Source organism: Apis florea, unplaced genomic scaffold (genome assembly GCF_048593485.1).
Source record: "Apis florea isolate Af1SG1 unplaced genomic scaffold, ASM4859348v1 contig_1789_pilon, whole genome shotgun sequence".
In the NCBI taxonomy this organism is placed as follows: domain Eukaryota; kingdom Metazoa; phylum Arthropoda; class Insecta; order Hymenoptera; family Apidae; genus Apis; species Apis florea.
In genome coordinates, this window is record NW_028256481.1 from 2,879,832 (window position 1) to 2,985,976 (window position 106,145).

The window sequence follows — 106,145 nt, forward strand, 5'->3', positions numbered from 1 at the left end:
CATTATTATGATTTTTACTGTTGTTTATATTCATTTTACATTTAAAAATGCATTTGAAAGCCGCCACGAAAAAATTTATCTCTCAAATCGCCCATTATTATCTTCGAAGTTTATTTGTTTCCATTTATATAATTATTTGCTTTTTTTTTTTTACTACTCATAAATACTTATATATGTTATTATGAAAGCTAGTTCATTCATATCATTTATAATAAAATACATTTATATTAATCCTATTGTGAAATTTCTTATTGATCCTCATGGGTTACATGAAAAATGTTATCACATCGAACAATCTTATATAATATTTCAATTTTTATATATTAATGCAAAAGAATTAAATAATCAATATAAACTAAAGAATAGCTTTTTTTTTATAAAAAAAAATAACACTGTTTTTATTCCCTTTGAAGTCTAATAATTTAATTTCTGATGTAATTTCAAATTCCATTTATTCCTAATTTTTTAGTTATTAAATTATAAAATTAGATTTGTTCTGAGTTTTTGATATGCAGTCGCTAAATTGATAAGACATACAAGGAGTTATATATAATATTTCTTATTTATATAATTTGCAATTTTAAAATTGAACTTTTCTCAAAGATTAAATAATACCGAAAGTTATTGATAGTTATTGATAATTTAAGAAATATTTAAAACTTAAAAACATATTACAAACAATATTGAATTAGATTTGTAATATTATATTATTCAATTTATAATTTGTATATAAAATATATGTAAACTATATTTCAATAAACAATTATTTAAATGTCAAATCACTATTCAAATTTTGAAAATATCAAAATAAAATGTGATTAAATCTTATATCTCTTATAAGACATAAATATAAATCATATTTTTTATGCAATATTTCGAACAAAATATTTTAGAAATCAAACAATTTTTTATAATTGCACACAATAATTTATATGGATAGCTATAAAAAATAATTAAAAATTCATTTCATCATAATATAGCTTATTACTTGTAAAAATATAAAATTCGATCATAACTTATGAACAAAATCATCCGGGAACTATTTTCTAATTACAAGCAAATGCATTCATTTAAATATTTGAATTAATATAAAAAATGCAATTACACATGCGTGAAACAGTAAGTGGTTATAAATATTCGATTTCTCTTAAAAATCATAGTAATTCAATATATTTGTAAAAGAAATTATATATTCTATTCGATATTTCTATATATCAAAATTGATTTCGTAATAATAAAACTGTAACTATATATATTATGTTTTTACTGTTATTTATATGAAAATGTTTATCCTTTATGTTTTTTCTAGGATACCCTGTATCCATCAAATTAAACATAACTTATTAATATTTCATTTCAATAAAATCTATATTATAAGAACATAAATAATTATTAACTTTTAATATATTTATTTGCAAATTTTTTTATAAAAAATTTCAAAAAGTTCAAAGAGAAATAATTTTTAAATGAAATGAAAGAAAGAAAATTAAATATATAAAAAACTTTTTCTATAACGCAAATAGTTTGAAGATAATATAAGCAGATAATAAGAAAGACTAAACAGATAATATAAAAGATTAAATTCACATAAAAAATAAAAATTTAATTCATATAAAATTTCTAATACTATAAATAAATTTTATTGCAAGTATAATTAGCATATAATTGTCTAAATTAATTATTATGTAGTTACATGTATATAGCGTATATATTAACTTAATAACTATAATAACTATGTATTATATATTAACAATATTAGCAATGATAAGATGTCAAATTTCGGTCTTTCAATTTACGTCAATAATTAAAAATTCAATGTTTTTGCGAAGAATCATAAATTAAAAAAAGGAAAAGATAAAAAAACAAAAGAAATGCTATCGAGAGGATTCTTATTTTCAAATATTACATGTAGTCAGTATTATTTTTATTTATAAGAATGATAATATTTCTCAAACTTTTATAATGAAACTACATAATAGTTCGAAAAATAATAACAAACAATAAAAATAAAATCGAGTTCAACATTTTTTTAAAACTATAATCCCTTCTATATAGCCGAATTAATTTCTTCTTATGTCATATTTTTTTTCTCAAAATTTGTTATACATTAATATATTACAATTAACAACGAAACATTTTTAAGAAATAACATTTCTTTCTTTCTTTGAAATATAAAAAACAAAACAAATTATAATTTGTTTCAAATGAATAGATGTAATTATTTTTTAAAAATGTATGTTTATTATTCTTACCTCTTTAATTCTTATCATAATTTTATCAATCTTTTAAAAGATCGAATTTTTTTTTTCTTTAGAGAGAATTATCTTTGTTATAAAATACCTGAATCATTTACTTTATAAAATATCTGAATCAGTTACTTATTTTTTGTAAATGAATAAAATATTTTATATTATATAATACCAGTGACTTCTAGTTTGAGGCAATGATTGCATTAGCAATGAATTGGATTAATTAAATAACATGCACAATTACACGTTAAAAAGATAGCACGGTGAGATTCTTTGGAGGAGTTTTCAGTTAACTATTAAGATCATTCATCGAGCATCCTTTGCAGTTAACTTCTCTATTAATTCTTGTAATGGTGCCAATTCTCTTCTTTCTATCAAATTAAATTCCTATAAGAATAAAAAATAAGAAAGTATTAATATTACAAAAATTATAATTATAAATAAAATTTGTTTTTTAATTTATTAAAAATTTGTTTAATTTTAAATCTTTTACTTGAACAAAAAATATAAAATGTTTGAATGATGTATTTAAATGTGCTTCTTCGCCAAGTTGAACCACTTCACTAAAGTGTTGATGATAAATATGAGCATATACTCTGAATAGTCTTTTCAATATTGTTTTAGCAATAGATAAGAAGTTTTTTGGGAAAGGAACGCCTAAAAAATTAAAAATTAATATATTAATATAAGAATATTATGTTTAAAATAATATAACTAACCAATTTTTGAAGGAAATAAAGTTTCATCATCTAATTGATCTTGTACCCAAGTCATTAAATAATCAATATATTTTGGTGCAGAACATTTAATTGGTTTTTTGACAGTATGCCCATCAGCCCAATGGTATTCATATTTTGGTCCTGCAGACATGATGGGGCAACTTTCTTCAGTACAGAATTCTGTGATAGTGCCATATAACATATTGATTTGGTTGAAAAAATCAACAGCTAAAACAACCATTTTTTTTCTTTTTTATAATTTATTGGATATTACAAGTAAAAATATACAATAATATGCTGACACATACTATTTACTGCAACCCATTCATTCAAATCTTCACCTTCTGGAAGCATAACTGCAAGTCTCAAATTGCCAGAACCTAAAGTGGCTGCTGCATGTTTCATCAAGTCATATTGATGAGTTCCTTCTGGAATATTTTTCTTTGGTTTGAAGGTTTTTGAAGATCTGCTTCCACTTAAAAAATATGTTTGAATAATAGCTAACTTTTAAAATTTTATATTATAACAAAAAAATAATATTATATTTATATTTACTATAATTATGAAATTTTTATTTATATCTATTTCTTATATATATATTTTTACATTATCTTACATTTTATATATATATTTGAAATTGAATTATTTTATTATAAATTTTGTACAAATAACTAATATATATATATATATATATATATTAGAAATAAACAAAGATCAATTATAGGAATCAAAAACGAAATATAAAAACGAAGCATATTAAATTTATGAGTAATTAAAATCAATTAGATTGATTAATAAATATGATAAATATATAAATTATAAATAACATTTCTTTAATATTAATCGGAATATTTTGAAAAATTCTATTTCCATGATATAATTTGTTGCGATACATTTGATGTATGATGAATTATAAAAATCAAAAACAAAATACAAAAACGAAGCATATTAAATTTATGAATAATTAAAATCAATTAGATTGATTAATAAATATGATAAATATATCAATTATAAATAACATTTCTTTAATATTAATCGGAATATTCTGAAAGATTCTATTTCCATGATATAATTCGTTGCGATATATTTGATATATGATGAATATATGCACAAACAGTGAAAGTAGAGACGAAAAAAAAGATTGAAAATTTAAAAAAAACAGAAGATTTTTTAAAACAAAAATTATATTATTACGCTATTTTTACCCATCGATTAGTCGATTAAAATGACAATTTCAAGAATACATTAAGAATCTAAATTAACTAAGAAGATTATTTTCAGAGTTGCAACAAAGCAGTTCTTATCAATATCTATTGTGATCGATTCATGGTAACAAATTACTAGTTTCTTCTTTACTGTCATTTGTCATTCACGAATGAAATTGGCATGATATCGAATGATTAATTAACAAAAGAATGTTGAATATCACGAAATCCATTTTTGTAGTGCATTGTATATAATGCAGAATTTTAATAAAATAAAAGCATATCGCAAAAGAAAATGTCGATTTTCACTAGAAATGAAAAAAAAAACTTACAATAGGAAGCTCATTGTGTACTTCTGGATGATTTATCAATTTATCTAATTCACAATTATACGGCTACACGTGTTGTTAACTATCTTCACAATATATAATATTTTGAGATTTAGCTATGATTCTTTTTAAAATCGACCATACATTTACTTCCACCAACACAATACAAGTTTTGTCAACTACTTTTTTCACGATCACCTCACTTTAATCCTTCCACTGTTGAACGGGATTTTACTCCTTTAGATTCAGTCACGACCTCTATTCAGACGTGATTATAGACATATTTTTAATTTATTGTAAATTTATGATTTATAATATTTCATTATTCAAAGTTCTATATCAAATATATGATAAATAATATTAATACATTAATTAAATAAATCTAAAATCTAAATATAATACTATAGTATGTATAATACAATTAATATAATAAATAAAAAATATGTTTTATGTAATAAAACTTAGATGAATTTAGGAACTTCAACATAGATATCTTATTAATAATAATTATAATTGTTTTTTATAAATAATATTAATACGTTTTTTTTATATTATTAAATGATATATTTTATTTCAATTTCAATGAAATATAATTTTCTATTTAAGTTAATAAAATATAATTGTTTTATATAATAGTATGTTCATAAAGTAATAATTATTAGTCATTTATAATATTTTCAAAATATTAAAAAACAAAATATTTTTGATTAAAACATATATTATTTATAAAATTTAAATTATTAAATTAAAAAAATCATTAATTTTAGTAAAGAAAAATTATAAATACTTTTATAAAAAAATATTATAAAAATAATATACTTCATTTATATTTATAAACGAGCCTTAAATATCGTTATGATAAACGCCATTTTGCTGGTAGTTTTATAGAGCGTGGTGTTGGATGAACGTTTGCTGTCAATTAAAATTAATTTGTGATTCTTTTCAATTTATAGACCAGCAAAGTCGTAAGTATAAATATAGTATCTCTAATTTATTAAATAAATAAGTTTTATTTACATAAAAATGAGCACTAAAATATTTCTATATTATAAAAATTTTTCAGTTACGAAGTACTTTTTTTTTAGTTTTTCTTACAAGTAAATTGCAAATATTGCATTTTTGTATATACATATATATTTTTCAATTTACGATAAAATATTACGAAATTTTTATTTTTATTTTAACATTTTATTGAATATCACTCATCTTTTTAAATAACTATTAAAAATTTAATATATGATATCATATATTATACAATATTTAATTTAAATAAAAATTTTAAATAAAAAAAATTTTAATACTTGAAGATATTTTAATACTACATTTAAAAAATAAATAAAAATAATAATAATCACTATTTAATTAAATACAATAAATAAAATTTTATAAAAAAAAATCAATATTTTTATAAATCATAATATAGTTTATTTTAGACTAAAACCATGTCTAATGGAAGTGGAGATCATGATGACGAAGGTTATGTTGTTAAATTACGTGGACTTCCATGGTCAACTACAGTTGATGAAATCATGAAATTCTTTAGCGATTGTTCTATCACAAATGGTAAAAATGGTGTCCATATGACAATGTCACGAGAAGGACGTCCAAGTGGAGAGGCTTATGTAGAAATGGATACACTTGAAGATATTGAAAAAGCTTGCAAACGAGATAGAGATCACATGGGACATCGTTATATAGAGGGTCTGTTAAAAAAAATTAAAAATTTTTGAAGAAAATAATTAATATATTATATTCTTTCTTTAGTTTTTAAAGCAAAAAGAGGTGAAATGGAGTGGGTAGTCAAAAGAAGTGGTATGAACCTAGAAAATGCTATGGATGATGGTTGTGTGAGATTACGTGGTCTACCATTTGGCTGTTCTAAAGAAGAGATTGCACAATTTTTCTCAGGTATTTTATATTATACGTATATTTATCTATTTTTTTAATAATATATATTTTTAGATGTTAACTTATATCTTGTTAATAATTAATATATATTATTTTTTTTTTAATTAAATTTTTTAATTAATTTTTTTATTTAATTTTAGTTGATCAAATGACATTTTGAATCACAGAGATTAAATGCTTTTGATGCTTATAGTACATATATAATATTAAAGTATAGTTTTTTATTTAATATAATAATAATATAATATAAAATATAATCAGTTTTTAAATTGAGATAGAAATAATTTAAAATTAAAAATAAATAATATATGTTTTCTAGAGTATGAATGCAAGATTAAAGATATTATCAAAACAAATCGTGTGCTAAAATAAAAACTTTCAATATTTTAAAAATCTCATATATAAATTTTCAATGTTTGTTTTATATTTATCTTAAGCAATATCTCTGTGTTTTTTTAATCAGCAGATAGCCCTAGTTAAGATTTAAGATTAATAAAAATAAAGTTTCTATATTTTATGCAATTTTTTATAAATTTCAAAAAAAAAATTTTAAAAATTTAATTTCTATAATGTTACATATATGCAATATATAAAAATATATTCTTTAAATTATAGAATTTAATTCTTAACTTCGGCATAATTAATTTTTTTTCTTTTATTGTTATTATTATTATCATTTTTATTATTATTGTTATTATTAATATTATTATCATTATTATTACTATTATTATTGTTATTATTCTTATTATTGTTATTATTATTGTTATTATTATTGTTATTGTTGTTGTTGTTGTTGTTGTTGTTATTGTTGTTATTGTAAAAAATGCATATTTTTAGAGCGAGACGTTTTGCACATAATGTGCAAAGGATATTTTAAATCTTGCTTCTGTATAAGGGTTTTAAATAAACTGACGATACTATAATCAATAATGGGTGTTACGCTACAATGTCGATGTTTGATTATGTGTGGGTCAGGGTTGGAGATATTGCCGAACGGGATTTCACTACCGACAGACTACACGGGCCGCAGTACTGGGGAGGCTTACGTTCAATTTGTTAACAAAGATGTTGCGGAGCGCGCTCTGCAGAAACACAAGGAAAAGATAGGACACAGGTGGGGCACTGACGCTAGCTGGGTTTGGGTATACTTACGACTTTTCAATATCATTTTATGATCGTAGTACATGTAGGTATATAAATTTTGTTAGTAAATAGCGGGAGCGAATTTTTATATAGATGCAGTTTTTTTATTTAATAAACTCTATTTAATAAATGAACAAATTTTAATAAAAATAAACTATATTTAAATAAACTTTTATTGTTACAGTATATAGTTATAAAATATATTTTAAAATACATATTATAAATTACATTGGTTATTTTATTTATATACTAATATAGAAATTAATCGAATAAGGAAACTGCTTCTCTTTGAACACAAATAAAAGAAAGTTAGTCGTACGTAAGCGAAAGTACTGTTGGCCCAACTAAAACCTATGGGTGGGTGCCGGGCGGGAGGTACCCCCTTACATCACCAAATCCCATGGGAAGTGGGTAGGGCTAACCCAGGATGGGTGGGCGCTACAGAGGTAGTAATCATCGATCTAATTTGGCACAACTGTTCGACAATTGCACAATTGTACGTTTTATGCAAAATAATATAATAATTTAAATTAAAAGGCTTTGCACAATTTTTCTCTAAAAATCACTATATATAGTTGATACAGCTCTTTAATTGCACGGAAATATTATATTACATTATATAAAATAAAATGCGCTATCTTTAATTATTTAGCTTTCTAGATTTTTTATTTTCTTTTCCTTTCTTTCTTTTTTTTAATAAAAATCTAATATGTATTTGAATATAAAATATTATATTTTATTTGTATCGCTTCTCGATACTTATTATTTAATCTCTTCTCTCTCTTTTTCTCTTATTGCATAAAGTGCAATTGTAATTGTCATATACCTAAGGATCATCAGCATCTCAATGGATAATGGTGACATCAGAATGCAATGTCACCGAGGGAGGGTATCTACACACAGGTTTAATAAATATGCGGAGGTGTAGTATGAACAGTTAATCCATTACAAAATTTTCAGTATGGATTTTTTCCATAAGCCATTTATCATTTTTCTTACTTTTATTTTTAATATTTTTTTAATGTTTAAAACATAAATAATCGATTAGTATCGGTATAAAAAGGTTTATTTTACATTCGTACCGTTATTTATATCTTCCTTCGTTTAAAAATCTTATGCTCGTTGATATTTTTGCATCGAATTTTCTCTTATTTGAGAAGGCAGCCGACTATACGAACGGCAATAATATTCATATGAAAATAATAATAACTATAATATCAATCTTAACAGATACATCGAAATCTTCCGAAGCAGTTTATCTGAAGTACGTGCTAGCATTGGTCCGAAAATGCGAGGACCAATGGGAGGTTTCAATCAGAGACCTGCTCCTTATGACCGTGGTTCCCGTTTCGGAGGGATGAATCGTTTCAGCAATAATAGTAGAGGTTCTAGAAATAGAGGTATTACTAATAATTATTTAAAATAAGAAGTAAGAATTATAGTAATGCATATTTAACTGATGTAATTTTAACATATTTAGTTAATACAGAGTTTATTAATTTTTTATATTTTTATTACAAAGGGTTTCTTTGTTATCTTTTTTTTTAATATTTATTATTCTCGACTGCAATAGATTTGAATAAGAAATAAATATAAAATTCCAGAATTCTTACCTCTATAATTAATTGAATCTAGTTCCATCAGATCAACTGATATCAATTAAGCAAGCATTACTATATATTAAATTTTTTTTTATGTGTATTATCAATATTTGATATTTTAGATTTTGATGGTGGTCCATGGGGAAGTGGTAATAATTTTGATTCACGCGGAGGAAGTATGGGAATGAGAGGAGGTTTGGATATGAAAGGTGGAAATTTCAGAGGCAGCGGTGATACATGGGGTGGTAATTCCGGTATTCATAGTATACACATGCGTGGTTTGCCATTTAAAGCTACCGAACAAGATATTGCTGATGTAGGTTTCAAATTGATTAAATTATTACATACTTCTCTCTCTCTCTCTCTCTCTCTCTCTCTCTCTCTCTCTCTCTCTCTCTCTCTCTATCTATCTATCTATCTATCTATCTATCTCTCTCCCTCCCCTCCCCCTTCTCCCTCCCTCCCTTCTTCTCCCTCTTTCAAAATTTCAACTTCAATCTCAATCTCAATGATATTCTACTGTGTAATTTTAGTTCTTTAGACCTATTGAACCAGTGAATGTACGAATTATTCTTGAAAATGGTGGACGTCCTTCTGGAGAAGCTGATGTGGAATTTGCAACTCACGAAGAGGCTGTTAAAGCTATGTCCAAGGTTAATTAAATTTAACTGTCATTACAACTTTCAACTACTATCTTAAAATTTTTATTATATTATTTTATAATATATCATTACAGGACAAAAGTCATATGTCACATAGATATATTGAATTATTTTTAAATTCAACTGGTGGTTCAAGTGGAATGTCATTAGGTGGCATTGGAAATTTCTGTGGAGGTATGCCTTTTACTTCTTTATTATTTTTTTTTTTTCTTTATTTCAACTTTTTTGTATTTTCATTAAAATAATAATAATAATTTTGTATTCTTTTTTAAATTATTTTTTTTCTTCTTATTTAAAATTTCTTATTTTCCAATTATTTTATGAATATTATTAATACTCATATATAATGTAATTTTATATTTATATATTAGGTTTAGGTAACAACTTCAGGCCAGGATATTCCCCAAATAGAGGCTTCAGCTCTCAATTAGGAGGAAGTAATTATAACAGTTTTTGAGGTCGGATGTCGCGTTTTCTACGCTATCGACGATAAAACATTTCGTAAATCAAATATTTAATATACTGAATTATAATTACAGTAAAATTTCGTTTTCGCGTCGTATTCAATCAAAAATTGATTACTTTTGTTTCATTATATTTTACAAATTACATACATAAAGTTTATGTTTTATTTTCTAATATTAATATAATATTATTGTAATAACATTAATCAAATATTTTTTTATGATCAATTTTCATTAACTAGAATTCATTATAACTGTTTTATCTTTTTTTTCATTTATGTTCAATAAAAATATTGAACTTTATATATTATAAATTATATTCTTAAATTACTAGTGTAATTTCTATTCTATCATAAATTTAAACAATCATAAAAAGTAAATTATATTTTTTAAAATCAGCATAATTTTCTTAAGTCAAAAAAATTCAAGTTAAAAAAACTACTTCATATTTTTTAATTTTTTTTATTAATATTGATATTATATACCACTTTAATACATTGTACATTTGCTATTTTATTAAGATCTCACAAAAGTGTTCCAAATTCTAATATTACAGAATAAGCATATTAATAAATTATATAATAGCTTCAACATCAGATTATCAAAGTTAGAAATAATGTTTACAATCATATAAAAATATAGATAGTTCATATTGAAATGGAAATGATATTCGACAATTACAATTTATCACATTGTAATATATTTACTTAAATAATAATTCATATTAGTGACATAAGTTACATATAGTTTATGTATAATTCTTTTAAACAAAACTATTATATTTAACTATTCTAAATGATATGGAAAATATTTCGACTATAAAATCTTTAATAATATTCACATAACAATTTTGTGAAAAAAAAGAAAAAGTATATTAAAAAAATCCAACAAATATCAAATATTATTGAATCTATTCTACTTTTGACATTTACGAAAAATATGTTTTTGAGTCAATTATACTCGTATTTAGCTTTTCAAGTTTTTCTAAAAAATATATTAAATTAAAAAGAAAAAAAATATATTATGTATATATATACATATATATTTTATTTTTTTCATTATAAAGAAAAATACTTCTTATTTTTCATTGCGAAAATGTAAACAAAACAAAAAATAATTGTATTTATTTAAGATCTTATCTTTTGTAAGTGAAAGAAGTTTATATTCAACATAATAATAATAAAGTGTACCCTTATGAATTTATCTTATGGATAAAATTAATAAGAATAACATATGATTAATATGACCTTTTTATAAAGCATAATAATAAATATTATCTTTATAATTGAAGGCTTTCAATATGATATATTATATATTATCAATATAATAATGCTTAATAATAAACTTTTTATTAAATTTAAAATATAATTTTTTTTATATTAAAAGATATTGTAAAATTCTTATTTTTTGAATGTATGAATTTTTATAGATAAAACATATCTTTAATTGTAACTAAATCATAAATAAATCATTTTATGTGCTTATAATCAATATGAATATATATACATATATATATAAATGATAAATAATACAAAGAACTAGTGTATGCATTTAAGATGCGGCACTATATCGAGCAATTGGAATTTATTAATGAATATGTATATGTGTGTATATATGCTAGTAAAGAATATTAAAGTAATTTAGTTTTATGAAACACATGCAGAAAAGAATAATTTATAACTTAATAAAGATAATTATTTTACTGATAGTTTGAATGCGTGATAATAGCAGATTTTATAAAGATAAGATATAATTCGAAAAATTTGGTATTAATTTTCCACTGTAAGTATAAAAAATCATGTTTTGATATATAAAATAAATTTTACAATTCATTTATTTAAATATAAATTCAACATTTTTAATGTTACTAATAAAAATATTGTAATATAAAAAAATAATAAAAATTCATAGTTATTGTTATTTTGATATCTATATTTGATTTGTATTTATATAAATATCGTTTGTATTTTTTGCATTTCTAATTATTTTATAAAATAAAATTTTTAATATTGCGAAATAAAAATACTATTATATTTTGTATTCATTCAATAAAACTTTTAAAGGTTAATAAGGATTATGTCAATTTATACAGAACTCGTTAAACCAGAGGGCAGAATTTCACGCTCAAATTTAAAATCAAATATTTGTTCGGCTTTACTTATTGTTGATAAGAAAAGATTAAATTTTTTATCAACTTTATAACATCAGTATTCATTTATAAGTGTTTTATCTATTAGAATTGTATACGTGTAAAATTAACATTTATTAAATTTATTCATTTTCATTTTTTTCTAAATAACAAAATTATTAATTTTACTTTAAACTAATAATAAAATTATTAATATAAAATAATTGTTTAAGATTTTGTTTTATATAGTTATTTAATTATTATTTAGATAATAATAACGTACTATTAAATTAATTTTTTCTTGATAATTTTATTATCAATTTTATTAGTTAATAATATATTAAAAATTATAAAACCTTTATTATTTAATCATTTTTTAAGTTGCTTAAAAATGTTTGAATATTTTGTCATTTTTATTATACGATTTAAATTTATTTTATTTATTTATATGTATTAAATTAATTAATTTAAAACTTTTAAAGCATTAAAATAACATGAAATAGAAAATAACATATAACAATGGAAAATAAAACAGATGTTCTTAATGATCAAAATGAAGACAATGAGACTCAATATATTAATAGTGAAAGGTATAAGTATGTAATCTTTTTTATTTTTATTGAAATAAGAAATTAATATTGTTTCATACATTTTTAGATATAATTATGTCAATGAAAGACAATATTTTTTGCTTCCTAATACATATTCACGTTCGCCAAAAATACCAACAGAATATATTAAAGGAACAAATATAAAACGATACAATCCAGCTTTAAGAAATCTTATACCAATACGTCGCAAAAATCAGTATGTAATATATATTCAATTTCAAAATAAAAAAAATTGTTTTTTTAATAATATTTTTTAATATATATTTTAGAAACAAGGAATGTATGCCAGCAGATAATGCTGGTTTGTTTTCATATATTTTTTATACATGGTTAACACCATATATATGGAAAGCATACAAAAATGGTATTGACTTTACGAATATTCCATATATTTCTACTTATGAAAGTTCTAAATATAATACTCATAGGTAACTGCATCAATTTGAATATAACTATTTTTTTATCATATTTAAAATATATTTCATATTTAGATTAGAAATACTTTGGCAAGAAGAATTAAATAAACATGGTCCATATTTAGCATCATTTCCAAATGTAGCTTGGAAATTTGTGAGAACAAGAATATGTATAGCTGGATTTTTATTAAGTTGTTCTACAATTTGTGGATTTATTAGTTCTGTATGTTTTTTAGTTTTATAAATACTAATTTTATATGTATTGCTATATAGAATTTTATGTTTCTTTGTTTCTTGTTTTTATATTATAGATGATATTAATGAAAAAAGTATTAGAATATGTTCAATCATCAGAAGAAAATATATGGGTAGGCATAAAATGGGCACTGTTATTAACATGTTGTGATTTTTTGCGATTAATATTTTTTAACTGGACTTGGAATACTAATATTAGAACAGCATTAAGATTAAAGAGTGCTTGTACAACTCTTTTATATAAAAAAATTATTAGATTGAATAATCTTGGAAATAAAAGTACAGGAGAAGTAAGATTTCAAATAAATAATATTATCATATGGAATTTAATTTCATATCTATCAGTGTTTTATAATTTTTTAGATGATTAATTTATTTACAAATGATAGTCAAAGACTTTTTGATGTTGTCATTTATGGACCTATGATATTTAGTGGTCCAATAATTATTATCTGTGGTATAATTTATATACTTTGGGTATTTAGTCCAATAGCTCTTTGTGGAATATTCACTTTTCTTGTATTTTATCCTTGTCAGGTGAGAAATTATTGAGAAATATTTTTTTATACAGTTTAAATTTATTTAAATTTTAAAATTTCACCATATAATATATATCACCATAACATTTCATATAATGTTACTTTTCTTAACAGTATCTTCTATCCCGTGCAGTTGGATATTTTCGTTCGAAAACAGTTATTATTACAGATACACGAGTAAAATTAATGAATGAAATCTTAGAATGTATAAAATTAATTAAAATGTATTCATGGGAGAAATATTTTAGTCATAAACTTCTTGGTATAATTGCTATTTTGTTAAATAAAATAAATTATTATGATATATAGCATTATAATTTTAATTTTTACTATCTTTTTGTATATTAATTAATTTTACAGATATACGAAAGAAGGAGGAATATTGGTTGCATAAAACTGTATATTTCCAAAGTCTTGCTATTTCTTTAACACCAGCTATACCTGCAATATCTGCAATTGTTACATTTTTAGCACATTTATCTTCAGGCAGTAATTTAACTGCTTCTCAGGTATACATTATTTTGCAAATTGAAAATGAAAATATGTAGATTTATATTTATTTAGATTTCTTTGGAGGAATATTAGAATAAGTAATTCCAAACCAAATATATAAGTAGCTACAATTTAAAAATATTATTAAAAAATAAAATAGTAAAAAATATTTTGCATATTTAGAGTTATGAAACAAGTGTTGCATTTAATGAGATGAATATTGCAGGCTTTTCCAATTACAACATTTTTCGGAAATATGTTGAGAATGGCACTCTCTTCTCTTAAGGATTCTTCACGACATTTTATCGACGCTCATATTGCTCTTAGAAGAATTAAGGTCTCCTAAAATTTACTTAAATTATAATTTAATTACAAAATCTCCCATATTTTAAATGTTTAATGGATGGGTATTCTTTATTTATTATTAACAAACAAATTCTCGTGTATTTTATATCCAAAAGAATATTTTATATCATTAAAGTAATTAAATAGAAAATTGATATAATTAATATAATATATTCGAGAATTTTTTTATTAATAATATTATGTTTATATGTCAATAGTAAATGGTCAAAAATTTGCTAACATAAAGGGGAAAGTGCTGCACATATATAAATAAATATAAATAATTGCTTTTTCTCTTACTCCTCCTTGTTGTATATATATTAGAAAGATAAACAAAGCTATGTATGAAAAATGCAAATGTTGGGAATAATTTAACATAACATAATAAGTTTGCGGTATTCATATAATAAATTATAATATTAAATTATAATATACTTTTTCCAGGTTTTTCCTTTTGTAACATTGCTCAATTCTCAATTTCGTTCTTCATTTTTATTTCTACAAGTGGCGTTAATTAATATCGCCGAGTCAAATATAACACTCAACAGATTGCAGGTGTTTACTTTTGCATTTATCTATTAATAATTACTAATTATAATAATATAAAGATTAAATTGGTTATTTTGGAAATAACATTTGCATTGTAGAAAAAATTTAATTCGCTTTCATTGTATAATATATTATGATAGTTATAAAAATATACAATGCTTTATAATATAATTTATTTATTTGCTTGATTGATCTTATAGATAATGCATTTCTATAATATAATGCAATATTTTGTAATAATTCATTGCACTTTTATGTTATGCATTGCATGTTTTAAATCATAATTTTTATTTTGTGCTTTTAATCCGCTTTTTATATGATAGTTTTATATAGTATTATAAATTTGATATTTATTAATTAAAATAATGAATATTGTTACTAAAATTGATTTGGCTTTGCTTTATAATCATTCGATTTTCAAATTAATCGTGAATAAATATTAAAATTTCAATGATTATTTTCAATAATTAGTAATATTTGTGCAGAATATATTACTTTTAGAAGAATACACATGCCATATATCAAAACCAATTGTAAAATCACAAGCTGTAGCCATTGCTAACGGTACATTCGTTTACGAAAATTCTACTTTATACGCTAAAAAATTAAAAAATATTAGAAAAAAAAAGTAAGTTCTTTGAAATTAATAAATTTTTTACTCATATTTTTTTTAAATTTTTATATTTTTTTTTCAGAAAAATTGTATCATATTTAAAAAGCAAGGTTGAATTGGAAAAACTTAATGAATCATCTCAAGAAACTGAATATATTGAAGTACTTTCAACTATTAAATTTGGAGTAGCAAAAGGTGGATTAACAGGAATTTGTGGACATGTAGGAAGTGGAAAATCTAGTCTTTTGCTTGCTGCTTTGGGACAATTAAAAATGATGAACGGCTGTATTTTGAGAGAAGGTTCTTGCGCTTATGTTAGTCAACAAGCGTGGATTGTTAATGCAACTTTCAAAGAAAATATATTGTTTGGAAATCAATTTGATGCTAAACGATACTATCAAGCATTAACAGTGTGCAGTTTAAAAGAAGATTTGAATATGTTACCGGGTGGAGATGAAACTGAGATAGGAGAAAGAGGTATAAATCTTTCAGGAGGACAAAAGCAAAGAATTGCTCTTGCTAGAGCACTTTATGCTAATCGGTATGTTTTTTTTTTACTATTAAAACTCTTAATTTCTAAAACATACAATTATATTTTTTAAAAAGATCATTTATTTTTTTTTAAGAGATATATATTTTTTGGATGATCCATTAAGTGCAGTAGACACACATGTGGGTTCTTATATTTTTAAAAATTTAATTCTCGGAGCGCTCAAGAATAAATGTGTGTTATTTGTAACGCATCAAATTCAAGTATATTTTCAATAAGTTATATTCTTAAATTCAAATAATTCGTATATATAATTAATTACGTTTAATATTATATTTCACTAATTATAGTTTTTAAAACACTGTGATCAAATACTTGTAATGCATAAAGGAAAAATTGTAGAACAAGGTACACATGATGAATTGATGCAATTAAATAAAGAATATGCTACAATGGCAGATAGTGCATTATTAAAAACGGAGATTGATTCAAAGTAATATTTATCTTACAAATAATTTTTAAAAATCTTTTAAATAATTATAGTATTAATACTTATATTCAATTTATTTAGTGAAATTGCGATACCGATTCAAACAAACAAAAATTCTAATAATGATTCAAAGAGACAAACAATAACTTGCAATGCAGAAGATAATAATAAATATATTGAAACAACAAAGATACATGAAAAAGGTGTGTATTAAAAAGATTTAAATTATCAATTTGTTACATTTGAATTTATTATTTAGAAGCAATCCTTACTACTCAAGAAAAGATGGGAATGGGTACTGTAAAATCATATATTTATCATATATATGTAAAATCTGCGGGTGGTTATCTTATAGCGGTTTTAGTATTTTTGACACTCTTCTTAAGCATTGGAAGTTCAGCATTTAGTTCTTGGTGGTTAGCTATATGGATTAAAGCTGGCAATGGGGTAAATATTTTCTCCTAGTTTAATTGTATATTTTATATTTTATTTTTTTTTTTTCATTAATTTTTCTCATTTAAGAATATTATTGATTCCAATAATAATAAAACTATATCATCAAATAATTTAAATGACAATCCTAATTATTCATATTATCAAAATATTTATATTGGTTGCATTGGAGTAATTTTATTAACAAGTTTACTGCGTGGTTTGGTTATTATGTATGCTACAATAAATGCTTCAACAACATTACATAACAAAGTTTTTAAGAAAATAATTAAAACAACAGTAACATTTTTTGAAACAACTCCTATTGGAAGAATACAAAATATTTTTAGTCGAGATATTGATGAAGGTAGGATATAGAACTGTTTTTTGAACTGTAATGCTATTGTTCACAAACTATTTGTTATGCATCATGAATTATTGTCATGCTGATTATATATTTATATATTTTTTATTTTATTATATTATATATTTATATATTTTTTGCGAGCAATGAACAATTTTTAAAAACTGTTTGTAAATTATTTGCAAATTGTTTGTGAACAGTAATGCAAATCTAACATTAAATATCAAGATTATTATATTTCTTAATTACTTTTTTATTAGTGGACAATTACATACCAATTTCTATAGAAAACATGGTACAGAATATAATTACTTGCAGTTTTGCAATTGTATTTATATGTGCAATATTACCTTGGTATTGTTTACCATTAATTATTCTTGCTGCTATTTTTTTTTATATTAGCAGGATCTTTAGGTGAGATATTTTGATTTATATTTTAAAATAAAATTTATAATGTTTTTCAATAATATTTTTCATTATTATTCTTCAAATGTAGCAAAAGAAAAATTTTTTCAGAGTAGCAATGAGAGATTTTAAACGAATGGAGAATATTTCACGATCTCCTGTTTTAAGTTTCATTACAACTACCATTCATGGTCTAAATACTATTCACGCATTCCAAAAGGAAAAAGCATTTGTAAACAAGTATGCTTCTTAAAATGATACATTACTACATTACTACATTATTATAAAATATTTAATATATATAATAAATATATAATATATAATAAATAATAACAATATTACAAAACAATATTTAATTATTGTTTATAATTTGTGAAAATATTCAAGGAATAAATTATTTGATTTGAGAAAACACATATTATGGTAAGAATCATTTTTTTTGAAGATTACATTTTTCGAGATTATAAAATCATTAATATTTTTTTATGGTGCAAGATATTTACTAAAATTCTTTCAATAATATAAAAAAAAAGTTCTTTTTTGAATCGGCTTAAAATTTAAAAAAAAAAAAATTTATTTCTATGAAATATGAAAATCATTTTGATTTTTTTAAATAATATGATGTATTTTTGATTTTAAAATATTGTTGATGATATCAAAACAATCTATAATACTAATTCTAAGTTTATAAATTTTAAATTCATTGATATATAGGATATTAAATATAAAATTTAATAGGATGTTAGATTAGGTATTTTTAGATAATATTTGTGCCATTAACAAATTGCCATTAAAAATTATCAAATTATTTGATTGATAAATTGATATATATGGATTATGTTGCTAGCCGTTCGTCAAACTTATCTCCATTAAATTTTTTTTACAAAGATATTTATTTATAATTATTATGATTATTAAACCTGCAAATTGTATACAAGATTTTCAAGTTAAATTATTATATGTAGAAAAGTACATTTACAAAGTTTATTTATTGCTACACATCAAAATTTATTCAAAAGAAAACTATCAAAAGATAGTATTTGAAGATTTATAAATTATTTAAATATAAATACATAAACAAAAGTGTATAATTTCATATAAAAAAGGTAAAACAATTATTATCTTCTGTTAAATTAATAATAATACAGTTTTTTTATAATAATTTTTATTATTATAAAAATTGACAATTGACAATTTATTGACAATACAAACATTATTGTAAACATATGATATATCCTATTAAATCAAATTTCATAGGAATCATAATATCCTAGAAATCAATGAATTTCAAATTTATGAAGCTTAAAGTCAATCAAGAAATTATAATATTATAGATTGTTAAATTTGATATCAGCAATGCTATAAAATAAAAATTGCATTATATATTTAAAAAAAATCAAGATGATTTTAATAATTTAGAGAAAAAAGCATTTTGTGGAAATTTTAAATAATTTGTAATTTGTAATTGATTCAAATTTTATTTATAAATTTTGTATATTTTTGGGATTCTTAAAAAACCATGTTGAATACCTTATATTTTTATTATTATAAAATAACTTTTGAGATCAAAACGAATGAAATATAATGATTTCATGTAATCTTGAAAAGTTTAAAAATTCTTGGAAATAGAATGCAAATAATGAAATACTATAAAAAGATAATCGAAAATTAAATTAATAAATATTTAAAAGTTAATAATTTTGAATACTTAACGATACATAACAACATTACATAAATTTTCCTTTATTAATTTCAAAATCATTATATTGTAGCTCAAGAAGAAAGATCAGATTTATCTTGATGAAAAAGATTTTTGATGACTTTGAAGTATCAAAAAATATAATGTTGAAAAATTATTTCCATAATATGTATTTTTTTGAACTAAATAATTTTTTAAGCATTTAACTATTCTCTTATCTTATAATGAAATTATTGAAGAGACCTTGTGTAATAATTGATTATTACATTTTAGATTTGAGGAATTATTTGACTTAAACAATTTGTGCCTTTACTTATGTCAATCTATCATGAGATGGTCTGCTGTAAGACTTGATATTTTGGCAATTGCTTCTTCTTCTATTACTGCTTTTTTTGTAATTGCACTTAAAAACCAAATATCTCCAGCCCTTGCTGGTTTGGCAATGGCATATGCTATGCAAATGACTGGCATTTTTCAATATACTGTAAGATTAATGGCGGAAATAGAAACTCGTTTTATAAGTGTTGAAAGAATAAACTATTACTTGAAGGTAAATAAAATGATTACATATACATTTGTATAATTAATAATTAAATCACATATATATATAATATATGTTATATAGACTTTACAAAAAGAAGAAATTTCTGAACAACATCTCATAGATCTTCCAGATCAATGGCCTATTGATGGAAAATTAGAATTTTGTAAAGTCGAATTAAAATACAGAAAAGGTTTGCCACCTGCATTAGATAATATTTCATTTATTATTAAACCTGGTGAACATATAGGTAATGATAAGTTAAAAAGATTTTATATATTATATAGATACACAAAATTATATGATAATTTTTTTTTAATAATATAATGAATTTTAGGTATTGTAGGACGAACAGGAGCAGGAAAAAGTTCTTTAATCATTGCTTTATTCCGATTAATTGAAATTTCTGCTGGAAAAATTAAAATTGATGGTATAGATATAGCAAAAGTAAAATTAAAGTTATTAAGAACTAAATTATCTATAATTCCTCAGGATCCTGTTTTATTTAATGGAACCATACGGTAAATATATAAATTAAAAAACAAATATATTAAAAATTTATTTATTGTTAATATTTATAATTATATTATAGATCAAATTTAGATCCTTTTAAACAATTTAGTGATTCTGAAATCTGGAGTATTTTAGAAAAAACTCAATTAAAAGAAAAAGTACAAGTTATGCCTGGTCAATTGGATGCACCTGTTGAAGTTGAAGGAAAAAATTTAAGTGTAGGCGAGCGACAATTATTTTGTTTATCAAGAGCACTTTTACGTAGTGCCAAAGTATGATATAAAAATTAATAATAAATATATAATAAAAATTCTTTGTATCAATTAATAATAAACTTATTTAATTTAATAATCTATTATTTGATTAGGTATTAGTATTAGATGAAGCAACAGCTGCTGTTGATCCAGAAACTGAAATTGCTGTACAAAATATAATTCAAAATGAATTTTCAAATACTACAATATTAACCATAGCTCATCGTTTGAAGACTGTTATTTCATGTGATCGTATTATTGTGATGAAAAATGGACAAATAATTGAATTTGATGCACCATCTATACTTTTATCCAATTCAAACTCTGAATTCTCAAAAATGATGACTTCAGCAGAAAAAAACATAAAAGAAATATAATCAATATATAATCATTAACAATAGTATTATAATTAATAAGTGAAAACATTAAGAATAAAATAAAAATATTTTATATATTTTATATATATATATATATATATTATATGTTATACTAATTCAATATATTAAATAGAATTCGTTTGAAATATAAATATTATATTTTTAATATGTAACAGTTATTTTTATTCAAATATTTTATTAATATTAAAATAACTAAACCTATTAAAGTAATGGATTTTATATTTTTTACTTTATGATTATTTACATTTTTGACAAAATTAATATTGTCTTTTATTGAAATAGAAATATAATTATATATATCTACTTATTTTTATGAATTTTTTTTTATTATTTTATTAATTCGAATCATTTATTAATCATTTATAATAGATACTTAATCAGTACTAATATTGAAATAATATGTCTCAAAATAAAAATTTTGTAAAATCAGTTATCATCGATTTACGCGCCTTCATTCATTTGAAATATTGATTTGTGTGTAAAGTAACAACACTGCTCATGCTCATTTCTTATTACTAGAAAACTTGAAACTTAGAACTAAACCAAAAAATGTTTACTAAAATGCCGCCAATTTGTTGTTATTAAGATGTCTATTATATAATTTTAATATGAAACTTCATTGTTTTATGTTGAAATGTAGTGTGTATTAATGCCGTAAAGGCAATTTTCATTATCGCTCAAATTGTTAAAAAAAGGTAATAATAATTATTTATATTATTTTTATTAAATATAATTAAAAATTATTAATTATATTATAAATTCTTATATGTATTTTTAATCAGATTACAATAATTTTATAATTTTCACTATTATATTATTCGTATTTAATATATATTGTATTTTAATTTTCAATAATATAAGCTATAATTTTATTATTATATTGTATTACAATTGAAAATTATAAAAAAACAATATTCAAATAATTATTATTTAAAGAATATTTAAAAAATTGTATTATTATATATTCAATATTCAAATTTCATTTCATTAATGTATATTGATTGTTTAATATGCTATAATCTGTTATTCATAACAATTTTATATTATAGGCTTCATCATTGCGAACATAATTCCTATTATGATGTTGGGGCGTAAGCAGAGCCTCAAAGGGGAACCTGTTTTGGCTGATTATGGTCCAGAGGAGTCCCTCAATGAGAGTGCTGATATAGAATGGGTAAATAAGGTAATTTACAAAAATATATTCACTTTTATTTATATTGAAAATTTATATCCTATCATGTAAGCAGCATATGCATTAATTGCTAAATAATTAATTGTTATAGTTATGGGTGAGAAGGTTGATGAGGTCTTGTGCTCTGGTATCTTTAGCTTCTGTTTGCTTGAATACTCCAAAAACTTTTGAAAAAGTTCCACCACTTCAGTATTTTACCTTTGTTTGTGACTTAATTATTACATTTTTGTTTACTGCTGAAATGATTGCCAAGATGCATATAAGGGGTATATTGAAGGTAATTCACATAATATTATTACATAACAATTTACATAAACTGACAATCAAACTGACAAACATTTAGTTACAGAGGGATAAATCTTATTTAAAAGATCATTGGTGCCAATTTGATGGAAGCATGGTCATCTTTCTTTGGTTATCTATAATATTACAAATGTTTGAGATGCTAGGTTTCGTTTTAGAAATTAGTTATGTTTCAATATTACGCGCGCCACGCCCATTAATTATGATACGCTTTCTACGAGTTTTTCTAAAGTTTTCTATGCCAAAAGCTAGAATTAATCAAATTTTCAAGTAAATATTTTAAAAATATAAAAAATTTATTATAAATTTGATATATTTATATTATTTATAATTTCAGGCGTTCAAGTCAACAGATATATAATGTAACTCTTTTCTTTCTTTTCTTCATGTCTCTTTATGGTCTTTTAGGCGTTCAGTTTTTTGGTGAATTAAAAAATCATTGTGTTCTTAATACTACTACAGATCCAACAGATATAACTATAAATAGTTTAGCCATTCCTGATACCTTTTGTTCTACCGATCCTGAATCAGGATACCAATGTCCAGAGGGAATGACTTGTATGAAACTTCAGTTATCAAAATATATTATGGGTTTCAATGGATTTGATGAATTTGGTAATAAGAAATTTTATAATATAAAATATTTACTATATTTTTTACAAACAATTTATTTTTCAAATAATTTTTAATAAAATACTTTAGATAAATAATTTTATTTTTCAGCTACGAGTATTTTTACAGTTTATCAAGCTGCATCACAAGAAGGATGGGTTTTTATTATGTATCGTGCAATAGATAGTTTACCTGCTTGGCGTGCAGTTCTTTATTTTAGTACAATGATATTTTTCTTAGCATGGCTTGTGAAGAATGTTTTCATAGCAGTTATCACAGAAACTTTTAATGAAATTCGAGTTCAGTTCCAACAAATGTGGGGTGTTAGAGGACATATCAGCAATAACACAGCATCACAAGTTAGTAATAATTTTATATATAATAATTAATTTGTAATTTGTAATAAAGTAATTGAATTTATATAAAAATATATATATAATTTTATATATAATCTTTATTATATATAGTTTGTTAATATATTCATGGAATATCTTCAAAAAGTCAAAACAACATTTTAAAGACAAAAATAAACATAAAAATTAATATACAAAAATGTCGGTTGACATCTATTTATTAAGTTAAAATAATATAAATATAATTTAAATTCATATTAGATAAAGCAAACCGAAAATATACTGCAAAGATGACATAGACAAAATGGTCTTATTTTATTTCTTTTTCATCTAACATAAATTTTCCATTTCATGTAACATAAATTTCAATTGCTTATAAGTTAATAAATAATTTTAACTGAATTTTTATAAATCAACTTTTATGTTTGTTTCGATCTTTAAAATTAACTTTTCAAAGATATTTCACGAGTATCTTATATATATATATATATAATCTTTTTTAGATATTAACTGGTGATGACAATGGTTGGAAATTGGTAACTTTAGATGAGAACAAACATGGAGGTTTAGCTTCTCCTATATGTCATGCCATTCTCAGATCTCCTCATTTTCGTATGGTGGTAATGTTTGTAATTTTGGCAAATGGTATTACCACTGCGACTATGAGCTTCAAACATGATGAGAAACCAAGGCATACGTATTATGATAATTATTATTATGCTGAGATTGCGTTTACAATATTTTTAGATCTGGAAACATTGTTTAAAATTTGGTGTCTCGGATTTCGCAGTTATTACAAGCATTCGATTCATAAATTTGAACTATTATTAGCAATTGGTACAACCATACATATTATTCCGTTCTTCTATCTTTCTGGATTCACATATTTTCAGGTTTTTATTTATTTTTATTCAGTTTTAAAATAAATTTAATTATAAATAAAATTAATTGAAAATATATTATAGAGAAAATCAATTGGAAGTACAATGATAAATTAATATAATATTGTTTTATAATTAGGTTCTTAGAGTAGTTAGACTTATCAAGGCATCACCAATGCTTGAAGATTTTGTATACAAAATATTTGGTCCTGGGAAAAAATTAGGAAGCCTCATTATTTTTACTATGTGTCTATTAGTCATATCATCCAGTATTTCCATGCAATTGTTTTGTTTTCATCGCAATTTCACAAAATTTGAAACATTTCCAGAGGTAAAAGAAATATAAACAGATTTACATATAATTAAATTATATTGATAAAGAACTTTTTTAGGCATTTATGTCCATGTTTCAAATCTTAACACAAGAAGCTTGGGTAGATGTTATGGATGAAACAATGTTAAGAACACATGAAACAATGGCTCCTCTTGTTGCTATGTATTTTATTTTATATCATCTTTTTGTTACATTGGTAAAAATATATTTAGATATTATATTTGTTTTAATTATAATTAAAAGATAATGTTAAGATAATTTTTTAAGATTGTGTTAAGTTTATTTGTCGCCGTAATTTTGGATAATCTTGAATTGGATGAAGATATTAAGAAACTGAAACAATTAAAATTCCGTGAACAAAGTGCGGAAATAAAAGAAACTTTACCATTTAGATTACGAATATTTGAGAAATTTCCTGACAGTCCTCAAATGACATGTTTACATAAAGTACCATCAGATTTTAATCTTCCAAAAGTAAGTATTATTCATTATCCATATATATATTGTGTATGTGTGTGTTATAAAGATTAAAATATAGATATTTTTTGTATATATAATTTAGGTTCGTGAAAGTTTCATGAGACAATTTGTATTTGAAATGGAAAACGAAGAAAATGAAGGAGTAAAGAAAATAAATGAAACTTTTGATTCAAAAATGATATATAGAAAACAACGTCCAGTAAAAATTTTAAATAATCCACCTAAAGTAAGAAATGTTGTCACCAGTCTTAAAAAAGCAGCTGTTATTTATATTATAAAGTGAATATTCATAAAACATAATATTTTTAAATAGTTCATAAGATTACAATATATATGTATATATAAATTTTTAGTGATTCCAACAATCAAAGATTGTTATTAGGTGATTCTGCTATGATACCAGTACCGGGAAAAGGTCTTCTAAAACCACAAGGCACTGTTAGTAGTGCTAAACAACTTCGTTTTGATCAAAAAAAGTAAAATCTTAAATTTATGTAATAATATAATACTTGAAGTAAGAAAAATTTTAAAAATTTATTTTTTTATATCAATCAATCTATTCATATAATAAGGTCAATTAGAAGAAGTGTTCGTAGTGGATCAATCAAGCTAAAACAAACATATGAACATTTGATGGAAAATGGTGATATTGGTGGAATAAACAGAGTTAGCTCTTCTCGCAGTAGACCGCATGATTTGGATATTAAATTATTGCAAGCTAAACGACAACAAGCCGAAATGCGAAGGTAAAATACAATCATTTCTTTTCATCTATACTTTTTCTGCTACTTATTACGCTTATGTAGAAATCAACGTGAAGAAGATTTACGTGAGAATCATCCGTTTTTTGATACACCACTATTCGCAGTACCGCGTGAGAGTAAATTCCGTAAAATTTGTCAATCACTTGTTTATGCAAGATACGATACAAATGTGAAAGATCCTTTAACTGGAAAAGAAAGAAAAGTTCAATATAAAAGTTTACAGTAAGTACTTTTAATATAAATAATAATTACTTTAATTTATATCTTAGATTATTATTTAAAATTTAAAAAAAAAAGAGAAAAAAAAAGAAATTAAATGGATGATAGCTATATATTTTTTATAGCAATTTTCTTGGTTTGGTCACATATCTTGATTGGGTGATGATTTTTGCTACGACTATGTCTTGTATTTCTATGATGTTTGAAACACCACGCTATCGTGTAATGGAAATTCCAGCATTACAAATTGCAGAATATGGTTTTGTGATCTTTATGAGTATTGAATTAACTCTAAAGATTTTAGCAGATGGACTATTTTTCACACCAAAGGCCTATATTAAAGATGTCGCTTCTGTTTTGGATGTTTTTATTTATGTTGTATGTTGAAAAAAATCATTTCTGCTATATAATATTTAGTAAATTTAACACTAATTCAGTCGACGTTTAGGTCAGCCTTGTGTTTCTTTGTTGGATGCCAAAAAGCGTTCCACCAAATTCAGGTGCACAACTTCTAATGATTTTACGTTGTGTTAGACCATTAAGAATTTTCACTCTTGTACCACATATGAGAAAAGTTGTTTATGAATTATGTAGAGGATTCAAAGAGATCTTATTGGTAAATAATTTTAATTAAAAATTCAAATGTTGAGATGCTTTTATAATCAAATTTAACTAATTTTTCAGTAACAAAAATCCACTCTTTTATTTTGTTTATATGGACAGATTTATTCCGAAATATTGCAGAAAAGTGATCTAATTCAGATAAAAAATGAATAAAAAATTTTTAGGTGTCTACTCTATTGATTTTACTGATGTTTATATTTGCGAGTTATGGTGTACAACTTTATGGAGGTAGATTAGCGCGTTGTAATGATCCTACTATTTTAAAACGAGAAGATTGTGTTGGAGTATTTATGAGAAGAGTATTCGTAACAAAAATGAAATTGCAACCAGGTGAAAACGAAAGTTATCCATCTATATTAGTACCACGTGTTTGGTAAGTTTATTGAAAAGAAAATATAAATAATACAATAAAAATGCTTCTAAGAAGACATTAAAACTTTTTTAGGGCCAATCCTAAAAGATTTAATTTTGACAATATTGGTGATGCATTAATGGCACTTTTTGAAGTACTTTCTTTTAAAGGATGGCTTGATGTTAGAGATGTTCTTATTAAAGCTCTTGGTCCAGTAAGTAATTAATATTATCTTAAAATATTTCTAAAATTATATTATTCAAAGATTTTTTTTTTTAGGTTCATGCTATTTATATTCACATTTATATTTTCCTGGGTTGTATGATTGGTTTAACTCTGTTCGTCGGTGTTGTCATTGCTAATTATTCTGAAAATAAAGGGACTGCCTTACTTACAGTTGATCAAAGACGATGGTAAATCTTTAATTAATTTATTTAATGAATTTTTAAATGATATATAAAAATTTTAAACAAATATATTATGATTTAAATAGGTGTGATTTAAAAAAGCGATTAAAAATTGCACAACCGTTACATTTACCACCTAGACCAGATGGAAAGAAATTCAGAGCATTTATCTATGATATCACTCAGAATATCTATTTTAAAAGATTCATTGCAGTTATGGTGCTTATAAACAGTTCTCTTCTATGTGTCTCTGTGAGTTGGATAATTTTTATGCTCTTTGTATAATAATGACAACACACAAAACACTACAACACTATAACATCATTTTGTAACTAATTAAAATACTTTTCGTGAAAGGATAAAATTCATTAACTGTTACTTTGAATCATTTGTTCCTTGCCGGCTACCATTAGACCGTGGTAAAAGTAAATCGACATATTTTTTTTTTTCGTTAACAAATATTTTTTTATCTTTTGTCCTTTAAGTGGAGAATCGAGGAAGAACACACGGAAGCACTCGCTACGGTGTCCACGATTCTGACACTCATCTTCCTCGTGGAAGTAATTATGAAAAATATTGCTTTTACACCACGTGGCTATTGGCAGTCCAGAAGAAACAGATATGATTTGCTCGTGACAGTTGTCGGTGTTATTTGGATCATCATTCATTGTACAATGAAGGTAAATCAATATTATTATTATATAATGATCCAGAGAGAGAGAGAGAGAGAGAGAGAGAGAGAGAGAGAGAGAGAAAACGAAAATGAAATTTTATCATTATTGTTATAATTTATAAATATATAATATAGATTTTTAATGAATATCTTTTTTGCAGAACGATTTGTCGTACGTAATCGGCTTTATGGTTGTGATTCTTAGATTCTTTACAATTACTGGAAAACATACAACTCTCAAAATGTTGATGTTAACAGTTGGAGTATCCGTTTGTAAAAGTTTTTTCATTATATTTGGCATGTTTCTCCTTGTTTTCTTTTATGCACTAGCTGGTACGATTATCTTTGGAACTGTAAAGTATGGTGAAGGTATAGGAAGGTAATATTATGTATTTTTATATAACAAAACCAAAAAATAATTCTATTAAAATAATTAAATAGTACGAATATTTTTATTTTAATATAATATTAAAAGAAGCAATTATTATTTAGGCGTGCTAATTTTGAGTCACCTGTAACTGGCGTTGCGATGCTCTTCCGTATTGTCACAGGTGAAGACTGGAATAAAATAATGCATGATTGCATGATACAACCACCGTATTGTACTCCTGCCGCTAATTATTGGGAAACTGATTGCGGCAACTTTCATGCTTCTTTAATATATTTTTGTACTTTCTATGTCATTATTACTTATATCGTTTTAAATCTTCTAGTTGGTAAGTATTAATTGATTGTTTCAAATATATATTGATTATTTTAGAATAATATCTAAAAACTAATTTTCTATAATAGCTATTATTATGGAAAATTTTTCTTTATTTTATTCAAATGAAGAAGATGCTTTATTATCTTATGCTGATATTAGAAACTTTCAAAACACTTGGAATGTTGTTGACAATCATCAAAAAGGTTTTATACCTGTGAAACGGGTACGTTTATAAGAGAAATTATTACATGTTTAATAAACTATTATAAATTGGCTAGAAATAATGATATATTAGTTTGTTTTAGGTAAAGTTTATTTTACGATTATTAAAAGGCAGATTAGAGACTGATCCACAGAAGGATCGTCTTCTTTTTAAACATATGTGTTATGAACTAGAAAAGTTGAATAATGGGGAAGATGTTACTTTTCATGATGTTATCAAGTAAATTTTTTGATAAACAAATATATATATTTTTTTAAATATTTCTATTAATAAAAAATATTTTTCTTCAGTATGTTATCCTATCGTTCAGTTGATATTCGAAAAGCTCTTCAGCTTGAAGAATTATTGGCGAGAGAAGAGTTTGAATATATTATTGAAGAAGAAGTTGCTAAGCAAACAATCAGAAATTGGCTAGAAGGTTGTCTAAAAAAAATTCGTGCAAGTGGGGTAAGTTTAAAGAAAAATAGTATAAAATATTCCAAGTATTTTTAAAAAAATAAAATATTAAATAAAATGAATTATTTAATTGATACATTGTAGAAGCAACAAAATAGTCTTGTAGCAGGTCTTCGCGCTAATACTGAACAAGTTCAACAGCAAGAACATGTAGAAGAGAAAGGAAAAGAGATCGTCAAAGAAGAAGAAATTGAAACAAAAGTAAATTTTTATATTATTTGTTATATATTTTTTAATATATTATACTGTATATTAAAATATATATATAGTATAATTTTTGTATTTTTTATCTGTTATTTTTATTAATTTTTATTATTTATTATTAATATTAAATTTAAGGATACTGATGGAACTAGACATAAAGTAAAAAAACCAGTCGTTCTTCCAAGATCTGATAGCATAGGTAGTGGATCAGGAAGAAAGTATTTAACTCCAACATTATCAGATCCTGCTTCAATTAGATGTGAAAAAGATAAAAATGCGGTACCAAAAAAAAAAAATAATAGACCTCCACGTAAATATATTTTTTTCATTATATATTTATATCTTTTTATTTTGCTTTTGTCCAACATGAACTTTCCATTTGAAGCGATGCCGAAAAATAATTTGCCACATCTCACAGAGAGCACTGAGCAAAGCAGACAACAGCGGGAAACAATCAATGCAAAGGCAATTGTATCAAAACCTTCCAGCATTATGCTAGAAGTTCGAGAATGGTGGAAGGAACAATTGGCATATAGCAGTGAGTCCAGTGAAGACGAAGTTTAAATATTCATTTGTATTTTTCATCAGTATAAATTAAAAAAATACCAAATAAAATAAATTATTAACGTAATAAATGAAGCATATGCTTCTTAGTATTTTTAATGATGATATAAAATTTGTACATTGTTTATGCTTCGTTTTTTTTTTTGTGTACAAATGCAAAAAAATTGGTAAATAGGAAACAAAATATATATCCAAAGTACTAAAAAGTGTTAAAAATAAACCATTGAAATTTACAATAGAGAAAAGAAAAGATATAATTTCTCTAATTTAATTAAAAGTTTTAAAATACAATTATTTTTTTAATCTTATTTTCTATATTATTGTTCATAAAGAAAAATATAAAAATATATTTAAAAAGATGATTTATATTTTTTAATCATTATTTTTAGATACGGAAATTTTGTAATACTTTATTGAAATGATAAAACAAATATTATTGCATGAAAATTAGATTTATATTATATCTGTATTTTTATTTTTAATTTTAATGTATTATTTAATATATATTTTTTTTTAATTTAAGTTTAATTTTTCCCTTACATCTTAATTTGTTATTACAAATATAAGGTTTCATAAAATGATTTTTAAATTATAATATTGTGATTATAATTTTGTTTTATAGATTATAATGCATTTTTTATATAATTAATTTTGTTATATATATATATTATATTATATTATATTATATATATATATTTATCAATTGATATTGAAATATGAAGATACAGAAGATATAGTAAATTTTATATAATAAAAAAATATTAAATTAAATCATAAAATCATTTTAATTATGATCAATAAAATTAATGTTATTAGAAACAAAAAAATTTTGAATATAAATAAAAAATATTTAAATGCGAAATATATTTATTTTTAATATAATTATATCTTATAATATAAAGATTTATTATATAGAGAATAGTTGATAATAAATGATTGATTAATATTAGTGATTTCTTATTACAATTCATAGAGAATATAATATATTCATAAAGAGTTCATAATCTATAGTATAAATGGAACTAAGAAGATGCTAATTTTATAATTCAAATATAAAAATTAAGAAAATTAAAAAATTGAAGATATTATTTTTGAACAAAAATTATATTTAAAAATTAATCAAATTCAATATATATTTATATGATAAATACATTTGACTGATTGATATTAAAGATTTTTATATTGAAGTATTATCAATATCTAATTTTTCAAGTTTTGGGAAATACTAAATATAACAAATGTTAATAATGAAATAAATAGTATAGTTACTCTATTAATATTAATTAAATTTAATTTCTTATTTTCTTAATCTATCTACAATTTTTAATTAAGATATTTAAAATGTTGACCTTACATATATGAAATTCTTCAAATTATAAAATCATCAATTAATAAATAACAAACTAAATTCAATTAAAGCAATTATTTTAACTATTTTTAATTATTATTTTATTATTACTATTATTCATTATATTTAATGTGATCCACATCTTAAATACATGTTAATAAATATTAAGATTAATAAATATGACCAGATATTTTATTTTATATAAAATTATTTAATAATGATATATATTGATCTAAATATCAATCAATATTCAAATACATACGTAAATAATATTTGATTGACTCTTAATTATGTTTTTTCGAAATCTATATCTTCGTAAATAAATTTCGTTTTTCGCAGTTATGATTTCATTTAAATATATTTTTTTGATCCCATTTGTACCATAAATTACAAATGTATATATGTAAATGTATAATTTTTATATAATAAAATACAACAATTTGGTACATTCAACGATATATTATAAATATATATTATAAATCATTTAATTATGCAAATTCTAAAATGAAACGAATATAATAATTCCAAATATTATGATCGTATGTATCATAAATTAAATACCAAATAATAAAATTATTTTCTAATTTGATTTTATATTATAATTATAAAAATGCTATATTCATAATTATAAAAAACTGTAAAAACAGCTATAACAATTATGTAAAAATAATGACATTACAAAGTTAAAAACTTTTTTTAATAATATGCAAATAATTTAATAAATGCAAATAATAAGTTATATTTAAAAAAAAAACTTAAATGTATATAAATGAAATAGCATAAATATTTGTATCTATAATAATTAAATTTTTATTTCTTATATATTTACACACTTATAACTAACATTAGTGTATATATATATATATATATATATATATATATATGTATATAAAATTAATATTTACTATAAAAGAAAAACCTAAAAATATAAAACATATTGTTTACAATATTATAATGAATGTTGATCATTAATGTTAATTGTAAATATATATATAGTATTATTTAGTGTGTGTGTGTATATATATGTATGTATGTATATATGTATATATGTATATATATATGTATGTATGTATATATGTATATATATATATATATATATATATATATATATATATACACATATATATACTAATGTTAGTTATAAATATAGTTGTAAATATATAAGAAATAAAAATTTAATTATTCTATTAAAATTTTTTAATTATTTTCCATGATATAGCTGTTTTATTTTGGAAAAAAATAAAAATCAAATATTATTTATATAAATTATGAATTAAAATATATTAAATATTTTTAAAATATACTTATAATATAAATAAAAACTTTAAAAATATAATTTAATTGAAATATAGATATTTATTAAAATGTTTTTATAAATCATTTTTACAATTTTGTAAAAAATGTAAAATAATGTATAGAATAAAATATCTTACATAAGAAAAATATTATCATCTGCAACCATAATTTGATTTGCATCAGACATTTTATTAATTGCAGCAGTAATTTCATTAGATGTAAATTCTTGACTTTGTTGATTATTTATATATTCGCGTACTCTAGATAATGGAAGTGATTGTGCTCTTTGTTGTTGAAATAATTTATAAAGAAGTGTTCTAAAAACTTTCAATCTAAAATTACAGAATATGTATATAATATTGAGATATTTTTTAAAAATAATAAAAGATTAAAAATAATTTAAATATACCTTTCTTCATTAATGATACTAAGAGTTTCTGGTAATAATGGTAATCTAATACAATCAGAATCAGGTGCTGATGATTGGTTTGAACTTGAATCAGTTGTTTTCATTTGTGCTCTAGTAATTCTTTTTGCAGCTTCATCAATATAACTATCATCGTCGCTTTCAAAGTTATATGGATCTTGATCTTGTAAAGTTTCTTTTACTTTTTTTGCACGTTTTTTCTTTTTTTCGTTTTGATTTTCTCCATCTGTACTTTCTTCACTATCATTTCGTCTTCGTTTTTTCTTTTCTTTTTCCAATACTCGTTTAAAATAAGCAAACTCTACCAATTCTATCGCTGCATGTGCATCTTCTGCGGTAACATTTTTTGATAAACGAGCTTTTGCATGTGCGGTAGATAACCGAATCAGTGTTTCTAAAGTACGAGCTGTTACAGGTTGAGTCTAATATGAAATAATAAAAAATTAATGAAATAATGAATAAATGAAAATTTCTATTAAATAATAATATAATAAAAAAAATAAGAAAAATTATTTACTCTTGCTGTGTCAGAATCTATTGATTCTTCTGATCGTAATTTTGAATATTCAGCAGCAATTACTTCACTAGCTTCTTCTGTGAGCTTTGGTTTCATACAACGAGCTATATGAATATATTTTCTCATAAAATTTATGGTTAAAATTTGATCACTAAAAATACATTATTATTATACAAAGAATTATGTTATTATAAATTTAAATTTAAAAATAGAAATTATTATTAAGTATACCTTTTAGATTGCAATAATCCATGTAATAAGGGATCATATTTCTGATAAATTTGAGTCTCTGTTTCTTCAAAAAGAATTTGATCTGGATTTTTTGTAGTTAATATATCTATTTTACTACCTAGAGGTAATGCTTCTCCATCCTGTTCTTTTGAATTTCTGTATCTATGCATTCTAACAACATGTTCACTAATCATTTGATCTTGTTCAGAATCTACAATATCTAACATGACAAATAATAAATCGAAACGAGAAAGCAATGAATCTTGGAGACCAATATTTTCCATTGGTGTTTTATACTGATCATACTAAAAAAAAAAAAAAATTATTAATATAAACAAAAATATGTTAATGTATATTTAATTTTTTAATTAATATAAAATTTACTCTTCCATAAACTGGATTTGCAGCTGCCAATACTGAACATCGTGCATTTAAACTAGCATGTATTCCTGCTTTAGCAATTGTTACTTTTCCTTGTTCCATTACTTCATGGATAGCTGTTCTATCAATATCTGACATTTTATCAAACTCATCTATACAAATAATTCCGCGATCTGCTAATACCATAGCTCCAGCTTCAAGTCGACGTTCTCCTGTCTCATTGTCTACAGTAACAGCAGCTGTTAAACCCACACCAGATGATCCTCTACCAGTAGTTGGTATTGCTCTCGGAGCAGTACATAAAACATAACGCAAAAGTTGTGATTTTGCAACAGATGGATCACCAATAAGCAGAATATTAATGTCTCTACAAATTAAATTAGCAATTTAGATTAATAATTAGATTTCAATTTCTTTAAATAAAATTTATTATAGAGAATGTTAATATATTCGTAAGACTTTGAAGAAAAAAGAAGAAAGTGGATTTTAAACATCAAAATAAATACAAAAGTTGATATAATATCAGTTGAGATTTATTTATTAAATATATTAAATATTTATATTAAATTTAATAAATAATAATCATTTAAAATTTACATTAAATGAATCATGAATCGAGATGGAGATAGAATAAAATAGTTTTATTTTCATCATATTATTTCATTATTTTTCTTTTTGCTTCATTTAATGTGAATTTAAATTGCTAATAATGCAATAAATAAAATTTTTTAAATAATTTTAAATAAAATTATCAATGTTTTATTATTATTATTATATTAATCTTTATAATAAATTTTTCAAAAATATCTCTCGAATATATTAATATTCTATATAATATATATAATTATATATGTAACTATATATAACATAGTTTAAAATATTTTACCCTCTTAATCTTGTACCATTAGGTAATAATTTCTCAACACCACCGAGTAATAAACATAAAATTGCTTTTTTTACATAATCATGTCCATGAATAGAAGGTGCTAGTGATCTACTGAGTAACTCAAAAATATTTTTACATGGATTATTTTTTGCAAGTTTTTTACACATAGCAACATCATCATGTGAAATAGATAGATTAGCTTCTTTGCTTAATTGCATAATATTGTTAGCAATTAAAATTGTTCTACAAAAATAGTTTTTATATTTATTTATCTCAATATTATTTTAAAAATTTATTATATCAAATATATTTATTATATAATAATTTATATTATATAATATCAATATAATCAATATACTTAAAAGTTCCTGTTGTATATCCTCCTTGTTTACCAGGTAAACATCTGAAACTTCCAACAATCTGAACTCTATCTCCAGGTTTACAAAGATCTACTAAATCATTATCACATATCACATCTATGCTTCTCGGTAACTGACCAGTTGGTGCTTTTTCTGGCATTTCTTGAATAGTCAATGTTTGATGATCTTTATATGTAGAAAGACCAAATTCTGTTTCTAATGGATTACCATCTTCATCCTATATTTCAAAAATGTTAGAAATATATGTGAAATATATTTTTTACTTTTAAATTATACATAAGAATATATATAAAAAATATATAAATTAGAAATTACTGTAGTTGGGTACACAGCAGATTGTGGAAATGCTTCAAAAGATGTAAAATCAGAATAAGTTCTTTCCATTACTGTTTTTGTGACACTACAATAATGAACACTTCTTACAACCTTTGGACGTACCAAGGAACCTTATAAAATTCAAAAAATCTAACTTCAGAATCAAAATAATAAAATTCATACATAAAATTCATATAAAGAATTTTAACTTACATTTTGTGACTATACCTTCTACACAAACTAAGTTACCTAAAAAATTTGAGGTAAGAGTTCTTGGTGTAACATGTTTGTTTCCAAAGCTTCCTTCAAATGCTATAAAAAGATCTTCTTTCACATAATTTGCATCAATATTTGTAACAAATTGTTTCAATGCATTTTGAAAAGCTTGATGTTCTTCGAAAGAATTATTTAATAGACTATAAAATAAATTGAAATTAATGTTTTATGAAAATATATTATTCTTATTATAAGGATAATATAATTAAGATATATCTAAAAAAATAAAAACTAAAAATGAATAAATTAAATATAATGTACTTTGCTGCACGAGCAGGATTTTTTTTTCGTAAATCGTTAACATTTATATATAATCTGTGATTGCCTTCTTCAATCATATTTTTGACAAGAGTAGTATAAATGCCTTGATCCTCCTAAACAATGGTACAATGGTAAAAAAAATAATTTTGTATTAATACATGTATATCTAATAATTATATCATTACTAATATAAATTTACATACCATGTCATCTAAAAAATCTACATATTCCCTTTGTATTTCTTCCAATCTTTGATCTCGATCAATGATATCCATTGTTATATTAATTTTATTATTTTAATATCTAAAAATATTTAATAAATATAGAATTTAAGATATATACTAGCTGACAAATAAATTTCCATAATAGTTTACGCGGGAATGCAAGAACTATATCATTTTTGAATCGATATATTTTAAAGAATCGATATTTTCATATTTCGATACAAATTTATATACTTTCTATAATGTCAGTATAATTCTAAAATTGTAATTATATTTATAATTATTCAATTATTTTGTTAAAAAGTTCATAGTAATAAAAAATTTAATTAAAAAAATAATAATCGAGTTTTGCACAAGAGAAATAATACACTTTTTATTTTTTGGAGAAGATGCTTTTTTAACCTAAACTGTTGTATAATATATTGCAGAAAAACTATATCATATAATCGGATATACTATAAAATATCTTCAAATAATCGATTTTAGACATTAAATATAAAATTTGATATATAATAATGTTAATTAAAACATATTTTTCAAATTATGAATTATTTAATTTTGTATTAGAAACATTTATATATAAATAATTATTAATCATCAAAATTTACAAGGAATATAATAGTATTTATAATTAAATATGCCTTACTGATTTCAATGAAATTTGATAAGATGATAATTTTATACGTAAAAAAAACAACATAAATAAATACTTTTAATTGTAGAATTTAACAAATTATAAAAAAAATATTAAAATTTGAGAAAAACTTATTTATTTTTTTAATATATATCAGATAAAAAAATGACTATAAAATGACTAAAAATGTCAATAAAATAATCTAAAAAATTTATTTTAATTCTTAATATATTGAAACTATTTAAATAGAAAGACAATACTACATTATATATTAATAATAAAATAAAGGATTATTAAAATATTGAAATTTTTATATATATATATTTTTTTTAATCTTTATGCAGAAATATAATTCACATAAGATTTTCAAATAAATTGTAGAAATATATTTCAAAATCACTTAATATATAAACATTATTTAGAAATTAAAGTAAATGATATGTTTGCTGGCAGAATTTATATGTGCTATTAAATTACAATTTTATATTTATATTGTAAATATGTACAGAAGCTAAAAATTAGTTTTTTATTTTCATTATATTTTTCATTTCTATTTACTTTTGTTATTAAAGTTAAAAGTCTTAAGTAATAAGATTTTTATTGTTCTTTAATTTCATATTACGTATTTTGATTGATTAAAAGCAGTTTATATTATTATAATTAATATTAATATTAATACAATATGAAAAATCAATGTGATTTTTTGTTTTTTTTTTGTTTTCAATATTTCAATCTTTCATATTATCTTTCACATTATACATAAATGATCACATTGTATACATAAAGTTGTATATGTTGTGTTTCTAGATGCTTAATGTATACAGTTTAGATTGAAATATAATTAGACGAAAATACTTTGAGCATAATTGGTATTTTTTTTATAATTTAATGTCATCCAATTTGCTTTTCATGAATTCCATTTTCTTGCAGTTTTAATGGTTTTATTACATCAATTTCATTTAGTTGTTCTATATCTAATTGTTGCTTTTTTATTTTCTTCGATTTCCTAAAATTATGTAAGTTATATAAATTATTAGTTTTATAAAATCAGAACAAAAAGTTATATATTCACATACATTCCGAATAATTCACCATCTTGTATAGATTCTGGAAGTTTTTTATTTAATGTTTCTGGAAGGAGTAATGACATCGCTCCACCAAAAAGTACGCACGATCCGAAAATAACAAATGGTAAAGGCATCCAGATTTCAGACTGTAACAATATAATTGTTAATTGATGAATATATTCAAAATAATTAGAAAATCAAAATTATAAATTACCAAGTGAATGACATATGGAGCAATTACACCACCAATTCGTGCAAAAGTTGAACTTGCTCCAAGACCAACATTTCGAATAACCGTAGGAAACTGTTCAGCAGTAAAAACATAAATAGCGCCATACGATGATGTAATCGTGAGCTTACCGATCATTGCTAAACATACTATGAGCCATTGAGAATCTGAAAATATTCATAAATTAATAATATAATCAATGATAATTTTATTATTAATACATGCAATAATGTATGAGACATAAATATAAAGATTGTAAAGAAATTTATAAAAAAATTATTTATTTGAATTTTTATTTAAATTTATATTATTTTTTTTTCAATATATTCTTCTTTAACACATATTTACATAATCTAATATTATTTAATTTCATTGTTTAAAACAATATTTAAGTTTTTCCTTCAAAATATTTTTGTTATTTCCCATTGTTTCCTATAAATAGATTTATTATTATTTTTATTATATATATTCATTATTATATTTTTATTATATCTTCTTCTTTATTCATAGGTTTATATTCAATTATGAAATTATATTCATAAACTCATGATTCATCATCAAATATTATCATATTGATAAAATCTAGATTTTCAATCATCCAATAAAAATAATATAGAATAATTTTTATATCAAGTTTCTACATGTTTCATAAAAATTCATAAAATTTTATAAAATTGATTCATAAAATTTATACACTTTTTTTGTTGATATTAAGTTATTCATTGAATATTCAAATAGTATTTCTTTTATCAATCAGTGCAAAATCATGTTGAATAGTTTTGTATGGAAAAAGTGAATCAAAAATTATATTCATTATCTTTTATGTATTTTTTTTATCTATGTTTGAATTATTCTTTTTTGATTGATTAATTCTTTGCCCTTTTAAAAGATTTTTAGACTTGTTAGGTTTGCATGAACAATAAGTTTTTATTAAAATTAATATATATTTTAATGTATATAAATGAAAAATATTATATCATATTATATAGTTCTGAAATTTGAATTAAAATTTGTGAAATTTAATCAACATTATCAGTTATTATGATTCAATAGAAGAAAATTGCCGGTTTTTTCCAGAAAAACAAAAAATATTCTACAAATTTTTTCTACATAACTATTTCAATAATATTTATCAAAAACAAAAATAATAAAAATATAATTTTTTTTTACTAACCAACAGGTACAAGCAAAATACCAAGTAGTGAAAGTCCAGATATTAGCATACAACCACATAAGATGATTTTTCTACCCCAACGGTTTAATGTGAAAATTAAAAACGTATACGCAGGTATTTCAACAAGTCCGGAAATAACAAAATTAACGTAATCATTGCCACCAAGATTAGACACATGCCAAGATAGTCCATAATATGTACCACTATTTACAAGCCTAAAAATAAAAAAAATAATTTTCTTTATGAATAAATATGATAAGAATAATTATGAAAACTGCAAAGAGAATTGAAATAAAAATTACCAATTAAAGAATAGCAGAATACTTTTTCGTCTTAAATTTGGATAACGAAAAAGATCAAATAATGATGGTTTCTTAAAATCTGGTGCACTTTCTTCACTATTATTATTAAGAAGTGTATCTAGAGCTTCACTTTGCATCTCTACGCCATTTTCCGAAGAGGCTCGTTGAAGAAGATCTTTTGCTTCTTGAATCCGACCTTTCGTTAATAACCAACGAGCGGATTCAGGAATGAACCTTGAATAAAATTGAAAAAAAAATATTTAAAAAAATAAATAAAAAAAATATAATTTTATTTAATAATTTAAATGAGAAATATTGTCTTACCACCAATAAAAAAGAAATGCAATACTAGGTACAGTGATAGCGACTTGTAGCATTCTCCAATCAGTTATAAAATATGCGAAACCAGCAGTTAAAATATATCCAGTTGTGAAGAATAATTGACAGCCAACTCCAGCTACCAAACGCTTCCTTGGACCTACCATTTCCAAGGCTGAAAGGCAACGTTGTCGTTCTCATTGTCAGTATTATAACACTATAATATTAAATGATACCAGTAAAGAATGCATGGGATTCATTTAGTGTAAAGATTTGTAAATTTTACCTATTACGTAGGCCACCAAAAAAACTCCACTAGTAGTTGAACCTACTATTAACCTGAAGATTACATAGGAAATAAACTCGGGTGAAATTGCGACTAGTATACCACCAACTAACTGTATAACTAAAGACAGGAAAAAAATTGGTCTACGTCCAAATTTGTCAGACAAAGCACCAAAAATCATCGAGCCAAGCATAACTCCTACCATGAATAACGAATCCCCCGTAGCTCTTAACCATGCCTTATCACAAATTAAATTCCACTGAAAAAATAAAAAAAAAAGCTTCTTATTATTTTTAAAAATAATATTCTATTTAGTTAAATTGATAATTAATAAATGAAAATTGTATAAAAAATTTTAGATTTAAAATTTTAATAATAATTTAGATTTATTATTTTTAATAAAAAAAATATGTATATATTTACCTCAGAAGTAGTGGTACTTTTATATTTGCTTCTATCATAGACATATGCCTCGCATGGCTGCAGTGCTTGAATATTATTTGAAATGAATGGTTTTTGGTTAAATGAATCATCTGTATTGATATGTCTATTAATCATTGTCTCGTTAAAAATATTAAAAATATCCAATCTGTAACACTGTAATAATTCTTGCTGATTGTAATCTAACGGATAACTCGTATTCATCATATATGGAGATAAAAAATATGTGGCATTCTCCAAATTTTCATGTGGTAACAAACATCTAGAATGAAAATTTAATATTTTTATAAAAATATAATTTATTATATAAAAATATAATCTATTATATAGACTACTTAATTAATTATTTATATACAATTAATTATATACAAATAAAATATTCTATTTGAATTGATAGATTTAATTCTCACCGGGCATTCATTTTCGCGCTCAAAAAGACACCAGCGATTTTATGAAAAGCGCAAGATATTGCTGGTAAACAAAGCAACAAATAAATTCTGCGCTGATAGTGGCCAAATTCTCCCATTTGAAGTATAACATCATCATACGCCATTTTTCTTTGATATTTCTAATTCTTCTCCGTTTGCGTCTCCAAATCCCCGTAGCTTTTCTATTCGAGGAATTGCTTTTAAAGCAATTTTTTTCTCTCGCTGAATCCGTTTCGCCGGAAATAATAATTTCTTGTCGCAAGGAAATCTTCAGACCTATTGTCTCGATAAATCAATTCAAATATTTAATTTCTAATTTGAAAAAGCTTCTTTTATTTTCTCTTCTATCTCTTCTTTTAAAAAATGAGTTTTTATTTTTTTTAAAAACTTCGCATATATTTTTTTATTTTTTTTTTTATTTAAAGTTTTAATTTTCTTAAATATCTTTAATTCATAACAAGTTAAAAGTTTGTGAATACTATATCATTTTTATTTAATAAAAATAAAAATTTATTATTACCGATAAAATAGTATACCGATAAATAGTATATATATTTTAAGGTTAATTTTATTTAATGCTATAAGCATTCAAATGTTGAGCTGAACGACTTTAATAGTTTCAGATGATCTGAAGAATCTAGGAGTTGATGATTGTATTGATTCAGATTGATGTACGTGGATCTTCCTCTTTCACACTGAAATTCAGAAATTCAGTAAGTTCATTCTCCAAATCAATCCTAATATAAACTTAAATATTTAATATGATATTATTAGTCGATTATTTATAATTATTTATTAAGTAATATAATAATATATTAATTAAAAGTAATTAAGTAATATAGTTCAAAATTAGTTTGATACTTAAGAACATAAGAATTTTATTTATTTTATATTTAGTTGATATTTGTATGTAAATAATAATAAAATAATAATAATTTTAAAAAAGAAATAAATAATATAAACTATTCATTAGTTTTATATAATTTGTTTAATTATAACTTTTTAATAATTTAAAAATGATTATTTTCTACTTGTAATATAAAAAAAAAATAATACAAAAGTTAAGATCAAAACATATATAACAGATGCTATAATTATCATGATAACAAGATGTAATTGTTTTAAAATGAAGGAATGCAAATCGATTTAATAACATCAAAAGTTTTCCATTCTCAAAGTTGATTTTAACGATAATAGCAAAGTATATTATGAATCATCAGGACTAACTTCACAGTGATATAAATGTCTTGTTCAGATAGAATGTTTTATAATTACTACATGATATGAAGTATTGCGATGTGAAATATGCGAATCATTAATAATTTAACAGATTTAATACTCATTTATTCAGTTTTAATATGTTTGTATCTAATCTACTTTAATTACAAAATGTTATCGAATACAAGTTTGACTAAAACATTTACGATAATATATACATAGATATCTCTATTTATTATAAAAATATATAATATATTATTAAGATTTTAATATATAAATATATAATACTGAGATTATAATGAATAATTTATCGGATAAAAATAATATAAGATAGGTATATGTCAAATCAGATAGACAAGAATATTTATAAAAGTTGATTTTTAAAATAGATTGATATGATACTATATAATAAATAAATTGAATTTATGAAGTGAAAGAAATTTGCTGTGCTAAATATATAGGGTGTTCCAAAAATGTAAGAACATTCATTAACTGAAGAATTAATTTCAAACAACATTTTCTTTTGCAAAAATTTTCGTTACGACTTTATTAATGAATTATTAATAAAAAATATTGACCAATCACTGAACGTGTAACCTAATCAAACCGCGACGATAATGTTGAGTATATACCGTTGATCACAAACAAGTTCAAGCAACATATGCTGAAAACATTAATGTTAAATAATATTAAATATTTTTTATCGATAAAAATTATATTGAATTATCGCGAACAACAAATAAACTATAATATTTAACATATTTTCTTCAACATATGTTGCTTAGACTTATTCGTGCTAATGGTACAATACAACTAACATTACCATCGTGAGTCAATTAGATTATGCATTTCATGATTATATTATTCATTGTTTTTCGTTAATAAAACCATAATGAAAGTTCTAAAAGAAAATATTAATTGAAATTATCTTAGGTTCAATCTTCAATCTTCTCTCAGTTAATTGATATTTTCATATTTTTGAGACAAGTTTCTATAAACTCATTTTAAATTCTCCTGTAAAATATATATTTTTATATAAGATGCGAGAAAAAAGTAATGAATCTAGTAAAAATATAAAATAAAAATATAAATAATGATATCTAAGGTTGCAAATTTTTTATTTTTTTTAAAATAATTTTAGAAATTTTATACAATGTTTATATCAGTCAATTATTTAAAAAAATTTTTTATATAATATTTATGCTATCTATGCCAATTTTAAAGGTTTTAAAAAACTTAAAAATCTGTTTGAATTATAATAATTTTGTTTTGTATTGTAATTGTATTGTAATATATGTAATTGTTTTTTTATATTTTATTGGATATTAAGATTGGAATCATTTATCTTCCAATTTTAATTTTATTACATACAGATTTTATTACATTTTATTACATATGATTACATACAGAACTTTCTTTTTTATCTAAAAGTTATTATTGATATGTGCGTACAGATTCATTGTATTGAATTAGATTCATTGTATGCAACAATTGCCATCTATATTAGTAACGAAATTAAATGATTCTAATCTGATCTTAATATTTAATAAAGTTACAATGAAGATAATTAAATATAATTCAAGCAAAATGATTTTTAAAATCTTTCAAACAATTAAATAATCGATGTATATATATTATGTTGAATTATTTTTAAAAAATATTTTGAAAAAATAAAAAATTTGTAATTTTATATATTGTTATTTTTATTAATTTATTATTTATTATTTTTTTATTATATTGTATGTAAGTAATGAATTTGCTAAAATACAAAATTTTATAATTTATTTAAAAAGATAATTTGTAAATTATCTTGAATTTTTAATAACTAATATATTATATGTTTTATAATAACAAGTTTAATTTTTATACATTATTTTTTACAACAATAAAATTACATTATTATATATCTTTTAAAATAAGTTTTATAAATATGTATCAATGCTTATGAATAATAAGTCTTTAAAAAAAATTAATTGGCTAACAATTGCAATAACAAGCGAATATTAAAAAAAATATATTTTATATTATATTCATAAAAAAAATAATTTCCATCGAGATTGATTAGAGAAGTTTTTTATGAATTTAAAATTCAACTTGATTTTTATTTCATAGATCCAATTAAAAAAATATTTCCAAAATATTTGTTATACCATTTATTATATATTTACCATATATTTTTGTTTTGCATTAAAACTGCAAGAAAATATAAAATTGAAAATCAATAAATTTTACATAAAAGAGATTAGATATATAGTAAAAAATTTAAATATTTATATTAATGAGTAAATATAATATGAATTTATGATAGATATGAACATGTGCAATATTATTTAAATTTCCCAATGAAAATATTTTATATATATGTTGTCACATTTTAAAAAATAGTTATCTGTTATTTACATTTATTCAATGAAATATAAATCAAACATATATTACATTAAACTAAAACTTTTCATATAATTATCAAATCATTTTTTATTTAAAAAATTCTATAATGCAGTTTTATAGGTTCTATAATTAAGCATCTACAATATAATTATTTTGATTTAAATTAAATTTTTAATTGAAAATTTTTTTAAATTAACTTAAATTTTATAACTTAAATTAATGAATAATTGAATAATTAATAGTTTTTTTCAAAAAAAATACAAAGTAATATGAAGCTATTCATGAAACTTTTCATTAATGATATGAATTTCATCTCTTATCATTTATTCCATCCTAAATGTATGTATTTAATAATAATAATAAAATGTATTTAATAAATGTATGTAATAAAATATATATAAATAAATACAAAATTATATGACTTCATTAATTACTTCTTAATATATCAAAATCTTTATAAAAATTTTTTTTAAAATATTTTCATTATATTATATAATTATTATTCAAATTTTATATTTTTTGTAAAATCATTACAAAATAAGTTCCTTTTTAAATTAAAAACTATATTCTATTTTTTACTATATTTTTTTTATTCTATATTATATTTTTCTAACTATTTTCGTTTATAAAATTTCAAGGAAGCATTAATGATCATATATAATGTATACATTTATACTATACATTCTATAACATGGTTTTATGGGTCACAAATATATATGGGTATTAAATATTCTAATTACATTTCGATAATTAAAAGAATCGTACGTGTTTCATACTCCATAATGTATTCACTTATATTGAAAGTTATTAGAAAAATTCACACATTTGTTAGAAAAATTCAGCAGATTAACGAACAAAAATTCAACAAAATATAAAACAATCTTGCACGCACTAAAGCCGAATGACGACTGACGGCGCTTTGGCCGATGATACACAGGAACTCAAGTAAATAGTATGACTCTCGGAGGTATAACAGTGGCGCCGCAACCACCATCATTTAATAATCGAACCTACCCTTCATATCTTCGATTTTCTTTTATGATCAATCGCGATTACCATCCTTTGGGATTTTTATCTGCCTTTCAAAACCGTTACGATTATTTAATTCAAATAATTATTTGAATATTGATCTATTTTAATCATGAAATAAATAAAAAAAATTTAATTGTTGATATTTTATTATTTTCTTTAAAAAAATATCTTTTCAATTTTTTTTTTTTTTTAATTATAACAGATTTTATATCTGATTCCTGATTTTCCTGATATTTTTAAATTCATTATGAATACTTTAAATTTTCGAATTAAAAATATACACTTTATACTTTTTTTGCTTCCTTTTAATTCATCCATAGTATCAAAAAAATTATATTTCATTAATATTTAAAAATGCTTGTTTTTCATTTTAAATTTCTTTATAATTTATTAAAAAAATTTATTTCTGATTATTAAATATCTAAATTTTTTTACCAAAGATTCTTATTTATAATTTTTTAAATCAATCGTCTTTTTGAATTTAATCTTAATGAGGAATCATTAAACCTGTTGCTTCTTGTCCAATCGCGTGACCGTGCTTAATTCGGACGTAAGAATGGAACGAACGGAAATCGTTTGTGTGAAGAACATGTTGAGATCATTGATGTAATAAAAACCCACTGTTTTTTTTTGCATTTTATTTTGCAGAAAATCTTTCATATTTCATATCTGTTATCTTAATACTTATATTATATGTAATGTATATATATAATAAATCCACAAAGAAAGAGAAATTTTTTATTTTTTAATATTAACAATTTTTTTATTAGATCATATAACTAATAGTTCTATATTATTAATTTAAATTTTATATCACTTGCGGTCCATATATATATATATGATGTTTTTTTTAAATTAAAAAAAATGTTTTAGAAATTATTGAGATATTAAATACAGTGAGGAACAAAACTTTTAGTATGATATTTTATAAAAAAATTCATATTAAATTAAAAAAAATGTTTTAGAAATTATTGAAATATTAAACAGAAACAAAAATTTTAATATATCATAATATTTTATAAGAAAATTCACTCAAAAATTCTAATTCTGCTTGAGAATTTTTTTTGTAATTGAGTGATAAGACTAAATTTTGAATATTTCGTTTAAAATTAAAATTTTAAGTGTTGCTTTCTCTTTCTTCAAGTGATACTTCGCTAAAAAAAGAATATTAAAAATCTTAAAAATTTACTATTAACAAAAAAATTGTTATGCATCTATAATCTCTATTATATTCTCTATTATATTCTCTACAACTCATACATTTTCATCAATTTCATCAATTTCAAATCAGAATTTAAATTAAGTGAATTTTCTTATAAGAAAGTGTATGAAAATTTTTATAGCTCATTGTATTTAGATGATATTTAAAATATTTTTTTAATTTGATATCAATTCATTTCTTCAAAAACTATATATAATAGGATTAGGAATAAGTTATGAATTAACAACAAATGCTCTAAACTAAAATTTGTTATATACAAATCACAATTAATGTAATTAATAATAATTATTAATTAACATTAGTTACATTGATCTAATAGAAAATATTATTACAATGTTAGTAATATTGATAAACAAAAAATATTACACGAACTTTTTATTTGCTTTACAGTATATATAATAGGTATATGAATTGTGATAATATATGCATTATAATTTTAGATAATTAGAAACAATTCGATTTTTTAATAGCATATTAATAAATATCTAGTTAAAAATTTTAATTTATTAATTTTTTTAATCTACTATATGCAAAAATTTGAAGTATTTTCTGAAAAAATTAAAATGATTAAACATATGAAATAAAATAATATAGAAACATAATTATGTGTATATATTCTTATTATAACTAATTTCTAACTCAAAAATATATATATAATTTAAATATAACTAAAAAATTACGATTTTAAAGAAAACAAATTCGAATTATTTGAATTATTATACGAATGTGAAAGAATGTCATATTAAAATGACGTTAAATTGGAAGTTTATGATTTGAGAATTTATTAATAAAATTTTTTTATTAAAAATTATAAGCAATAATAATAACTCAAAAATTGCAAATTTTGATTTATATCAATGTTATACAATAAACAATATACAATAAAATTATACAATAAAAATAAGTAATTTTGAAGAATTATAAATTGATCTTTATTTGCAAAAAAGAAACATATATATTAGATATAAATTAATTTACTATAATATATAGAATATTAATTATATTCGTTAAACGTTTAAAAGAATTTTAGAGACGAAAAAAATTAACATTTAAGAAATAATAAAAAAAAAAGTAAACTTAGAAAAATAAATACAAAAATTATTATACAAGAATATCGATTGATATTTATTAAATTATAAGCATTGAAATTGAAAGCAATTGAAGTTTGCATTAAATAGATATGAAATGGAGATAGATAAAAATATTTTTATCCTCATTATATCATGCTTCGTCTCTGTTTCGCTTTATGTATCGTAATTATATAGTTATAATTATATAGTTATATAGTTATATATAATTTAATAAAATAATATTTTTATATACCAACATTTGTATCTTTGAATCAATATTTCTCATGAATAGATAACCTTGTAGAATAATTTCTAATTTGAATTTTATATAAATATTATAAAGTTTATTGTCTTTATATTTTTCGAAATATTTGCTGAAAATTGATTTACATGAATTTATATATATAATTTATATGTATAAAGAATATTACGAAGAATAATACGAAACTGAAACAATTTTATTTTATTATTTCTAGATTTATATCAATTATTGGCATAAATTCATGATTTAAATTAATGCATGCATTGCAATATTTTATACATATAAAATATTTATTTAAATAGCAAAAAAAAATAAAAAAAATAAAAAAAATAAAAAAAAAAGAAAGAAAGAAAGAAATAAAGAAAAATAGAACATAGAATAGTAAATTTTGGGTATCACAATAAATATTTTTCTTGCAAATAATCAAAAAATGTAAACAAATTATAAACTATATATAAATAAATAAAATGAATTCAAAAATTAATAAAATTTTAATATTTTTATTTTATATTTTAATATTTTTTTTCGACAATTAAACTGCAATACAATTTTCTTTTTTATTTTTACTCGCAATAAATAAAATATATAATAAAAGAAAATTTAATCCTGAATTTTAAGATTAAGATCATTTTGCATATATTTCATTTTCATTGATCTAGAAGTATAGAATCATACTATAATGCTTTTTACACTTTTATAAATTCTCTATATTAAAATTTTGATTTTATTATCTTAAAAGATATTCCTAAATTTTTAATTTAAAAATTGAATAGAAGTAAATCATGTACTAATATTTACATTCATTTACAATCTTACAATATTTATTTCAAAAGTATAGAAAATATTTTTTTTAGGATTTATACTTTAAATTGAAATAATGTAAAGGAATATATAATAAAATAAAAATTGTCTTTTTGTGTTTTCTTATAAATTCTTATGTTACGTCTATCTACTACAATTACTTAATCTATTATATTGATTTTAGAGCTTAAAAATATTTCATGACCTTAAAACATCTTTATAAAATAAATTTCAAATGAATCAAAATTTTCCTATCAGCAAGAAAGCATTAATTTTATTCATATACGCAAATGTTGTAAGACATTACAAAATAAATAATTATTTTTAGATAAATATTTCATATGAGTTAATAACTCAAATGAATTATCTTTGTTGAAAGTTTAATAATAATACTAATAATAATATTATTTAAAATTTAATTATTTAAAACAGATTATTATAACAATGAATTGTATAAATTGTTATATAAATATCTCTTGTTGTATAAATATCATTTAAAAAGAGATTTTTCAAAAAATATCATATTTGTATTTTTTTCGAACTCATAGAAACATTTATTTATCATTACTATTAAAAAATATACTAAAACTCCATTTATCTGAATTTTATCGAAATGAAATTTTCAAATAAAATGAACTTTAACTAAATTCCTATGATTTGAACTAGTATCCTTTCTCGCTTATATTATACCAGAGGAAGGCTATGTTACTTAATATACCATTAGAAAGAGAGAACAATTATTTTACATTTTGCGATAGCATATCCTATATTTTTTTAATGTTTCTCAAGACTACAATATATTCAAATTTTATCAATGTATATCTATTATATTTCTTTCTTAATAATATAAAATAAAATCAATTACATTTTTTTTATTTGTAAATTTTTGTTTATGAATTTATTTTAAATAAGTGCAGTAAAATAATAGCATAAATATGATAAAACATTATCAAGATATTATTATTTGACAATAGAGAAATTTCTTACATATTTTCATTGAATTTGAAGCTGAAAAATTGTCTAACATCTATCATGTTAAATTTAAAAGATAAATGAATATAAAATATCGATTTTTGTTATATTTACAAAAGTATTTTATAAAAGAAATACAATAAAAAAAATAATTTTTTTCCAATTCTATTATATAATATTATCCTTCTTTTGCAAAATCAATTTTGATTTATCATCATAACATTCTTTTTTATTAAAATATATTGCTTTGAATTTTTATTTCATTTTTAATTTATAATAAAGTTTTTCGAAAATTCAAATTTTATTTTATAAAGAAAACAAGCTATACAATAAAATTCATAAAAATATTGGGAAAAAATTACTTTCTTTGGAATATTAATATGAAAAATAATTTTTATAGTCAAAAAATACATAAGAAATTTTTCATTGTTAAATAATAATTTTATTAATGTATTTTATCGAATCAGTACTATTGTTATTTTTGCATCCATTTTTTACATAAAATCAAATTTGTAGACAAAAATGTAAATTGCAGTTAATTAACTTTCTTTTATATTATTAAAAAATTATATTATTAAAAATATTATTAAAAAAGAAATACTTTGTATATGCATATGCAAATAAAATTTGACATTACATTAATCTCGAAAAACTGAAAAATAAAATGTATATACTATATGTGAATATCATTGCAAAATATATGATTAATTGCCAATTGATTGCTCTTAGAAAACTATAATAAAAATAATATTTCTTTAATAAATTTTTTTCAATTAATTGGGATTAAAAAGAAAATTTAATAAAAATTTAGTAAGGAGATTTAATAAACACAATATTCAATAAAAACTTTCTTGTAATTTTCAAAAATAAGAATTATTATAATTACATTATTATATATGAATATGAATATTTACTATGTACGAAAACATAACATAACATAGTAGACTAATAATTTGAAATAAATATAAATATGAATATGAATATCTGCTACGAACGAAAACAAACACAAACATAATAAGTTAATACATTATATAATTTGAAAAATTATATGATGAATTCACTTAACTGAATTTTTTAGTTATTTAAATGAGAAGTTAAAAGTAATAGAGATAATTGATAATCCTATTATATGAATTTCGATTATATGAACTGTTTATTCATATAAATGAAATTTTATATTATATGAAGTTACGTTAAAATGTTAATATATGTTAATTCAATACATATATATTCAATACAATTCAATACAAATATCAATAATAATGAAAATAATGAACTATTCTTTCATTAAATAAATAATTTTTTTTTTAAATTAACAAAGCTTACATAATAATTAATTAATATTATTAATTAATAATTAATAATTAAATAAAATAATAATTAAAAGAATAAAAAGTAAAAAGAAAAATTGTTTAATATTGCAGTTTAATAATCATAAGCATATTAATAATTAGATAAACATAATTATGTGAATTAAATCATTTCTGAAGATGCAAACGAATTACATTGCGATATGCTGATAATATAAACCGAGAAAATTGATCGTGTCGCATGTATGCAACGCGCTTAAAACGATAAGGTAAAAAGTGATCGTTTACATTCGCAACATTCCGCGGCAATTCAGTTGCGTAGTGGAACAGAAATGTTCATTCACGAAAAATTTTAACTTGCTACATACGTTTCGATTTGTCTACATTTTGTTCAAATCTATTTATTCAAATGAATGTATGTGGAATAGAATTATGCAAGTATTTTGGCCTGCATAGGCGAGAACAAATACAAAATATTTATTCAATAGATTTAAATTAGAATTTATTATATTATATATGTATAGAAAAAGCAAATTGAAAGTTTTATAATAATTCTTCGGATAAATTGTTCAGTCATAATGGAATTTTGATTTGTATTTGATAAAAACTGTAAATTATAAGAAAAGAAAAATAAATTTCTTTATTTAAATAATTATGCCAATCAATTACATAAACTACAATTTAACCAGTTCATGTGAATAAAATTTTTTTTTCTTCAATCATTATTTACACTATGTAACGGTATTATTTAAAGCATTTTTTTTTTAACTAATAATAAACCCAATTGTTAAAATATGATCTATCAATGTATGTATGTATCCATTAATAAAACTATTATCGAAACGTGTGTATGTATTTTAAATGTCCGGTATAAGTGAGATAAATCGGTATATAATATATGTAATCAGATCTGTTGAAAAATAGAACCTAATTATAAAATCTAATAGATCTTCAAATCTGATTTTGACTTTTTTTGAATATTTTCAATATTTGATAAATTAATATGATAAGGATAATTTATTTTGAAATTTTTGAAAAATTTTTCTTTTTGAACTGAAAGAAAAAAATTTACATATATATATAATAATAATTAAACTAATAAAACATTAATTTTTTATATATATGTTTTATAAAAATTTTAAATGTGATTTTCAATAATATAAATATCATCAAATATCAGTTTTTAAATCTTTTATATATTTTTAGATTTATATTTTTATATTTTTTTAGAATGTTTTTTAGTAATTCATTTTTTGAATTTTTTTAATATGGAAAATGAAATTGATAGTGCAAAATAAATTTGAAAATTATAAAAAGTCATAATTGAAAAAGTAAATAAATCGATTGCAAAAAATTATTTAAAACGCAAAAAGAAAAGACAAAATTAAGAAATTTAATTATTTTTTTTAAATTATTTAAAGGATGAGAACAAAAAAGAATTGAGAAGTAATTGTAACAGGTTTTCGTTTGTGAAAAAAAATTGACGAACATAATTGTAATATGCAATTATTTAGATACTTTACTATTTTGTAACATTAAAAATTATAATAATAATATTACAAAAATTATAAATAATATTTTGTTTAATCAACAATCTTAGATCTTTTCGTTTCTCTTTCATCCTTTCTATCATCCTTTTTTAATTCATTTCATATTTGATATTTAGAAGTTATATTAAGATATAATTATATAAGTTATATTAAGATATAATTATATTTTACATATTATAACCGGTATATTCATTAGTTATTCGAATGCTTTGTAAATTATAATAGTATGGAATGAAATTGAAATTATTATATTGAACATACGAATCATCGTGAAATGTTTCTTTTACTTACTTTATTTATTCTTTTTTTATTTGAAAAAATCAATAATATTCAACTATTGACATTTTATTAATATGAACTTAATATTAAACAATTTAAATTTATTCATTTCAATATATTATTTAAATATTTAAATTAGCTTGAAGAAAAGATATTAAAAATTATAATATGATATACCATAATTATTATAAATCATTTAAAATCTCTTTGTTTCTTTTACCATAATATATTATTTAGAACACAAATAAATAAACCAAAAGAAATAGTTGTTTCATTTTTTTGTGTTTTTTTATATTTATGCTTTATAAACTTTAAGAAAAAGTTATGATATTTATATATTATTTTCCACTGAATGCAAATTAATTTGAAAAACCAGTTCTCTATCAATTTTTATATTGATTGCATAATATTTTTTATAATCATGAACTCATTTATATTCTTTCTTTTTTCTTTTTATGTAAATCTATTGTTTGTAAATTTTTTATTTGTAAATAAAAGGTTTTAATTTTTCTTTAATTATAACATTTTCTACTTGATTAAAAAAAATTATAATATATTATATAATTATATATAATATTAAAAATTATAAATTAAAAATTACATATAACATATAATAAGAATTTAAATGGTAAAACTTTTTATTAAAAATAAAATAAAATTTTTAATAACAAAAATCAAAAATAACAAAATTCATTTTAAAAAATGTATATCAAAAAATACATTTTCACATCAATTAATTTTAGCAATTGAATATTACATAATATATATTTGTTATTAAAATATGATATTTAATTATTCATACTCAAAACATTAAAAAATCATTCTATAAAGATAGATAAAAATAGATAAAAAGCATATAAATCAGATTTTTTTAATCGTTTGTTTACAATTTAAATGAATACGGTAATAGCGATAATACAAGGTATATTTACAATTTAAAATTGATGAATTTTAATATAATCTTTGATATTTTTTTTCTATCATTCGATTATCTCATATATCAATTTATAACATAATTGTATATATTGTATTGTATATACAAAAAACTCTTCGAGACTTTTCGTTAATCATCAATATTATTTGCATACATAGCTATTTGTTTATATCGTTATATTGAGCGATTTTATGAATAAATTTATATAATGGAATATTATATGGAATTTTGTAAGTAAGAATTTTGATAGATATGTAAATATTATGGAAAATAATGGAAAATAATAATCTTGAAGAGTATAAAATTTAAAGAGAATTTTTCTTAATTGATTTTTTTATCATAAGCTTGGCAATTAAAATATTAGATTCATGGGAAAACTGTTTGTTTAACATTTAATTTAATCTATATTTATCTATATTTAACTACATTTTTATTTACATTTTATTTACATTATATATTTATTATATTCTTCTATATTCTATATTTGTGCCAAATATTCTATTCTTTTCACAGCTTAGATAATCAAGGTAAATTAAGTTATTACAGTATAAAAAAATAAGACAATTAATATTTTTAGTCATAGTTGATTAATTTAAAGAAAATATAATTGCAATAATTTTTCTAAGCAATATAAAAACAATTCTTATACTAATAATCGAAATAGTGTGAACGAATGCATGTATCAGCAAATAATTCATTTTTTTCGAATTTCAAACTATTTCAAGAAAATATCTAATAATAAAAATAAATAATAAAATTATGAATATAGATAAATTCTTGTTTCGAAAAATATAAAATATAAACTCAATAAATTAATATTTAGTGTTTGGTATTTAGATTAGATTAGTATTATTAATAGATTATATAATATTTTTACAATATTTATACAAAATTTAAAATTGAATATATCGGTGGATTATAATAAATTAATTTATTTCCACTTATAAATCAGATACTTTTACACCAATTCAATATCAAAATAATGATCGAAAAAAAATTAGATTATATTATAAGTAATTTTAATAATATAGTTAATAAATATAAGTTAATAAGTTAATAAATATATAAGTACTTCATTTTAACAATAATTTACTAAATCAATATTCTCTGAATAGAAAAAAGATATATAAAAGATTTTTTGTAATCACAAAAAAAAATGATTATATATTTTTAATTCATTTATATAGTACTTGAAACATATAATATATAATAAGTAAATGAGATTTTTTAAAATGAAAATTATTTATAATTATAAAAATTTTTTTTATTTTAAGAAGTATAAAACTATTATATTTATAATTATAAATAATATTTATAACTATAAAAATATTAATTTCTTAACTCATGTTTATTATTTCATTTCATATTCGACATTTCTTTTCATTTCATGTTTAACTAACAGATATATTACTTTCTATACTTATTCTATATTATTATATTATTATATTCTATATATATTATTATATTCTATACTTTCTATTTAATGTTTCGAATTTTTTATCACTTCATTTCACATTAAAAATTTATATAATTTTTCATATTGGTTTCATCAAATACTTGATAATTAATTTTAAAAAACAGTATTTTTTTTTTTGAAATTGATCAACATTCTTTTTAAATTATTCATTTTAACATGTCTATTCTTTGCATTCATCACTTGCTTCTTCGATTAATGCCAGACATAAAGTTTTTCTTTTTACTTTTTTTACTTCCATAAAAATTCCAATGCACATCCCCTCTATCTCTTTGTCCTTCACATAAAGTCATGACTTCCATGGGCGCCGATAGAATTTTATTGAGATTTAAGAAAATTAAAAATTACTAAAATTCATTAATCATCTTATTCTATTTTTAGAATTTATAATTTTTTTTTAATTTATATATATTTTATATTTTAATTTAATTAAATAAATTTCCAAAAAAATTTTTAATCTTTATATTAGATATAGATTATGAAAAAAGAAAAAGTATAAAAAAAATTAAAAAAATCATTATTAGATAGAAGTTTATTTATTATCAATTGATCATTTATTTTGTCAATTTTACTGCAATTTTATAAGAGATCATTGTAATCATACTTTTTTTTCACAAGTGATTCAAAGATCCATATGCATAAATATTCTCTTCGAATATTCATAATTTACAGTTATGCATATCCATCATGAAAATGAATAATTTCTAAAATAATTATTTGTTCCAAACGATATATTTTTTAAAAAATACAAATGCAGCTAAGTTATATTTAAGTATATATTTCTTATTTATCAAAATTACAATTTTACAAAAATTGATATTTTTGAAAAATTTTAATAATAATATTAAATTATGAATATTATTAATATAAATAATATAAATAGTTTATTTATTAATATAAGTAAATTAAATAAAAAAACATACCTGTTCCTTTTTTGATTAATTCAATTTTAATTTTTTTTTTCTATGAAATAATTAAAAAACAAGAATGAAAAATAACAATTTTTCATTATTTATTAAACTACTTTAATAATTATGTACAAGCAATAATTATATTCTTTGCTAATTGATACTAATAAAAACTAAGAGAAAATAATAAAAAAATAAAAAAGTAAAAAAAATATAATTTGTATCATTTTAAATTATTTTGGAAAAATTATAACACAAGATCGTGTTTATGAATCATTAAAAAAAGAAGAAATATAATATTCTTGCTATACAACAGAAGTTAAAATTAGAATATGATAAAAAAATAATACTGAAACGTCAGTGTGTCGGCGCCCATGGAAGGCTACCCCCTTTTAGCTACTCCCATCGCCGTTGGAGGCCGAGAGAGCAGAGCTCGAGAGCGAACTCGAAGGCTATTTATAGTAGGGAGCGGTTTCTAGTTCCCATCGCGTGAAAAATCGCGACTGGTTCCCTGCGAGCCAAAGAGAAGGAAAAAAGAGAAGGGAAGCTTTGAACTTTGGAAGGAGGTAAATGAAAGGAAAGAAAAATGAGTGATACGATAAGGAAAGAAGATAAGAATATAGAAAAAGACAAGAAGCAGAAGACTGGTTCTCTCGATATAATTCATTGTATTAACTTGCCTTCTCTTATCTATTTACTTCTTTTTAAATGTTTGCCCCAAAAGGTCTAAAGACTTGGGAAGGCCGTTGTCCTTGCAAGGGCGTTCTTATGAACTACACCTGCAAGGAAAACAAAAAACCCGTTTACATCCCCATCTGAGGAAATTAACAGAAATGCAAGCACAAACTTCGGGATTTAGCGGGAAACTAACTAACCGAATTATCTATTTGATTAAATAATAATGTAATTCATAATTAAATATTAAAATCGTTTTATTAACGATATAATTATTAACGACAAATTTTGTAGAATTAATTTGGATAGTTTTTAATTTTGATTTTTAACTTTTTTTTATATTGTTTGAAAAAAATTGTAAAAAAATAAAATTATGATGAAAAATAAAAAATTATGAAAACAGTTATTGAAAAATTAAATAAGAGATTTTTATTATAAAAAATAATTTTAAATAAAAGAAAAATAATTTAATTTTTTAATTTAATATGCAAAAAATATTTTTATAATGAATATAATTTTTCAATCTCCTTTATATCTTATGATCATCTTAAAAACAAAGAATGTGTAATAAAATATTAATTATGAATTTATTTGTTAATGATATTATTTTATTAATGAAATATATAAAATATATATTGTACTATATTATCCTTAACTTACTTACGATTTACAATGACTACGATTACATAACTTTCATAAGATAAATAAATAATACTAAACTAAAAAATGTATATTGATTTGCAATATCAATAATATGCAATATCAATAATATTTTAATAAAAAATAATAATATTTTTAATTAAAAAAAAGAAATATATTATTTTTTATATTTTTTATACTATTATTTGTATTATAATATTTTATTTTTTTGTATTACATTTACAATTCTAAGATAAGTAGTTCATGCGAATATCGAAGCATTAATCATGATTTAAATCACAAATATAAATGTATAAATTATTATTTATTATTATTCATGTAACATTTTATTAATGCAACAAACTGCAATAATAAAAAATAAAAACAGAAAATCATTCAACATTCTTTTCTAAAATTCCATTCTTTAATTTTTTTGCTAATATTTTAATTATATTTATATATATATTAATATTATAATATTTATTAATTATAATTATTTTATAATGTAATATATTATTTTTAAGATTGTAGATTACTATATTTTTTATTAATATGTAAGCTTTCATTTTTATGTCATTTATTCATAAAATAAAATAAATTAAATTTAATAAATTATTATAATAATCAGCATAGTTTGTTTAAAATTATATAATAATTGAAAAAACCTAAAAATATTTTACTGAATGTTGGCAATATCAGTCGTCATGCGATTAATATAATAATGTATCACGCCATCTGAATGAAGATATTATATGTATGTATGCATATATATATATATATATATATATATATATATATATATATATATATATAATACTTAAATATATTCCATTTTAAATAGAATTATTATTCAAATTAAGATTCAAAATAAACAGTATTTAAAATAAGCAATTTTAAATTTTCCAACAATATTTATTATATATATTCCTTATATATATATTTATTATATATATTTCATTTCAAATAGAATTTTTAAAGATTTAAAATAATTAGTTTTAAGTCTTTTAATCATTTTCAAAAATAATAACATAACATAACTTTTTCAAAACTCATAAACTTATAATCAATGTATTTACTGATCAATAATATTTAAAATCAATAATATTTACAATTTTTTAAATGCACTTTCTAATCAGAATATCACTGTATCAAAATATATTTTCACAATTGAATTCCATTTCATAACTTCTTGTCCATATTATTAAATACATTCAAAAAATATTTAAAAAATATAGGTAAAACCTATGGACATTAATTAAAAAATAAAAGATTTATTGTTGATATTTAAAATATTTAATAAGATATTTTTGCAAACATATCCTTTATGATTCGATATAAATATAATATGCTTATAATTAATTCAATAAAATATTTTTATATTTATTATTCTGAAATATTCTCATCAAATGTTTTTATTATCTGAAATATTTTCCCGCGTATATTTTGTATTATAAGCATGCGCATTCTCAAATTTTCTAAGCTACAATCTTGCATATAAGTAGTATGTCAATGACCCAAATTTTTTCAGATAAATAATCAATGATATTAATATTTTTTTTATATAGAATTGCTATGTTAATATTACTTCCTAGCATGTTTAACGTATGAACTTGGACCTCACATTATGATTGACAATTACGAAAATGATTATTCATATGATCATTTTATTGGTTATTGAATTGACCGATGCGGCATCGACTATTCGCCGGCCGGCTAAGTGTATACAGTTAATCAATAAAACTTGACAGGTTTCACGACAAATGAAACAATTTGTGATTTCTATTGCATGCAAAATATAGATTGAACTTTTATACCTGTCTGTCTCTGTCATAGAATCGTTAAATTTCCCAACAAATTGAAGATGAGGAAGATTTACAACACACAGTAAAACGTCAAAAGTACATACGAGCGAAAAAAAGATAGGTCGAAAACCCTATAATACTGACTGCTTTATAAAGCTATCGAAAGATGGCAGCTCATACAATTTATAAATTATTGAATATCTGATAATTTGATCTATAATACATATAATCTATAATACATATAATATGTAATTAGAATGCTCTTTAAACTTTATTTATTATTATGTTATTTATTATGTTATTTATTATATTTTATTTTTTAATTATTTAAAAAAAATTTTTTTCACAAATAATTTTAAATTTGTAAATTTTTATAGTACATATATCATATCTTTCATATAATTCAACAATAATATAAGATCATGAAATTAATTTAATAAAAAATTAAAATATTTATAAATATAAAATATTTATAATACCAAATCTTAATCGTTAAAATTCTCATTGCGATATTAATCGTAATATTAATGAATGTAATAATTTATACTATATCTCAACACAACAATTTATATATATATATATGCATTTTACATTTTCTGTGATAAAAATCATATTATTTACTATAATCAAACATAAATTTAATTTATTGTAATGCGATATTATATATTATATTTACTTGACTTTTGATTGAGTGTCATGTTTACATAAAATTGATTATTGATTTATATAGATGATATCGTTTAATAATATTGAAAGAAATGGATGATTACATTTAAATTAGAATTGTTTGATATTTTATGTAATAAACATAAATAAAAAATATATTAATCTTAAACAAAAAGACAATATTTTTAACGACACATTACAACATATATTTAATGTGAATAATAATAACAATAATAATAATATTGATTTTTGTATCATTTAACTAATATTCATTTTATCTTTAGACTTTATAATATATATATATAAATTCTATATAGAACAAAAAATTTTTAGTATTAAATCACACGTAATCCCATTTGTTTTATATTGTATAATATATTTGTACTTATAATATATTTGTGTTATAATTCGTAAATTATACATAATAAAATATGAATATGTTAATACACGTGTCTCTATATTGAAATTAATATACATTTGTATTATCCATATATTTATATAATCCATATATTTCGATCCCCATGAAAATATTTATTTGTATTTTAATACTTGTATTTTAAAAAATATTAACACAAACATATTAAGCATATGAGCACAATATATTTAATATATTTAATGCATACTAATACATACTACATAATATATTCAATACATTTTCAATATACATTGAGAATAATGATCTATTTTTATTATTTTCTTAAAAATTATTTTATTAATAAATAGTATATAGAATATATGTAAAAGCATTTATTGTTAGTATCGAAATGCAATCGAATATTTTAATAAGCATTGATTGAAAAATCTTTACTTTTACTATCGATATAAATACGGAATCTAACATCATTACATAAAATTGTATCGATATCATTATAAATATAATAAATATATATCTTTTTTTTTTTCGTAAATTAGCGCATTTAACTATTCTCATATCAATTTATAGATGTAATTTTCGCACTGATATAGATATAATGCTTTAACGTAGAACTAACTCTATTCGAAATGATTGGCATTGACTGGTAACAAACGCGTCATCGTCTCACATTAACAGTACATACTCTAAATGGGACCACACAGTCGAGTTATGCGACAACAGAATTGTAACGAGTTATAAAAAGAATCAATAACTGATATATGCTTTTGTTTATAAATGTATATACAATATAAATAGATAAATAATGTAATATAGTATTTACTGTATATAACGAACAGAAAGTGATTTTACGTATAAAAATAAAAGAATAAGATTTTTTTGTCCAAAACTTTATTTTTGAAAATTTAAAAACTTCTTAAATAATTATATTTTATAATAATTATAAAAAATTATATAAATAAAAAATAGGAAAATAATTTGTAACTGAAAATTAGAAAATCAATCTATATACAAAAAATAAATAAATAAATAAAAAATGTAGAATAAAATTTTTTTGTTTATATTCTTGTTTTTAAAAATAATAATAATGAATAATAAAATTAAAATTAAATAATTCTATTTAGAATAGTAGAGTACTTATACACAAATTTTCAAATTTAATTTCCTGAATCTTGAAATAAATATATTTATTATATATTTTTCATTTATTTTTGATTATTGAATTGTCTTTTATTTAAATTTAATTTATTTATACCCAAAATTAGTTATGTATTCTGTATTTAACTAATTTTTAAATTCAATTTTTTTAAAAGAAGTTTCAAATAAAAAAATATTATTCCTTTTTTCTGATTTATTTTTATATATAAAATTATTTTTTGTCTACTGATATTTATCACTTATTAATCGTAATTTATAAATAATAGTTATACATTAATAATATATAAATATAAAAAAAAAATAATTAAAAATATTAACCATGAAGATTAAAATTATACGATTATTTTCAAATGCAATAAAATTTTTTGAAATAACATATGATTCCTTATTTGAATTATAATATTTAAAATTAATATTTAAAATATAATATTTAAAATTTTTTTAGAAAAATAATATAATATATAGTATACATAATACATATACATGTATATAAAATGTAATAAAAAGTAATCTAAATATAATAAAAAATAATCTAAAAAAAAACTTACTTAAATTTTTGATCCGACGAAATTAAAATGTCCCACGATCAATAATCATGCACAAAAAAATAATCATACACATAAAACTATATTATTTCAAACATAAAAAAGTACAAATATAAAAAATTTCACAAATACAATTAATCATTTAATTAACACAAGAGCAAGTTTAAATTTCGGACTAACAATATTTACTAACGATATACTAACAATATATTAGTGTATATTATCGATCAAAAAATATATTCAAATGTATCGTTGTTCACGGACTATAAATATTCAATTTTCCATAAAATTTTAAAAAATATCGAAGGTAAAAAATCTCGTTTATTCCATGGGACAGAATCCTCCATGTCTCGCAAAAGAGAGTTTCGTCCGTTCAAATCACGGTCCGTACCGTTTGAATGTTCGCACGAGCTTAACTGATAATAAAATGAAGCTTCATAATTTCCAGGTCGTGTATACCTATCTATAGTAGGTATGAACCAGATGCCATCAAGGACATGTTGAGCATATTTGTAATTTCGTATTCACATTACTTTTCATTGAAACGAAAATATATTTTTAATACATATATTGTATTTTGTTACTATAAAAAAACATGAAATTGTTGATATAAATTTTGGAAAAAATATTTTTTTCATTATGAAAATTACTGATAAATTAATAAAACGATTCTATTTGTTTGGTTCGGAAAAATAACTTGTTTTTAATATGAGTAAGTACTCTATTATGCAATGAATATAAATTATGAATGAATTTTAAAAAAATTCAATATTTCAATAATAAATTTAAATGCAATAATTATTATATATAATTATTTTATATAATAATAGATTTTACAATAAAAAAAATTATTATAAAATGAATATGATATGCATGTTATATGAATATTTCATATAGTTCTAAATATACTGTTATATATCAAAAAACATCTAAAAATGTTTCAATATCAATAACATCAAAAATGTCTTTATGATATCAATCATGATATAATAATATATTATTATGTTATATCTTATATGTTACTATTGAAAAATTTTTTCACAGATCGATATAGAAAGTTCTCAGTCTCTATTATATGATATTACTAATAAGTATATGTACGATATATTTATCTAAACATAAAATTTTTTACAAATATATGCATATTTTTATAATTGTCAAATCTATCATTATTAATCAGATTTATATTTCTTTTAAAGAATTTTCATTAAGCAACATATATAATGTTTACATAATCTGTTTTATTATATCATAAATAAAATAGAAAATTTGAATTAAGGGTTGCGGAAATAGCGATCTCTACCGAAGATAAACGAAATGTTTCGGACAATCTATCGATTCCTTCCGAAGATTTCCGGAAATAACCGAGATTGTGAAAGTGACGTATATACGTCAGTGTGGGCCGACCCGCGTATCGTCGGTATTATCGTTTAAGAGGTGTTCTATAATTTCTCGTAAAAAGATTATTTAAAGGATAACAATATGCAATTATGAACTTCTTTTAATAACTTTTTAAAAAACTACTTGCAAGTTAAGAAAAGCGATTCACTGTCGTATGTTTGTAACTGGTGTAAAAAAAAATCTTGTTCTTATACGTGTGCGTTAGAGTGTCGATCAATTTTCTAGTCGACGAACTTGTTCTTATTCAGTTAATTAGGTTTACCTGTGAGTAAATTAATGTCAAATTAATAGCATTTTGACACTTCTTCTTTTGTGAAATATATATTGACTTATCATTATGCTTGATTATCGTAACATAACCTTGAAATTACAAATATTTCTCTTAGTTTTTTTTAGAAAATTTCCGTCCAAAATTACAATTTTTTTTATTGTAGATTCGACTCGGTGGTCACCTACGGGTGAATAAAAATGGCCACCCCTCAAACTCCGGGTAAGTTAATTTTTTTTCTGTATGCAATTTTGACAAATATACTCTTATTTGTCAGGTTGACAATAACTGTCTACAAGAAAAAAACATAAATTATTATTAATTTTCGATTTTATGAATTTTGTAATTTAAATAATTAATTGTTTCATAAATACTATTATTTTCATTCAGAAAAAATATTTTTTTGAATATTGTAGAATAAAAATTCTTTTAGGCATGGACCCTTGGACAATCCAACCTAGAGAACGTGCAAGATATAGAGAGCAATTTGATTCTTTAAAACCAATCAATGGTATTGTTACTGGAGAACAAGCAAAAGAATTTTTGCTTAAATCTCAGCTTCCACCTGTCATTCTTGGACAAATATGGTATTAATATTTTTTGTTGTTCTATTCAATATTTTTAATATCATAAAATATTATCATGTATATAATGTAAGAATATTATATAGGGCTTTATCAGATACAGATTCAGATGGAAAAATGGATATAAATGAATTTAGTATAGCATGTAAATTAATTAATTTGAAATTACGAGGATTTGAAATTCCTAAGACTTTGCCTTCAACTTTAATACAAAGTATAAAATCATTTTCGGCTAGTGAGTATAAAAATTAGTAAATAATTAATAAGTAAAAATTAATAAAGAATATTTCAATTGATGATTATGATTTTTATTTTTTAATGTTTAGATGATACTAATATTACAAATTTAACAAATGGAGCTGCTAATATTCCATCACAGAATAATGTAGCTTCATTAGTAAATTTATCTGGTCCACCACAAGTTCCCATACAGCCTTTGATTGGTGGAATGTCTATAGGATCTGTTCCACGTCCTCTTATAGCACCTCCACCTGCGAATGGACCATTACCAGGACATACTATTAGACCCGTTTCACCAATGACCTTACCAGGTAATTATATTCAGAATTTTATATTTAATATATAAATGATTAATATATATAATAAAAGAAATTTGATGAAAGAAATATAATAAAAAAATTTTCATAAGATTCATTAAAATTTTTATTAATATCAAATATTTTATTTCTCAACAAATATAATCATGTCTTATTTGATTTTACAATTATAACAATTATAAAACAACAAAGTTTTTATAAAGTTTATTTTAATTATAATCCTTATGATTATTATAATAAAAAAAAAATTTTAATAAATGCACAGCAATATTTAGCATTATTTTACTTATGCATCATACTACACAGCATCACGACAAAGTAAACAGAATGTGGCTGCCACTACACATGCCACAACTTACACAGCATCAAAGCCACCTGCTCGACCTGCACCACCCTCTGTGGGTATGTTAAAGAAGTGGATGTTTATATCTGAATTTTGTTCTATTTCATACTATTTTTAAAATTTATTACAATTCTTTAAGGCAATTTTTTTCTTTTATTGAATGACATGATCAGTTATATAATATGATATGCTGTGGTACATGCATTGAATGTAAAAATTAATTATTGCATGAAAGATATATTTTTATATATCCTTGAAAATAATTGTTTATATTGTATTATATTCAATTACCAATATTATAATATATTTTATGTATCCTATAAGACATGAATATTTATTAAAATAAGACATAATAGATTCTATAATATAAAAAATATATACTTTTTATTTTAACATATAAATATAACATACAATATCATTAAAATGATATTATATTATATTTTATGTTACTTACTATAAAAAACCAATATATGTATTGAAGAATATATTTCTATGCTTTTTTTCTATGTTTATGTTTTTATTTAATTATAAAAATAATATATATATATTGTACATTATGTATATATGTACAATATATACATTATTATTATTATTTGTGCGCGCGCGCGCGCGCGCGTGTGTGTGTGTGTGTGTGTGTGTGTAACATTATATAATCAATGTTGCAATAGCTTTGTTTATTGACTATATATACACTTCTATTTTTCATACTCTGCTATTTTTTATTTACATATATTTCCATGCACACTTATACAAATATAATAATATAAATATTTGTGCTGCAAAAAAAAGGAATCGTGCCTTCTACAAGTACTACCACTACCACTACTACTATTACTACTACTTCTAGTGGTGGTCCTCCTCAAAGACCTGCACCACCCACAAATATCGGTATGTTTTAAAATATAAATGGAATTTCAAAAATAGATCCGTTTTGGAAGAATGAATAAGATTGCATGTAAATTTAGGTAGTTTCCCTTATATTTAAATTTTAACATGAGAGAAATGATTCCTTTTTATATACATTATTGCCAACAGACATTTTTGAAATACATTAAATACAATAGAACTTCAAACTACATTAAATACATATATTTTTATTTAAAATATATTTAGTTATAAGTTAATTTTATCTTTATTGCTAAGCTTTCCATTGCAACTAGAATTTATATTGTTTTATTTGGCTTTTTGTTTAATTTTGGCTTTGATCTTGTGTATTATATTTTTATTTTATATATTCTTATTTTAAAAATTTTTAATAATTTTTTTGTATAAGTGGAATTATATATTTTTAGGAGCAAATTTCTCACCTGTTATCAGTGGTCCACCACCAAAACCAGCACCACCTTCGTTTCCTAATAGCCCTATTGCTGCTGGAATTTCACCAGTAAAAGTTCCATCTGTTTCTGCAACAACTGTTGTTCCTTCAGTTGTTCAATCTGTTCAACCAATGAATGCATCTGCTATAGGTACTATATATATATGTTCTCTTTATATATGTATTATTTATTCATTATTTTTTAAATATTTATTTAGACTTTTACTTTCCATTATAGATATATTTAAATCAGAATATCGATTAATTTGTCAATGAAGATTTATTCTTTTTTTTTTTTACAGATTTACTCGATCTTGAGTTTTCAGGTATACTTTATTGAATAAATTTCGTAGAAAATATAATTTTATTATATTTCTTTTTTATTTAATTTAACTAAATTAAATAAATTATGAATTAAATATTTTTTGATGATATTCTTAAATTTTAATTTTCTTATAATTCTTTTAAATTCTTTTAAAGTTTTAATTGTAAAAAATATTTTTACAATTATTTTATTTTTTTATAGTATTAATGAATATGTGTATTATATTAACTTATATTATGTGTATTATATTAACTATAAGTCATTAATAATTAAATTATTTTTCATTGAATTACAATTTTAATCATTCATGTATATATAAGAGAGCATATTTTATTTAAATGTTTACATATTTTGAACAGGTATGCCTACAGTAGCACCAATTGCACCCTTAAATACAAATCCAACACCAATTGCTGCTTTTGGTATGGGACAAACAATGCCTATACAATCATTATGTACTGCTATGGTTGTTCCAATAACAGGTGGTTCTATGGTACCATCAATTGCATCAATATCTAGTGGTACGTATAATTTTTTAATTATAAGATATTTTATTTTATCATAATTATTATATATTTTTTTAGGAACTGGTGTAGTATCCACTCCTCCAGTTGTAGGTTTACCTCTAGTATCTGCAACTACAACAAGTGGTACATTAGTAAATGGTGTTATTGCTCAAACACCAGTATCTACAAGTACACCATTAAGTACAATTGCACGTCCACCAAGTATAGATAGAGTTGGCTCGGTTGATTCACAACATAGTCAACATTCAGTAGGTTCCCCACAATCTGTAGAATGGGCAGTACCTCATCAAACAAAATTAAAGTATACTCAGTTGTTCAATACTTGGGATAGGACACGATCTGGATTTCTCTCAGGTCCTCAAGCTAGAAATATTATGGTGCAGTCACAGTTACCCCAACAAGTGTTGGCACAAATATGGTACAATAATCTAATAGCAAACATAAAATTATTAAAAGATTTTTAACATTTTTAATATATATGTTTAGGGCGTTAGCGGATATGGATTCAGATGGTCGTTTGAGTTGTGATGAATTTGTATTAGCAATGCATTTATGTGATATAGCTAAAATTGGTGAAAAAATACCTAATACACTACCAACTGAACTTATTCCACCTGTATTCAGGCGTCAACGACAAAGTAGCTTAACACTTTCACAAAGTGGTACAGAAAATATAGATCCATCAGCAGGTATGCCACAGGTAATTTCATTCTTTCTTTATATTTAAATAAATATATTAATATTTTATGTTATTTATAATTAATATTATGTTAAATATGTTAATATATTATATATATTACATGTTATAATTATTTTTTTTAAAGACCTCTTTTGAAGATAAGCGAAAAGAAAACTTTGAAAAAGGACAAGCAGAACTAGAGCGGAGACGTAAAGCTTTATTAGAAATTCAGCGTAAAGAACAAGAAGAACGTGAACGAAAAGAAAGAGAGGAAGCTGAAAAACAAGAAAAAATTAGGTAAATAAATGTTTGTTCAAGATCATATAAATAAAAAAGTTTATATAAATTTTATTAATGTATTATTTTAATTTGAAACAAATATTAGATTAGAACAAGAAAGACGAAGACAAGCAGAAATTGAGAAACAAATGCAAAGACAAAAAGAAATTGAGCAAGAAAAAGAAGAACAACGAAAACGAGCTCAAGAACAAAGAGAAGCAGCGCGAAAGTACAAGCGAAATTTTTCTATAAAAATTTGAATCATTAGAAATATCTTGTATTATTAATTTATTTTTTTAACAGAGAAATGGAGAGACAACGACAATTAGAATGGGAAAAACAGAAATCTCAAGAACTTCAAACTCAGAGACAAAAAGAACAAGATGTATTACTTAAATTGAAAGCAAAAAATCAAACATTAACTATTGAATTAGGAACACTTGTAAGTATTAAAGAAATAACTAATAAAAAAATAATTAATATTTATATAATTTCTTTTTATGATTAAGAATGATAAAGTGAAGGAACTATCGCAAAAAATTTGTGATACTCGAGTGGGTGTATCTGGTGTAAAATCAACTATTGATGGAATGCGATCAACACGTGATGCACAATTACAAGAAATGGCTGCCTTAAAAAATAAACTTCGAGAACAAAATCAAAGATTATTAGCCTTGAGCCAAGAAAAAGCTCGGATTGAAGCAAAGAATAAGTTAAATACAGCTATAGAGTCAGCAGGTCAAGAAGCTATCAAAATGGCTTTCGATAATAAACAAATTACCTTAAAACAAATGAAGGATAAAATTGCTGATTTACAGCAACAGGTATAATTATATAAATATATATATTATATATAATAAAAATATTATAATTTTTATATATAAAATTAATATTTATAGATTGATGCTAAAATGACTGATATAGAAAATAATAACGGTCAGCTCCAAGATATTAAAACACAACTGGAAACTTTAATAACTGATTGTAAGAATCTTTATGTAACCTTCGAAGATAAAAAATTAAAAGTTTTAGAACTCAGAGCAAGTAGTGATACTGGTGCTGGTACTGATTATACAACCTCTGCATGGGGTGATAGTGCTTGGAATGATACTTCAGCATCAATTAATGATTCTGCTTGGCCCGTTAATGATACATCTACAACTAATACAGTAGAAGAAACTACTCCAGGAATTATGAAATATAGAGCTTTATATGAATTTGTAGCTAGAAATCAAGACGAAATATCCTTCCAACCTGGTGATATTATTTTGGTATTATTATTACAAAAATATATTCACACATTAAAACAATAAAAAGAATGAAATTAAAATTAAATTATTTTTTTAATATATAAATATATAGGTACCACCTGTTCAAAACGCAGAACCAGGATGGATGGCAGGTGAAATTCGTGGTCATACTGGTTGGTTCCCTGAATCTTATGTAGAACCAATAGATACTGGAATCGCAAATGATAATGCTTTCATACAACAAGATAGTGTGGAAAAGAGAACATTAGAGTTAGTTAATTAAATAAAATCACTTTTTATTTAAAAAAAAGAAACTTATAATTCATTATTATTTTTATTTTATTATAATTATTATTAGAGGAATTGCTGAAGTTCCTGAAAACGTATCTGACGCGGGATCACTTGATGAACCACCTCCTGTCGAACCTCTTATACCTACCCTGGGATTAGGCACAATATGCGATATACAAGTAACAACTTTATATTATTATCGTCCTACAATGGATCAACATCTTCCTTTTGAGAAGGGAGATATCATTAAAGTTGATGAACAGCAAGTTAGTATAAATATATACATATAAATATAGTATATAATTATAATTAACAATATAATTATATTTATATATTAAATATATTTTATATATAAGATATATACATATAATATCTTAGGGTGATTGGTGGCATGGCATATCCAATAGCGGAATCAAAGGATGGTTCCCAAAATCTTATGTGAAAGAAATTGCTGCTAATCAAAACACAACAATAGTCGATGGTCTTAATGAATATTACGTAGCGTTATATCCATATGTTTCTACGGAAACTGGAGATTTAACTTTTAATCAAGGAGAAGTTATATTAGTCACTAAGAAGGAAGGTGATTGGTGGACAGGCAGTATAGGAGATAGAAATGGAATTTTTCCTGCCAATTATGTAGAAAAATGCGATGTTCCAGACCAAGTAAGATAATAGATTCCTTTTTTTTATTTTATTAAGTGAAATTTAAATAACTTGAATTCTAATATAGAAAGTAATATAACTTAATAACTTAATAAGATAATATTAACTTACATAAAACTTATAATAAAACAATGTTTTGAAATTTTATATATATAACATTAATCAGGGTGCCTCTGTAATTACTAATGTATCTGAAACAACTACAATTACTACAATTGAGGATACAACCACAAATAATCATGAAATAACTACTTCGGTCAGCCAAACAACATTGGTTCGTAATATTTTAATTTTAATGCTTTTGTTTCACAGCTATTTCGAAAATATATTTTTTGTGTACTGTAAAAAGTTATTATGTATTTTAAAAAGCTTAATAGATTTAAATATTAATGATTACTTTATAGATTTATAGATTCATTTATTATTTATTATATTATTTTATTAAAGCTAGATGTATATATATGTCCCATATTTAGCAAACAGAGAAAACCGCTGAGCAGCTCGAAGATGAAAGAGCAGCCGCGGAAGATAGAGCAGAATTGCCAGATTTTACTGCAATGGCTGCACAACAGGTAATTTAAAATTTGCTTATATATATATATATTTATATATATATATATATAATTTAGTAATATAATATTAATATTTAATGAGATTTAATTGTTCCTTTTTTATTGCTGATGTCCTGTTATCGCAGTATTATAAGGTAGTTTATTTATTAAAAAAATGTACCTGCTAAATATATTAATATATAGTTTAATATCCATGTTATAGCTTTGTAAATAAGATATTAATTTTTAATTATTTATAAAATATATTATACATATATAAAATAGTAAAAATATATTTTTATTCTTCTTTTAATAGAGAGGGAGAAAACCTGAAATTGTACAAGTCATTGCACCTTATGAAGCTACTAGTTCTGAACAATTAGATTTACAAAAAGGACAATTAATAATGATCCGTAAAAAGACAGATAGTGGTTGGTGGGAAGGAGAATTACAAGTATGTCAATTTATTATTTATATATCTATTATAATAAAATAATTAATTTTTCAACAATTATAATATTTTTATTTTGCTTAGGCACGTGGTAAAAAAAGACAAATTGGTTGGTTTCCTGCATCTTATGTTAAACCTTTAACTAGTAGTAGTAATCGAAGTACACCTGTTTCTCATGGATATCAAGATTCTCCTACAGATCCAAATGTTGGTAAGTATTTTTTAATTTTGATATTATTTACATTAAATATAATAAAAAATATAATAACTCATTTTATCAATATAGAACGTGTTATGGCATTATATCCATATCAAGCACAAAATGAAGATGAATTAAGTTTCGAAAAAGGTGATGTTATAACCGTACTTGCAAAAGACGAAGCAGCATGGTGGAAAGGCGAATTAAACGGAATGTCTGGTGTTTTTCCCAGTAATTATGTATCTTCTATGTGTAAGTAAACTTTTTTATTTTAAAGTTTTACATTTTAAAGAATTTAAGATATTTGTCTATCATAAGTTATAAAAGTTTTAAAAACAATTTTATAACATAAAAAACATAAAATTTATGTGAAATAATAAATATAATTATTACCGAATAATTTTAATTGCACGGATAGACGGACGACCGTCAGGTTTAGATTTTTCCTATTATAAAATATAAATTGATGTTTAACGAAAATATAATTTTTAAAAGTTTAATAAGCAATTTATAATTTAATACGACGGTCGTTTAATAGGACCAGATAAAATAGTTTTTCAAATATTGCTTTATCAATCAAATATGTTTAATATGTATACTTTAATATTGTATAATTTTTTGTTTATTATAAAAATATTTATAGATAAGATTTTGATAAAATTTATTTTTAGATAAATATAGATTTTATCATAAATATACATTATATTTATTTAAATAATATTTATACTTAAAATAATAAATTATACATTTGAATATAACATTCATTTGAAATTCAGCTATAAATTACAAACATAATATAGGATAGTTATCAAATATTTCGATATATTTTCTTGTTAAGATATAAATATTATTTGATTTTTATTATTTATAATTTAGAACTAAATGTTAGTTAATAATAAAATTATATGAAAATATTTCTTTAATTACAATTTGCAAACTATGTTGTCTGCTTTCTGCTCTGATATGTTTGTATTAAAATTTAATACTTTGGCTTGAAAAACGGTACATTTATATTATAATCGTTATTTTATTTCTGGTCTATTTATAACGTTAATTTTTCGCGAAATCAATTGAGAAACATATTTTCTCTATTATATAGCCTGCCTGTCTGCCTGCATGCCTGCCTGTCCGTCCGTCTGTCTGTCCGTTTGAGGTAGCTACTTCGTTTCAATGATAAAATATTTATAAAATTTCATTATATATATTATATTATTATTATTATATATTATATCAAAATTTTATATATTATTATAACATTATTTAATGTTATATACTTTTCAATATTACTTTAATATTTTACATATATTTTTCAATATTCAATAATTTAATTTGTTTCTTATTTTAGATTAGAAATATTATAAAATTAATTATAATAAAAAATTTAAATGATTAAATGATTAGACATTTGAGAAAAACATTTTATTTAATAAATATATATAAAGATTTATAAATATAGTAATTATAATAATCATAAATTGTTATTTATTTATATAATTTTTATTAAATATATAATTATCTTATTTTATTATTTTAAATATATGTCATAGTTTTATAAAATGCGAAAATTTAATACTGAAAATAATATATATATATTCGTTATATATATATATAACGAAATAGTTACTTCAAGCAATTTGAATTTGAAAATAATAAATGCATTTGTCTATAATATTTCGAAAGAATTCTTTTACTAATTATTATCTTTCGCCTTGCTTAACGTGCAGCATAAAGGATAGCAGAGCAGCACCGCAGCATTGCAGGCTAAAATAAAAACGTCTCAAGTGCAATAAGAATGATAGCAGTCCCTACAAGACAACCAACAAGTCTCATCAGTGGAGACAGTGAGCATAAAAATGAAAAGAGAAAAAGAAAAGAAAGACTCAGAGTTGGTTCTTTGTTTTTATATTACTCTAAATTATGAGTCTTTTTTTTCTGATTGGGGATCCTATTTGGTCCTTTATTTTCATTATCATTCAAATTGTTACCATATATTTTAATGATATTATTCTTTAAACTGTTGAATTTCTATATGGATTACAAACGCGCAATTAGCATTGCGCAGTATTTATATAATATATTCGTATAAGAAAGCACTAAATATTGAATAGCTAATTAATATGTTATTACAACCACCTGACATGTGCACCAAATTCTACCTCAAGTTTCTATTTTAATTCTGAATAGAGCTTTAAAAATCGATAAATATGATTTTTATGTCTATTTGAAATAGTATCTATTAGTAATTAATATTTCAAATAAAGATAAAAAATAACGTATATTTATTTAAAAAATTCGTTTTAGAGAACAATATAATATTTTTTATTTATATTAGCACTTTTAGCCCAAAAAAAGAATAAAAAAAAAATAACGAAAATGATTATACTCAAAGCTATAGTAGAGTAAAAGCACTTTTTGCTAAGACAAAGACAATAAATATCGAAATATTTATTCAACATTCATACTATTCTATATATTTAAAACATTCATACTTTATCTATTTGAAGAACTATTTGTAAATAAAAATATAAAACATTATCAGATATTACTCAATTTGGGCTTAAAGTGTTACATTAATAAAAATTATATATATAAGTCTAATTACTATTCAATTTTTATAATTGAAGCTTTTGAGAAATATCTTTTAAAATATTTAAATGTCTGTTTTTTTTATTAGCATTAGTATATTATTTGGTGTACAATACAGATGGTTTGTACAATTATATTGTGCCGAGGCCTAGAGCAAAAATATGAAATAAAATGAATTATTTTTCTGTCTTCTGAATAGAAAGAAAAAGAAAAAGGAGTTGTTAAATCATAATTTTGAATATTTCATTTTTTTCTTTCTAAAAAAAAGATAGATAGATAGAGAATTTATTACAATGTATTTGAGTAATCTCAAAATTTTTTAAAAATTATATAGTCTAATCTTTTTCTTAAATTTTTTTTAATTTAAAATTCTATAAATAAAAATAAAGATAAAAAAAAATATACATATTTAATATTGTGCATAATATTCACAAAGAGAATGCAAATATTATCTCTTTTAATTTCAATAAGTTTTACCAAATTTGTTGTTCCTATTTATTTATTCTATATATATTTTATATACATGTGTGTGTGTGTATGTGTGTGTATGTGTGTATATATATATGTATATATGTACACACATACATACAGTTATTATATGTTTTCTTTTGATTTGTCTGATAACATAATAGAAGATGATATGCTCCTTCTTCACAGCCTTTTATTATAGAGCCTAACTCATCATTATTATTAATAATCATAAATTAGATAATTATTATACCATTGGTGGGAATGATCTGTTAAGTAATGTTATATTGAACCAGTTTTTCCATCAATTTATCCCTGAGTAAATTAATTTATATAACTTAAGATATATAAATATCATTATAAAAATATATTATATATTATATTTAATTATAAATTTATTTTTTATATTTATTATTATCATATTATTGTTTTTAATTTTACGAAGTTTCGTACTGAGATACTTAAATGTTATTATTTCAAAATAATATTATTTTTATTATTTTATTATTAAAATTTTTTAGTAGAATAAATTTTTTAAGTATTTCTATATTGCGATTTAATGTTTAAAATTTTATATATAAATTTTGTAAAACAATATAAAATATTTATTTTAAAAAATCATTGAATGTTTATCCATTCCATTGGATCATTCAGGAATTTGATGGAATAACTAGTTTTGAATCATCGTAAAAGCGCACAGTAAATCAGCATATTTATATACTAATTAATCCTTTTACACATTCTATATAACTCTTGCAAAAAAAAGTGTATAAATATGCCTGATTGTGAAATTAAATATTGTGTGCTTAATATTAAGTATTCTAGATGCGCTAATAATCTTGTAATCTTTATCTAACATGTTGACAATGTGTAAAGCAAGTTATGCAACTGGATATTCTTAGATAAAAAATACTTATGTAGTATTATATTCTTAAGATTGTTACTATTTACAAAATATCAATATTGTTTGTTGTAATATTGAATCTCATTATGAATCTCAAATTGTGTGCGATATACTTTGAATGATAAGCATTGTATAAGTGTGAACAAGTTTTAATTATTCTATATCTATTACAGCTTTTGTTCACACTTCATGTGAATATATTTGAAATTTTTCACATGCATATACATGCTGTTCTTATACATATGTACACATATCCATATATAATATACAGACATGTTCACAAAACTACTGATTAAAATAAAGTATTTGTCTGTTGTAAAGTATTGTGTATAAAAATTGTTTATTCAATAATTAAAATCTCTATTAGAATATTTCATAATTTTAACATTTTATTTCAATAATTTTTATAAAATTTTATTATTAAAATTTAAATATAATTTTTTTATTTAAAATAATTTATCTAAAATTAAAGTAAATTTTTTTTAAAAAGGCAAAGAAAGATTGAAAGAACTTTTTACATACATTTTATGTGTAGTTAATGAGATGATAACTGACTTAATGGCTGGATTGGGTTCCATGGAAAGAAAACGACAAGAATACATTAAAGAACTTATCATGACTGAACAAGCATATATAGAAGATATGAGGCTTGTTCATGAGGTATTCTAAAATATATTATTTATATGTATATTTTTTATCTCTATATCTAAAATGAAATATTTTCTACAAAAAATTATTACAATATTAGTATAATATTAATATATATATATATATATATATATATATATATATATAATTATAGAATATTAATATACATATATAATTTATACTTTAAAAAATAAAAATTTTTTACAGGTATTTGAAAAACCTCTTATTGAAAGTTTAGTTTTAACAGTGGATGAAGTAGATAAAATATTTGTTAACTGGAGAGATATTATTGCATGCAATGATAATTTTTTGAGGTAATGTTTCGTAAAATATTTTACTCAAAAATATATATATATATAATGTTAAATTATTTATATGATGAATTTTTTCAGAACATTACGAATACGACGAGATAATAGCGAAAGTGGGATTGTAAGAATGATTGGAGATATTTTATGTGAAAATGTAAATTCTTTTTATTTTTTATAACCAATTTTATTTTGTAGATCTATATTTATATTTTTGTGTTTCAGATTCCTAGAATGTCAGCATACATAAGATTTTGTAGCTGTCAGATATCTGCTGCTGTATATCTTCAAAGATTGACCGAAACTGTACCGGAATTTGTTAAAGTTGCTCAAGTTTGTCAACAAGATCCACGTACAAAAGGAATGCCTTTGAGTTCTTTCCTCATAAAACCAATGCAAAGAATAACAAAGTATCCTCTTATTATTAGTAAAGTACATATTTGTCATGTTTTTAACTTTATATATATAATAAATAAAAAATAAATATTATATTAATTTATTCTAATCATTTTAGATTTTGCAACATACTCCAATTGATCATCCTGACAGACAATATCTTCAAGAAGCATTAGCCAAAGCAGAAGAATTTTGTACTCAAGTAATATTTTGGAAATATTGATTCTTGAATAATTTAGAAAAAATTAAAAAAAAATATATTATTATAATATTTATTTTTTGTTTATTTTCTGTAGGTAAATGAAGGAGTTAGAGAAAAAGAAAATAGTGATAGATTAGAATGGCTTCAAACACATGTGGTTTGTGATGGTCTTGAAGAACAACTTATTTTTAATTCTTTAACCAATTCTTTAGGTCCACGGAAACTTCTTCATTTTAGTATACTTCATAAGGTATATAAAATCTAGATTATAATCTTAGAAAATCTAAGTAATCTTAAAAAAGATTACATTTTTTTCATATTATATTTTCATATTTTGATTCATATTTTAAGCTTCATATTTTAAGCTTTGTATTATAATTTTCATATTTTTTTTTTTTTTTTTTCTTTTTTAAGGCAAAAAGTGGAAAAGAACTTGTTGGATTTCTTACAAACGACTTTTTATTGTTTGCTCAACCAATATTTACCAAAAAATCTTTATCCAATGGACAACAATTTTCATTTGAGAGAAATGAAAATCAAAAATTTAAAATGTATAGAAAGGTATTCTATAATATAAATAAATTATCATAATAATAGTATAATAATATTAACTGAAATTTTTTTTTTTTACAGCCAATATTCTTAAATGAGTTATTTTTTTTGGGTGATTCAGAAACAAATGGTAATATTAATTTAAGTTTCAGCGAAGGTACAGAAAATTCTAAAATACTCAGATTAAGAGATCACAAAAAACCAATAATATTATTAGCACCTACTCCAAGTGAATGTTCATTATGGGTTAAAAGAATAATAGAAGCAAAAAAAAAATTTATGGAGAATGAAAAATCACGTTTGCAAAAACAAAGATCAAGTAAGTTATATTTATTCTCATTATTTTTAAAAATTATTGAGATATAAAATATTTCGTATTTGTCCTTGTTTTATTATTATTAGTAATAGTGAATGATATAAATATTTTATAATATACATTTACAAAATATTTATTATAAATTTGACATATAGTAATATGTAAATGTGTATGAGTAAATAGAGCAGGCGCAATTTGGAGCGTGTGGCAGAATTCTTGTTACAGTGCTTGAAGGTTTCAATTTAAAGACAATAACTGGTAAGTGAACGCTTATGCTTAAATTATTTGTTTTTTTATGCATGTGCTTTTTAATTGCTTATGTGGCTGCTTGGTGCTATTTATTATTAGTGCTATTTATTTTTGATATAAGTATATTATAAAAAGAGAAATAAAATAAAATTATCTACAAAATCATTGAAGATTATTTATATTATAATTACAACTTTTATCTATGCAACATTATTTTAGTAACAAAAATTTGGCATGATTGTAGTTCGCAGGAGACCAATTCAAGGTAAACTTCAATTAGTAGTTATGGAAGCTGAAGATTTAGTTATATTGAAGAAAGGTAAAATATTTTATTTGCATGCAAATTTGCAGATTCGATACATGGATGGACATATATATTTTTTTCTTTTATAATCATATTTTGCATGTAATTTGTTTATAGTTAAATTTAAAAAAAATTATTTCTCTCAATTATAGATGATATTAATATCTAATAATATTAAATTTATAACATTAATAATAACTTAATAACATTAATTGTTACATATTAATTTTAAAAGCCATGCAACTGCAATTTACTTTATGCATATAATTTTTGCTTCATTAATAATATAAATATTATAATTATTCTAATTGGAATTATATTTATTTTTATATACTATAATAATTATAATTCTAACAAAAAAATCTAATTACATAGGAAAGTGTAACACATTTTGTAAAGTTAGTATGGGTTCGCAAGAACAAAGAACAGGCATTGTATCAGGAACTGATTGTCCTTTGTGGGACACATCAATGCAATTCCAAGTTAAGGATTTACACGAAGATACATTGTGTATTACAGTTTTTGATAAAGGCTATTATAGTCCAGATGGTAAAATTAATTTCACCTTAAATTAATTAAGCATAATTTTAATGATTTCTGAATAAAAAAATTATTTAAATATTATTATAGAATTTCTTGGACGAGCAGAAATAAGAGTTGCTGACATAATGCGAGATAGCAGAGATTCTTGTGGACCAATACAAAAACGAATACGATTACATGAAGTCGAAAAAGGCAGCGTTATATTAAAATTGGATTTGCGACTCTTTGGTAATCAATAAATGGATTAAATTGTTTATATTCACAATAATATTCATATTTACATATTAAATTATAATGATGTAAAGTTATAATTATTACTGCCAACAAAATTTTTCATATGATTACTTGTAAAAAAAATTTCTTGTTTAAATGTAATTAAATAATTTTAATAATTATAAATTTAATAATTATAAAAGCATAAAATAATTAATTTTTATATTTCATATTTATTGTATTTTATTGTATTTTCCAAAAGTTTATAATATGTAATACATTGTCTTAATCATTCAAGACTAATAATTTTGGTATTGGTTTATAAGAAAAAATATATATATATCTTTATTTTTATATAAAATTTGTCCAATCACTTTAATTATTAGTCTTCCTTAGAGATTAATTATTTATAATTAAATCTTGTTAAGTTACAATATTATTTTTATTGTTTTATTGTAAAATTAATAATAATAATATAACAAGATAGCATTTGTATTAAATATATTGTACAAAATATGAAGCATTTAAATAGGCATTAATATAAATAAATCAGATATACAATAAATAATTTAAAGAAAATAATTTATTATATTAAATACTCAGCATATGATTTTGATCATAATATATATTGACTTGTATATAAAAATCTATTATAACACATATGATAATATGTGAATTAAATGTACAAAATATAATTTTATAAATAAATTTTATAAAATTATTATATAGGCTATCTATAAAATAGATATATTAAATTAATATAATTATAATAATTTTTTATAATAATAATAATTTAATAATATAATAAATATTTTAGATGATTCTTAATAATCATAATTAAATGGATTATATGCAAAGTAGTGTAAATATATATAATAAAATTTTTAAATATAAGATAATTTCTCACTATTAAAAATAATATGTCATTTAATTTTTAAAAATAATCTAACTTAATTGAATTACTTGCACTTCATTGCATCCCATCCATCATCAAATTTAATGATCCAGAATTATAATTAAAGATCATATTCAGACTTACTTAGTTTATCTTCCTGAAGATAATAATATATCCCATCGATGCACATAATTTTAAGATATTTAAATCTCTTTTTAAAACAATGTTCCACTTAGCATTACTTTAAAATTTCAAATTATTAAAAATTATTGAATTATTAAAAAATTTTTTCTTTTTTTTTTTTTTTTTTGAAAAAATAATATTGCTAAGAGAAGCATAATAATTTACAAAATACAATAATGTCTTACATCCTCGAACAGATCGGAATTTTATGTTACAAGCTAATTACAAGTTTACAATTTTATTTTATTGCTATTCTCTACTTATTGGTTTTCATGAAAACAAACTTGAAATAAAAAAATACGAATATCATGTTCTTATTTTATTTCTCTATTTTAGAAAAAGAATTTCTAAATTTTTTCTCCCATACAAGTTGATAAAATTCGGTTTTGGTTTGCTCAAAATATCAGGCAATAGTGTATTCGAAATTTATCCTCATTTAATTAGCATATTTTTCTATATGACAAATATATTTTGTCATCAAACTGTTGAATTGACAGATTCGTGGGCATATGTATTTATTTCTGTTTTCAAGTCGTTAGATTCTTTATGTTCTGAATGATTCTCATTTTGCGTTGCGAATTCATAAATTGGTTTGAAGCCACCAAACATTTGTGGTTTAAAATTCTCGGCATCAAATTCCGTTTTTTCTGTCTGTATCTCTTCTAACGTAGCCTCAGAAGAATTATCATCTGATTTTCTATTAATAGTAGATTCCATCGCAACAACGCTCCAACCATTTTTTGAAGGTGTTTCTGCACTGATACTTGCTACAAATGGTGGCATAAAATTTTGTGGAGATGGTGCAGAACTAGAAGAACTAGAAGGTTGCTGAGATGGCAACAGAATAAGTTTTTGATTTTTATCAATTTCAGAATTTTTTTCATCTCGTATATCTACATCTAAACGATGAGAAGATTGCATTGTTGGAGTATAAACATAAGCAATTGGCGTAGAGGAAGGCAAGACTGGCAGACGATGAAGAGTAGCTGAAATTACATCATTTTTCTTCGGTGGAAAAGGCACAAAGTCCTGTAAATATGGAATAATATTCATGCTAGAATCCTTTTCATCTTTTTCTTCGATATTTTCTTGTACAGAATTTTCTTTTTGTCGCTGATCATTGGGTACTAATAATGGCGTTTCTCTCATTCCATTAATAAGAATGGAAGGATCAGGACGTTCTAAAGGATATGGAAAATCTGACATAACTGGACGTCTATTAAATACATTATGAATAGAAAGTTTTATTTCTTGATTCATTTCTTGTTGATTCTCATTGTCCTGAAGCAATGTTTCTGGAGGAAGTGGTCGATGAGGACCTCTCGTTCCAACTACCACACTTTCGTCTTTTTCTCTAGAATCATCAGGATGAATATTTACAGCAGTATTCACAGGATAAACTACATAAACTGGTGACTCAGCCATTGTTTCATGATTTTCAAGTTTTCTTCCATCTGCATTTTGATCAATCATTATTCTATCCGATTCATCATCTGTATTTGGTATACTCATTGGTAAATTTGATTCTGTAATATCTTCTTCGAATTCCTTATGTTGTTGAATCATTTGAAGAGTGGCTACATGTGGTGGATCTGCTGTTCTTCTCTTGGGAAATAAAGGAGGCTTTGGCGGAAGTTGAGGTGGTTCTTCCGAATAACGTTCTGACCGTTCTTCTTCTTCCAATCGTAATTTTTGATTAGTTAATCGATGTGCTAATTTAATATCTTCTCCTCTTGAAGTAACTGATACCGATGGGAGACGAAACCTCTTAATTGTAGAATCTGTTTCTCGAGAAGACATTGCATTTTCAATTTTTGTAGCAAACTTAACAGCATGAATTGGAAGAGGAGGAGGAGGAGGAGGAGGATTTAGTCTCTGAAGATAGAATGGAGCTGGAAGTAAAGGTCTCCTAGTTGAAGGATATGATTGAACAGGTTGTCTTACTCTAGTAGGATAAGTTTGACCAGCTGGAATTGTTCCAATGATTTCTGATCCACGATGTCCATGAGATGTCTTAGCATTTGGACGAAATTGTGGGAGAATATTTGGTAAAGTAGAATCGGGAGAATAAGGGCGTCTTCTTATTCCTATGAGTTCTGAAGGAAGAGTAGGAGATGATGATGGTGATTTTCCACGAGATGGTAATCTTTGAGGTCTAAAATGATCAGGCCGTACTGCAAGACCTCCATAATTATAGTGATAATAAAATTGTAAAGGCAACTTTGGTTGTTCAGCCGGTGGAGTCAAATTCTCTGAAAGTTGTGGTAGGTATTCTTTATTTGAAATTAGAGGATCCACTCTTACAGGTTTTAATGTTGTGGAAGAAGATTTTATTTCATTAGTTTCATTTGTAACAATGATATAATCTTCGATTGATTGTTTAGATTCATCCTTAGGAAATATGATTATATGATTAACATTTTTATCATTTTTTTTATCTTCTGACTCTTCTAAAAGTACAGTATCCTTTATAAATGAATTTTGTGTTCTAGGAGGTTCTATTTCATTAGCTAGTTTTTGAATTTCGGTAGGATTAGGTTGTCTCCATTGAGCATAGGTGTAATTATTCTCCATTGCAGATAAAGGTAAACCAATTATTTCTTGAAAATCTATTTGTGAATCATAATTGCTTTTATTTGATGATGCATTATAGAAAGGTCGAAAAGAAGAATCTAATTTGCTGGAACTACTATAAGGATTCTCTCCAATTGCAGTACCTACGGAATAATATTCACCTTCAACATTTTGTCTGTTTCCAAGGACAAAAGATACCATATCCTGATCAGGTGGTATCAATATGTTACTAGTGCTCTCTACAAGAATTTCTCCGGTTGGTTTTTGATTAATAATTGTATTTGGATGATATCCCTGATTCACAATAATATTATCTGCAATACCATGTTTTCGATCATTTTCAAATGACATATGTTCATTATCTAAAGGCATGGATGTTACTGGGTGTAGAGAAGGAACTTGAAATGGTAATGAATTACTTTGTAAAATATTTTCTTGAGATATTGGTAATAAATGTATTGCAGAGGATGATGGAACTGATGTGTTTATTATTGTAGTCGTCACGGGAATGATTTCTGGATTTTTTTCAGTGATCGTTGTTATATTAGAACTGGATGTTGTAGTAGGCAATGTACTGGTTTTTGTAACTTCATTGGTTGTTTCTTTCATTGAAACATAATCTTTTATTTCTTCCTCTTCTTCTCCAATTTCATAATCTTCGTAATTATTGATGTATTCTTCGTGTTTTATAGGAGGTTTCGTTTGAGAATCTCGATTATGATGCATTATATTATTTGATCCTTGATGATTATTATTGTACATAGATGATTGAAGTTTCTCTATAGGAAGAATATCATCATAATCCTCTAAATAATCAATAAATCGTTTAGGAGTGGAAATTGAAGGTTTCCAAGTCGTTACAATAGGTAACTTCATAGAAGTTGAAGTAATAGATGGAGAAGTGGTTGTCGTAGTAGTAGCAGTAGTGGAGTTTGTCTTTGGCGTTGAAGTTATGGTAGCTTTAGAAGTTGTAGAAATAGTAATGGTATTAGGTATAATCGATGACGTAGGTTTAAGTGTCGTTGTTGTCATTGTTGTAGTCATCGTTGTAATCGAAGTTGCTTTAGATATATATGGTCTTTTGGTAGAATAATATACAGTTTCTCCATGATAGGGTTTATGATTATAAGTACTATAACTATTCGATCCACTCTGAACTTTTGTATTTGCATAAGAACTTGATATCAACGGATACTTGTCTTTATCATATTTACCAGAAGAATAATGTATAGGAAGATTAAGAAAATCATGAAAATTAGGTGAATAAGGATTAATTTCGTTGGGACTAACATCCTCAGTTTCTTTGTTGTTTTCCTTTTTTTTTTTCATTAAATAAGAACTGTTTCCTTTTGAAAAATCTTTGATCTGTTCGTCTTCGTTCAATTCTTGATAATGATTGGTATAATTTAAAGCCTTGACAGGCTTCTCAAAATCAATCTTACCGGTGATAGGATCCTTTTCGAGTGAGAATGGCTTGCCACCATTGAAGGCGAAAGGATATGGCACGTGATAACGCGGCATTTCTTCATCGTCTGACGTCGAAAGAGCAACGGTGCTCTCTTCTATATTAAGATCTAGGTCAAGATCATCCAGCTGTGCCGTCCTTGCCAAATTTGGAGAAGATTCAGTTTTTTCTAGCAAAGACTTTGGTGGATTGTTATCCATATGACCGCCCATTAAATATTCGGGCAATACACCACTTATACAAGTCAGTATGACCATTAGTCTCCATGGATTAAATTGCATTGTTTTTGACAGATCTGAAAACAAATTTCATATTGTGTAATAAAATAAAAAATTTTAATTATCTCTAATATAAAAATATGTAATTTAAAAATTGATTTATAAAAAATTTTATATATTAATCATAATTATAATTATTATTGATAAAAATATTATTATACATATTATACATATTATACAGGAAAATTTAAATGTTGAATTTCATTTTAATAATTAAATTTGAATGTTGAATTTCATTTTAATAATTAAATTTGAATATTGAATTTTTCTATGATTTTATTTTTTTTATTATATGTTTAAAAATGTATTCAGTTTTTTTTGCATATATTTATAAAACTTGAAATTATTCAAAATGTTTGTTCATCAATTGTCAAAGCATTGAATAAAGTATAAAAGTATTTTATTCCTTATTTTATATTTAATATAATTTAATATGATTGAGAGATATGGTTTGTTATATTGATTTATCGCATCATATCTTCATCGAGATTACTATAAATGCTTCAGCAAATTTGCATGACATTCTTTATAATAAGAACAACGCGAACAAATAAAAAATAACTAATTAACTGTTCACTTATATAAATAAACATGTAATAAAATAATAATCTTTAATTTAAAAATATTTTCTTTTCTTATTTATAAAATATCATTTAATTTATGTAAATCATTAATAATGTGAAAAACAATATATTATGATTATAATAATCACATAATAATTATAATAATTATAATAGTCATGATTTAAAAATAAAAATAAGAATATATTTTAAATTTTTAATAAATAATGAATTCTCTGATCATTAAAGAATTTTCAATATTATATTATCAATATTAAACATAATAATAAAGAAAGACAGAATATTTCATTTTTCATCAAGCAGAATCACGTTTCAACATATAACGGGTTTTCCCATCCTCTCTCTCTTTTCTTCTATTTCATATTCTTCTTGTGGCATTCCAGTAGTTTTATCGAGATTGTGCTACAATTTCGGTCTTTATACGATTGGTATTTGGCAATAGAATTGTGTTACTCGCACTTTCGAACGAGCTTCCGTTGTCATAGACAAATTATTGTCTCAAGGAAATTCCCTAAAGCAATTGAAAACGCTTTCGGATGTACATGATGATTAAATAATGATTAAATGTTTTATGCATATATAATATACTATTAATAATATATATAATAATATATTATAAATATTATAGGATATTTCTTATATAGAATATAAATATTTCTGTTCAAATTCCTATTAAATTTCAACAGTTTTGTGTTCTACAAATAAAAATAAAATATTACAAATAAAAATAACATAAATGCTTTATTAAAAAATTATAATAAAAATTATAATAAAAAATTATAATAAAAATTATATAAATTCTATAAATATCTATATTTCCATTTCGAAAAGTTACTTATTTTTATATTTGATATCGATAAATTATATTTATTGTAAATTCCAATTCGATGTAGTTTTGTTTAATTTCTAACTACAATACAATTTTTATTTTTGTTAATTATTTTAATTAATTTGTATCGTATATATGTATTTATATATTATAAATATTCTTATTTAAAATTATATTTTTAAAATATAAATCTAAAATTGTAAAATTTAAAAAGCCGAAAAAATCAATTTCAATCAATTTATTATTTAATATCATTTAATAATATTCATTAAGCAGAGAAAAAGTTTCATAACTTTTTAATAAAGTATAGTTTTATAAACTTATTGTTATTTATTTTTACGGTAAAAATTTTTACCTGATATAATTTGAATGAAAAAATTTAAAACATTCTGCATATATGTATATATATATATATATATATATATATATATATTGATTTTTTAAATGTTTTTATGATTGTTTTTCAAAATTGTTTTGTTTAATTATTGATGAAAAATATCTTTTCTTGTTATTTAATAATATTATTATTTTTATGTATCATTTTTTCTATTTCATATTTACAAAATATTAAATTTTATAATTTAAATAATTTAAATAACTAAAAAATCATGTTTGAAAAAAATTTTAAAAATTGAAATAAAAAGAATTCATATACTTTTTTGCTCTCTTTTATTTATAATCCTGCTTATAAATTATAAATTACTTTAATAAAAGTATTATAATAATATTATAATAATTGATCCACTTTGTGTATAATTGATTTTCGTTTTTTTTCTAATTAAAAATTATAAAAATATAAAATTTTTGTTAACATAAATATTATATAAAAAAATTTATTATTGAATATATTAAACATTACGAAGATCTAATTATAGAAAAGTATTGGCAAACTAGAATAAAAAAAATTAAAATAAACAAATCTTATCGTTTTTATTATTGGTTAAATAGCAGAAAAGAACACAAACAGATTCAATGAATTCAAGCAATTTTATATTCTATTTTAAATCCAAGATTTTTCTGTGATTATAATATTCATCTTTAAAATATTCGTGACCATGATCGCCTCTTAACTCAGTAATTGATACTGATATACAGAACACAAATATATATATACTATTCATCGGAATGATCTATTTTAACTGTCTCAGTTTTAGAGGTTTTATTCTTGAGAATTGTATCAGATCCGTGAAACATCCGTCATCAATATATAACATTTATTATTGATATTCTTTTCTTTTTTTTCTTTCTCTTTTATAATATTTTTTATTATGAATGGTTTATTGTGATTTCAATCAATTATTTTGAAAATAAAGAATCCTTTGTTAATCCTTTTTTTTTATATAATTAATGAAGCGTTTAATTTTACATTAATTAGAAATCAAAATCTTTGTTGAATTTGTATTATTCTATGATTTATAAATCTTTAATTTTAATAAAAAGATTTATTTTCAATTATTTTTAATTTTTTTTTTAAAGAATCTTATTTTCTTTTATCAATCATTTCTTGATTAAAAATTGTAATTATTATTCAAGCAAGATAATATTAATATACTAGATAATCAAATAATCTATTTATTTATTTTTTAATTAAATTGTTTACAATAAAATGCAATGCAAAAAATACCGTTTTCTTAAAATTTAATTTTTTTAATACATTTTAACATGATGCTTATTATATATATATGTGAAACGGTTTGTAACGTTTTATACCGCAAACTCGCCCTAATTACATATAACGGTACTATGATTGCAGAATATATATATATATATATATATATATATATATATATATATATATATATATATATATATATTTTTTTTTTTAATTATATATTATGCTTATAAGAAAATCATGGAATATTATATACATTTTATTCTCATCCTGATTTATGATTTATGATGATGAAAATATATAATGATGAAAAGACTTGCAATTTCCATAAGCAAAATTTATTATTTAAATATAACTTGTAATATTTTAATTTTTTTTTATAAATTGTTTGATTGAAACAAGTTCTTTTAAATGTAATTTTTTATTATTTTATTTGATTTATGAAAAGAATTAAGAAATATAGATTTCTTGGAATTATAATTTTCCATAAAGATGGATTAAAATGATTCAAAATGATTCATATTATGTAATTTTCTCATATTTATACCTCTATATAAATATACATATTTAACATTTATATAATATACATATGTATAATTATTTTTTAAAATATTTTTTAAATAATATTTTATAATATGTGATAAGGTGCAATTATTTAAATTATAACGAAAAAAAACGAATTGACTTATAATTAATTCAAGAATTCAAAAATTAAATAAAAAAATAAATTATTTAAATTTTAAATTTAATTATTTATTTAAATTTAAATTTTAAAAATTAATCAGCTAACATATTTTTTTATTTTAAAAATAATAAATATTAATGTAGTTAAAAAATAAATCATGAATCCAATAATAAAATACCTGAATCCAATAATAAAATGAAGGTGGATATTTTCCACTGATCTCAGAACTAGAATTCCCAAGCATTTAAAACTCCATGTAAATAAACTCTAATTATCCTTGAGTTCGTCACTTTCGGTTTTTACTCACAAAGAAAGCAATTAAAATCGCGAATCCGATGAAGGTGAATAGAACGTACGACGAAACCATGAAAACTTACAATCCTAGTAGAAGGTCACAGATCGACTGAGATGCGTCAACGACCAGGTGACAGTAGGAAGACATCAGAGATGGTAGCAGTAAGACGAAGAGGTGGAAACATAAAGGAACGTGAAATGTATTTTATAAGAACAGGACAGATCCAGAGAAGGAAACGGAATCCCGGAAGATTCTCCTTCAGAATGAAAGTATAATGAATCAATGAATTTTTATGACTTCGATTTTCAAAAATTGTGAAAAAAATTAACTTTTATTTTTTATTTTTTTATTTTATTTTATTAATTTTGTATTATATTGTATTGTATTAAATTGATGACTGATATATAAATTAAAAAGAATCTATTTTTAAAATTTTTAAAAGAATTTTCATTTTTTTTATAAAAAATTTATAAATTGATATTAATAAATTAGTGATATATAAAATAATAATATATAAATTTTTAGAAAACTTTTAGATATTGATAAAAATTTAAATTTATAATATATTTTTGAATAAATAATAAATAAATTCTATTAATAAATAAATTCTATTTTCATAAATAATTAAGTTATATTTTTTTTAAGATATTTTTGTTAAATGATTTATAATATATTGATATATTGATATAAATATCATTTTTGGTTTTTTTAATGTTTATTATAAACTTTGTTAAATTTTAATCATTCTTCATGTTTTTCAATTAATATTTTTTTTTTAATTTATTTTTATAAAATAAAATAAATTTATTTAATTCAGTAAAAAAAATAATTCACTAACTAATATTATATTAAAAAAATTTGTTTTTTGTTTTCATAAAAAAAAATGTAACATGAGAAACAAATACAACTTTTTAAGATTTTTTAGAATACATCAATGTAGAAAAATTCTTTCCTAAAATATATCAATTATAGAAATATTCTTTAATGTATATATTATAGTTGTCAATAAGAAAAAGAAAGGAAGAAAAAAAATGATATATTTTAATGTATTTCACGGTTAGATGGTGGAGGTAAGAAAGAAGAGTAGTTGAATCTGACTAATGAACGGCACAGAGTCGACAGAACGGTACGTGGAACAGTTAGACGACGACCCACATTACAGGGAGTTGTTCAGGGCCGGCCAACGTGCCAGTTTCTTCGAGCTTATCCTCCGTTAACGCAAACTAGATGTTTTAGAATTTTACTAATATCTTTCAATTATTCTTTCTCTTTTTTCTTTAAAATTTCTATCATTATTTGAATATAATTATCTTTGTATTTCTGTCTTTCTTTCTTAAAATTTATATCAATGATTTACTAACGAAATTATAGATTTATTTTATTTAGAATTATTTCTAAAATACACATTAATCATTATTGATATTCAAGCACTATTCATTTCTTTAAAGAAGATTATCAAAATATTTAAAAATATTTTGAAAAAATTGTAAAATGGAAAATTTAAAATTTAAAAGTATTAAAGAATTGTTGGATTATGAAAAGAATGTTTTTCATTCAATTAAATATAAATTTATTTATATAAATTCATTTTTTATAATAATTTCGTTCTTTATTAAATAATGTTTTACAATAATAAAATTATATCTGATATCTATTTTCTTTTTCCCTTCTTTATAATAGACACTGGTGCTGGTAATGGTATTTTCAAAGTGACAATTTTTTTATCTTCTTTATTGGGTAAAGCACCAATAATTCTGGCAAGATCTGTCAATTTTTTTAAACCCATACGGTGACTGAATATAGTTGCAAATAATTCCAAATCTAATGTAAAGTTGCAAATTATTAAAGCTAATATCATACAATGTATCACTCCTTTATCTTTTACACTAGTTGGCCTCAGCCTAAAAATTACTTATTAAATTATTAAAGATATATTATATTATTATTTTATTATATATATATATATTTTTTTACATACCGTCCATGATTACTTTGAACACTGTATGTGTCTATTATATATGAATTAATTTCTTCAGATACTAAACAAACTTTAATACCACGTTTTTTAGCATCTTTAATTGGCATATTTAACCATGTTGCAATTGCTTGAATATAAATTAATAATGTAGTTTTTTGAAGATTATCTGAATCAGATTTCAAGTATTGTAATGTTCGAATAAAAAATTTCGAATTTCTAAAATAACAAAATATAATTTAAATTAAATTATTAAATATTTTATTAAACATAATTAATATTTAATAAAATTAATAACAATATTGAAAAAATGATATTGAATGATGTTTTTAAAACAAACATACTCTTCTAAAGTATTAGAATTGTTATTTAATATTTCCTTAACATTATTATATAAATTTTCCAATTTATTTTCTGGTATAATATCATATATGTTATATACATCGTTTACATTAGTAGCTTCCCTGTTGCATTCTGGCAAAGTTATATTTGTAATATATTCATTATTTGGCAATTGTGTTGATAATTCCATTCTATCAATTTCAACATCTATAACAAAAACATATTTCAATTTTATCTTCTCTAACCGAGATTAATATAAAAATATGAACATTTATAAAAATAAATCCTCACTAGATACAGTTTGCTCAAGCTGTTCTTTAATAGATTCTACATTTATTTTTAATCTTTCAAATTGTTCTGTTCTTCTTTTCACCTTTTTTGAACCAAATTGTTTATTCAACATAGCAATTTTTTCATCTTCAGCTTGTCTATTATCCTTAATTGCTGATTTTTCCAAAATTGGAGTCACTTGCCAACGTTCAACTTGAACCAATCTTGCTTTTCCTGTTTTTTTATTATGAAGTACAAGCATAGTACGCATCAAATCTTGAGTTGTATCTGGTTTATAACCTCTATAAACAATTTGCTGATTTGATAAAGCCAACATTGTTTTCTTTTTATTTTGATCATAAAATAATCCACAAGACATTTTTTTGGCTTCCTCATCTTTGAGCTCTCCATTTTGAAAATTAACTGTAATATAATTATTTTCTTAATATAAACATAAATCACAATATAAATTATGAAAATTATTTATACTTTAAAAATAAATTTAAAAAAACAATTGACAATCTTAATTATAAAATACATACAAATTATATATAACAAATATTACTTTGCAATTTTATTTTTCAAAAAGATTTAAACGCATTCTTTTAAATAGTATTGTAATTTTTAATAAATATAAATACAATACCAATAATTGGTTGAACTTTAGATGGTTCTATGATAACATCATCAATAATCGCTCTTAATAGTTTCATTTTTTAAAAAATATTGTTTCACTTCTTATTATATTGGAAATATATCATATTTATCTATATTTAAATTCTCAAATATTCTTCAAAATATCGAACAGTTCAGAAAACTAATTTTTTTTCCATTTCTCGTACCGGAAGTAAAAATATTTTGGTTCAATTTCTATGTGATCTATAAAAAGTAACTTATTTTAGAACATAACTGTCATTTATTTTTATTATGACTTACTTTATATTTTCATTGACAACATCTTATAACAAATAATAAGAGGAATAAGAATTTAAATGTATAACAAAATTTTATTCTTATAAACATAAAAAATTTTAAATTTGCTTTATTACAACATTACTTATTACGCTCCTGATTTGTATCATCTATATGAACTTTCGAGAAGTACGATATACATGAATGTGTCAAATCTTTCAATGATTTGTGTTTGATATTTAATTACAAAAATTGATCTAATGGGTAACGAGGAAACTCCGACTGTAGTGAATAATAATGAAGTAAGAAAGTGGTTAAATATTATACAATAAATAAATATATTTATATCAATATTTTATGTAAGATAAAAATTTTTGATTTTTATAGATGCCAATTCCAAAAATAAGGCACGATTGGTATCAAACGGAAAGTCATGTTATAGTTCCAATTCTTGCAAAAAGTGCAAAAAATGTTAAAGTTATTTACGAAAAAAATACAGTAAATATTTAATTTAAGATATTTTTATAATATTTTTCTAAATAAATATTGTCAACGTGAAAACTTTATCTTTTGATTGTTAATTTTATTTTATTCTTTATTTGTTTTTAGTTAAGTGTATCTGCTCTACTACCATCAGGCAATGAATATAGTTTGGAGTTAGATTTGGCTCATGCAATAATACCAGAAGAATGTTCACATAAAGTAGATCCATCTAAAATAGAAATTAAATTGAAAAAACAAGATGGAATTACATGGACTACTTTGGAAGGAAATCCAATTGCACAAAAGACAATACAACATATACCAAGAGGTAAAGTAAAGTTTTTGATGTTATATTAAAAATTTTTATATTAAAATAAAATTTTAATTTTTTAAGAAATTTTACAAGCTGGAAATCAGCCACAAAAAACTGGAAGTGGAAAGAAACAACGAGATTGGGATAAAGTAGAAAAAGAGATTGAAAAACAAGAAGCAGAAGAAAATCCAATAGGAGAAGCTGCTCTATATGCTTTATTTCAACAGATATATGGTAGTGGGTCTGACGAAGTTAGACGTGCAATGAATAAATCTTTTGTAAGTAAATTCTTTTCAAAAAATATATAATAAATATATTATATTTACTTTAATATTGTAATATTTTTAAAAATAGCAAGAGTCTGGTGGTACAGTGCTAAGTACAAATTGGTCAGAAGTGAGCAAAGGTAAAGTTGAGGTAAAATTACCAGATGGTATGGAATGGAAACCTTGGAATACATAAAATAGTTCATGTAATTAAAATTCAAATTGCTTATTATTTAACCCAACAATTTCATTTTACTTTTAATAAAATCATATATTAAAAATAAAATTAATTAAACAATTATATCTATAAAAACATCATGTTATATTTATCCAATTCATTAAATATATGATATATGTGTATTTTCCTGAAAAAATTGTAATTTTTCTTCCTTATATAAAAAATAAAAAAATTAAATGTATTAAATATGATTAAATTGTGCAACAAGATTTTTCAGTTAAATACATTTTTCCAATTAGATGCATGTGTATAATGTATTTCTTATTTTATTGTATATAATTAAATATACACATATGTATTATATATATATATTTATAGAACATTTACAAATAAATAAATGCTTGTTATTAAAAATTATTTCAAATAAAATTATATTATAATTAATTCATTTATTATTAATTATAATATATTTATAATTAATTCAATTATTATTAATTATAAAGTAATTTTATCGAGTTAAAGAACTTAATATATATATACCAACAAATAATCCAAATACAATATAAGCTCTTGCTAATTCTATTGTATTATTATCATCTAATTTTTCATTAACCATAGTTACATTTTGTTTATTATTACTTTCTACTATATTATTACTTTCTATTATTTTGTGAAAAGTTGTACTTATATTTCTATTATTATTTTCTACTAATTTATTAAAAGTTGTATTTATATCTTTTTCTAATGAATGAAAGCTATTTCTCAATAGATTTTCATTTTTTTGTTGTGCTTCATATATAATATTTTGAATATTTGCTATTCTTTTATTATTGTATATCATTGAACCTATCAATGATATAATTGCTAATATAGCAGATGCAAGAATAGATAAATATTTATACTTTTGAGCATTCATTGTTTGACTATCATGATATTCTTTAATAGCAGTAGCCAATAATGTAAAATAATCTTTTTCTTCTTTTTCTAATAAATTAAGCTGTGATATAATTTTTGCTTGATCTTGAAGATTTTTATTTTCTATTATTGTCAATTGAACGTATTTTGGATCATCTCTCTTAATTTGTATTAATTCTGAATATACTTCTTTTAATTTATCATTTATTGTCATTGCTTCACGATTTAAGTGTCTTCTCTCATCTTGACATTTGAATAATTTATCTTGCGCAAAAATTACTTGTTCTTTGGCTAATTCAACTTTATCTAAGCCTGTTAATTGTTGATACCATTGCCACCATTTGACAACTTTTTTTGGTAATGGATTTGGTTCAAATTGTGTTCCATTTATATTTTGAATTAATGTAATATCACGATTGATTTGCTGAAATAATATTAAGGAATTTATATTTAAATATATATTATAATTTTATAAAAATATAAATAAATAACATACCTTTGCTAGAATATCATACTTTGTAGCAACAGTACTTTGTATATTATTCAACTTTTTTTGTGCTTTTTCAGAAGCAATATTAATTTTCATTGTTGCATTGTTAAATAAGTGATGTTTATTTATTTTATTGTTTAATATTTTGATCAGTGATCGAAATTTTTCTGCCATTTTATTTGCTTATATATCAGAATTATATAAAATTTACAATAAAAAATTAAATAATTTCATTTTTTATTATTATTATATATTTTTATGCTTGTTAATTATTATATTTTTAGAATCAACACAAAATGTAAATTAAATTTAAATAATATAATTTTTTTAAATATTATCATAAATATCAAAAATAATTATTATTTCATAAATACAAAATTTTTAATTAAATATAAATACAAAATTAATAAAAGCATTCATGAAATGTGTAAAGTAATCTGTATATTAAACTATATGAAATTTAAAATTTATATTTAAAAAATTTTATATTATAATTTTATAATTTTATTTATAATTTTTATATAATTTTTATATAATTTTCAAAAAAATATTAAAAATTTTTCAATCCAAGATTAATCTAAACATGTAAAGGCTTGACTTAAGGCTCATTTTCAAAGATTAGTAATATAAAAATACAAATTTGTTTAGAAAATTAGTCATTTATAAATTTATAGAAATTTTGTATTTTCATAATAATTTTCATAATAATTTTCATAATAATTTTATATAATAATTTCATTTCCGAATAAAAGATTTAAAAAAAAATGAGAAATATATAAATTTCGTATATTTCATATATTTAATAGTTAACCTTAAATTTTTCAATGTATAATTGTTAATGATATTTATCATTAATTTATATTTTTAATATTTCTTTAAGAAATCAAAATATTTACCAATCACTTAAAAAAAATTTTATAATGAAAAGAAATGCACGACAAATATCTCGAACAAAAGTAAAAGTAATTATTTCAAGCGATTCTGAAAATGAATTTGGAAATATTTCAAGTGACGAAAATTATGTACCTGAAAAAGTATCCAAAACAATTAAAAAAAAAAAAAAATCAATTATAAAAAATAAAAAAAAAAAAAATACTGACTTGACAATGACATGTGGTAATGAACATACAATAATACAACTTAGAAACGAGAAAGTAAAAATAGAACATATAGATATTACAGAATCAACAGCTTTAGAAAAGATACAAAATGATAATATAAAAATAAAAGAAAAAGAAATACAAGATTTTAATACAGAAAATATTAAACAAGTATTAAAAAATATAAATTTTAATTCTACAGAATTTAAAGAATGGACTGATATAGATTATATTAGTGAAATGAATAATGTTGAAAAACATATAGCAGAGAACATTGTAAAGCTTTTCAATAATGATAATACAATTCCATTTATTGCAAGATATAGAAAAGATATGACTGGTGGCATGGAACCAGATAAGCTAAGAGTTTTAAAAGAAAGTTTTGATCATGCCAAAATGATCAAACAACGTGCTAATACTATATTGAAAGCTATTGACAAATTAGGACAATGGTCACCTGATGTACATTTTGCGATTATATCTGCCAAATGTTTGGATGACTTAGAGCATATATATTCTTTATTTAAGCCATCATCTAAACGAACATTAGCAGAAAAAGCAAAAGAATTAGGTTTGGGACATATAAGTGATCTTATATTGCAAGGTCAGGAATTACCACCATTACCTTCTATTATTGATTCTAAGAAAGATGGACTTAAAACTAAACAACAGATTTTAGATGGAATTATACATATTATAGCAGATATTATAAATAAAAATAAAACAGTATTTGATAAAGTTAAAGAACTTCAAAGTGAATCTATTATAAAAATACAATCTACAGAATGTAAATCCAAAAATAAATCTGTTGATAACAAAGAAAAAGATATGCATAGAAAATATGAAACATATTATGATTTTAATACAAATAATAGATATATTAAACCTCATCAGATACTGGCTATTAATCGTGGAGAAGCACAGAAGATTCTTACAATAAAAATAATTTTACCTGATTCTTTTGAAAAAGAATTTAAAACTTATTGTTATAAATATTATAGGATAGTTATGACAGCATCAAAATTACATTCTAAATTATTAAATGATAGTATTGATTATGCTTATACAAAATTTATTAAACCATTAGTAATACGACGAGTAAGAAGTGAAATGAAACGAAAAGCAGAAATAGCATCTATTGAAGTTTTTGTAAATAATGTTAAACAATTGCTTCTTACTCCACCTGTACGTGGAAAAATTATACTTGGGATAGATCCAGGATTTTCACATGGTTGCAAACTAGCAGTAATTTCAGAACAGGGAGATGTACTTGAAACAGGTGTAATTTATCCTCATAAAAATAAAGAAGAGGCTTATAATGAATCTGCTAATGTTTTAATAAATTTAGTTACTAAATATAAAGCGACAATTTTAGCATTAGGCAATGCTACAGCTTGCAGAGAAACAGAAATGTTTATAAACAAACTAATAAAGTCTAATTCATTTAAATCATTAGATATTTCATATGCGATAGTTGATGAATCAGGAGCATCAATTTACAGTTGTAGTCCAGAAGCAAAATCTGAATTTCCAAAATTAGATATGAATTTAATTTCTGCTATTTCTATAGCGAGACGTTTACAAGATCCACTTGCTGAATTAGTAAAAGTAGAACCCAAACATTTGGGTGTAGGAATGTATCAGCATGATTTACCAGAGAAACAATTATTAACATCATTAAATGAGGCAAGGAAATTAATTTATATTATTTATTTATAAGTTATAAAATTTGATGAATTTGATGAATAAAATTTATGAAATTCAATTTATACAATAATTAAAAAGAACAAAAATTATTACAGGTTGTTTCAGAAGTTGTAAGTTTTATAGGAGTAGATGTGAATACTGCATCACAGTGTCTTTTGAAAAGAGTTGCAGGTTTAAATGTATCTAGAGCAAATAATATTTTAGAATGGAGATCTGAATTTGGTCCATTTAGAAATAGACAACAATTAATGGATGTAAAAGGAATTGGAAGTAAAGTATTTGAACAATGTATCGGATTTATTAGAATATTGCCAGAAACATCAATGATTGATAATTCAAAAAAACTCAGGCCTATTAAGAAGTCAAAGCAGGCAATCAAAACAGAATATAATTTATTAGATCAGACTTGGATACATCCTGAATCATATAAAATAGCAGAAAAATTTTTAAAGTTCTGTAATATTAACTTAAAGGATCTTGGAACTACAGAGTTTATTGAAAAAGTAAAATTGCATGCCAAAGAAGGATTTACTAGTTTGGCGGAAAAGTTTGGTACAAATAAAACAACTATGGAAATAATAATTAAGGGTTTATCTATGAAAAAAGATGAGGATATACGATTGAAAACTTGTTCTCCTCTATTTCGAAAAAGTATGTTACATATTAATGATATAAATGTGGATATGTTATTAACAGGTGCAGTACGGAATATTACACATTTCGGAGCATTTGTAGATATTGGAACAGGTAAAGATGGACTTATACCAACAAAATGGTTAAAAAATTTTACAGTTTCAATAGGTCAGCGTGTGGAAGTAAAAGTTCTTTCAGTAGATTTGGAACGTAGTAGAATTAATTTAGAATTAATTAAAATTTTATAATACGTTTTTATATTGTGTAATTATTTATTTGCATTATAAATGTAATATAAATATAATGTATAAATGTTTTTAACATTATATATTACATTATAAATGTAAAAATAAATTAGATTTTTTTACAGAACTTTTATTTTTTTAAAGTAATGTAATAGTTATAATAAATTTAGTATTTCGTGAAATTAGATATAGAAAAATGAAACATATACGTACATAATTTACAGTTATTTTCTTTTATTATTAATAAAAATTATTATAAATAAAAACTTTATAAATGATAATTTAAAACATATATAGATGTATTTTAAATTTTTAATTATTACTTATGATTACAATTATTTAGTTATTTATGATTTAATATTATATTTAAATCTTTAAAAATATGCGATATCAAGTTCCTATATTCAATAAATATAATGTTATTAACAATGAATTTATAATCTGTTATTAAAAATGTATTTTAGAAAAAAATATGAAGAAATTATTTCGAATTGATAATAATTAAATTCATACACTTTTTAATTTTCGTTGACGTTTTTCAAAGATAAGATAATAAATCAAATTGCAATTAAATCAAATTCTTTTTATATAATTTTCTTTATCACGAATTTTTTATAAATAAAAACATCATAATTAATTAATTTGTAATTGATGTGTGTTTCTTTAGAATTCATATTTATTGAAAAATATGTCTTTTTGTAAGATGAGCAAAAATGGATATTTATAACGAAATGAATCACTACGATAATTAATAGAGAGACGATTAGTTAATTTCTATAAATTTAGTAAGCAAAATTCTACATATTTATGTAGACAAAAATAAATATACATAGAATAAGTTTAATTTTTTTATTCATATTAATTACAATCAATTTTATTTTATAAAATCAATTTTTGTTATCGATTTTTCTTTCTAAATACATTTATTTACTTAAGAATCTCAAATTATTGCCTCTTTTTGTTTATAAAATCAAGTTATTAAATATATTATATTTATTTTTAATACATTTATTTACGTAGAATAAGAATCTCACTTATTATATGATTCTTTTTGTATTTTATATATACATATTTATTTAAATAATTTTTAAAAATATTATATTATCTTTAAAAACATTGTATTTATTTACAGTTATAATATATATTTACAACATAGACCTTTCAAAAAATTAGCAGTTTTGCTAGATGTTTGTTAGATTTATTATTGTTATTAAAATTATTTCTTAATTTATTATGATAGATAGATGAAATTGCGATACAGAACATTATTATACTTATTGACATTGTACAATTTTTTTTTTTTGACAAAGAAAAAAATGAGTAATATTTTGATGAAACTTAGCACAATTATTCATTAAATCATAAGAATTTAGATGCAATTTATTTTTTTATTTTGTTTTTTTATTTTAAACAAGAAATTAATTTTTTTAATCTATATTATCTTTTTATTCTAATATCTATAAATGATAAAAAATATTCAAAATAAAACAATAAAATATTTAAAAATTTGAATAGAATATTTTATTTCTCGAAATTTATTAATCTATATAAAAATATTTTTGAAAAAATTATTTTTTTATGAAATTTAAATTCATTTCTTTTTTTTTTTAACAAATTTTAATTTTTTTGATGAACAAATTATAATAAATAAAATTTTTTTTTATTTATTGTTTATAAATCTAACAATAGTTAATATTATAGTTAATATAATATAATTATCATAACTGTATAAAATTATTATCTTAATGTTTTATATTTTTTGTATTTGTTATTAATTTTATTTTATAAATTACCAAATATAATTTTATTAATATTTTTGCAATAACAATTAATTTTCCAACGTTTTATATATGCATAATCAATAAAATTAATTTATTGATTAATTATTGGTTCATAATATGATTAAAATATGAAATATTATTAAATATTATTATTATAATTAATAATATATAAAAATTGTTTAGTGTAATTTTCTGTATTATATCTATATATACATATGTGTTGATGCTATATTGAGATAGTGTTTTTTTGAAAAATGATAGATTTTTGAAAAAAATGACATTATAAAAAAACATAAATAAAAAATTTTATTATACATTTATTTATATAATTTTCATCATAAAAAAACTAAAGCTTCTTCTTAATTTGTTGAATTTTTCAAAAACTTAACATTTTTGAAAAATGTTTGTCTAATATATAATATACGACAAACATCCTTTATATGTTTTTATATCTGTTTTCGTTCATCTACTAAATATTTAAATTTTTTTTAAAAACTATTCGTATTTTAAAATAATAAAATATATATAATATGTAATATTTAATATATAATAAAATATATAATATTTATATAACTTTATAAAAATAATATATATAAAACTATTATAAAACAGAAAAAATACGATTTAAAAATTAATTTTTAAAAAAATAACAATAAAATATTGAAAATATTTATTTTTATTTTCTATACATAAATAAATTACTTCCATATAATAATAAATAACTTTTTGTCAGTATACGCTTTAATTCTACATAAAGAAAGAATTTGATATCAAATCAAACTTTCATTTAAATTGTCCATGGATATTTTTGCATATTTTTTGCATTTTTCATGAACAACTTGAATCGTTTATATCTATGATTATTGTTTTTATTGTTTTAGATTTTCAGAAAATTTTAGAAAAGTATATTGAAATTTCTATTTTAGTATCGTTCTGCGAAATGTTTAAAAAATTATATTTCATTTTTAAAAGAAGACCTTCGTTTAAAAATGAATTTATTTCTTTTCTAAATAAGATATAATTTAATATTGAAATATTGAAATAATATTGAATTAAGAAAAATGTATTACATAAATTATTAAAATTAATATAAAACCCATATCACCATTTTCTATTTCTCTTTTATTCTATCAAGAATTTTGTTTTTTCACCATTCATAATACGATTCATAATTTTTTAAATTAACTTTTAAAGTGACACATTTTTTGAATATATTATCACTACTATTGTAAAGTCAATTGTTTTTTATAATGTTTGTCATTGTTGTACAAGAAGAACCTCGTGAAAAGAAGACTTTTTTCACTTTCGAATTTTTCTTGAGTATTTTCCAATCAATATCTAATCTTTCTTTTATCATGATATTTAAAAATAAAATAAATAAAATGTTTAAAAATTAGAATTACAAATGAAAATATATAGAATTCAATATTTATTCAACAAAAGATCACTGATTTGAAATGTTGCTTTTATCTCGTCATCGATTTCGATCTGATTCTTTCAGAAATAGAATAGAAAAAAACCATCGGATTTCGGATTACAGTCGCTGGTAATAGATTAATCGCCGATTTTTCCTTTATTATTTGAATTATTTTCTTCTTAAATTTATTTATTATTTGATTCCGTTAACATTTTTCTATACATACGAATTTATTTTTAAAATAGGGATAATATTGATATTGCAATATTTTTTGCTTCATCTGTTGTAAAAATGAAAAATTCTTTGAATCCACACTTTACAACAAATTGGCTTACAATATAACTAGTTTTTACCAATCAAATTTATTAATTTTTTTCTTATCGATAAAATAACCCATGAAACACATGTTTTTTATTTTATAAATATATCTATTGCTTCAGCGATCGATATAATACATTTTAGATGTTCTTCGATGTATATTATGTCATTATTTTGGAAATTGTTCTTAATATTAAGAACTTTATATATTTCACTCATTTTTTTTAAATAATATTATCTGGCCATAGTAGAATCATGCACAGAATTCCAACGTACCTTGTATGGTTTCTTTAAAGTATGATCAATCACATTTTTGACAGACACATTTTGACTTTGATTTTCCTACTACTTTTCAAATGTGTTGCATTTCTCCATCAAACTTTTATGCATTTAGAAAAATGTTTGGTTTTTTTGGATGGTCAATATCATATTTAAAGTTACATAATACATAAATACATAAATTTAATATATGAATTGAGTAATGAAGATGTTGCGGAAGAAAGTAATCAATGAATGCTTTTCTTCTTTTTTCTCCTGTCCTTTTTCTTCTTCCTCTTCTTCTTCTATTGATTCTTCTGTTTCTTCTTCTGTTTCTTTATCCACCTTATATCTTTATTATAAGATATATCTTTTATTTCATTTTCCATCCCAATTGTATTATTAATTCCAAACATCTTGAATGCCTTCGAAAAATTGCTCGCATTGCGAATAACAATGGCGACAATTTTTTTGCGGAGTCAAGTGGAATTTTATATATATTTTCTAATAGATTAATAATCTTATCAAAGAATTGCATTTCTTTAAACTGACGACATGCGCAATGGCACGGATTTTCATTCAAAATTATATAAAATTCAATGCATAGTTACAATGAAAAAGCTTCTCCTTCCTAAATATCAGCTGTCATGCAAATAAACTTTGTATTTTTCAATTCCTCTTCTATCATAGATTTTACTTTAACAAACATAGTGTTTATTCGTCAACTTACCGCTCTCCGGCTAAAGATTTTGGGCATAACATTCAAACTCTCAAAAATTTTTCTAAAGGATTGGTTTTTTACCATGATATATATAGATCAATTTTTTTTTCTTCTAATTTTTAAATATTACTTTAAGAAAATTAAATCAATGCTCAAATTTCAGTTTTAGCGTTTTTTATTTTTGTATTGGAAACGAAATAGAATAAAATTTTTAATTCCAAAATGTTCAGATTTTGAGTTTACATACAGTTTGTATGTGTGTGTGTGTGTGATTTTTTCTATAAAATATAAAAATATATAATGAATAAATAGTTTCGTGAGATATATATATATATATATATATATATATATATATATATATATATTGAAATCAATTAGATATATAATGAAGTTAAATTTTTATTTGTTGAAATTAAATTTAATTTACATTAGAATATTTTGATGTTATTTACGTTTTATTAAAATTTTATTGTTTGAATGTAAAGTACTGAAAAGATATTTACTAAAATCGCTAGATCAATATTGAATTATGTTTAAACATTTATTATCTTTCGTAAGATGATTTTTAATCATTAAAACTTATATTTTCGAAATTTAAAAAATAAGAAAATAAAAAAAAGTTAATAATTGTTGATGCTTTAAAATAAAATTTTTACAATATAATTTAAAAAGACAAAGTAAATTAAAAAAAATAAAAATGAAACATTGACTACAAAAATATAAGTACAATGGCAAAAAATTTGTATGAATCTGATTATTAAATGCGCATTAGAATGATCAAATACATACATAATTTTGAGAGATAATCATGAGAAATCAACATGTACAACAGTGTAGTGTTATAATATAGATATAGTATTAGCTCTATAGCTACCATATATTTTATGTAAAATGTAATTGATGATCGTTCACAACATATTTTATTGTTAAATTAATTTAAAATAATTTTTCGATTTACACATTGAAATCTCTGGATATCGTTGTTTGTAATGAAGAATAAAAAAAATTAAAAATTAGTAATGATTTCCAAAAAAATTGAACAGAAATGTTCACATGGGGATCATAAGGAACATAAAACTCAAATTCTATCATTATTGAAATAGAAAATAACAATTAGCAAAGAACAAAGAAAAATTAAAAATCAAGTTATATTTTTTTTGATTTTTTTTTAAATTTTTGTGAGTATTTG

The 106,145-nt window shown here is 21.9% G+C and overlaps 12 protein-coding genes and 2 long non-coding RNA genes across 46 annotated transcripts; 7 read left to right on the forward strand and 7 right to left on the reverse strand.

Annotated features, from left to right (window-relative positions):
- Nucleotides 1–1,617: 1,617 nt before the first annotated feature.
- Nucleotides 1,618–4,753, reverse strand: mats (MOB kinase activator-like 1). The gene is made up of 5 exons (XM_003698316.4): nucleotides 4,506–4,753; nucleotides 3,277–3,443; nucleotides 2,969–3,196; nucleotides 2,743–2,906; nucleotides 1,618–2,636 (listed from the first exon to the last, which is right to left on the reverse strand). The coding sequence occupies exons 1-5, from the start codon at nucleotides 4,517–4,519 to the stop codon at nucleotides 2,556–2,558; spliced, it is 654 nt and encodes a 217-aa protein (XP_003698364.1). The 5' UTR covers nucleotides 4,520–4,753; the 3' UTR covers nucleotides 1,618–2,555.
- Nucleotides 4,754–5,344: 591 nt separating this feature from the next.
- glo (heterogeneous nuclear ribonucleoprotein glorund) lies at nucleotides 5,345–11,483 on the forward strand. 2 transcript variants are annotated; one of them, XM_012493222.3, is made up of 9 exons: nucleotides 5,345–5,467; nucleotides 5,926–6,203; nucleotides 6,267–6,410; nucleotides 7,386–7,524; nucleotides 8,784–8,953; nucleotides 9,277–9,470; nucleotides 9,688–9,807; nucleotides 9,891–9,990; nucleotides 10,188–11,483. In XM_012493222.3, exons 2-9 carry the CDS (start codon nucleotides 5,945–5,947, stop codon nucleotides 10,271–10,273), a joined length of 1,212 nt encoding a protein of 403 aa, XP_012348676.1. In that variant the 5' UTR covers nucleotides 5,345–5,467; nucleotides 5,926–5,944; the 3' UTR covers nucleotides 10,274–11,483. The 2 variants fall into 2 exon arrangements, with proteins under 2 accessions (XP_012348676.1, XP_012348675.1); XM_012493221.3 differs by having other exon boundaries at nucleotides 5,352–5,467; nucleotides 5,936–6,203.
- Nucleotides 11,484–11,770: 287 nt separating this feature from the next.
- Nucleotides 11,771–21,966, forward strand: LOC100864571 (sodium leak channel non-selective protein na). 6 transcript variants are annotated; one of them, XM_086909439.1, is made up of 25 exons: nucleotides 11,771–12,062; nucleotides 12,891–13,004; nucleotides 13,066–13,215; nucleotides 13,289–13,447; nucleotides 13,511–13,658; nucleotides 13,747–13,980; nucleotides 14,054–14,227; nucleotides 14,344–14,491; nucleotides 14,590–14,738; nucleotides 14,948–15,058; nucleotides 15,511–15,621; nucleotides 16,101–16,243; nucleotides 16,311–16,769; nucleotides 16,855–16,981; nucleotides 17,069–17,211; nucleotides 17,290–17,411; nucleotides 17,468–17,655; nucleotides 17,731–18,007; nucleotides 18,265–18,418; nucleotides 18,521–18,649; nucleotides 20,382–20,658; nucleotides 20,734–20,899; nucleotides 20,987–21,170; nucleotides 21,242–21,434; nucleotides 21,530–21,966. In XM_086909439.1, the coding sequence occupies exons 2-25, from the start codon at nucleotides 12,928–12,930 to the stop codon at nucleotides 21,791–21,793; spliced, it is 4,287 nt and encodes a 1,428-aa protein (XP_086765565.1). In that variant the 5' UTR covers nucleotides 11,771–12,062; nucleotides 12,891–12,927; the 3' UTR covers nucleotides 21,794–21,966. The 6 variants fall into 6 exon arrangements, with proteins under 6 accessions (XP_086765565.1, XP_086765569.1, XP_086765580.1 ...); XM_086909443.1 differs by having other exon boundaries at nucleotides 12,891–12,998; XM_086909454.1 differs by lacking the exon at nucleotides 15,511–15,621.
- A 328-nt stretch (nucleotides 21,967–22,294) lies between these two features.
- On the forward strand, nucleotides 22,295–31,695 carry LOC100869321 (sodium leak channel NALCN). 4 transcript variants are annotated; one of them, XR_015292385.1, is made up of 29 exons: nucleotides 22,295–22,509; nucleotides 22,864–22,997; nucleotides 23,098–23,283; nucleotides 23,350–23,579; nucleotides 23,647–23,924; nucleotides 24,033–24,280; nucleotides 24,778–25,167; nucleotides 25,295–25,486; nucleotides 25,548–25,685; nucleotides 25,757–25,963; nucleotides 26,052–26,248; nucleotides 26,323–26,445; nucleotides 26,542–26,715; nucleotides 26,776–26,955; nucleotides 27,078–27,330; nucleotides 27,401–27,568; nucleotides 27,741–27,949; nucleotides 28,022–28,142; nucleotides 28,208–28,341; nucleotides 28,422–28,587; nucleotides 28,821–29,015; nucleotides 29,170–29,387; nucleotides 29,501–29,724; nucleotides 29,801–29,937; nucleotides 30,010–30,156; nucleotides 30,228–30,384; nucleotides 30,478–30,594; nucleotides 30,733–30,907; nucleotides 30,983–31,695. XR_015292385.1 is itself a non-coding variant. In XM_086909418.1 (29 exons), exons 2-29 carry the CDS (start codon nucleotides 22,893–22,895, stop codon nucleotides 31,159–31,161), a joined length of 5,238 nt encoding a protein of 1,745 aa, XP_086765544.1. In that variant the 5' UTR covers nucleotides 22,295–22,509; nucleotides 22,864–22,892; the 3' UTR covers nucleotides 31,162–31,695. The 4 variants fall into 4 exon arrangements, 3 of the variants coding, with proteins under 3 accessions (XP_086765544.1, XP_086765553.1, XP_086765549.1); XM_086909418.1 differs by having other exon boundaries at nucleotides 30,020–30,156; XM_086909427.1 differs by having other exon boundaries at nucleotides 30,020–30,156; nucleotides 31,016–31,695.
- Nucleotides 31,696–33,845: 2,150 nt separating this feature from the next.
- On the reverse strand, nucleotides 33,846–38,510 carry Mcm3 (minichromosome maintenance 3). Of its 2 annotated transcripts, none has more exons than XM_003698314.4 (12): nucleotides 38,350–38,510; nucleotides 37,683–37,782; nucleotides 37,480–37,592; nucleotides 37,156–37,358; nucleotides 36,943–37,073; nucleotides 36,606–36,844; nucleotides 36,248–36,490; nucleotides 35,365–35,728; nucleotides 34,981–35,285; nucleotides 34,750–34,900; nucleotides 34,215–34,654; nucleotides 33,846–34,137 (listed from the first exon to the last, which is right to left on the reverse strand). In XM_003698314.4, the coding sequence occupies exons 2-12, from the start codon at nucleotides 37,752–37,754 to the stop codon at nucleotides 33,939–33,941; spliced, it is 2,460 nt and encodes an 819-aa protein (XP_003698362.4). In that variant the 5' UTR covers nucleotides 37,755–37,782; nucleotides 38,350–38,510; the 3' UTR covers nucleotides 33,846–33,938. The 2 variants fall into 2 exon arrangements, with proteins under 2 accessions (XP_003698362.4, XP_086765610.1); XM_086909484.1 differs by lacking the exon at nucleotides 38,350–38,510 and adding an exon at nucleotides 38,072–38,090.
- Nucleotides 38,511–38,638: 128 nt separating this feature from the next.
- On the reverse strand, nucleotides 38,639–64,282 carry Orct (Organic cation transporter). Of its 10 annotated transcripts, none has more exons than XM_086909519.1 (11): nucleotides 64,065–64,282; nucleotides 58,683–58,781; nucleotides 42,565–43,277; nucleotides 42,137–42,416; nucleotides 41,714–41,972; nucleotides 41,434–41,602; nucleotides 41,110–41,343; nucleotides 40,808–41,022; nucleotides 39,619–39,800; nucleotides 39,414–39,550; nucleotides 38,639–39,343 (listed from the first exon to the last, which is right to left on the reverse strand). In XM_086909519.1, the coding sequence occupies exons 3-11, from the start codon at nucleotides 42,705–42,707 to the stop codon at nucleotides 39,229–39,231; spliced, it is 1,734 nt and encodes a 577-aa protein (XP_086765645.1). In that variant the 5' UTR covers nucleotides 42,708–43,277; nucleotides 58,683–58,781; nucleotides 64,065–64,282; the 3' UTR covers nucleotides 38,639–39,228. The 10 variants fall into 10 exon arrangements, with proteins under 10 accessions (XP_086765645.1, XP_086765667.1, XP_086765625.1 ...); XM_086909541.1 differs by lacking the exon at nucleotides 58,683–58,781 and having other exon boundaries at nucleotides 42,565–42,858; nucleotides 43,103–43,277; nucleotides 63,864–64,282; XM_086909499.1 differs by having other exon boundaries at nucleotides 63,864–64,282.
- A 940-nt stretch (nucleotides 64,283–65,222) lies between these two features.
- Nucleotides 65,223–81,800, forward strand: Dap160 (dynamin associated protein 160). 11 transcript variants are annotated; one of them, XM_031919769.2, is made up of 37 exons: nucleotides 65,234–65,525; nucleotides 65,696–65,751; nucleotides 65,963–66,116; nucleotides 66,200–66,348; nucleotides 66,440–66,664; nucleotides 66,977–67,072; nucleotides 67,803–67,901; nucleotides 68,306–68,479; nucleotides 68,631–68,654; nucleotides 69,013–69,174; nucleotides 69,238–69,598; nucleotides 69,667–69,880; nucleotides 70,005–70,156; nucleotides 70,245–70,367; nucleotides 70,442–70,580; nucleotides 70,648–70,962; nucleotides 71,038–71,409; nucleotides 71,501–71,658; nucleotides 71,747–71,945; nucleotides 72,058–72,345; nucleotides 72,512–72,619; nucleotides 72,822–72,917; nucleotides 73,213–73,350; nucleotides 73,432–73,558; nucleotides 73,634–73,798; nucleotides 78,040–78,164; nucleotides 78,360–78,466; nucleotides 78,545–78,617; nucleotides 78,686–78,892; nucleotides 78,975–79,058; nucleotides 79,153–79,308; nucleotides 79,473–79,619; nucleotides 79,692–79,929; nucleotides 80,110–80,184; nucleotides 80,420–80,494; nucleotides 80,855–81,028; nucleotides 81,110–81,800. In XM_031919769.2, the coding sequence occupies exons 2-37, from the start codon at nucleotides 65,730–65,732 to the stop codon at nucleotides 81,259–81,261; spliced, it is 5,673 nt and encodes a 1,890-aa protein (XP_031775629.1). In that variant the 5' UTR covers nucleotides 65,234–65,525; nucleotides 65,696–65,729; the 3' UTR covers nucleotides 81,262–81,800. The 11 variants fall into 11 exon arrangements, with proteins under 11 accessions (XP_086765713.1, XP_031775629.1, XP_086765689.1 ...); XM_086909563.1 differs by lacking the exon at nucleotides 80,420–80,494; XM_086909581.1 differs by lacking the exon at nucleotides 72,822–72,917.
- On the reverse strand, nucleotides 81,449–90,771 carry LOC100870483 (uncharacterized). Of its 2 annotated transcripts, XM_086909625.1 has the most exons (3): nucleotides 90,516–90,742; nucleotides 86,330–86,647; nucleotides 81,449–85,666 (listed from the first exon to the last, which is right to left on the reverse strand). In XM_086909625.1, the coding sequence occupies exons 2-3, from the start codon at nucleotides 86,631–86,633 to the stop codon at nucleotides 82,791–82,793; spliced, it is 3,180 nt and encodes a 1,059-aa protein (XP_086765751.1). In that variant the 5' UTR covers nucleotides 86,634–86,647; nucleotides 90,516–90,742; the 3' UTR covers nucleotides 81,449–82,790. The 2 variants fall into 2 exon arrangements, with proteins under 2 accessions (XP_086765751.1, XP_012348671.2); XM_012493217.3 differs by having other exon boundaries at nucleotides 81,449–86,647; nucleotides 90,516–90,771.
- Nucleotides 90,626–91,727, forward strand: LOC147658686 (uncharacterized). Its single transcript, XR_015292451.1, has 2 exons — nucleotides 90,626–90,901; nucleotides 91,694–91,727. It is a non-coding gene; the product is annotated as an uncharacterized LOC147658686 (long non-coding RNA).
- Nucleotides 91,728–92,178: 451 nt separating this feature from the next.
- Nucleotides 92,179–94,098, reverse strand: LOC100870363 (uncharacterized). Its single transcript, XM_003698312.4, has 5 exons — nucleotides 93,866–94,098; nucleotides 93,241–93,642; nucleotides 92,952–93,156; nucleotides 92,611–92,826; nucleotides 92,179–92,533 (listed from the first exon to the last, which is right to left on the reverse strand). Exons 1-5 carry the CDS (start codon nucleotides 93,930–93,932, stop codon nucleotides 92,284–92,286), a joined length of 1,140 nt encoding a protein of 379 aa, XP_003698360.1. The 5' UTR covers nucleotides 93,933–94,098; the 3' UTR covers nucleotides 92,179–92,283.
- On the forward strand, nucleotides 93,874–95,627 carry Sgt1 (suppressor of G2 allele of skp1). 2 transcript variants are annotated; one of them, XM_003698309.4, is made up of 5 exons: nucleotides 93,874–94,433; nucleotides 94,519–94,629; nucleotides 94,741–94,942; nucleotides 95,009–95,205; nucleotides 95,282–95,627. In XM_003698309.4, the coding sequence occupies exons 1-5, from the start codon at nucleotides 94,392–94,394 to the stop codon at nucleotides 95,387–95,389; spliced, it is 660 nt and encodes a 219-aa protein (XP_003698357.1). In that variant the 5' UTR covers nucleotides 93,874–94,391; the 3' UTR covers nucleotides 95,390–95,627. The 2 variants fall into 2 exon arrangements, with proteins under 2 accessions (XP_003698357.1, XP_012348678.1); XM_012493224.3 differs by having other exon boundaries at nucleotides 94,085–94,433; nucleotides 95,021–95,205.
- LOC100864330 (uncharacterized) lies at nucleotides 95,282–97,821 on the reverse strand. The gene is made up of 3 exons (XM_012493223.3): nucleotides 97,673–97,821; nucleotides 96,783–96,958; nucleotides 95,282–96,710 (listed from the first exon to the last, which is right to left on the reverse strand). Exons 2-3 carry the CDS (start codon nucleotides 96,948–96,950, stop codon nucleotides 95,880–95,882), a joined length of 999 nt encoding a protein of 332 aa, XP_012348677.1. The 5' UTR covers nucleotides 96,951–96,958; nucleotides 97,673–97,821; the 3' UTR covers nucleotides 95,282–95,879.
- On the forward strand, nucleotides 97,383–101,109 carry LOC100864212 (S1 RNA-binding domain-containing protein 1). Its single transcript, XM_012493218.3, has 2 exons — nucleotides 97,383–99,562; nucleotides 99,679–101,109. The coding sequence occupies exons 1-2, from the start codon at nucleotides 97,697–97,699 to the stop codon at nucleotides 100,462–100,464; spliced, it is 2,652 nt and encodes an 883-aa protein (XP_012348672.2). The 5' UTR covers nucleotides 97,383–97,696; the 3' UTR covers nucleotides 100,465–101,109.
- A 2,234-nt stretch (nucleotides 101,110–103,343) lies between these two features.
- On the reverse strand, nucleotides 103,344–104,523 carry LOC147658687 (uncharacterized). Of its 2 annotated transcripts, none has more exons than XR_015292447.1 (2): nucleotides 104,254–104,523; nucleotides 103,344–103,939 (listed from the first exon to the last, which is right to left on the reverse strand). It is a non-coding gene; the product is annotated as an uncharacterized LOC147658687 (long non-coding RNA). The 2 variants fall into 2 exon arrangements; XR_015292444.1 differs by having other exon boundaries at nucleotides 104,013–104,512.
- Between the last annotated feature and the right edge of the window lie 1,622 nt (nucleotides 104,524–106,145).

Excerpts from the sequence above, each read along its gene's own strand:
- mats (XM_003698316.4), bottom strand. Across the intron at positions 2,907-2,968 it reads TTTATTTCCTTCAAAAATTG|GCGTTCCTTTCCCAAAAAAC; the intron begins GTTAGTTATATT and ends TTAATTTTTTAG. Across the intron at positions 2,637-2,742 it reads ATTTTATATTTTTTGTTCAA|GAATTTAATTTGATAGAAAG; the intron begins GTAAAAGATTTA and ends TTATTCTTATAG.
- glo (XM_012493222.3), top strand. The coding sequence starts at position 5,945 with ATGTCTAATGGAAGTGGAGATCATGATGACGAAGGTTATGTTGTTAAA. Across the intron at positions 7,525-8,783 it reads AAGGAAAAGATAGGACACAG|ATACATCGAAATCTTCCGAA; the intron begins GTGGGGCACTGA and ends CAATCTTAACAG. Across the intron at positions 9,991-10,187 it reads CATTGGAAATTTCTGTGGAG|GTTTAGGTAACAACTTCAGG; the intron begins GTATGCCTTTTA and ends TTTATATATTAG.
- LOC100864571 (XM_086909439.1), top strand. The coding sequence starts at position 12,928 with ATGGAAAATAAAACAGATGTTCTTAATGATCAAAATGAAGACAATGAG. Across the intron at positions 13,448-13,510 it reads TCTAAATATAATACTCATAG|ATTAGAAATACTTTGGCAAG; the intron begins GTAACTGCATCA and ends TTTCATATTTAG. Across the intron at positions 16,770-16,854 it reads AGAGCACTTTATGCTAATCG|AGATATATATTTTTTGGATG; the intron begins GTATGTTTTTTT and ends TTTTTTTTTAAG.
- LOC100869321 (XM_086909418.1), top strand. The coding sequence starts at position 22,893 with ATGATGTTGGGGCGTAAGCAGAGCCTCAAAGGGGAACCTGTTTTGGCT. Across the intron at positions 26,446-26,541 it reads CTTCGTTTTGATCAAAAAAA|GTCAATTAGAAGAAGTGTTC; the intron begins GTAAAATCTTAA and ends TCATATAATAAG. Across the intron at positions 29,725-29,800 it reads CGTTTTAAATCTTCTAGTTG|CTATTATTATGGAAAATTTT; the intron begins GTAAGTATTAAT and ends TTTCTATAATAG.
- Mcm3 (XM_003698314.4), bottom strand. The coding sequence starts at position 37,754 with ATGGATATCATTGATCGAGATCAAAGATTGGAAGAAATACAAAGGGAA. Across the intron at positions 34,655-34,749 it reads TAGATTCTGACACAGCAAGA|ACTCAACCTGTAACAGCTCG; the intron begins GTAAATAATTTT and ends ATTTCATATTAG. Across the intron at positions 34,138-34,214 it reads AGTATCATTAATGAAGAAAG|ATTGAAAGTTTTTAGAACAC; the intron begins GTATATTTAAAT and ends CTGTAATTTTAG.
- Orct (XM_086909527.1), bottom strand. The coding sequence starts at position 42,707 with ATGGCGTATGATGATGTTATACTTCAAATGGGAGAATTTGGCCACTAT. Across the intron at positions 41,603-41,713 it reads TTTGGTGGCCTACGTAATAG|CCTTGGAAATGGTAGGTCCA; the intron begins GTAAAATTTACA and ends GTTGCCTTTCAG. Across the intron at positions 39,344-39,413 it reads GATGGTGAATTATTCGGAAT|GAAATCGAAGAAAATAAAAA; the intron begins GTATGTGAATAT and ends ACATAATTTTAG.
- Dap160 (XM_031919769.2), top strand. The coding sequence starts at position 65,730 with ATGGCCACCCCTCAAACTCCGG. Across the intron at positions 78,618-78,685 it reads GAGATATTTTATGTGAAAAT|ATTCCTAGAATGTCAGCATA; the intron begins GTAAATTCTTTT and ends TTTGTGTTTCAG. Across the intron at positions 80,185-80,419 it reads CAATTTAAAGACAATAACTG|TTCGCAGGAGACCAATTCAA; the intron begins GTAAGTGAACGC and ends GCATGATTGTAG.
- LOC100870483 (XM_012493217.3), bottom strand. The coding sequence starts at position 86,633 with ATGCAATTTAATCCATGGAGACTAATGGTCATACTGACTTGTATAAGT.
- LOC100870363 (XM_003698312.4), bottom strand. The coding sequence starts at position 93,932 with ATGAAACTATTAAGAGCGATTATTGATGATGTTATCATAGAACCATCT. Across the intron at positions 93,643-93,865 it reads TAAAGTTCAACCAATTATTG|TTAATTTTCAAAATGGAGAG; the intron begins GTATTGTATTTA and ends ATTATATTACAG. Across the intron at positions 92,827-92,951 it reads AATTCTAATACTTTAGAAGA|AAATTCGAAATTTTTTATTC; the intron begins GTATGTTTGTTT and ends TTGTTATTTTAG.
- Sgt1 (XM_003698309.4), top strand. The coding sequence starts at position 94,392 with ATGGGTAACGAGGAAACTCCGACTGTAGTGAATAATAATGAA. Across the intron at positions 94,943-95,008 it reads AATACAACATATACCAAGAG|AAATTTTACAAGCTGGAAAT; the intron begins GTAAAGTAAAGT and ends TAATTTTTTAAG. Across the intron at positions 95,206-95,281 it reads GTGCAATGAATAAATCTTTT|CAAGAGTCTGGTGGTACAGT; the intron begins GTAAGTAAATTC and ends TTTTAAAAATAG.
- LOC100864330 (XM_012493223.3), bottom strand. The coding sequence starts at position 96,950 with ATGGCAGAAAAATTTCGATCACTGATCAAAATATTAAACAATAAAATA. Across the intron at positions 96,711-96,782 it reads AGTATGATATTCTAGCAAAG|CAAATCAATCGTGATATTAC; the intron begins GTATGTTATTTA and ends ATATTATTTCAG.
- LOC100864212 (XM_012493218.3), top strand. The coding sequence starts at position 97,697 with ATGAAAAGAAATGCACGACAAATATCTCGAACAAAAGTAAAAGTAATT. Across the intron at positions 99,563-99,678 it reads TATTAACATCATTAAATGAG|GTTGTTTCAGAAGTTGTAAG; the intron begins GCAAGGAAATTA and ends AAATTATTACAG.